General features: G+C 42.6%; 6 protein-coding genes across 13 annotated transcripts in view; 5 read left to right on the forward strand and 1 right to left on the reverse strand.

The window, feature by feature from the left end:
- Positions 1–14,487: 14,487 nt before the first annotated feature.
- On the reverse strand, positions 14,488–16,858 carry fam72a (family with sequence similarity 72 member A). The gene is made up of 4 exons (XM_039798913.1): positions 16,278–16,858; positions 15,965–16,042; positions 15,107–15,231; positions 14,488–15,006 (listed from the first exon to the last, which is right to left on the reverse strand). The coding sequence occupies exons 1-4, from the start codon at positions 16,427–16,429 to the stop codon at positions 14,912–14,914; spliced, it is 450 nt and encodes a 149-aa protein (XP_039654847.1). The 5' UTR covers positions 16,430–16,858; the 3' UTR covers positions 14,488–14,911.
- Positions 16,859–17,783: 925 nt separating this feature from the next.
- Positions 17,784–79,038, forward strand: srgap2 (SLIT-ROBO Rho GTPase activating protein 2). 4 transcript variants are annotated; one of them, XM_039797298.1, is made up of 23 exons: positions 17,786–18,321; positions 53,467–53,659; positions 58,972–59,134; positions 62,007–62,069; positions 63,589–63,807; positions 64,420–64,548; positions 64,906–65,127; positions 65,296–65,397; positions 65,513–65,710; positions 65,832–65,916; positions 66,470–66,497; positions 66,735–66,765; positions 67,485–67,545; positions 67,764–67,841; positions 67,958–68,092; positions 68,186–68,291; positions 70,511–70,735; positions 72,913–72,992; positions 73,395–73,593; positions 74,855–74,992; positions 75,292–75,514; positions 75,613–75,723; positions 75,821–79,038. In XM_039797298.1, the coding sequence occupies exons 1-23, from the start codon at positions 18,255–18,257 to the stop codon at positions 76,367–76,369; spliced, it is 3,405 nt and encodes a 1,134-aa protein (XP_039653232.1). In that variant the 5' UTR covers positions 17,786–18,254; the 3' UTR covers positions 76,370–79,038. The 4 variants fall into 4 exon arrangements, with proteins under 4 accessions (XP_039653235.1, XP_039653232.1, XP_039653233.1 ...); XM_039797299.1 differs by having other exon boundaries at positions 73,413–73,593; XM_039797300.1 differs by lacking the exon at positions 17,786–18,321 and adding an exon at positions 52,348–52,535.
- A 1,497-nt stretch (positions 79,039–80,535) lies between these two features.
- On the forward strand, positions 80,536–101,322 carry ikbke (inhibitor of nuclear factor kappa B kinase subunit epsilon). 3 transcript variants are annotated; one of them, XM_039797302.1, is made up of 22 exons: positions 80,536–80,705; positions 80,813–80,931; positions 81,900–81,999; positions 82,268–82,405; positions 82,752–82,881; positions 82,958–83,139; positions 89,622–89,782; positions 90,324–90,434; positions 90,562–90,741; positions 92,905–93,101; positions 93,374–93,432; positions 93,529–93,620; positions 93,780–93,881; positions 95,835–95,889; positions 98,250–98,362; positions 98,448–98,524; positions 98,645–98,684; positions 98,784–98,885; positions 100,067–100,163; positions 100,398–100,489; positions 100,589–100,660; positions 100,769–101,322. In XM_039797302.1, exons 3-22 carry the CDS (start codon positions 81,901–81,903, stop codon positions 100,830–100,832), a joined length of 2,163 nt encoding a protein of 720 aa, XP_039653236.1. In that variant the 5' UTR covers positions 80,536–80,705; positions 80,813–80,931; position 81,900; the 3' UTR covers positions 100,833–101,322. The 3 variants fall into 3 exon arrangements, with proteins under 3 accessions (XP_039653236.1, XP_039653239.1, XP_039653238.1); XM_039797305.1 differs by lacking the exon at positions 80,813–80,931; XM_039797304.1 differs by lacking the exon at positions 80,536–80,705 and having other exon boundaries at positions 80,718–80,931.
- A 2,458-nt stretch (positions 101,323–103,780) lies between these two features.
- On the forward strand, positions 103,781–115,919 carry LOC120557194. The gene is made up of 2 exons (XM_039797306.1): positions 103,781–104,924; positions 114,992–115,919. Exons 1-2 carry the CDS (start codon positions 104,081–104,083, stop codon positions 115,048–115,050), a joined length of 903 nt encoding a protein of 300 aa, XP_039653240.1. The 5' UTR covers positions 103,781–104,080; the 3' UTR covers positions 115,051–115,919.
- An 8,402-nt stretch (positions 115,920–124,321) lies between these two features.
- LOC120557195 (ras association domain-containing protein 5-like) lies at positions 124,322–136,389 on the forward strand. The gene is made up of 5 exons (XM_039797307.1): positions 124,322–125,504; positions 131,209–131,322; positions 133,034–133,367; positions 133,470–133,585; positions 133,879–136,389. Exons 1-5 carry the CDS (start codon positions 125,358–125,360, stop codon positions 134,020–134,022), a joined length of 855 nt encoding a protein of 284 aa, XP_039653241.1. The 5' UTR covers positions 124,322–125,357; the 3' UTR covers positions 134,023–136,389.
- A 2,369-nt stretch (positions 136,390–138,758) lies between these two features.
- dyrk3 (dual specificity tyrosine phosphorylation regulated kinase 3) overlaps positions 138,759–144,179 on the forward strand; it is a 9,777-nt gene continuing 4,356 nt past the window's right edge. The window contains exons 1-2 of one of the 3 annotated variants that reach the window (XM_039797308.1): positions 138,759–139,699; positions 142,214–142,323. In XM_039797308.1, the coding sequence (XP_039653242.1) occupies positions 139,657–139,699; positions 142,214–142,323 (153 nt within the window). In that variant the 5' untranslated portion in view covers positions 138,759–139,656. Of the gene's footprint in view, positions 139,700–139,745; positions 140,101–141,183; positions 142,008–142,213; positions 142,324–144,179 lie in introns of those variants that run through there. The other 2 variants (XM_039797309.1, XM_039797310.1) reach the window with 2 other exon arrangements.

Consider the following 144,179-nt stretch of genomic DNA (forward strand, 5'->3'; position numbering starts at 1 on the left):
TGCAGTCATATTTATCATTGCAAGTATTTATTTTTGCCTGAGGGGCTTCTATGGTTTTCTGTTTACGTGTATGTATTCTTAAAATTGGCAATGCATAGATGTCTTCGTTTTTGTTTTGTTTTTTGGGGGTGGGGGGCATTTTTTTCCCTTAATTTGGTAGTGACAGTGGATAGACAGGAAAGGTGGGAGAGAGATGGGGGATGACACGCAGCAAAGGGACTCAAACCCGGGCCGCTGCAAAGGACTCAGCCAACATGGGGCGCACACTCTCTTACTGGGTGAGCTAGAGGTCGCCCCATATGTCTTCGTTTTTAATCATAGAAAGTCCTTCCTCCACACTTTTGGTGTTGACAGAATCAAAATGGACAAAGTTCTATTCATTTTACTGTTTTTCATTTTTCATTGTGCAAATTAACAAAAAAATCCATCATGGCGGACCTTTATGGTCCAAGAGGACCTTTTTTTGTAGAGCACATTGAGCTGCATATGTGTGAGAAATCTCAAGTCAATTGGCCTTGAGTGGCGTGGCTCTCAAAATGTCCAATCATTAGGCCAAGTTTTGTGTTTCTAGCTCATTCCAGCTCACAACAAATAGTAATAATAATAATAATAATAATAATAATAAACCAGAGCAAAAACAATAGGGTTCTACCGCTTCAGGTTTTGAACCCTAATAAAGTGTGGATGTAATGTGAAGGGGGACCAGTCTTTTCTTAATATCTGCCTACACGTATTTGTAAAAATAATAAATAGATGAAATGTAAGAGAAATGTACATAAATAGTGTCATTGCACATCATATCCAACAGAGTGTGCCAGAGTATTTTCTTTGAGATTTTCCACCAAAGCATCATGGGGGAATACTGTAGGTCTGAGGTTGTAATTTGCTCCAGTTACTGTAGTTACTGTACTTTTTTTTTTGGCACATTCTCAGGACTGTTCGCACATGTCTATCGTATGCTTTATTGACATCTTCCTCACTCTCCTGTTAGTTTTGTTTCACCTACAGAACACAAAGTTTTCTTTAATGGAAGCTTTTCTGACACAAAACATTTAGTGTGGAAAGAAAGAGTTGCAGATAGCACTAGAATGAATTACTAACAATAGACTATTCCTAACATGTCAAAGACTAAAAGCATTGTATTTGGTACAAATCATTGCCCAATGATATGGTCAAGTGCTGCAAAGAAAGATCTAGGTAAACTGCAGCTGGTTCAGAACAGAGCAGCGCGTCTTGCCCTTCAATGTCCACTTAGGTCTAATGTAAACAACATGCATGTCAAACTCTCCTGGTTGAAAGTTGCGGAGAGACTTTCAGCATCACTCCTGGCTTTTGTTAGAAACATGAACGAAGAAAAAATTCCAAACTGTGTGTATAGTCAACTTACATTTAGCTCTAACTCTCATGAATACTCCACTAGACATGCCACTAGTGGTCTTTTTAAAGTTAGAGCCCGAACACAATCAATGCAACGTACAGTATTATATCGAGGGATGGTTGCCTGGAACTCAGATTGCCAAAGTGCATAATAAATCAAGTTTTAAAAAACAAGTAAAGGATCATCTAAGGGCCCTAAGACTGTAACCATATTTTTGTACTTAGTTTATGTATAGGAATATTGATATGTAAACAAAGATGTAAGATAGAATTTTTACTATATTCTGTGCTTATGTATTTATTGTGATATCATATATTACTATTAGAATACATGGAAAGGAATATGTATATCTATATACACAAGGAAAAGAATACTATCTATACTGCTCTTATTTTTATATGAGTGTTTTGTCTGAAAATGTCTTATGTTCTATAGTTTTGTTTGTTTTGTCTGAAAATGTAGTTTTATGTTTTGTGTGGACCCCAGGAAGAGTAGCTGACGTTCTGCATCAGCTAATGGGGATCCTAATCAAATCAAATCAAATCAAATCAAATCAAATACTCCAGTCTGCGCCTGACTTCTGATCCTCCTTCTTGACAGCTCAATGTGTTTACAACAATACATCATATTTTATAAAATGATCATGTTCTGTATGAAAATTCTTAATCTTGGAGTAACTAATAACTAAAGCTGTAGCTGAGTAAAAAAAGGACAATATGTCACTTTGAAATGCAATGTAATGGAGGAATAAAGTGTCATAAAATGAAAATACTAAGGTACAACAACTCAAAATTGTACTTTAGTATTTAAGCATATTCAGTCTACCACTGGTGAAAAGGAAAATGAAGGAGAAGAAGAAAACGAGGCTGGAGAAGAAGATAAAGAGGTAATTAGTCCTGACATCATCCATAAAGACATCCAGGTTCTGTATCCATCCACCAAGTTTGGCCCTGACTGATCTATAGAGACAGACCAGTGTTGTAGTCAAAGAAATGTGACAAAAATTCAGTTTCTGAGGTAAAAGTTAACTGTAACTTTTTTGAAATATCTATACCAACAACTGGGAATTGTATTCTGTGCTAAAACCATTTTTTGGGACACTATCATAAATAAGGTCCCTTTGGGAGCTCAGTAGTGAATATGGGACAAAAGAAAGAAAAAGAAAATCAACATTAAACAAATATTAAAGTGATAATCCAAAGACGTGTTGTTATGCATTTTGCGTCACCTTGTGGTCACATCATTATTTGGTTCATGCTCAGTGTTTTTACAGATAAATATGATTCTTCTTCTTCTGTTTTTACTCAGTTGCATCAAGTTGACTCATATAAATAACAGTAACGATGAAGCTGAATCACCTCAGAATTAAAGATTAAAGTATAAGCAGCATTGTAATGTTGTAGCTAGATGGAACAAATGCTAATGAGTTATTTTTAGTAGTTTAATCATTATTAATGGATCATATTTCATAAAAATATAATATCATTTGTATGTGAAACCTTAAAGGCCACACTGGTGTTTTCATTATAAGTGACATCTCCCTCATCGTTCTGTTGGAAACTTAGCCAGTTATTATTTTTAGTGCGTAAAGTCTGGTGATGTGAGAATAGCTTCTAAAATATGATGCATTACAGAATATAACAATTAGTCAATTAATCAATGCAACTGATTCACAGAAAATGAATTGGCAACTATTTTGATAGTTGTTTAAATAATTTTTTAGGCATAAATGCCATGTCAACATGTCATGGTTCTAGCTTTCCAGCTTTTAATTAGACTATTTTAATAATCTTCATTTATTTGGAATGATTTTGAGGTTTAAACTGGCGGTTTGACAAAATAAGCATTGCATAGTGTCAGTGTGGGCTCTGGGTAATTGTGATTTCCAAACTATACATCTTAAACACACATGTTCAAAAATGATAAATGAACAATAAGTCATTACGTTTCAAGTAGTGACAAACCAAAGCAAGTTTATTCTGACCGAAAAAGTTACGCGTTAGCTTATTACAGCTTTGACTGTTTTCATTCATTATTTAGTAAAGTTGAGAATGAAAGAAGTAAACAGAAAATAGGCTATTTGTATGTCATAAACTAAATACCCCAAAAAGTCTGGATATACTCATGCAAAGTCTTTGAAAAGTCTCCAAAAAGTCACTGTCTTCCAGGCCAGATTACTAAACTTCTAGAAGTGCGAACGTTACAAAGATGCATTCTGTATTGCTTTCATCTATTTATTCTCCTGTAGATCGACTTTTCTAATTATATCTGAGTCAGCAAACATGTAGCCTAGCATCATTTACTCTTTCCTTTTGCATCTTTTGTTGAGGAAGTAACCTCCTTAAATTTGCATATGACAATTATTCACGTCAATGATACATTAATTCATTTTAATGAATTAATAAACCCCTGGACTGTAATATGATTTGTTAGAGCAAGATTTCTGCTCATGTTCAAAACTTTGTGCACATTCAAAATATCTCTTTTATCTGAGTTTTGGAGGAGTCGTGATACTTTGAGAAAAATAAAGTTATAATAGTCAATATATTTCAGAAAATAATCTACCTGCACCATAGTCTGCTGTGCATTACTTGATTGCTCTGCTGTTACGGTAGATCTCAGACCTTCTGACAGACACAGAGCCCCGTTTGGGTCTCTGGTCTCTGAATGAGCGAATGTTTAGGGAAGTGTCTGTATGCTTTGCTTTTTTTTCATTGGTTGCTACATTAAATCTTACCCAGATAAAATAGTGCTATTTTCTGATTGGCTATTGTGTAGCCCCTTTCTTTTTGTTTGGCTGATAAGTGGCAGGCTCGATTTAGACATTAAAAATGTAAGCTACAAGCCGTGGCTTGGTCACGGTCTATGGGCTTGGTAGCGTTGCATTTCCCCTGACTCGTTTCCTGGTTCTATTTCTCCATAAACAACATGAAATCAAGGAGAGGGTTCACTTTTCCTGCTACAGATTTCCCACCGTGGTCAGAAAGAACAGGAGGAGACACTTTGTTTCTCTCACTAGGACTCTAGAGTCGGTACTTGCTCCAAAGATAATCGCCGTCACAATCTCACTTCTCCCTCTACCACACACTCCCCCCACACACACATGTGGCTCGACGCACACACCAGCGCACAAGCATAAACATCAGGCCACTTATGTAGACTACTGCAAGAGCTCTGCGTGGAGCCTCCGCACAACTGTAAAACGGCCAGACGCGTTTGATTCCTGCCGGTTCCATAGTGAGACTGGCGCAGCCGGAGAAATTTTGGGCCCTGCGGCATATTTAATTTATTATAAATAATTTTTACGCGTGAGAAATACAATGTGTGGCGGGAGTGCGTGACAAAAGACCGAATTGAGTGACTGTCACGCTCAATGCGTGACACTTGAGAGCCCTGTGGAGCGTATCATGTCGTAGCACCGCCACCTAGTGGTCTGCAGATGCTTTAAGATGTTAAACTGTCGGCACATTTTTGCTTTTTATGGGTTTTTTGTATGTTTTCCGTACATTTGTGTGACGTTGGTGCATAGAAATAAAATGGCATGAAGTTTATTTGACTCATTTAGCGGCTGGCTCTCTGCCTCGTAACGTTCCTACTCCACGTTTTTTTGAAGTTTATACGTTAACATGGCAGCAGTACACCTTTCTGCTACGTTGATTTGAATGGAAATGGCCTTTCTATCCATTTTTATTTCTATGGGTTGGTGTGGTTTGAAAATAGGGCCTGTGTGTTGCAAATGGTAGCCTACTAGTTGCAGCTATAGTATGTCAATGGATATATGTACTGTTTATGTGTCTGACATACATTAATACTTGATTGATTTATTTTAAAGTACATTATACTGTAGTCTGAAGTCTATATAATAAGTATTATTATTATTTTTATTATTATTCTAAGTCATATTTGGGGCTGACCTTTTGCATTTTTTTTATCAAGCACAGTGCAATAATGATGTGTGACCAGAGAAATATTTCTCAGTTTATTTAAGTTCAGTTAGAAGGTTTAGTTAAGTGAAATAACTTGCTTAGTGTGCTGCTTGAAACAATAATGTGATTATCAGTGAAGTAATTGCTGTGTGTGTTTGTGTGTTTGTACTTGCAGTTTCACAACGCCAGTATACAAAAGAGATAATTGAGAAGATGTTTAGATCCATTTTTGGACTAAAATTCTTTGCAAGACCTCGGTCTTCAGGAGATATGGACTCTTCTTCGAAGAAGTCCAAATGAAGGAGTGAGAGACCTTCGTCTCCTGAAGACCTCAACCCTCCCACCATCTTGAGGGAGCACGGACGAAGGGGTGAGAGACCTTTGTCTAGTGGAGACACCAACCCTTCTACCATCATGAAGGAGCACAGAGAAAGGGGTGAGGGCCCTTTGTCTTGTGCAGAAAACCAGCCCTCTATCACCAGGCAGCAAGAACGAAGGGATGTCAGCTCTTTTTTCATCGTGGGCACCAAACCTTCTACCAACATGAAGGAGAGCAGGCAAAGGGGAGAAAGCTCTTTGTCTTCCTCTTCTGAAGAGGATGAGCCTTCTACCACCAGGCAGCGAGTGCGAAGGTTTGAGAGCCCTTCCTCTTCATCCTCTGAAGACAAGCAGCCTACTACTCCAAGGCGGCAGCAAGCATGGAGGGGTGAGAGCCCTTCGTCGTCATCTTCTGAAGATGACCAGCCTTCTACCACCAGGCAGCTAGTACGAAGGTTTGAGAGCCCTTCCTCTTCATCCTCTGAAGACAAGCAGCCTACTACTCGGAGGCGGCAGCAAGCATGTAGGGGTGAGAGCCCTTCGTCGTCATCTTCTGAAGATGACCAGCGTTGTAACGCCAGGCTGCTAGTACGAAGGGATGTGAGCTCTTTGTTCATCATGGGCACCAACCCTTCTACCATCATGAAGGAGAGCAGGCAAAGGAGAGAGAGCTCTTTGTCTTTCTCTTCTGAAAATGATGAGCCTTCTACCACCAGGCAGCGAGTACAAAGGTTTGAGAGACCTTCCTCTTCATCCTCTGAAGACAAGCAGCCTATTACTCGGAGGCGGCAGCAAGCACGAAGGGCTGAGAGCACTTTGTCGTCATCTTCTGAAGACGACGAGCCTTCTACCACAAGGAGGCAGCAACAAGGAAGTCCTTTGTCCTTTGTAGACATCAACCTTTCTACCACCTTTAGGCAGAATGGAGGAATTGGTGAGAACCATTTGCCCTGCATTGACATTGACCAGCCTACCATCTGGTGGGAGCACGTACGAAGGGGTGAGAGACCTTTGTCTCGTGGAGATTTCAACCCTTCAAACACCTTGAGGCAGGACAGACAAAGTGGTGACAGCCCTTCCTCTACATCTTCGTCTTCTGAAGACGACGAGCCTTTTACCACAAGGAGGCAGCAAGAAAGAAGGCCTAATTGCCATTTATCTAGTCTGAGTGCAAGAAAGGAGAGGGAGATCATTGAAAGAGAAAAACAGCGTTTGGAGGAGGAGGGTTTAAAAAGAGAACGAGAGAGGTGTGAAGAGATGAAGAGAAAGAACCAGGAGAAGGAGAGGAAAACGTTTGGTCTGCGTTCAAGAATATACATTTGGTGGCTCAATCGCAAGATAAAAGGCATCGCCAGGGACATCCAATCAACCTTTGTGGATGAATGCTACCTCCTGCGTCATGGTAAGAAAGTAAACTTACATTTTGTCACATAAAATGTCATACAGGTGTATGTATAGCCTCCTTTTAGATCACAGTAGATCAGTGGTGGAACAAGTATTCAATTTCTTCACTAGTAAAAGTTCCAACACCACTATGTAAAATGTCCTTCATTTAAAGTCCTAAAAAGTGAAATTATTATTCAGTAAATTCATTGAAAGTAAGTAAAAGTAGTCGGTTGGCATCTTCTTTATGCCAAGCTAAGCTAATTGCTGTCTGAGTCCAGCTGCATACTTAACACACTTCAGTCTTTAATATATAGTACTATTATGAGTTTAAAATTTGGTCTATTTATGGATCATTTGTTCAGCTAATCAACGTTGTGTAGATTGTTTGCCTAATAAAATGCAGCAGTGAGAATACTTTCTATTTCTGAATATTTCTGAATAAACTCCCAAAGTTGCCTCGTGTTATCCTGTTCTGCAGGGAAGGAATAAACGTATATCTGTTTACATCTGTTTACACTGTCAGAAATGTATTTTTATCTCACAGTGGGCACATAATTTATTTATCTTATTTAATTATCATGGAGAACAAAGGAAACATACTCAGTTAAGCTAAGATAGCTCTTATCTCACTTATGACGCCAGGCCAACATATATTTTTAACAACTTGCAACAAAACAAATCTGTTGACTATTTCCTTTTGGGAGGGGTGCGAGTGTACAACTGGACTCCAGACTTAACCTTTCATATTCTGTTGGTTACAGATCCCCTCAGAAATCCAGAGAAAATGGCAGAAAAAGAACGGCTGCTTGACCGAAGGAGGGAGCTGGTCATGTACAAACGCAGACAAAAATTTAAGGTGGAGAGGGAAGTGATGAAGCAAAGACTGAAGGTAGAGAGGAAGGAAATAAATGCGAAGAAGATGGAGAATATCTCTGAGTTATGCCACAACTCAGAAAGTATGTTAAATCTTCGCAACGGGCCAATGCCAGTGAGGTCACGCAAACTCGTACCTGTTAACATATATCAATTAAGATAAAAGTAGAGCAATCAGAAAAATGGCACCAAATAGAGAGAGGTAATTGAGGGAGACAGCAAACATTTCAGATTTGACAAAACAGAAGTAAAGAAAAGTAAAATATTCTTTTAAAACATTAGCAACCACCATCAAATATCCTTGTAACCACATGATAACACCCTAGATGTTGGCTTTAATTTAGTTATACAGTCAAAGAGCTTTGTGCAAATAACAGTGTCCTAAAATAACGCCACCTGACCCAATCTAATTCATCCTAACCTAGGCTAATTTAACCAAGGTTAGCCCAACACCTATCCTAATTTAGCTTTGGTTAGGCTCTGGCAGAGACCTTAGGGTTAGACCCTAAAGACAGTAGAAAGAAGAAAGTAAGGCAAGAATAGGTTGAAAATAGTTTATAAAAACATCTAAAAAAAAACACAGTAGAAAGAAGGAAGGCAACACTAGCGTGACAAAATTGAAAAATTCAAATAGCCTAAACGACAAACTTCGAAAACAGTGACAAAAACTTAGAAGAAGGGCGCCCAGATAGCTCAGTTGGTAGAGCAGGTGCCCATATATAGAGGTTTACTCCTCGACGCAGCGGGCCTGGGTTCGACTACGACCTGCGGCCCTTTGCTGCATGTCATTCCCCCTCTCTCTCCCCTTTCATGTCTTCAGCTGTCCAGTAGAAACAAAGGCTGAAAATGCCCAAAAAAATTATCTTTAAAACAATAACGTTGAAGATAAAAAGACTGTGACAAACTTCAGAAACAGCGACAAAAACTTTGAAAAAAGCAACAAACTTGGAGAAAAAAAAGACAGTAGAAGTAACTACAGTCTTGTAACTGAAAATCATTTTGCAAAAAATGTCACGCCCCCCCCTCCAGTTCTCCAAAGTACCCCTAGGGGTACACGTACATTTCCATAGATGCACTGGTGGGTAAGGATTATATTCAATCGTGGCGGAACCAGTTTTTCAGGCTCTGCTAAGGTGAGTGCCCTCCAGGAGGCGCTACAGGAGCCTCTGTTTTCATGCCATGGGACCTTTAACAATTTGATCAGGTCACTCAACATGCACTGCACTTACACAAATGACGGATGATTGGTTAAAGGAAATTGATCAGAGGAATATTGTGGGAGCAGTACTGTTGCCTTTGATGTCATTGATCACAAATTATTATTGGAAAAACTTGTATGTTATGATTTTGCTGCATTTGCTTTATCATGGTTAGACAATTATGTATCCTACAAGGGCAGGTCAAATGACCCCTTTAGCTGGAGTCTTGTGAACCAATATAATTCCAGCAAAGCTCCATCCAACTTCAATCTTTAGTGAAACATTTAAAAGAAGAAAATCCTTTAAAGGCCTGTCTTTACTAGTGACTTTCATATGGTTTAAACAGGTCCATTTCACATAAATTTGGTCATGTTGTTGTAACTCAGCATCCCAGAAGTGAAGGATTTATAATTTGCAAGGATCAGACGGCTCAGACACAACTGGTTATTTTTTAATGTTTAAATATTTGGAATTTTGTTTAGTTAATTGCATACCTGAGTGTTTTTCTTTTGTTTTACTTATTCCCGAGGCACTGATCATTTGAACGGTAGAGGGTTTTTTTCATAACAGTAATGTCGTAGCAGGAAAGGTGTCCAGGTCTAATGAATAACATTACTTGAATTCTACACAGGCTCACTGGCATGGCTAACAAGAACATTTAAATGGAACAGTGTCGTCATTAGTGTTATTAGTTGCAGCTGTGCTTCCTGACGAGTCACAGCGCTGCCAGTCAAACAGTCACTTAAAAATATCAATGCGGAGTAGAGCCCTGCATTATTTGTGTCTGTTCCCAACCAGAGGACATCTTATCCTTAATCTGTGTCTACTCACCTGGCAGCTGTTTATGTGAAACAGTTGCACACCTGCCCCCCTTGTAGTTGCTATATGTTACACACACCTGTCCACACAGTGCACTCAAACAGCTGCCATATTAGGTCCATACCTGTCTGCCTGGTTTCCTGCTCTGCTCAAAGCCGATCTGTGTTTACACTGCTACCACAGTTGGCTTAAGTCATTGCTTTTCCAACGGAAAACGCAATCAGACTAAATTTAGCCTTAGAAACAGAACAAATAATAAAAAATAAAAAAATCAAATCACTGTGATTCATACTGCGATTCATACCAGGGATTCCAATATTTCTGGCCAATGACCCCTAAAGGGCCTTGTTGCCACAGGTTGCAAAATAAATTGCAAGCAGATCAACCAAAGGCTAAAGTTTCCCTCTCAGGATAAAAAAACAATCATTGTCAATGGCCAATAACAAACTCGGCCTATTGCAAATGTCTCATAAACACCACACAAAAAAAAGTTATTTGTGTATTATAAGCTGAGTCTCTGCCTGATTATGTGATTATGATTATGTGCAGCTTGGCTGTCACTGGGGCAGAGTTGCAGCATTTTAGATTTAGATTCAAATTGTCCTTTATTTGTCTAGAGAAGTGCTGTGCATACGTTTTTTTATTCAATAACACCCTGCTTAAAATTCATTCAATGTGTTGCAAACATTGCATTTTCTTTAGAGTGTCTCTCCTCTGGGTTCCAGGAGTTTAGTTCCCTTTTATAGGAGTAACTCATGTTAAAGCAGATTGACTTAAAGTGAAAGAACATTCAAACCACGATTTTATCCTGACCCTGACCTTTGGATCCCTGTGGGGAAGTCTGTAAGAAGGTTATTAAATTGCACAGAAAACAACAGGCTGAAACAGCTCATGAGGTGGCGTACGGTAAAACCCAAACATGGAGCTGCTGTTGTATGGACGTGATTTGTAGTTTGGGTGGATGCTACAATTACATGTGAAAACCGGGCAAGCCACAACTATTTGTTTTATGATTTTTCTTGCCATCACTACCTAAATTGCCCTGTACATGTCCCAACAGCAGCAGAGAATTCTTGAGAAGAAGGTATGCAAAAACAAATTACCTAAGTTCCAGATCCTTCCAAAAAAGGACTAGTTTTCTTGGTGCACGTGTGGAGGTTCACAACCTCACACTCAGTTCTGAAAGGAACACGATACACAGAACAACAGGGCAGGAAAAAATAAATGAATCACAGATTGCAGATGAAAGAAACATTGTCCCCCTCCATGTTTGACTCTCGACATGTATTTTAGGTTGAGGAAATTTTCTTTTTGTAGTTGAAATTTCTGTCTGTCTATTCTGATTCACCACTCCTCAAGTCCAAATCCTAGTCTACCTGGTGGAAAAGTTGCTGATGAATATTATAAATCCGCACAGTGCATGAATGAAAAGACCAGATTCCAATGCACTGACAGAATTTATAAACAAGTCCACACCAACTCTGTAGGTCAGGGATAACTGTTAGTATTTCCTCTTTTGCCAACTCAACAGTTTGGCAGTTTGAGTAGTATACAAAACAAAACACACACCCATATACAACACAGACACGTGGATACTTTCTGAGGGCTGGATAGTGCAGGTTGTGAGATCCAGACAACTGCCTCATTTTTCTTGGTAACAGTTAACATAAAGTGATATGGGCTAAAAACATCATTTGCAGGAGGATTATGTAGTTTCTTGACTGTACATGTTTACTCCTCACTTGCTGTGCTGACACTAGCAAATACTATACATTTTTTGAGCATCATAATGAGACTGGTGGAATCAAAATGCCCACCGAAGAGATGATGAATAATCTGTACTTTATATAATACTTGATTATGTCATAACTAGGTTTGGTAAATTTCAGGAAATTTTCTAAGAGAATTTCCCAAAAATCTTGAGTGTGGGTGTATTTTTCCACATGGTCCATCACAAATTCATGGAGTATGTCTGCTTATGATATGGTTAAAGGTTAGAATCTATCAGCATATGACATGGTTAATAACTCCTATATATTTCCATGTTATTACTGTTACTTCCCATGGAAAGTTTACACCTTGAATATTCCTGGGATTTTGCAACCCTTCTCATGGCCCTTCACATGTCTGGCCATCTTGAAAGAAGGATTTCCAGTTTTTGTTGCTCTTACTTAAGTTTCTCCACTTTCTTTCCCCTGCAATTGGATTCTGTTTGTACTTATCCGACTCAACAGCGTTATGATAGAGGGTGAGTGATCTTGTTGTAGAAGCCCTTTGAGACAAACTTGTTACGTGGCTGTAAATAAAAGACTTGACTATTTGATAGATCCATCATCAGACAGTCATCTATACACTGTAAATTAGAGAGAACTCTCATTCATATAACAGGATATTGTGTGTACCACTGTGTAATAAGGAGAAACTAAAACAAGATAAAACTATACAAATATGATTTGAGAACTTTTGCCAAAACATTCCTCAGTGCAACGTGTGTGTGTGTGTGTGTGACGTAATGCCAAATGTGTCCATTATAACTTTTCTGAGAAGCTAATGTGGATCTAAATGATGAAAAACAAGAAGACAAAAAAAAAGATTACACGACAATTAAGATATTTTGAAAAAAAAAAAGTGTATTAATTTAACAAGCATACAAAACAACAAATACTTTTTTTCCAAACTACCAATGCCGTTTCAGTGCAATTCCAAAATATACATTTTTCAGCAGGGCATGTTAATCACGTCAGAAACAGCCATTTAAATAGGTTTTTTGGATTATCATGACACAATTGTCCTAGCCAGAGGAAGCTCGCAAGTGATACCTTCTTGAGGTAAAACTGTACACATCCAATCTTAAATGTACAAAACAAAGCACTACAATCACAAATGAAATATTAAATACCTGAACAAAAACATAAGTACTGTAGCACAATACAAACCAATGCATTTGTAAACGAAGCTTGTAAACAAAAACGAAGTATGTGGTTATAGATATTTGGTTTGTGAATTTAATAAATACCTAGCTGATGAACTGTATCCTATCAGTTTACCACATTAACAGTATTTGTTGTGCAAGTGCAGCAGACTGTCAGTTATAACTTTAAGGTGAAGGACGTGAAAATCCAGACAATGTTTTCCTCCTCTTTGTGCATTTTTCCACACCAAATGCTACAGCATAGATAGAGGCCAATTTTATATAAAAAAAAAAAAAAAAAAAAAAAGTACTTCCTTTATCCTTTATCCTTTTCCTTTAGTTAAGAAGTGTCATTCTATGTTTGCCAACAATGTAGGTAAGGACTGTTACTTTAAGACAGCATCATAGTATCAGCAGGGCACAGCAGTGAAACCTTAACAAGAGCAGAAGAATGGCACTGCCAAAAAAGGACTGACTTGAGTGAAGTCTTTGTGACTGGAGGATGTCAAAGCTTGCGTCTGGCACAACTGACTGAGGAGAAGGCCAGCTGGTGATGACCAACTAACATACAGCATCAACCTCGAGTCAACAGAGTAACAAAGGTTCATCGTCAGCAATCACAGTATCAGTAAGGCCAATAGAATATTGAGGGTTGAGGGTTTTATGGTCAGCTCCACCGACTAAAGCTAAACAACAAATTACTTAATTTAAAATGATATTCAATAAACCGGCCCACAATGACATAACTTATCTTTTTGAGATGGGTAGCCAGTCCATAAATTCAATTTTGATATGTTCCATTCATTTTTTGGATTGACTTTTTCTTTTCTTCAAGTGCTACAATTATGCTGATACAGGAAACTGAACAGTAATGTAACAAAAACAGAGCATGGACACATAAATCCATTTAGAACTCATGTTTTCATGATTTTGCTTAATGATCCACATCGAAAGTTATGGAGTGTTGCAAAAGTGCACCTTTGTTAGCTCCTATTCTAGCTTTCTTATATCGTCAATCTGGCAACATATTTGACTTGACCTTTTTAAAATTCAGCTGCTCCAGACTTTTGTGGAAAGACACCCTATGCATAAGTTAGTACGTTAGTGTCAGATACTGCTACAGTCAGATTCCTCTGGGTGTTAGGCACATACCGCTGCTGTCAAGTGTGTAACAAACACTGTCTTAGCATATCAAAATGTATCACTGATAGAACGTCAGATCGTAATGTAACCTAAACCAAATGCCCTTAAAAAGCACAATCTCTCTCTCATATATATCGTCTTTTTTTTCCTCCAATACACAGAATTCAAGAAGCACTCCAACTTAAGACATAACTCTTATGGGAGCTTTTGCTTAATACAGCATAGTCAATGTACAGATTATAACTGCCATTAAAAAGAAGGTAGGCGAATTGTGGTCATCTTATCAGAAAAGTGGACTGAACGTAAACAGCGTGAAAAAGCACAGCACCCGCTGATAAGTTCCACTGACTTATCATACTACATCCCCAACTTCTCAGGAGGCCGATCAAAACCATGAGCTCAGTGGACACGGCGATGAAAAGTAGAATGCACTAGATTAAGGAGTCTAGTTGTTTGTTATTTTCAGTCGACTTCAGCCACGTGTTTTACAGTAGCCCATGCAAATATACAACAAAAGAGAGTAAAGAATGTGTGTGACATTGTGCGCCTGTGCTTTTATCAGTGATGGGGAAAGACATGGTCACAGGTTAAAGTGTAATTCAACACTAAATTACATAGGGCCAAAAACTTGTGCTGCACTGTTCTCTGTGGGTTCTAACTCTGGAGCATGTTTGGTTTCTGGCCACGCCCAATCAGTTGTGTCACAGCAGGTGCTTTCTTCATCAGCTGCAAAGGCAAAACACCTGCTGTGACGTCCCTGATTGGGCTGCGGCCAGATGTGCACCATGGTTTCAGTTGTCAACTAATGCAGCAGCACGTTTCTGCCCTGCTTGATTCAGTATTAAATTACCCTTTAAAACATCTCTTTTCTCTCTTATCTCAAGCATGGTTTGTACACTCTTCTAGCTCAGCCTCAAATGTTGGCATTCCAGGTCTCTCACATTGTCCGTTTCCCTCTCTACCTAATACACTCCTCCTCCGATGGGCTTTCTAAATCTTCGTTCTCACTGTCATCCAGTTCGGGAAGATCTCCCCACAGGAGCAGATTCAGACCTGCAGACACATTTGAGGGTGACAAAGGCTTATGAAACACATTCAACAGAGCAAAACGGCAAAGAATTGAAATTTTAATCGAGAGGGGGCTTATAATAACCTGTCGCATCCAGCCTGTTGAGAGTAGATACAGCGTCGCTGTTGAACATCCAGAAATGGCCGTTGTTACAGGAGAGCAAGCAGGGTTTACAGGGGGCCACAACATGATAGCCCACAACATTACCACTGGGAGAGGGAGGGAGAGAGAATAAAGAAGAGACGTGTGTCAGCACTTTACTGGGGGCACTTCTGAAAAGTGCCAACTCCACTAGTGAGTGTCTATTATCTAACAGATGTTTGTTTTTGCCCTGTGTACAACAACAAAGGCCTGGGAATACAAAAGAGGGAGGATCCATAAAGCCTCACTGTAGCACCAAATTCATTTAGGCCAATATCAGAAATAAATGCCAAATGGCAGAATTTAATTTTAATGTGTATAGGGCTGAAACAATAAGGTGACAGGCATTCTGTCATTATCTCCAGAAAAATGATCGGGCAACTATTTTGATAAATTAATACATTTGTTTGAGACATTATTTAAGCCTCTCTAGATCCAGCATCTCAAATATGAGTTTTGCTGCCTGCCTCAGTTTTATATCATTGTAAATTGAATATCTTTGGATTTTAGACTGTTGGCCACAGACCGGACAAGACATATGAAGATCTCACCTTGAGCTCTTGGAAATTGCAATAGGCATTTTGACCGTCTGATGTCTAATATACCAACTGATTAATCAGGAAGACAATCAACAATGAAACAATTGGTACCTGCAGCTCTACAGGTGTAGCTATACTATGAACAGCTACATGGGTAGGAGCAACTTGTTTTATGTACTAACTCTGCTTTTCATCAACATCTCACATTAACAAATGGCCTTCCTAAAGCAAACCCTGTAGGCTATAGAAGAGCTTTACATACCACTTGAGACATGCGATGTCTCTCAGTTTGCATTTGCAGCTTTCAGTAGAGTAGCAGCTGGCCACAAAGTCAACAGTTCTTGGGGGAGGGTGCGTGTAATGAGAAACAAACACAGCCATGAAAGGTTAAAACCCACCGTAATTTCACATTTTCATGCAACAAACATTGTTAACCATAGCTTGGGTGCCAACATTGTGTCCCTATTGCCATCAAATGATCAGTTACATGTCAGTTAGCTGCGGTTTGTTTGTGCAAGTACAATCTTGCGCTGGCAACAACAGCAGACATAAACAAAGGCTAGATTAGCACTTACCTATTGGGAGGAATATCAGTCGAAAAAAGCTCAACCTCAGTGTCTGCAAGAAGCACTGCTTTCATGCCTCTTGTGCAGAGAAGACTGTCACAAAATGTGCAGTTCACCTGGGTCACACACTTGTTTTTGAAATTAGCGTTCGATGTAGACATTGTTGTCCTGCTGAAATGGACGAACTCTCTCGCTCTTTCTGCTCCCAGACAGCCAATGCAGCAGAAAAACCAAGAATCGGGTACTAATGTCGCTCGCTAGTTCAATTCGGGATAATAATTAATAAATTGGACGTTAACTTCGCAAGCGTTAAAGCTAGCACTAACGTCCTTGTGCAAACGTTAGCCTTTTCCTAACGAGAAAACGGAAGGCAGCTAACGTCAGCTTGTTGAACAAACGCACGGAAAAATATATATTTCCGCGAAACGATGTCTATTTACAAGAAACTGTTTAGCTATATTATTGATAAATACACGATATCGGCGAACAACGAGCCTGTTTTACACGACTGGCTCTGCATCCATTCGGATGTAGTTAACAGCTAACTAAATAGCTGTCAGCTTTGTTTACAACTTCCTGGTATTTAACGGCACTTCCTGAAACTATCTTTAAAAGACCCTACATCTGATTCTGATTGGATACACTCCATAGTAACAGACGCAATTGGTCACCTTCATTCCAACGTCTGAATTTAATTGGTTATAAATGATCGTTGAAACGCCCACATTCAAAAGTCCTGCAGGCCGATTGGTGTGCTTGCATGTCATTCAAATTCCGTTTTGCCAATCGTGTTGTGGGAAATAAGCTCTTGTCCTATAAAATTAGGCGGGGCTGAATTCAAGTAAGTGTAAAAAAAAGAAAAAAGAAAGAAAGTTGACGTATTCACACAGATTCACACTCAGGAGGAGGGTTGCATTTTAAATAGACAGCTTATGACACTATGTTAGACATTGTTGTCGTTTAAATGCAAGACAATGTTAATGCATTTCCATTATGTCAAAAATATCATCAGTGGGCATAGCCAGTGTTACGGAATTGCTTGCTAGCAACATAAAGCTAATGTTAGACCTTTTGGTCAATTTTGGGGCCAACGTAGAGGTAACGTTACATCCCCAGCTACATTTTTCCCGCTTTGTTGTTTGTATCTCAGTTATGCAGTCATTTAAATTCAGCATAAAGACGTGTAAGACCCATTGTCTCCTATATCAGCGGTCATAACTTTACTGAAATGAGATGAAGTGGCTCCTAAACCCACTTTTGCTCACTTGGCCCACCCTGCAATACTTGACATCCTCACATTGCAACTGGCCGATCATCCTAAATATTGTGTTTTATCTATCAATCTATCTAATGACCAAACAAGATACACACTTAATGGGCACATGCAGTTTAGGAAATGTCTGCAAAAAAAAAAGAATAATATCCATGCGTGTATCCATGCCTGTCCTGCGCACTGGGGCTGACCAGCCAGCCCCTTCCATCCATTGACATATCGGTTCCTCCTCCTCCTCCTCCTCTCTCACTTCAGGAGGGGGAAGAGGAGAGCAGTTTTAGTTTAGACAGGCGGACGGGCAGCTGCTCAGGGCAAATATATATATTTAAAAAAAAAAAACTTTTGGAAGTGCTGACTGACAAGCTAGCAAGAAGGGAATGAATCTCCTTTCACCTGTGGTTGTTTGCACTATAACCGGTTTTGAGGAGGCGGCGGAGGCGCGGCGGCAAATGGGAACATAGAGCAGCAGCAGCAGCAGCAGCAGCGCCAAACTCACAATGCGCCCGGAGTGAACAGAGGCAGGGAGACAATACAGATCCGCGGGCACACTGAGGAGCTGCAATCTCTCATCTGGGCTCTCTGTTTTTTTCTTTTCTTTTTCAAAAACCTTTCCCGGAGTGGCATTTCTCTCCGTCTACGGCTGATTTTGTGATTGATTGAGACAAAATTGACTTCGCTACGAGGGCAAGTGGTCTGATCTCCGAAACTCAGCCATGACGTCTCCGGCGAAATTCCGAAAGGACAAGGAGATAGTGGCCGAATATGAAACTCAAGTTAAAGGTAAAGGAAAAACTTTTTTTGAAGATGTTAAATTATAGCACAAGCTAAAGCAATGTGCCGTTAAACCTGTGCTTTCTGACTAATAGTGTGTGTTTTCCTTGACTTGGCTGATTGCATGGTGGGTTTTTGTAGCCTACCCTTAACGTTACCTCTCCTCTCAGCCGTAAAGGGTACGCTTGCCATAGTATTTCACCATCCACTTATGAAGGTTAATTGCCATTATGCGGACGTGGCAGATCAATAGTATATTGCGACCTTAACTAGAACATCATCATCATCATCATCATCATCATCATCATCATGTCTTCAAGCGTGTGATCACTTGCCTCAGCACACAGACGGCCAACAAAGACAGAAAAAAACCCCGCTCAGAAATCAGTGTTGTTGTCCAGATGTGGTCTCTATATTGTCTCTAAAGAAAAGCGTATGTGAACGTGGTGTGTGTAGACTACCCAGAGGGCTGGGGTTTCGACATTGAACAAGGCAGGGCGTTTTCTCTCCCTCTCTGTCTCCTGCGTGTCTGTGCTGCTGGTGTGCATTGCGCCGCCCCGGTCATACTACAAGTGTGTGTGTGTGTGTATGTGTGTGTGTGTGTGTGTGTGTGTGTTTTAACCCAGATTGCAATGAAATGAATAATTTGTTCTAAGACTTGATCATTTATCATGATCACAGTATACGTTGGTGTCGCCCCTGCCCACGATCAACGACATGAGCGAGCAGCAGGGGGAGAGCGCAGATTGTAGTGGTTAGAAAGGGGCGTTCAGATGTTGACTGTTTACTAGCTTGTGTGTGTGTGTGTGTGTGTGTGTGTGTGTGTGTGTGTGTGTGTGTGTGTGTCGTCAAGCAGGGGAACTGTATTCAGCTGGGCAGTGTCAGTCAGAGCTACAGTGATTGCTTATCAGATCTGTGGGTTCACGTTAGTGGTGTGTAGCCTACAGGCTGGGGAGGAGAGGGAAACCACAGAGGTGGCAGAAAAGGGGAGATGGATGTGGAAGAGACAGAGGACAGGATATTGCTCTCCTCGTGAACCGCATGTTTCCACCGCTGCTTCAGTGATCACTTCAGTGAAGATCACCAGATGAAATGGGCTACCCCGATTCCTCAACACACAGTTCTCATGTCATTTTAAGAACACACATCCCTCTTCCCAGCCTTGCCTCAAAAAAAAAAAAAAAATGGTCACCTCGCAGCCCTTCTGTTCTTCTGTAGAGCTGCTGCCACCTGCAGCTTTGTAGGATAGAGCAGCAAGTCAGTGACAAACAAAGCGGTTGTGGAGCGTGTAGGCTAATCACAAACCTCTGTTGAAAACTGGATTGTCTGGTGCTGATATACAGTTGGGTGACAAATACAGGAAAACTCAACATCGAGTCTTTGTAAAGGGTGGACACCATTCTACCCAAATGCACTCACGGGTGTTAAAAATAACCTGAGATCAAATTACTGCGAAAGCCCCAACAAATTGAGGTCACTTGCATACCTATCAAACATTTAAATCCCACTGTGCCTTGTGTGGAAGCATCTGTATGACTTTTGTTTTATCTCTTATACTCCTTTTTTAATCTAGTACTCTAACTTAATATGTTTTACATGTGGTTCCTATGTTAAATTAGTTTCACCACTCCATCCAAGTTTATCCTATTTAATTTGTCACTCGTCTACACAAAATCCGGTTTGATTTGGTCATATTCTCACCGGTTAATCCTGTCAGTTAAACTACTAAACCGATGAGTCCAGGGTAACTCGACTCAGCTCACTGTTTACCACCTCTTACTAGCCACTTTCTCTGCCACCTGCCTACCTGCAGACTCCTTTAGCTGCCACCACAGTGACATTAGCGTTGTTGTCTCAATGTCCCGTAGTAGACCAGTAGACCGCTGCTTATGCTTGGCAGCCTGTGTAAAGGCTTTCTGTCCGTGCTGCATTGTGAGGGCTGTCTCCTGTGTTTGTCAGCTTGTGGACATAATGTTTGTCCATCGACCCTCTGGATCGATTCTTTCTGTCAGTTACTTCACTGCTCCCTAGCGAACAGCTACGTTGAGCTCTCTCCGTCCACACATTTTTCCACACACCGTCATCTGAAATGAACAGATGAAAGGATAAACCTGTGCATCCTCATTTGTGTGTGTGTGTGTGTGTGTGTGTGTGTGTTCCATCTGTAGAGGCGTCTCCAGGTGCCGTGTGTCTGCTGTGACATTCTTAGCAGTCTGCCTTCTCTGGGAGACACGCAGACAGTCTGTCATTACCCTGCACACTGCTGCTAGATATCCTCTAATGGAGGGTATCAACCAGCAATACATAAGCACCTACACATCACATCTCATGTCTCCTTGTATTTGCTAACCACGCTATTGTGGTCCAGCTAGCTGAGGAATCAAACCTGTATGGCTCCAATCGGGGAAACATGGATAGTCTTTTCACGCTGCAGCCATAAACCGCAGCATCGTGGGAGAAATAAATGTAACTCCTCCCATGGCTTACATTCATATATCTCTGCAGCAGGTGAGGAAGAGGCGTGATGCACACATTCACACAAGGTTTGACAAAGTAAGTCAAGCACTTGATGAATGCATTGTCCTGATTTATTTTCCGACCCATATTAACTGGCATTTTGTTTCGCCGATGCACCTCCAGTTTGGCCATTGATTGAGCACTGGTGCAGTGGCGCTATCATACTCTACTGCAGCACCATCGTACTACTCAAAACACTGCAATATATGTACTCCCATACACAACATGACATTCATGCTACACACACTCAGGGGTTCCGGTGAGATTCCTGAGATAATTTTGCCCTCTTATAATGGAACTCTGCTGCCGGCCCATATTGCTTTATGTTTTTGATTGATTGATGTGTATTTAACCTAATTTGACCTGTCGTTTTTCATGATGCGTCTGTGTTATTTTGTCTGTCTTCTGTACCTTTTTGTGAAGAAGGAAAAAAAAAAGCAGAGTTGTTGTTAAGTGATTACCTAAAGTAGGTATAGGGACGTCATGGATTTGTCACCTCACATGTTGACATGTAAGCTGAAGAAAATTGCTTTTATAAGAGCATGCACTCACGCACACACACGCACACATGCTTGAATACCACCATCCTTTTCTCAGCCTGTGTTATTTCACACAGGATTCTGGCTGATGCAAGGAATGTTCCTACTGCTCGGGAAGAGGGTGTGTATGAGAGGGTGTGTGTGTGTGTGACAAAAAAACAGCAGAAACAAAAAGTAGAAAGATAGCAGCAGAAAGTGAGTTGAGACCCATTTAAAGAGGGATAGGAATGTTCGAACACAGATGTAAATGGTTATACCCAGCGCTGAAATGGAGTTAGGGAGCTTATCGCCTAACACTCGTAGTTCACAGAGCATTTATTTGGAATTGAATCCAGAAAGCTACTCTGCTTTTAGAAAGACTCCAAATTACTCTAAAGCTTGTCACTACTACCGGCTCCATCGCATTTATCGTCGTGAGTTAACATCTACCAGCTATCCCCATCCCTCGTTTACCAGTCATCAAGCTTGCCAGGATATTTAAATGGAAAGCTTTAATTCAGGCAACGGGAAGCATTTTAGAGGAAAATTAGGGAGTGCTGAGTCTTTGAAAACATTTGACAGATGTTTCATTTTTCAAGTACATTTGGCTTAGCGCTTCAGCATATGTCAGAGTTTTACACATCTGGGAATGTTAATAAGTGCCTGCGTTTGCAAATAACTACCACTGCTGCTGCCACTGATAAATCGTGTTGATTATGGTGGTTTGGAGAAATACAAAGAGGTATATGTATGGCTAGCTAATCTGATGATGTGCTATATAATTTTGTATTGGTCTTTAGACTAAATAGTCACACAGAAAAAAAGGTATGCACACAGTCAAACAGATGTAGGCTATTATTATTATTTTCCAGACTACAGGCTAATAAATTAATTCAAGCTCTGCAGATATGCTGTTGATACGTCTCCCCTCAAGAGGGACGAGTGTCTGCGAGCATAAACTGAAATGGTGTGTTTGTCTACGTGTGTCTGTCTACGTGTACGCTACTAAGCTGCCTGTTTACAAGGCAGCCAGAGAGACATGGTTTAGGATAAATGGCTGCTTTCACTAGCAAACAATAGGAAAGGTGGTGAAACAGCAAGAGGATTGTGTGTGTGTGTGTGTGTGTGTGTGTGTGTGTGTGTGTGTTGTGTGTGTTGTGTGTGTGTGTGTGTGTGTGTGTGTGTGTGTGTGTGTGTGTGTGTGTGTGTGTGTGTGTGTGTGTGTGTGTGTGTGTGTTGTGTTTTGGCTCCATGCCTGGGCTGAATATTTCTGTTTGTGTGTGTGTGTTTTGGTTGATTTGATGTATAATCGATCAGGAGGGAGCAGGAATACTGCAGAGGTGGTCCTCTGACATAAATTGAGGCGAGGCTCTGTTTCTCATTTATCAACTATGTAACAGTAAGAGGCAGAGGGAATAGAGAAATGACAAAACAGATGGAGGCACGATTGTTATTGTAACATTGACCCCTCTGCTGCGGTTGCCTTCACCTCAGCAAACATCCCATGCGGGTGCAAGGATGCAAGAAGGCATCTTTAAGCTAATCAATTAGTGGTCGTTTTAGGGTTTTGTGTGTGTGTTCTTCTTAACAACCCTTTGTCAGTTAGGGTTGAACTGTATTGAGTGAGTCCAGTTGTGCACTTACCAACCACAAGTCCAGAGGGAGGGGTGGGGGTGTGTGTCCTGGATCTGTGTGTTTGTATTGTGAGCTGAATTAAAAATGCTAACGGAGCTTAAAATAATCAGCCAGGAAGGATGTTTGTGTGAAACGGAGGTTCAGAAGTCAGGCTCGAACACACACAGATTGTACAGGGAGTGTGTGTGAAGCTTCCTGTTTGGGCTCACGGCTTTGTGTCCGGGCAAAGGAATCAAATGCCTTTCACATAACACGCATACACTCATTGCTGCTGTGCTCGGTGTGCTCGATGTTTAGCTCTGCAGTCAGTACACTTGCATCTCAGAATAGAAAGGAACTGAGAATTTTTAAAAGAGTGAAAATCCTCTATTCCCTTTGACGTGTGTGTGTGTGTGTGTGTGTGTGTGTGTGTGTGTGTGTGTGTGTGTGTGTGTGTGTGTGTGTGTGTGTGTGTGTGTGTGTGTGTGTGTGTGTGTGTGTGTGTGTGTGTGTGTGTGTGTGTGTGTGTGTGTGTGTGTGTGTGTCCTTGTGCTGTGTCAGCACCAGACACTACGTGGTTGAAATCACTCATTGATTTTCTGTTCCCTTCTAGCCATCTCCTTCCTCATTCTTTAGTATTCAATATGACAGTTTACTACAGGTCTGCTGCGGCACCTGCGAGAAAACATACCCCCTTAAATTTACCAACACTGAGTTGACACTGAGTTGGCCTCCTTCAGTGCACACCTACACATAAACAGAGCGCTGCTTACAAGTCAGTGAGTGCGTTATTGCAGTTTGGATTGAGATGTCTGTCTCACCCCTGTGTAGTGCCTACCGTAGTCTCCTGGATACAGGCGATAGCTGAGAGATAAAAGAGGAATGTCTGCTTTCACAATGGAATGCAGATCAACCTGTACAGGTGTACAACATCACCCAGTGTATCAGATCTAAGACAAACAGCTTATCGATGTCAGTGACAGAGAGATGATGGAGTAGATTGAGAGGGCTGGAACATGAATGACAAATAGGCAGCTGGTGAAGCCAAGTGGCTAAGGTCAGAGTTCAGCTGCTGTTCATTGGTGCCAGATGTTCCAGATGCTCTGATTGGGCAGCAGATGCTCCGTCTGTCCTGGTTGGCTAATCCTACTCTATCTCTAGCTGCCACCCATTTGCTAGGCCTTCAGCACTAAGGTATGTTGGGATTGGTTGAAATCTCCTCTCCTTCTTTTCAGGTGTTCCTGCTGTGTGTAGACGTGTGTGTAGGTGCACCCATGTGAAACTGATTTGTATGCCTGTCAATGGGTTACCTTGTGCACTGGCATTTTGAAACACAATTAAGCTGATGTCATATTTATTACAAAACACACACACACACACACACACACACACACACACACACACACACACACACACACACACACACACACACACACACACACACACACCCCTCCTTTCTGGCAGACTGTACCAAGCTGGGGATTTTGCATAATTTAACTGTAGCATTCCACTCAGACAGTTGGTTTCATGATGAAGTTGAGCAGGTGTGTGGGTGTGGTTAAAATGGTAAAATCTTTTATTATGTGTGTAATTTTTTTTTGTGATATTCTAGTACATACATTTCAATTAAGAAGCCTTTCTATAGATAGAATAACCAGATCGGATGTGACCTGAACTACCGGTAGCTCTCTCTCTCGTAGCCCTTTTCACGGAGCTCCCGCAGCTCTTCATTCAATAAACTGTCTGTACACTTACAAAGTTCTCAATGCTTCGGTTAACATTTAGGGACCCTCATTATGATACCGTTGAAGTTTGGTGATATTTTGAGCCTTTTTAGTGGTATAAATAGTGATTTGTTTTTCCTTTCCCTGTGCCCCGAATACTAGCGTTGTAAGCTAATCAGCGGTCCGCGCTAGCTTCTTTCAAGCTCCAAACGCATTCGATTAGCATGAAAACATGTCCCAGAGAACGACAGAGTGGGTACACATCTGTTAATAACCCCTAGGTTTGTTTTGAATTGTCCTTTTTAAAAGAAAATATGTTCAATTTACCAGTATAGAAGAAAACCAGTTTTATTAGCAGGAACCAGTTAATTTTTGACATTTTTCCTTAAAAGATTAACAAATCATGTAACAAAAGTATTGCCAATTATATTTCTAATAGTTTCAGCTCTAAAGCATACATGGTCACATTGCCTGAGCCTATGTGTGAATGTGTGTGTGACCTGAACTCCTAGTTGATATAGGGGCGCCTGCACTTCAATTTAGTGCCTAACACATTCACAGCTTAATATTTAACAACAGCAAAAAACCGTTAAAAGTTAAAACAAAAATGTAAAAAAAAAGTAGAGTAAAAGCTACGCTCCCACACACACACACACACATACATACACTCACCACTATTCTTTTTTTCTTTCTGTCAGCCGACATCCAATGAACAATCAGACCATTGTGAAAAGAACTGCTGGTCTTCAACTCAAAACTCTGTTATTCTCACTCCTTCTTTCTCCCCCTCTCTTTCCTGTCTCACTCTTTTCCTCTCTTTCATGATGTTTGTCAGAAATGTGACACACACACACACACACACACACACACACACACACACACACACACACACACACACACACACACTATGACACGCCTCCCATGGCAGCTTAAACCAATAATCATCACTTTATGGTTTCAGCATATGTGAGACACATAATGTGAGTGCATGCATGAGCCTCTTTACCGGACACTGACTCACACAACCAGCTGAGAGAGAGCGATGATGTTTGTGTGTGTGTGTGTATGTGTTGGAGGAGGGGGGCCATGTTAAAGAAGAGAGGGATCTACAAAAAAGCCAAGCAGGGCAGAGACGAAGCCCAGTCATATCCTCCGTAAAACAATCAATAGGAGAACAGACATTCAGCTGTAAATAAATAGGAAGGCGGCAGAAAGAAGAGAAGGAGAGAAAACACAACAGTAGAAGGGTTGGATAATGCTCCCGGGGGACGCCAGAGGAAACAGGTTGTGTTTGAACAGCCCTCATACGTGGCCGGAGATCAGGAGAAGAAAAAGCAAGGAGTCTAACCAAGAAGGAAAACAGGAGGAAAGGGGGAGAAAGAGGAAAGGAGGAGGAGGGATCTTGGAAATAAGAGAAGGCCTGAATAGAAGAGAATTTATAAGTATAAAGGAGGGAACTTCTACTAGACTGTACGATCTTGTGTGATGATTGAAGGAATAATTGGCTTTTTTTTTCTTTTCTTTTTTTTCTACGCCAATATTAAAGCGATTTTTAATTAACTGCTGGGCAGCTAACGTTAACGATAGAGTTTCCCATGGTACAGAGCCAGTTAGCTATACAGTACAATTATGAATGTCGCAGGCGGAGCAATAGCTTTTTAACATTTGACATGCTGATCAGCAGAGAGCCGGAGTGAGACAGAGAAGCCATCGCTAACTACTTAGCTGAAGTAGCTAACAGAACTGAAGAGCGTGTGAACAACTGTGGGATTTGCGAGAAAGTCCTTGAAAGGAGATCGATCTCAGTGCTTGAGTGAACTAGTGTAGCTTTAGGTAAGTAAGTAAAGTGGATAATTAGCCGCTGTAATGAAGAATATGACAAATTAACTGCGTCGAGCTACCGAAGCAAGATGCTATCGCTATCCGTAGTAAAACAGAAGCATCGTCAACGGGAAATGACCAAGGGGGTAAGCTTCGCTTCAGAACTCGAACCTCCTATGGCGCCATTTTGACGCTACAAAGAGATCTCCTCCCGTTAGCATTTCACAGCGAATAACTTTACATCTGAAGCGTTTAAAGACTCTATTTGTCCATTGTTTATTTCTAAAGAAACACGACAATGTATAAAAGGCTCCATTACCTTGTACCTCACGTTATGGCTCCGTAGCAGACGCTTTTATAAAAACAGGCTAACGATTGTGTCATAACCAAGTGACTTACTGTCGCACAGTAGAGGAATTACCGTATAGTACAGGAGAAGCTCGCAGGCAGATTCGACTTACATTAGCTGTTTAGGTTTAATGACTAATGTTAACTAGCATGTTAGTTAGCAATAATTAGCCTGTGCTTATGTTATCTCCTTACATATACCTACGCTCTCCATCTCTGTAAGATTGGGAATGATTGAGATTTCTCTTGGCACAGCTACCAGAAGACTTACAACTTTCAGACACGTTGCTCACGTCACATTTACGTTGTCTCTGTCAGTTGGAGGCTGCGCAGTAAAGCAAGAGATCACCGGAAAAGTGCTTCTAATAGCCTTCACTGGTCTCCGTCCAGAGCTATTGGTCCATTTTATATATGTGTCAATGGAAATGACACAATAGCCAAGCAGGAAGCAGGACGGGCAGAACAGCCAATCCAGTGTAGCCTGTTTCATTGCTGCTCAGCATATATATGCATAATATGTAGTGTCCAATTACGTGTTCAATGTAGCCAGCCTGTCAGACTGGCGATCAGATTGCAAATCTCGAGTAACCACGATTGGGCAATGGGAAAAATATAAGCAATTGCCTAAACCTAGTACGATCCAAGTGTGTGTGTGTGTGTGTGTGTGTGTGCACTTGTGTTAGCATTCTCACTCCCCATCTCCATCTCTCTCTTCCTCTCTCCTTCCCCCGTGCATCGACAGCTTCTCTCTGCACGTAGACCGAGTTGGTTGCTAGGGTTACTGAATTGCCCCCATTTTTTTGGGTTTGTGAGGAGCAGAGGGAAAATGAGAAAGAATAATGTAGATTCATCTTCCCTGTAGGGTCTGGCTAATCAGGTTACACACACACACACACACACACACACACACACACACACACACACACACACACACACACACACACACTTCGATTGCATTTTGAGCCATGGTCTTTTCAGGTTTTTCTTCCTCTTTTTTGCTTTCTTTCTTTTGCATTCCTGTTCTCCTTATTTGCTCTCCTCCACCTCCTGTATCCTTCATTTCATTGCTTTCTTTTTTCCATGGTGTCACTGCTGTTTCCTCATCTCCCTCAGAGGTGTGTGTGTGTGTGTGTGTGTGTGTGTGTGTGTGTGTGTGTGTGTGTGTGTGTGTGTGTGTGTGTGTGTGTGTGTGTGTGTGTGTGTGTGTGTGTGTGTGTGTGTGTGTGTGTGTGTGTGTGTGTGTGTGCGCGCGCGCGCGCTGAAGGGAAGCACAGTTTGATTAAAGGAAATTCTGAATTGTTGTTTCTTGAAAATAATTTGGCTTGTCAGTGATGTTTTAAGCTTGCTATTTATGAAAGCCTGAGGTCGCATTTTAAACTCGCATCGACATCAAACACAGTAACCACTAAGTGCCAAGAGAGGAGGGTGGGTCGGTTGTGCTGGTTATATCATAGAGAGAATTTCAGTGTTGTGACAAGTTTATGTGTGTGTGTTGGAACTGGGCAATCACTGCACGCTGGCACCCACCCATTCGGGTTCACACCTCTGCTAATGACGTTTTAATGAAGCCATTCATCACCTTTTCTCAGCTGAATCTGCATCACTTACACACACTCACACTCAGCCTCGCTCTCTCTACTCTTTTCTTCTATATGAATGTGAGTGGGGACACAATGTTCTCCCCTTCTGGTTGCTATGTGGATGCACCAGTTCTATTTTAGTTGTTCCCAGCCTCAAAGCTGTTCTGGTGGAGTTTTCTCCCGTTTTCTCCCGGTGTTTGTAGGCCATGCGCAGGCTTATAGAGAGGCTTGTTTAAAGTGCTGGGTCCTAGCTTTACTTTAAACCTTCTTTTGAATGTGGGAATACTGCAGTTTTTTTTCTTTCCCACAGTCGTCATCACAACACACACACACACACACACACACACACACACACACACACACACACACACACACACACACACACACACGTTGATGTTGTATGGTTAGGAAGCTCATTTCACACTCAAACCAGATGCACTACCTCCACACACAACCGCACACATCACTTAAACAGCGTGTCAGTTGTGCAGACGGTGTTTGAGGTGTGTGTGTGTGTGTGTGTGTGTGTGTGTGTGTGTGTGTGTGTGTGTGTGTGTGTGTGTGTGTGTGTGTGTGTGTGTGTGTGTACTGCTAACATGTTGACCTTAGCTGGATGTTACATTGAGGTCACTGTTGGCCAGTTATGTACAGTAGCAGCAGGAAGTAGAGCTCAGACTTCCTCCTGTCATCTTCCTTTTCTACTCATCCATGTGGGACAACTTGTGATAGGAGCCCCCCCCGCCATGTACAAACAAGGAAATGGTGCTGCATGTGTGCAGTCTCACGCAGTTCAAAAGCAAGAAAGGTTAACTGTCACACATGCTACCTGACACAGTGACATGAGTTAAACCTGCCCCAGTGGTCGACCTGAACAGGTTTTAGACCGTCTCTCATAACAATCCACCCACACCCAGCATGAGTTGGAACTTGAGTCGGCTACTGTCTGGGTTTGGTAAACAGGTGAATCTGTCAGTGATGCTAATTTAATCTAATGTTTTTTTATTTATTTTTTTAAAGATGTATTTTTTAGGGGGGGGCATTTCAGCCTTTAATTGAAAGGACAGCCAGGTTGGACTCAAACCCTGGATCTTCTGCGTCGAGGCACACACCTCTATATATGTGCGCCCGCTCTACCAACTGAGCTAACCCGGCCACAATTTAATCTAATGCTTTTGACATTTAAACCATGTGTTCTCTAAACCGAGCGGGAGGGAGAAATAGAAAAACTGAGGCCATTTGTGGACAGAACTGAAACTGAAGCATATCTTTATTGGGTACTATTTAAATGTATGTAATTGGTGTTGTGAAAGGAACCACATTTGCAGATATTGGTTGCTGTGAGCAGTAACAACTGGAAGTCAACTAGTGACCGCAGTTTCACAAGAATGCGGTCAAACATGAGTTAAATGCACATTCAGAGGATGTGCATCATGTATATGGTGTTCGGTGTTTTAAGCCCCCAACGTCTCCTTCCAGGCAGCGCTACCTGGAAGGCACTAGGATTAGGCAATGGTTAGGGTTAAGGTTAGGTGCCTTGAAGTCGACGGTCGCAGGGCTGCCTTGAAGTTGGGGACTTAAAACACCATCGAGCCATGTATACTGTACACTCCTCTCCAGGCTCATATCAGTACCTGTTGGAGGGTGTGAGTCTGATTGCATGCCTTCCTGAAAGCATTAATGTAATTGTAGGTTTATTGTTTTGTTTTTTTAAGGATCCCCATTAGTCATCACCGTTGTGAAGACTATTCTTCCTGGGGTCCAACACAAGACAAACACAAACAAATATTATTAAGCAAAATACATGTTATATTAGAACAATAAAAACCTCCTGGAGTTTGTAAAACAAAAGGCACAGTAGCATGTTTTTCATGTTATGAAAACAACAAAAGAAAACCGTAACATGAAATAAAATATATAGTGAAGAAAGAAAGAAAAAAAGACAATAGAAATGAATAACTGAGTTAAACAGGTTTTAACCTAAACTCCTTGCTGATAACAGCTTATCTTAGTTTCTTTTCCCATTAGGATTAAATGTGGGGTGGGAGGCTGTTCCAATATGTTACAGCTCTACATATTACCATTTTTTGTTAAGAGCATTGGTTCTGGGCATTGGCAGAGTAAAGCCATAACCTACAGCCAGTCTGGTTTCATAACCATGTCTATCATTGGTAGGTAATAGCTACGAGAACAGGTTGGTGGGTTTACGTAATGTACAAAATATTCTTTAAGGTGTGTCGGGGCTGACATGTCAGTGCTGGGGCCATGCCTGGTGTAGATGAACCACCCCGAATATGTGGTTTACCTGCAGCAGACATTGTGCTTGAGCTGTTTAGATGCAGCAGCACATACCTCAAGCCTGATATTTATCTCTCTGGTTTTCAGGCGCCTGTTAGCAGACTCTTTCACTTGTTCTGCCTCTTACTGAGCATGGCCAGGGGGCAACTGTTTGTGTGAGAAACATGCTGATATGTGCTCTTCACTCATGCATGTTTAAGCGTGTCCCGAAGCTATGGAATATTTAGTCTCTGAACCTGTACATGTACAAACACAACAGATAACAAGTGTTTGTATTTTTGTTGTGCTGCATGCGTGCTGCAATTTACCCAACCACCCATCCATTGAGCATGGTTGGCACTTGGCAGCACTTTTATTTGAAAAGTTGTTGTCCTTTGATAGAAACACTGACATGTTGGTAAAAAGATTATCTTTTTGCCTTTTTTATAAACTGTTGAAACTACAGTAAATACAGCATTGGGTTTATAAATGTGGTTCTAGGAAGAAATTCCAGCACATGTGATATAGGCTACTAAGTATTTTTAATGTATGAACATGCATAATTTGTTTTAAAAAATGAGATAGATATTCATTAAAACATTTTTTCCCAAGGTTCATTGCACTTTCTTTTAATACAATCCAGATGATCATGTGTCATATTACATCTATATGGGAATACCGTAGTAAAGTTGAAGTCGATGCAGTACCGCTTTGTTTCTGGTGGTGTTTGAAGCAGGTAGGTTTGAATGAGCCTGCATCATAGAACCTAATATTGACATCCATTCAGACAATGAGCCCTGTGCAGTCAGCACATACACAGATATCTGCAATCAATTTTGAGAGGCACGCTTACAAGCTGCTGTAATGACAGTGTAAATGATTAGCTATGTGAGCCGATACCAGAGTCAGATTGTGCTGGCGAGAATCCCACAAAACAGAAATGAGTGCTAAAATCGTCATAGTCAAAGTATTTTAATTGAGCAAGACTTTGCAGAACATTAATGATAAGCGATCCAGCAGCATTCCGTCATCGCCGTTGACAACACATTGCAGTAATGTGTGCTGAGACATTTCTTGAATAATTAATAATTAACTGGACCACAAACGACAGTCATGTTTTCACATATGCGCAATGCTGCAGCATATAGAGTTTAGGTGTAAAACTGGGTACAGTGTCACGTGAATTGTTAAGGTTGCATGTAGTAACTGCAATTATACATTTTTTTATTTTTTCAACAGCTGAAGCAATGCCACTGTCATACAATGTTATTGTCATTAAAGGAGCATCAGTAGGTACATTTGGATATGTGGACGGCTACCAGGCCCTATAGTGTTCCTCTATTCAGGCCTGTGTTTGAAAGGGAAATCTTTTCTGTTAGTGTCCCTCTCCCTGTGCGCTGGGCCCACAGTAGAGTGCACAGACCATGTGCTGGCCTGCGCTGTGGGATGCCCCGCTCAGATTACTGCCCTAGCCTCTCCCCTCACCCTCCCCCTTCACATTCCGACTCAGTCCATGTGCTTCAAACAGAGTGGAAATGGGAACATCCCTCTCCATACGTGCACACACACATACTCATTCCTGTTGTGCACTGGCCCTTGTAGGACAGGGCTTGGTGTGGAGCTGATGGGTGCATAGACCATGTGCTGAGCTGAAAGTTGGGTAAGACCAAGTGTTTTTTCTTGGAAATGCACAGAGAGGAGTTTTGGGGTGATGGTGAGGTTGACAAAGAAGAGAAGAATAAAGGGTAACAAGGGGGGGGGGGATACCCTTTACACAAAGAACCTTCCCATCAATCACTTCATAACATTCGTGGCATAGCTGCCTGACACAAGCATGTTCTGGTGCCCCCATCACTTTTTTTTTTTTTTTTTTTATAAATCTTGCTGCTTGCACTGCCTTTCTCTCTGGGATTTCTTTCTGTCTGAGGGCAGTGTTGCGTGTAAAAGGTTGCTGTCCATGACACATATGCACATACACACAGGCATTCTTTGTGTGTAAAGGTTGCAGTGGGAGGCAGCGGGCTAAGTGGCAGAGTGTGAGTGTGGCTCTTGTCATGTGCTGATGGTATTCCCTCAGAGGAATGTGGAGGAGAGAGTTTCCCAGTCTGGAATTGTGTATTCCAACTGCTGGATCTGAGCGTTAATGTAAGCCTTAAGGAATCATTGTCGTCACATTTGTTTTGCACCATCAGTTGTATATAAGTTATAGAAATGTCAGTGTAACCAAAAAAAAAAAACTACACCCAGGTCAAAATCAAAATTTTCACTACCAATGCAGTGGTTGGCAAAAACTGTTTTGAAATCTCTTGATGTATGCCTTACTTCAAAACTTGAGCGTCAGCTCTTGAGGGGGTTATAATCCTTACAATTTCAGCCTTGATTGATTTGGCAACACCTGTGGTTACTGGTGGTAACAGCAAAGCGTTTTAATTATACAGGTCTCAGAATTCTATTCAAGATGACGCCTGCACCGATCACCGGGGACAGCAAACGCACCTTGAGCGGCTACTCTAAGCAGCCAAACTGCCATTGGTCGCAGAGGCTTCTATGTTTCATAATGTTTTAAGAAATTAGGCTAATGATGTTTTGACACTGTAAACTCATGATCATACTTTGTTTTACCTTGTGTGTTGGTATGAGTTTGAATCTTGTGCCGGCAGATTACTTATTAGTATTACTAGATTACAGATTACTTACTTATTCGAACGGCCCACGTTCGAATCCGACCCGTGGCCCTCTGCTGCATGTCCCCCTCTCTCTCTCTCTCTCTCTCTCTCTCTCTCTCTCTCTCCCCTTTCCTGTCTTCAAGCTATACTGTCAAATTGACAGTGTCAATTAAAGGCCATAAAACAGTCCCCCCCCAGAAAAATGTGAATATGCGATCGCATAATTAAACGCATAATCAGCCAAAGTCTGCATATTTATGCGGGGCCGCATTTTTTTTTTTTTTTAAATACGCTGCACTTTCGCCGCATAAATTGCCGATTTCAGCGCAAAATATGCGGGGCTTGCATGATTTCATAATCCCTGCATTTATGTTGCAAAAAAGTCACATATATCTTAGCAGAAAGTTGAAAAATGTTGCGTTTACTTCACACAAGAGCAGCCATTTTCCCCTGTTGCTATGGGAACGTTATGAAGTGACGTTATGAAGTGACGTTATGAAGTGACGTTATGAAGTGACGTTATGAAGTGACGTTATGAAGTGACGTTATGAAGTGACGTTATGAAGTGACGTAATTACGCCACGTGAACATCACCGAAAAGCAGGGTGTTGGGGGAATCACTTTTTTTTTCTCTTTTTCATCAAACGGCAGTTTTTGCACGTTCCCGCAATTTCATTGCATAAATATCCCGCATATTCCATCGCATATTCCCGCATTTTTCTGGAAGGACTGATGAAAGACCCCCAAAAAAAAGAAAGCGTTCGAGCAGAATAACTATAACTTTAATACAAGAGAAGACCAAAAAATATTTTTAGGATTTCAGTTTTCAACATGCTTTTTAGCAGCTGACAACTCCTGGATGTCACAGTATCTTTGAGCTGATTGTATTATTGGAAAGATTTTTTAAAGAAATGTTGGTTACACTTTACTTGAAGGTATCTACATAAGAGTGACATGACACTGTCATGAAAGTGTCAAACATTATAAACAAGTCATAAACGTTTATGACATAACGCTTCTGTCATCATGTGTCATTTGGTTTTTGTCATGACAAGTTAGAGTTAGGGTTCTTGTGCCATGACAGTGTCATGTGTTCATGACCGTGTCATGTCACTCTTATGTAGATACCTTCAAGTAAAGTGTTACCGAAATGTTAAATACAATATGTAGTTAATGGGCCTGCTAAAATCGCACTAAATTTAAGTAAAACAAAACAAACTGCGATGTTTTGGCATGACCATCCTCTATTAAAGCCACTATTGTATCTCCACACAACACGCTGACACTTAATGCCCATTGTTTTCAGCGTATTTGTTACCGATAACAGCCAGGAAGGCTTACAGTATGTGTGAGTCAGGTCCCTGGCTGTATCCCTCTCCATTGTGTCCCGCTCTAACTGGGGATGACAATGACGACCACTGTCCTCTGAGTGAAATACATTGCTGTCATAGCTTACATTCTACATGCTCCATATGCACACAGCACAGCTGGCCTCAGCACAGCATCGAGGCCATTTTGAATTCATGAATTATTTTGTTGTCTTTGGTACAACAAGGAGAATGTGTCTGATTTCTAGCCAGGAGGGAGGGAGAGTCTGTGATTTTCCTTCTTTCTGAAGAAGTGCATAGAAAGAAAAAGCGGTAGCTCTCTCCTTTAGCGAGAGAGAGAAAAAAAGAGAGAGAGAGAGAGGTGTATGCCTTATGTCTGGGAGCGGGAGAGTCGGAACAGCAGGACTCAAGATCAAACAGGCTTCCTCTGCGGATAAGAAAAAGAGCCAGCCAGGGAGAGAGAAAAACACAGGCAGGGAAGGGATAAAGCAAAGCGAGAAGAGAGCTCTTTGTAGTCTTTCAAAACTAGAGAGAATTGTTAAAAAAATGAATGGCACTAATGACTCTCTCGCTTTACCTTGTGTCTGGCTCGTGATGATCTGTCCCTGGGAGTCTACTGGGGCAAGTTTAAAACAGGTGTGGACCACATGTCTCCCTCTGGTCTGCTGCGACCCTTGACCTCTTCTCTCCCCCTGCCAGCCACAGACACTCAATTCTGCCGTCAAGAGGGAAGATCGTTGTACACAGCTCGACAGACAACTCTGCATATGTGAAAGTGCATGTTTATGATGCAGAGATTACACCGTGTGTGAAAGTGCTCCCTCTTCTCACCCTTCGACACTGAGGCAGCATCAATAATTCAGCGACACATTGCAGAACACAATGCTACAGACAGCTTTGCTTTTTCTCTGCTTCCCTCCCTCTAGATTTATCTGTCTCCTGTAAGACTGTTTTTATGCCCCCATTTTGTTTCTCTTACCGCCTCCCCCCAGTCTGCTCAGTTCTGCCCACTTTGTCTCCCTCCGTTCTCTGTCATGTTTCCACTACTAGAGCTGAGAATCTGTCAAACCTCTCACTTTTTCATGCATTCATTAGTGTCGGGTTCTTTCCTTTTTCCCCCTGTTGTTTTCCGTACTCTCTTACTCCTGATTTGCTTTTGGTTTTACATATCAGGGATTTCATTCCTGTGTGTCCACTCCCTCTTTCCTTTTGTCCCGTTCTTTTGAAATCTCGTCAAGGCAGTTGTGAGGGGCCGGAGTGGAGGCAGTGGAGAGGAGCTAGGAGGAAAGGGTGTGTCCGCCCACAATGCAGCACTCTATTGTGTTGCGCTCAGTCCAACACGTCCCCTGATGCACACCTCACATCACTCTCAAAATGGGACACATGTATAGTCATCAACCCTGTGTTCACTCTCCTCTCGTCGGAGGGGTGTATTCTCTTGGTATCAGGGCTGTCCATTCCTGAGCACAGATAGCTTTGTTTTCCATCGTGTGTCTGAAGTCTCACAAGACACCAGGCTCCCATGGTGTCAAAGGGCAGGAAGACTGACAGAGAAAGACTTAAACAGTAGGACTCGACCACTGGGGCCTATCAGAGGGATGTCAGGAGGAGGATGCTGGGCTTTTAGGCTAAGATACTTCCAGAAGTTTGCCTCATCATTGACCCTCCTCAGGGAGGTCAAAGCTCAGGGTGAGCTAGAGAGCAGCCACTCTCTATTCAGGACCTTGCTCATGCACTAACCAAGGGACGCTTGCTTGCTGACATTGAGGAGTGAAACATGCTTTCTGAGTTGACCTATACTTAATCGGTTAGACTGTTCAAACTGACAACAGCACTGCTTCAAATAAATGCAAGAGGCTGCGTGGGTGTGAGCGTGTTGTTGCAGGCACCGAAGATGAAATATAAACCAGGAAGTCTAGTTTCAATAATGCATCCATGAGATTGAAGGCTTATCAGATGCCAAAAATAAAACCTGTTCTCAGGAGGTTGTACTTCTTTTTGAGGCTGGCATTTTACAGCCAGAAATCAATCATAGCAGCTACAATTTTCTCCTGTCTCTGTGCGTAGGAGGTATGAATGGCAGAATTGGCACAATACCACAAGGTATTATAATTGGAGTGCAGAGTGTGTTGCCCGGGCTTCAAAAAAACTTGAGCCAGGAGTCGTCGACAGTGGATGACCTTCGCATTTGTTGGATGGGAGTCCTGTGCGTCGGCGTTCCCCATTGCGCCAACGTGGTGGTCTCAAATCGGTACAAAAACATGACCAGTTCTCAGGTTAGCAGTGGCATGTCAGGCTGCAGCTAGCGTAACTGACAGTCCCATCTTGGCTAACTGCTAAATGCTTGCTACGACCAATGAGATGGTCATATTTGAGCTGTAGGAACAATCATGTGGGTGGTATACAATGCTTGCTTAGTATGCAGTTATGTGTGAAAAGCAATAGCGTGCATGTGTGTGTTAGAGCAGCACAAAGGCTGTGTTCATTGTGTCGTAGTGTCCTCAGGCTGACCTCAGGTGAGCATTCCTCACCCTGCTGTGGTTCACAAACACATCCTCCAAGGCATGGATCTTCCACTGGGGGTCCGGGACACTTAGGGGGTCCTCAGTGTCACTGTAAGGGGGGCCTCCAAATTATGGTACATTTTTGAAAGTTTTGTTTTTTCAAAAATTTAAACAGTCTTAACATGAATCAAACATATTAGCTGATGATAGGCTTACTGGCCTATAGGTAAGGTAGTCGCTAAGATAGCCATCCACGGATACAGTGAATCCTAAGGATGCCACATTTATGTTTTAACATTAAAGTCAAAGTCAAGTCAAAGTATCTTTATTAGTCTCCCTAAGGAGAAATTTGTTTTGGACACAGAGAGTAAGAACAGAGCCACACAACAAACACAAGGTTAAAACGGTTAGAAAACAAATGTACATTGAACATCTAGGCTACTCAAAGAGCTGTGCAAATTACAAATTACCATTTTCTATAGGTTACTTGTGCAAAAAACAAAAGAAAAACCCTTCCTTCCTACATTCTTCTGTTCTACCATACATGCCTTACAATCGTTCCAATCTTCCATAAGCATCCATGCATTCAGTCCTAAAAATAAAAAACATTAATTTATCCACTTATAAATATCCTTATAATCCATTGTAAATATGCATTAATTCCTTCATTCATATCCACATACATTCAGTCACAGATATACATTAAAAACATGATTTATAAAATCATGCCAACAATTATTAGGCTATTTTAATAGCTTAATATTCTATGCAAAAAAAGGTATGTATAAAGGCTTTAGGCCACCCTACATGTAATCATAGACCCAGTTTAATATGCAACTTCATTTTCTACAAAATATGTTGTAGGGGGTCTCTGCTCCATCTCTCTTTCAGTTAGGCGGTCCTTGGCTTAAAAAAAACGTTTAAGACCCCTGCTCGAAGGATCCTCTCAGTCAGACTTCAGCTGTGAGAATTCTACAAGAACATGGTTATTTTGACCACTTTGGCTTCCTGCCTGTCCTGTTGTTTGAGTTTTTAACTCCCATGTACGTGGGAGATTTGCTTAAGGCATACTTGAGTGTTCTGCACTGCGAAATCATGCAGCCTGTAGTGCTGAGGTATACAAAAAGAGTTTTAATTGGGCGGAGAACTCAAATTGACCCCCATTTGCCCTGCGGCATGGAGATTAATTTAGTCTGATACACCCCAACCACTTAAATGAGTGTACACAAAATTACACACCTGCCTTACAGAAGGCTCCGCTGCTCCGTATGCAATCATCTGCATCAGTTGCTTACTTACAAATTCATACATTTGTACGACACAAAAGATCATCTCAAATCAGCTTTAACTCAGAAGAGCAAAAAACCAAAGCGAGTCTGTCTGGTTTTGTACTTTTCACTGGCTCCAGGCTGTTACAGAACACCAAGGTTTAAAGAAGTGTGAAAGTGTAACAGTGCCCCGTGTCCCTCTCTACACAGCCGGGCAGGGTGTTATGCAAGTTCCCGGTTTTGATCTTTCTCTTTTGAATTATGTCATGCTTCTCAGTGGAGGGCTAATCTCTGTAGGGTACAATCTAGTAAAGTTTAATAGAGTGTCTCTATGCTACAGCTCATCCTGTTTGAGGAATTAGAGAACACTGTAGTGCTCTAATTCTAAACCCTCTGCCAGCTGCTGCATTAGCATCATTGTGCGTCTTTTAATGCTGGAAACAAAGTCTGTCTAATTTGAAACAACTGTTTTACGGTCACATTATTTACTAAGGTGTATGTTTTACGCAGGAATGCATTGTTTAATTTCCGAACAAAGCATGGGAGTTTGCAATGAGTTTGTCCAACTAGCATGCAGACAGTGATTAGCATAAATGTTTATATTGCTCATGTTAAGCCTGCTGAAATGAAAGACCTGTCTTATGCATTCTCTATAAGCGCATTTCCTACTTTGTCTAAAAGCCCAAAGTATTCATTAAAGGGCTAATCTCCGATGGAAAACGTCTGAATAGAAAGTGGGCTTTAACCTAGTAGTAGTGTGGTGAACTGAACCGTAACCTTTTTACACCAAGCATGCATGTTTATCTCACGTGGGCCCGATGACCCATGATTACCCTGTGTCACAACAAGTGTGTGTGTGTGTGTGTGTGTGTGTGTGTGTGTGTGTGTGTGTGTGTGTGTGTGTGTGTGTGTGTGTGTGTGTGTGTGTGTGTGTGTGTGTGTGTGTGTGTGTGTGTGTGTCGTGTGACTTCCTGTATATCAGTGACTGTTATATACAGCTACGCCATCAGTCTATGACCCTTCCTCAAGTAATGACTTTGATCTGAGGATTACTGTGATCCCATTCTGGGTGACTAAATGTGATCTTCACAGTTTAAGACCCCTCTCACTATTAAGATAAAGGACCCAGTCTTGGTATTACAAAATGAAAGACAGAAAGGGACTGAAACCATAGCCTACGGTATTAAAGTACCCATAAACTCAGTAGAACAAGTGTGGTTTATTTGGTGCCTGTTAAAGGTGCAGTAGGTAAGACTTATAAAACTAACTTTCTGTCATATTTGCTTAAACTGACTCTATGTTCAAGTAGAACTACGTGAAGCAGTTCATTTAAAAAAAAATAAAATCGGGCTCTTCTGGCACCACCTACAGCCTGTAGTGTGATTTGCAAAACTCCACCGCTCCCTGTTCAGATGCACCAATCAGGGCCAAGGGGGGTTGTCTAATTGTGAGGGGCTTAAGAGACCGTTTTGGCCTTTAGCAAAAAGGGGGGAGGGACTGAGAAGTTGTCGATGTTCAAATTTTTTTACTAAGTCCTGGATCTTTACAATCTTACCTACAGCACCTTTTAAGTCTTTTTTTATAAGCCTTTATGGGTGATTGGATAATGCAACCCACTTGACCTCTTTATCTCCAGTTAATAACTTTTCTCACCAAGAAACTGACCCTGATATCATGACTGGGGGACAACCCTTTTACACTGATGCTTGATGTAAAAGGCACTACACAAAAGAAAAGAGGAATAGCGAGAAAACCTTAGTTTGTCTTTACTTGCTGCTCTTCTTGGTCTACCTCAAGAGAGCAAGGTTGTGATAATGAAAGGAACTAAATATAAAACCGCTAAATACCACACGATTGCTGCAGAGAAACAGAATGAGGGGAACTTTTTTTTTTTAATTTTTTTTTTTCGGGCATTTTAGGCCTTTATTTCCGTAGGACAGATGAAGACATGAAAGGGGAGAGAGAGAGGGGGAATGACATGCAGCAAAGGGCTGCAGGTCAGAGTCGAACCCGCGGCCGCCGCGTCGAGGAGTAAACCTCTATATATGTGCGCCTGCTCAACCAACTGAGCTAACCCGGCCACAGAACGAGGGGAGCTTTTTCTCAGCCAGAGTCCCCTGGTGCTGCTCTTGTGCCGTTCAATAGGATACTGTTGCGGTGGTGTGTTGTGCTGAGGAGCTTCTTCATGCACATTGGCCCGCTTTCTATCTCTCTCTTTCTCTCTCTCTCTCTCTCTACCTCCCCATGTCTCTGCAGCAGAATGCAAGTGATGAAGAATTGAACTTGCCGGCTGAATGTGATCTTGACTGTGGTATATCAAATCAATGAGTAAACTGCATAGTAGACAGATAGACTTTTATTGATTTCAAATTGGGAAATTGCAGTGCTAAAGCAGCTAAATATCAGAGACACAGCACACATACAGAATATACAAGAAATAATAAATACAAAATAGGATAGAATTCAAGAATAAATATTCAAAAGATAAGAAAAAAAATACAAAGGAAAAATGGACAAACGTATATACAAGTTAGGTATACAAAACTACTAGTAGCACTGAAGTCCTACTCATGGCCCCTATTAGCAGCCCGTTTGTCAGTGAAAGTATATACCGCAATGCTACATTCTCCACGGGGTGAAGTGTAGGTAGGGTGGGGCTCTGATCTTCTCACATGCACACCGTAGCTGTTCCTCACGTACCGGGGCTGGGTATCTGCAAGGGTTCTTGTGATAGACTGCCGCCTGGTTGAAATGGAGGCCATATTTCATTGGCCAGCCTGTCACTGCCGGCAACCCCGACTCTCTGAGCTGTTGCCTCTGCAGGAGTCATTACACAGCAAGGCCACTTCTCTATAGTGTGCAAACACACACATACATGCACGCGTACACACGTTAGCAGCAGGCGTGAGAATGAGTTATACCGCTGGAGCAGCGGGTTGGAGAAAAGGGTGAAATGGATGCAGACGAGGGGAGAGAGGAGGGTGTGATTGTAGTTGCTGCATAGGCTGATCCTGATTCAGCTTTTTCTGCCTTCAGTGATGAGAGCCAAACACTGTACCTCTCTGACGCACACGATATTCCCTGATATTGATATACAGCTTTTACCTCCATATAACCTTAGCACTTATACTTTGTTAGAACACACAGATGTTGATAAATGAGAAATATAAAGCTATAAAGGGAAGATAACCAAGGACAAAATTAATCAGGATAAAAAAAGCAAAAGATATATATACACGCTTGCGTGCACAAACACACACACACACACACACAGACTGTATATGAAAGTGGGCCACATCTGCCACGTGCCTGGCACTCCTTCCACCACATCACTATGTCTTTTGCCACGTAAAGGCCCCCGTCTGGGGAAGAAGGTTGTTACTGAAGCTGGAGACAGCGACGATGTGACCTCGAGGTGGATGTGGCGATAGTATCTCATGTTATCGACTGCTGTTCTTGGTCTCATCCTTTGTCTGATGGAACATATCCCCCCCCTTGCTGCCTTCCACTGGCACTCGGATAAGGATCGGCAGCCATCAGCAGATACAGCCTTTAACTCGCGGTGCCGCTGCCCGCCCTCTCCTCTAAACTCTCATCACCATCTCTAACTTTTTTTTTTTTCAATAGCCATTTTCGGCATGCCACTGATGTGTCTTGGAATGCAGTGATAAGGTTTTGCTTTATACATACCAGTCACATACACATGTTTAGTATCCTGCATCTTTTTCCCACTGGGGTTTATGTGTGTGTGTTGGTACAGTTTGCTGTGTGATAGAGGCTGTCACGCACAACTATTAGACGACAGAGGGAGGCTATTACACACTATGTTAGGCTTCAAAGCGCTGATGCTTCCCTTAGGGGGGGGGGCCTTTACATGCGTGCACACTTGCCCACAAAGCCGTCAAGGTCCCCATGAGTCATTGGTGCTGACCGGATGAATTCTGACAGACGAGTGAAAGGAAAAAATTAAGAAGGGTTTACAGAACGATTGATGACTATTTAATCTAAAAGTAGGGAGTCATTACACGTCACTCATTCACTGGAATTATGACAAGTGTTAACCTTCTAATAATAAAGATGAGAAGGAACCTTTACCTACTCGATGATGTGTCTGCAAATGGAAGAAGTCCCACAACCACCCATCACTGTTTGAAAGTAGTCCCGTGTCTGGGATGATTCTTGCAATGCTGGATGCTAAGAGAGAGTCCAAGATTGTCGAGGTTGATTTAACTTACTACACACACACACACTGTCAGACAGACCACTCGCGCAGACAGACACACACTCAGCGGGCTCCCTCCCATGCTTGTGTTGTGGATTAGTCAAATCCCCTGACTGGCTGCTAAGCTGATTAGTTCTACACTGGTCATTTGGAAACACTGGAAAGACACCTATCCATACCTCCTCAGACAGATGGCGTAGGTCGCTATACTGTCATGGTTTAATCTCTATGGCGAAGTGTGTGCGTGTGTGTGTTTGTGTGTGTGTGAGAGAAAGAGGCTGTTGGAACAGACTGAGGCCCAGATGGCTGTGTCCAGCAGAGACAGGAAATAGGTGACACCAGGTGGATAGTACCCCTGAGGATCAACTACACACACACACACACATTAGCCTAGAGGTCTGTCTCCTATCATGTAAATTGATGAATTGTAAGATAGGACCTCATTAAATCCTGAAACTATTAGTCAACAATTTTTAATAATCGATTTAATTGTTAAGTAATTTGTCAAGCAAAATGCTTAACATTCACAGGTTCCAACTTCTTAAATGTAAGAATTTGCTGCTTCGCACCATTATAATCATTGCAATTTGACTGTCTCTCAGACACAACAAAACTGAACAAGGGCTGCATTATAAAAGAAAAGAAAAAAAGAACTAGGGCTGCAAAGAAGGATTGTTTTTATTATCTTGATAAATTGCTAATACATTTTTGTCCATAAAGTGGCCATGTCCTAAAGCCCAAAGTGTGCCTTCCTTCAAATTGCTTGCTTTGTCTGACCAATGGTTCAAAACCCAAAGATTTTAAGTTTACTATCGCATAATACAAAGAAAACAGCAACTGCTTACAATGAAGAAGCTGGAAACGGGGAAGGTTTAGCATTTTTTTTTTTAAATTACAAAAAAATTACTTAAATGACTAATCGTTTACCATAAAAGTAGCTGATTGTTTCAGCTCGAGACTGAACGACGAAACGGTTAATCGAAACATAGTCGACCGATAAATTAAGAAAATAATGTTTGGTTGCAGCCCTAATCTCATCTGAATCTCGTCTATCCTCAGATTGGGTAAAAAGTACCCCCTCCCCCAACACACACACACACACACACACACACACACACACACACACACACTGTTGTCTGCTACTTTTCCAGACTGGGTTAGTAGAGCAGGCAGGGGCTGTAAATGGGTGAGGAGCTAGTTAACTTTTGATAAGTCGCCTTTTTCATTAGGCATAGAGACCCCAGCCCCCAATCTCCAACCCTACAGTCCCACTGTCACCACAGGAGAGGAATCCGAGCATGAGAGGGCTGGAAAGGGCTGCTGGTGTCAGGAGGGGTAAGTGTTGCGATAGAGATGTAGTAATATTTTCCTGGAAAGATTGATCCTATTTATGCCATTAGATTCAGGCACTGGGATTAGTTAAAACTACTTTAACATTAGTCCGAGGTGAAATTGATAGTTCCATTGTCGTAGGTGTTTTCCACCAGTTGGTTGACGTGGGAGACTGAATCCCTCCAGTAGCTTTGCGACCCCCGACCCCTGACCCCTGACCTGTGCTCCCAGCTCACGGAGTGCAAGGAACCCTGACGTGAGCCCACATGGCTCAGACTGTGTGGGCCACAGATACATTAACACACAAACGCACACACACACACACACACACACACACACACACACACACACACACACACACAAAAAAAAAAAAAAAAAAACACACACACAAGTCTGTATTACTATCTTTGTGGGGACATATCATTGACATAATGCATTCCCTAGCCCCTTACCCTAACCTTAACCATCCCAACTGAATGCCTAACCTTAACCCTTACCCTCACCCTAACCATAACCTAATTCTAACCCTAATCCTAAAACCAAGTCTTAACCCTCAAACAGCCCTTTAAACTCGTGGGGTCCAGCATTTTGGTCCCCACGAGGCTGTGCAGACCCCACAAGTATACTGTAGTCCCCGGTTGTTGGACCCAACGAATATAGTAAAACAGGTACACACACACACACACACACACACACACACACACACACACACACACACACACACACACACACACACACACACACACACACACACACACACACACCTCTCATCTTCCATGAAGAGTCCTCTTTCTATCCTGTCGCTGTGTTCCTCCAGCTGGAGATAAAGCCTATCGCTAGCTAGTGAAGGGTTAATGACTTCCTGATCTGAGTAGTAGTGCAGAGGAATTTACCCCCGCTGAGTACCACCCCCCACAATAACTTACCCAATCCCCCCGTCACCCCCTTTTCTCTCTCCTCTCACCGAGCCTCCTCCTCTCGCTCAACTAGACTACCATGAAGCGTGCAACACAGACAAGTAATGGTGATTTCTACACACCAATAGATCAATGCACTCTCATATCTATCATATCGGAGACTCCAGGAAATCACTGCGCCTGTAAAGCCACAAATTTAGGTTTTTTTATACTTTTTGTACGGATGTAACAAACGAGATATAAAATTGTTTATTAGTCATATTTAGGCAGTTCTGGGAGAAGAATTTTGTGACCTGGTTTCGTCATAGCCAGGCACTTCCTCTTTGCCAGTTTCATCTAACTTTAAGTGCATTTCCTAAAAAAAAAATCCTCCTTAGTCTTCAAACTTTGCTCATTCATTATTAACAAATGCTCATACTGTGGTCTTTTATGTCAGTGAGCCCAACTTCTAGTGTGTGTGTGTGTGTGTGTGTGTGTGTGTGTGTGTGTGTGTGTGTGTGTGTGTGTGTGTGTGTGTGTGTGTGTGTGTGTGTTGTGTGTGTGTGTGTGTGTGTGTGTTTATGTGAAGAGAGAGAAAACTAAAAGCTCAGAGGTCAGAGGCTTGCTTCCTTGCCTGGCTGAAAGCATCCTTCACTACTTTGTTCTTCATTATAAAGTTGGGCCAAAAGTAAAATTTACCAAAGGGACATCAATAACTTCTACTCTCTGAAATCTCCCGTTCCTTACTTATTTATGCTCAAGCACAGCACAAAGTAGCTCTTATATCTCTCATATCCTCTGCTCTCTGCCTGTCTCTCTCCTCTCCTCTGCCACACAGAGCAGGTCTGCAGTGGTTTGGCTTCAGTAGGGGTTTCCAAATCTAAAAGTTGCTAAACTCGTTAACTTGCCTCCTTAAGACGACACTGCTTTTCCTAAAGGCTTCAAGCTCTGGGTGAGAGAGGAAATGCCTATATAAGTTTTAGTGTGTGTCTGTGTGTGTCCGTGTGTTTGTTTTTACAGGAAAATCCAGACCCAAGGAAAAGACATTGGCTGGAATCTTTCCATTCCTGCAATAGTTTTCCCTCAAACACTTACTGTACTGTAATTTTATCTTTTTTCCTTTCCCTCTCTCGTGTGTGTGTGTGTGTGTGTGTGTGTGTGTGTGTGTGTGTGTGTGTGTGTTGTGTGTGTCTACGTGTAGTGTGTTGTGTATGTCTGGAATGTGTGATTCCACCCTGCTAAAGAAACTTATTAGGAAAGCATATCTGCAACCTGAGAGCTTCAGACCCACTGCTGCAAAAGAATCTTATTAGGAAACACTACCTGCAACCTGAGGCTTCAGACTACCTTCTCATTCAACTTCTCAATTCACACACACACACACACACACACACACACACACACACACACACACACACACACACACACACACACACACACACACTCGTTCAACCTGCAAACCCCTGGCCCAGTTTCTCTGCTTCTGTCTCTCTCCCCTGGTTTCAGGTTCGGAGCTAGGTTTAAGGTTTATATTGGTGAACTCCACAACTGCCTGTTTTTCTTTAGGCTTTTTCATTGGAAGAAACAGACACCCACACCTCAGTCCCACCCCCCCATCCTGCTACACTCTCTCACACACACATGCTTCCTGTAGTTGTTTTAGTATGACCCTCCCCTCCTGTGTGCTCCCTACTGCCAATGAACTGGTCTAACTGACTTCCTGTCTCTCTGTCCTCTCTTCCTGTGTACAGGGATGAATGGACATATTATTCACAGTGACGCAGTGCCCCCCCCACCCCACACTTACTCACCCTTTACACTGCTTTCTGTTCTTTCTCCTTTTCTTTCTGCTTCTTTCATTCTTACTGAGGACAATAGTATGAGCTCACAGTGGTACAACTCAAAACCATTACCGCCCCCCTTCTGCTCCCCTCCTCTTCTCCAGCGCTCTGTACTGCAGTATCAGCCCCCGGAGCAACAAAGACCAGGCCTTACTCCATAAACATAGCGTGTAAGCACACACACACAAAAACAGAAACAGAATGGCGACCTCGACGATAGCTAGATTTCCTGGTTGGTTGTCTTGGATTTCCTTGAACTAGTTTTGTGTGTGTGTGTGTGTGTGTGTGTGTGTGTGTGTGTGTGTGTGTGTGTGTGTGTGTGTGTGTGTGTGTGTGTGTGTGTGTGTGTGTGTGTGTGTGTGTGTGTGTGTGTGTGTGTGTGTGTGTGTGTGTGTGTGTGTGTGTGTGTGTGTGTGTGTGTTCACTGATTACCTGCCACAGGTTGTGGGCACTTCAATGCTGGCAGAGAGACGTGTGTTTAAAGGATTATCTCGGACGACTTGAGTTTCATGTTCCAGGTTTTGACCTTTTCTGTTGATTATGACGAAAATCACTGGACTCTACCTAAGTTGCTGGGATCAGGAAATCATTTTTTTTAATACCACAGCACTGGTGTCGAGAAAAAGTTGGATCAGTGCATCCCTAATCTCTGCAGTTAACTTGGTAAGTGCAGTGTTGTATTTAGCGAGAGGTATCTCGGTAGAAACTGTAAAAATAAGACTAAAGGGTCATAATTAACAAAAACAGAGACGCAGACCTGTCATCTGTGTCTCTCTGTTGTTCTTCTACTGTTGTTTGTACTCTCCCTCGCCCCCCCCCCAGCCAGTTCAAACCTTGTCTCGAACACTCATCGCATCTACTTGTTAAACAGTTGCCAGTTGTGTGTGTGTGTGTGTGTGTGTGTGTGTGTGTGTGTGTGTGTGTGTGTGTGTGTGTGTGTGTGTGTGTGTGTGTGTGTGTGTGTGTGTGTGTGTGTGTGTGTGTGTGTGTGTGTGTGTGTGTGTGTGTGTGTGTAGTTCCATATAAAGTGGTGGGTCCGTGTGCAGCTGGGCCTGTGTCCACATCAATGTGTGTGTGTGTGTGTGTGCCTTGCCGGTGTGTTCCAGCTCTGTCCGTTCTGTGTGTCTGCTCTGTTTCCTGGTCTTCTCCTTCTTTGTTCTTCTCATTCTGTGTATTCTCCTCCTCTCTATTTCCTCTTGGTTTTTCTTTTATTTTATTTGCTTGTGTGTATATGTATATATATGTATATGTATATGTATGTATATATGTGTGCTGTATGTGTGTATGTATGTGTGTGTCTGTGTGTGTGTGTGTGTGTGTGTGTGTGTGTTTTGTTTCTTTTTCTTGTGTATGTGTGTGTGTGTGTATTTTTTTTTTTCTCTTTTCTCTCTGTTGTTTGTCTTTGTGTGTGTGTTGTGTGTGCTGTATGTGTGTGTGTATATGTGTGTGTATGTATATATATGTGTGTATGTATGTATATATGTGTGTGTATGTTGTGTATGTATATATTTGTGTATGTATGTATATGTATGTATATGTATATATATATATGTATGTATATATATATGTATGTGTATATATATATGTGTGTATGTTATGTGTATTATATGTGTATATATATATGTATGTATATATATATATGTATGTGTGTGTATATATGTATGTATATATGTGTATATATATATGTATGTATGTATATATGTATGTATATATATATATATATATATATATGTATTATATGTGTATATGTGTATATATATATATATATATGTATATATATGTATGTATATATATATATATATATATATATATATATGTAATATGTGTATATATATATATATATATATGTGTGTGTGTATATGTTGTGTGTGTATACAGTGCCTTGCGAAAGTATTCGCCCCCTTGAACTTTTCGACCCTTTTGCCACACAATACATTTCAGACCTCAAACATAAAGATATAAACTGTAATTTTTTGTGAGGAATCAACAACAAGTTGGGACACAATCATGAAGTGGACAGAAATTTATTGGATATTTCAAACCTTTTACAAACAAATAAAAAACTGAAATATTGAGTGCAAAATTATTCAGCCCCTTAAGTTAATACTTTGTGCGCCACCTTTTGCTGCGATTACAGCTGTAAGTTCGGCTTGGGGTATGTCTCTATCAGTTTTGCACATCGAGAGACTGACATTTTTGCCCATTCCTCCCTTGCAAAACAGCTCGAGCTCAGTGAGGTTGGATGGAGAGCGTTTGTGAACAGCAGTTTTCAGTTCTTTCCACAGATTCTCGATTGGATTCAGGTCTGGACTTTGACTTGGCCATTCTAACACCTGGATATGTTTATTTGTGAACCATTCCATTGTAGATTTTGCTTTATGTTTTGGATCATTGTCTTGTTGGAAGACAAATCTCCGTCCCAGTCTCAGGTCTTTTGCAGACTCCATCAGGTTTTCTTCCAGAATGGTCCTGTATTTGGCTCCATCCATCTTCCCATCAATTTTAACCATCTTCCCTGTCCCTGCTGAAAAAAAGCGAACCGGCCCAAACCATGATGCTGCCACCACCATGTTTGACAGTGGGGATGGTGTGTTCAGGGTGATGAGCTGTGTGGCTTTACGCCAAACATAACGTTTTGCATTGTTGCCAAAAGTTTGATTTTGGTTTCATCTGACCACAGCACCTTCTTCCACATGTTTGGTGTGTCTCCCAGGTGGCTTTTGGCAAACTTTAAACAACACTTTTTATGGATATCTTTAAGAAATGGCTTTCTTCTTGCCACTCTTCCATGAAGGCCAGATTTGTGCAGTATACGACTGATTGTTGTCATTGGACAGTGTTTCCCACCTCAGCTGTAGATCTCTGCAGTTCATCCAGAGTGATCATGGGCCTCTTGGCTGCATCTCTGATCAGTCTTCTCATTGTATGAGCTGAAAGTTTAGAGGGACGGGCGGGTCTTCGTAGATTTGTAGTGGTCTGATACTCCTTCCATTTCAATATTTATCGCTTGCACAGTGCTCCTTGGGATGTTTAAAGCTTGGGAAATCTTTTTGTATCCAAATCCGGCTTTAAACTTCTCCACAACAGTATCTCGGACCTGCCTGGTGTGTTCCTTGTTCTTCATGATGCTCTCTGCGCTTTACACGGACCTCTGAGACTATCACAGAGCAGGTGCATTTATACGGAGACTTGATTACACACAGCTGGATTCTATTTATCATCATTAGTCATTTAGGTCAACATTGGATCATTCAGAGATCCTCACTGAACTTCTGGAGAGTTTGCTGCACTGAAAGTAAAGGGGCTGAATAATTTTGCACGCCCACTTTTTCAGTTTTTTATTTGTTAAAAATGTTTGAAATAGCCAATGAATTTCGTTCCACTTCATAATTGGGACCCACTTGTTGTTGATTCTTCACAAAAAATTACAGTTTTATATCTTTATGTTTGAGGCCTGAAATGTGGCAAAAGGTCGAAACGTTCAAGGGGGCCGAATACTTTCGCAAGGCACTGTATATATATATGCATGCATGCAAAGATTCAACAATGGATGCACAGATGCCTGGTCTTATTTTAAAACAGAATTTCTCAGCTTGATCAGTTTCTTCAGAAGTGAATAATGGCAGAGGTTGACTGGTATAGTTTGCCACTGAGGGAGTGACCATGGGGCGTTTGACGTACTGTGACATCACTAAATACCTTAGGTCGACAAGTCCAGTATGTAGACAGGTCTGTTATACAAGAAAATGAAAATCCCAGAGGAAAAGCTGCTTCAAAGGATTTGCAACCATCTCCTTTTGCAGATTAGTTTTGAGTTTGGTCGTGGTGTTGGTGAACAAAGGGAAAAGTGTATGGACAAGGCTTGTGCAGACAGAGCCAGACAGCCCTCAGCCCTACAGACAGAGGAGGAGGAGGAGGAGGAAGGAAGGAAAAAAGAGAATAGAGAGCATCAGTAATGTAGAATCCCAGAGCCCGATTACAAGACCTGCTCTCATCTGCCTGGAAAATGTGACTGGGCTGTCTGGAGGGGGGGTAGAGGCGTCACATTCCAGTTCACATCCTACTTCTTACTTGGCTCAGGGGATGATGACCATTACAGAGGGATAAGGCCGAAAGAAAGACCCACATCGATCTTCTTCTTTTTTGGGGGGGAGAATTTTAGGCCTTTTGTTTGAGAGAGAGAGAGAGAGAGAGAGAGAGAGAGAGAGAGAGAGAATGCAGCAAAGGGCAGCAGGTTGGAATCGAACCTGCGAGGACTCTGTACATGAGGCGCCCCACATCGATCTTTTGTGATGGCATCTGTCCTTTACCAAGCTCCCCGTCTCTCAGCTAACACTCCTCTCTTGTTTGACGATAACGGTGTCTAGATGGAAACTGACACAGGGTTAGCTTTGGTTGAGCCACACAGCCATATAGCGTGCGGCCAGAATCACTCTGAGAGGGGTTTCAGGGCACAGTGCATGGCCTCCTTATTATAATAATACATTTTACCCCTATTAAACCTGCGTTCTAAACATTGGGGTCGCATAGGACTGATGTCACGTTTTTACCTTATGCTTTCATTTACCTTCTTAAAGGCAGGTTTGGTAATGTTGAAAAGCTAGTAAGATCGGGACTCCGTCTACCCCCTCCCCCTGCCCTTGGGGCTCCGACCCTCACACTGCTTCAGAGCAGAGCACGGAAAGGACCCCAGTTTCACTCATCAAAACTACTTCATGTCTCATTCACCAGTAAGAAAACGCCTCATATTATCATACCGAATGTTTAAAACAGACATGACTAGTCCATTCTCCAGTAGACTTGCAGTAACTCTGGCAGCGGCGGCGCCTATTGAGCTTAAGCGGGACGATGAGACATTTCATTGGTTCTTTCCAAGCGGATTGGTGATTGGTGGGCGTTTTTACCGTATTACCGCAGGTACAGATGATGGATCTTTTTCAGAGCCCATAAGTTATTTATTGCTGTCAAGTGTAAAGACCATTTAAAACAATATATATAAAAAAGTGTATATTGGAAATGCTTACCAAACCTGCCTTTGAGCTCCTTATGGATGGGAGCGCTTGTTTTTGTTTATGTTTGTGCATGTGATGCATCTTGTTGTGTTGGGTCGGTTAATTACAAGGCCGCCTTCTCAAGGTTTTGTATTGAAGCCTTGAGAGGCAGGACGCAGACTCATTCCCTATTATTGACAGCGCTGCGCAATGAGGAAATTACACATAAACACACACACACAGACCACAGAAATACACAGACCACGGGACAATAACACGTGTTGTCAAAGCAAATATTCCCACCAGGTCATTAGCATTGACACTGTGTGTGTGTGTGTGTGTGTGCGTGCGTGCGTGTGTGTGTGTGCGCATGTGTGCATGCATTTTTTTTTTTTTTCGTATTTGCGTGTTTGTGCCGTAGTGTCATAATACTCCTCTGTTCTTGCCTTTTTAATCTGTAAAAATGACTGTGAGCGGACAGCTGCTGGCTAGTGGCACAATGAGAGAGAGAGAGAGAGAGAGAGAGAGAGAGAGAGAGAGAGAGACTGGTCACAGACACATTTAGATATCCCACTTCTCTTTGTGGTAATGAGAAACTGCACTCTCAGCTGTTAAACACAATTAACAGCATTAACAGTCCTGCCGGACGGACGGCTGACTGTCTGCCTGTTGTTCTGTGTGTTTGAATAAGTGTGTGTATGAGGAGGGGAGCCTATACCGCACTGAAGCCAGGATGGAAGCCAAAACCATCCGCTTTCTCTACAGCCACCGTTGTAAAGGTAGGACAGCTGTGGTAAACTAGCCATAATACAACTGCACAGGCTGGCAATTGGAGGTGTGTGTGTGTTTGTGTGTGTGTGTGTGTTTTGTTTCTTTACTCTTTAAAAGGATGCATGTGCAGCCGACTTGGCAATGGCAGGCAGCTATGAGAGCATAGCATTAATCTGTCAGCTGTCAGCACTGATCCAGCTTATCACCATCATAGTGTGTGTGTGTCCATGGGTGTGCATGCGTGTGCACGTGTTGCTGCCGACGCTTTGTGTGTCCCAGTCTATAACTGCCATGGGCAGTTTTTGTGATTGAATATGGTTACTGAGTGTGTCTGCACTGAGTGCACTCTATTAATTTGAGGCCAGACCTGAGAGCAGCATAGAGGAGGGAGAGGGGAAGGAGGCAGGAGGAAAATGAAAATGAAAAGTGATAAGCTGGGGTAAATGACTGCCTCTGGAGAGCTGTGTATGGAAGAGGAAAGCTGATCGCACACACACAAATGCACACATGCATACGAATATGATGACCTATTAACATGCACAGCAGTCTGTGTTTTGCAGACTGGTGGGAGGGGGCTGGATTTCAGCCATGTCTCCAGGCTGATGTGCCAGGGCCCTGCCAGGTGTTTCACTGGAGCTGGGCTTGATCCACATCAAGCTGTAAAGCGGAAACTGCTTTAGACTTCAGCGTCTTACACATTGTCGTGGCACGTATTTTAATGATAGCACTGCACTGTCGACGTAAATGTATGCAGATTACGCCCCAGCTGTATGGATAATTGTAGGAGTAAAAGAGGCCTTTTTGATTTTTAGAACAAACATTCTGTGTATGCTGTCCGTCGTGGCCTCAATGTGTTGTTGATGACACCTGGATTGTGTTTGGCATGATACCTTTTACAAAGAGGTTAAACTCATCTCTGTCTCTCTATCACCCCGGCAGAGGTCCGAGCCCAGCTGGTGGAGCAGCTCAAGTGTCTGGATCAGCAGTGTGAGCTGAGGGTGCAGCTGCTGCAGGACCTGCAGGACTTCTTCAGAAAGAAGGCCGAGATCGAGGTGGACTACAGCCGCAACCTTGAAAAGCTGGCCGAGAGGTTCCTCACCAAGACCCGCAGCACCAAGGACCATCTTCTCAAGTATGGGACACACACACACACACACACACACACACACACACACACACACACACACACAGCACTACCACACTGGGCAGCAGGCTGGTTGTTATGTTTTACTTGTTTTGTTCAAGTGCCTTAGACAGCTATTATTACTTTTGAAGATTCCCTTTTAAGATGAAATAATTTTTTTATTTAGCCCTTCAAACAGCGTAGAGCGCTTTCAAGATTAGTGTCTTCCTTCCTGAGAAAAGAGAAGTAGAGACGGGCAACAAAAATGAAACACAAGGGTGACTAAGAGGGATGGTGAGGGAGGCTATATTGGTTTTTGCCAGTCTGAAAAGTTCGGACTTGCATCACTCACTGCTTCCCAGTTTCATCTAATTAAACAACTGATTATAGCTTGTACATTTAAGTAGGATGCTCACTTCTGTTATAAGCAAGATTGTGTGTGTGTGTGTGTGTGTGTGTGTGTGTGTGTGTGTGTGGGGTGGTGTGTGTGTGTGTGTGTGTGTGTGTGTGTGTGTGTGTGTGTGTGTGTGTGTGTGTGTGTGTGTGTGTGTGTGTGTGTGTGTGTGTGTGTGTGCGTTTTGCCAGAAATTGGCCAGGTGGTGATTTTGTGCTCTGACTATTTTTGCAGTGTCTTGCTGTGTGTGTAACCTTGCCCAAACAGGGATTCTCTCCCCACCAAAGAAGGTTGATCTCTCTCTCCCTCACTCCTGTCTCTCTCTCTCTCTCTCTCTCTCTATCTCTCTCTCCCCCTCTCCCCCTCTCTCCGGCTACCTCATTTATACATAAGATCCATACAAATACACACCGGAGCTCATCAGCTTTAGCAGCTTGAAGTGTTCTTGTATAATTTTATCTGCCAGTTTTTGGTGGCAGGGAGCGGCCTGTTTCCCTGTGGGGAAGGATTCACGGAATTGCTAGCTAATCATAAATCACAAGCACACAAATTCAGTGGAGCTATATCACAGAGAAATTGAGGCAGAGGGTGCTTTACATTTAGCTATGCCTTCTCGCATCCTCGCTCCTCTGTCTTTTAGCCTGTGACTTGAAAATGAACCAAGATCCGCCATCACGGAGGATGTTTCATTACCTTAGATACAGAAGGAGCAGTGAACAAGAAAACGGAGGTGTAACCTCTGCAGAAGTGTCATCAACACCCCTTCGATGAGAATCTCTTTAATGATTGATCACTGCTGCTGATCTGAAGTGGCTGTAGGGCTCTGTAATCATTACTGCAGTATCATTAATACATTGTTACTGCAACACTGTTTTTATTCCAAACGACCCATGGGGACACAAGTAGCTGTACCAAGTGTGTCGTGATTTGTAGGAAAGCTGTGCAGTAATTGCTTACACTTTACACGACTGAACAAAGATGACCCCTTCAGTAGATACCATTCCTCATCCTTCCATGCATCTCAGTAATATGAGATGTGGCTCTCTTAACCATTTTGATAAAGGCTGCAAAGACGTAGCATCTGTTTTACTGCTATTTATGAAATTAGTTGTAAAGAGAATTGATTAAGCAAACAATTAGGAGACACGCTTTTTTTGTTCCTTTTTGTTTGCCTGCTTTGATATTTATCATTTATAATATCCATTTGCGGTAGAGGAAGAACTAGCTTTAGACTTTATTTTTTTTTCTGCTTGTCTTATTTCTTTCTCTGGCTTCCTGTAAACCATGACCTCCTCTACAGCCATCTTCCTCTTTTTCCCTGCACTGTTCTTGTTCTCTTTTCTCATCTGTTGTGCACTTTTCCAGAAACATTCATTTCTCTGCTGGGGGCAAACCCACATCCATGCTCTCTCACGTCAGGCACAGACTAACGGGAATCGATAGGGCCTTTAAACGAAACCCAATTCCAGCAAAGAGGACACACACACACACACACACACACACACACACACACACACACACACACACACACACACACACACACACACACCCTCCAGCTCGGATCAATACTGAGGCAGTTGCAGAGTGTGTTTCCCTATGTTGCATATTGGGGGAGGAAAGGAGAGCAGAGGAGAAGGGAGGGCAAAGGACCGAGAATAAAATATGTAGTTGAGCGGGACTGCCGCTGCCTCAGCAGGTCTGTTCACGTCATAATCTGACAAGATGTCAAAAGGCAATAAAAAATACAATTCAGTCTTAAACATTTATTTCTCTTTCTGCTCTTTTCCTACTCTCGTTTTGCTTGTCTCTTCATCCAGCATCTGTGTATTTAACTTCTCCCTGCATCTGCTGCTGTTCAGTCCAGATGCCATGCTGGAATTCCAGCTATTTTGTGTGTGTGTGTGTGTGTGTGTGTGTGTGTGTGTGTGTGTGTGTGTGTGTGTGTGTGTGTGTGTGTGTGTGTGTGTGTGTGTGTGTGTGTGTGTGTGTGTGTGTGTGTGTGTGTGTGTGTGTGTGTGTGTGTGTGTGTGTGTGTGTGTGTGTGTGTGTGTGTGTGTGTGTGTGTGTGTGTGTGTGTGTGTGTGTGTGTGTGTGTGTGTGTGTGTGTGTGTGTGTGTGTGTGTGTGGGTATGTGGGGCGTGTGATGTCGCTGTGTGTGTTGATCCCATGGAAACTCCTGGTATTCCTGCTATTTGGCAGACTGCATACAGGAGTGTTAGGAGGTTACATGGTTTAACTGTATTGTGTGTGTGTGTGTGTGTGTGTGTGTGTGTGTGTGTGTGTGCCCTGAGGCTGACAGACTAATTGGTCACATAGAGAAGCCCTCACAAGTTGCAAACTGATTCAAAGCCAATCCTTATGCTAAATATTAGGCCAGCTTTACTGTTAATAAGCTGTAGCCCCTTACACAACCCATGGCAACAGCGAGATATTATTTCACTGTGGGTTTTCACATGGTCGTATGACCACACGTGGACCGGAATGAGCTGTTTTGCATCTGTTGTGTAAATCTGTTCAGTACTAATAGCACAGCATTTCCTTCAGTATAGTGCAGGAATACAACATTTTTGAATTCCCCAGTCATAGTTACTGTATATTACCCTAGAATTAGATAATGCTAGTTTTACCAACTTAAGTAAGCACAAGTGTTGAAGAGTAAATTACTCCTTTGATTCACAAACTACTTTTCATGGCACTCTAAATCTAATGAAATGTTCCTACAACATACTCTGGTGTCTTTATTAATAAAATACTTACCGTGTACTGTGCCAGGAATCTAAACCAAGATTCAATAAGAACCATAATCTATAAAGAAAATCAGCATTTGAATTGGGCTTTATAAAATCTTATTGATACCCAATCAGTACTATAAAGACCTTAATATTACAGCAATTTGTATGACTTTTTATACAAATTTGAAGCAAACTAGAAATAGAAACCAAGTAATTCAACAATATAATCTCATAATAATTATAATGTCATCAATATTAGCTTTATTTTTTTTCTGGATTTCAAGTCTTTTTTTTTTTTTTTTTTTTTTGGTTTCTACATCCTATCTTTACTAGGGAAACAGTTGTACATTTTTATTCCCCAACTTGTACATTAACTTTATCTATATCTGTTGAATCAGTTTTTCACATTTTATTTCCAAATTGTATATATTTTAAATATTGCTCATGTAGTATTCAATTATTATTTAATGTAATTTTTTTTAATGTAATTTAATGTATACTCTGTATGTGTGCTGTGTGTCTGATATTTTTGCTGCTGCAACACCATTTTTTCCCATTTTTTTGGGATCAATAAAACAAATCTAGTCTAATCTGACACACACACACACACACACACACACACACACACACACACACACACACACACACACACACACACACACACACACACACACACACACAGTCACACAGTCCCCACAAAATTAAATTTTTGTTCTTATTGTTCCTACATGTGCCTGTATTTTGTGCAGCCAGACCTGTTTCTTCATGCGTCTTTGTGTCAGTAAAATTCTACAAGTGTATCTGCACCCGGTCACCTCAACAGAGCAGTTGGACCTAATCTTTAGTTGAGTGAACATATATCTGTTCAATTTGCGTCAGTTGTACAAAACTGCCGGCAGTGATGCCCTGTTTAATGCTATGCGTTTTGATCCTGAATGTAAATGACCATTAAGCATTTTCCTTCCAAAGTGGGTCAATGGCAGCACCTGGCCTGCGGACTGACTATGTTCCCAGCGTGCACTATGAGACCTTCGGAGGGCCAGTGACATTTCAGTGTTTACCTTGTGATAGCTAAGGGTCACGGAGGGTAAGGTGATATTTCAACCAGTGCTGCAGTGCCATTACCATGGCGATCACTGGTGGGCTGAGAGCGACATGTCACACAGAGGCGGAGAGGCTGGTTGCTTGAGCAAATAGAGGAACTGCAGCCCTTTTTTTTTGGTGGAGAATAATGTTGTGCAACTGGTGAAGACAGACAGGAAAATACACAGACAGCAGAGAGAAGTTGGAGCAGAAAGTGATTCAAATACACGTGTGTCCACATGACTGTTGGTCAAGTTTAGCATACAACATGGAGAGTTTCAGCATTTGGGCGTCATATGCAGGTGGATTCCCCCGCCCCCCCCTCTTTTCCCTGAAATTGTTATTACACTCAGTATGTCATCTGACCAGTGACAGCCAGTAGCATATCACATCACTGTCTATGACTCATCTCATCAGGCCCTACTTTCTCACACACGCACGCACACACACACACACACACACACAAACGCACACTGACACACACACACACGGACACCACCCCCACTCTATACCCCTAGGTCAAAGACTTTCTCTGTCCGTCTAAAAGAGGATGTGTGCACATTGCCAGTGTTGCATTTGTGTAATGGCTTCATGGACACTTGAAGCAAAGACAATGAAACCGTATTGAGCTATTCGACTGTTAGTGAAATCATTACAGTCTTTAACTCTCTCTCTTTCCATCTTTTGTTCATGTCTTTCTGTTTTTACTCTTATTCCTTTCTGTGACAGCTGTGCTTGTGGGGGAGTCTTGCCTCTTCCTGCTGAGTTTTGTACCTTGGCTGAATCCCGTGTGTGTGTGTGTGTCTGTGTTTGTGTGTGTGTGTGTGTGTGTGTGTGTGTGTGTGTGTGTGTGTGTGTGTGTGTGTGTGGTGTGTGGGGGTGTGTGTGTGTGTCTGTGTTTGTGTGTGTGTGTGTGTGCGCTTGTCTCACATTTACTGTAGATGGAGTAGGCTTGTGTGTGTGTGTGTGTGTGTGTGTGCACATCTATCAGCAGGATGAAAGTAGGGGAAATTAGAAGATGAAAGAGACTTAATGCTAGTCGTTTATCTAAAAAAGAAAAAATGCTTGGAGGTCCTTAAATACATTTTAAGAATCTGTTTCTCTGTGCGTAGGAAGGAGCACAGCATTTTATCCCCAGTGAACTGCTGGAACCTGTTGCTGCTTCAGGTGAAGAGGGAGAGCCGTGACCACGCCACACTGTCTGACCTCTACCTCAACAACATCATCCCCCGCTTCGCGCAGATCAGCGAGGATTCGGGACGCCTCTTTAAGAAGGTAAAGCCCACTCAAACACACACACAGACACAGCAAGACTCCATTTGCCTGATTTGCTGAATCCATGTCATGTGTATGCCCTCCCCATCCGTCTCGCTAGCATCTGTTTTCTGTCTGATTTATTGACTGACGGCAAGTCAGCTGCACCTCAGGCCAGGAGAGTTTATGTTGTCCGTGTTACATACAGTAGCCTCATTCCTGTCTCCTCTGATCTCTGCCTTGCTAGCCTGAGAGAAAAGACACGGTGACGGAGAGGAATATAAGATGTGGAGGAAGTGCAGAAAAAGAGAACAGAGAGAGAGAGAGAGAGAGAGAGAGAGAGAGAGAGAGAGAGAGAGAGAGAGAGAGAGAGAGAGAGAGAGAGAGAGAGAGAGAGAGAGAGACAACATGAAAGGACAAGAGAGAACAGATAGAGGGGATGAAGAGATTTCTCTAGAGATCAGAGCTTACGGTGACCTCGTAGAGCAAATACCAGGCTGGACATATTAGACCCAAATACACAAGCTGAGAGGGTCAGTGTATCACGCTGAGATACAAGCAGGAATTCTGTGTGCAGTGTATGTTCTTTAAAACTCTAAGCTACTGTAGTGCTAACAGCAGGGTTTTTAGAGCGAGTCATGAATTCATATATTTGATTACACTTACTCTTCATGGTTGGATTTACATGCATCCTTGTTTGTTCCGCACGACTTTCAGAGCGATGAGATTTCTAAAGGTGAGGTAATTTTGGCTAATTGTTACCTCCTTCAAAGGATGAGTGCATATAGCCTCGAACTGGGTTTAGGTTGAAATATGAAGGGTTAAGGTAAGGATCAAAGTGAGAAGGGCTAAGGATAGGGTGTAAGAAAAGAATGTATTCAGTGAAAAGCCTTCACAAGTATAGTAAGATAAGTGCGTGTGTGGAAGGCAAAGTGAAGCAGCCTGTGCCTGGAATGTCACGGCAGAGGCTGCTGATTTCCAAGCCGATAGGTTGTCTTTGAACTACATTTACAGTCTGATCGCAGGTGATGGGAACACAATCGCACACAAACCTCCACCCTCTTCTGATAAACCAGTACAAAAAAAATATACACTTTCTCCCCCGTTTTTCTCAATCTTGGTCGAGTCATGGGCATTGATTTCTATTTTTTATTTTGCTTTTTCTTTGGCACGAGGGTTGCTTCCATCATGTCTGGGTCACACACAGGCTGCACACATCCACACAGAGAATCCTCTGATGGCTAATTAAGGAGATAATTAGTTCATTTATAACATTTCCAGTCAGTGGCATGAGTACCAGTAGTGCCATGGGCCATGGCACGCACATCACACACACGCACGAACTCCACGACCCATATTAGAGTAGTCATCACATTTATCTCAGCCAGTGTGGAAAGCAGTGCAGAATGATGCTGTTAGCACAGCGAGAGTGTTTGAGAGCTCGTCAACGAAAGAGTGGAAGCACTAATGAGTCAAACCGTATTAATGATTACACACAGAGGGGGGGGGGTAACGAAGGGGGTAACGAAGTGTGCTAGTTCCTGTTGTGGTTCTTGCCGAACCTAACAAGACGACCAGAGACGAGATGAGAAGTCAAAAGGTCAAGATCCACAGTTGATAGACCGGAGGGCTCGGCCATGGATGGTTGCTTTTTGATTGGCTGTAGTCTGGCTAGTTGTCACCTAATATGAGAGCCTCCTACAGCACATTAAAGAGCGTGGGCGGGACAACCTCAGTTATCCTGTTACCTCCTTCGTCTGCTGCGCTACTTTAAATCTCCTCCATGTCTCTTTCTTCCTCGGTTCCTGGCCTTTTTTGCTCTCTGGAATTCTCCCAAATAGTTTAATGATTATGATTTCTGTTTCCTGTTCACCTCTCTCTGTCAGCATGTAAACATCTTCTTCCCCTTCCCTTTTCCTTAACATTACACCACCTTTATTTCATGAGACAACTTTCACCCTACCACGCTTCACTTTGTTTACTGACTTTTTTTTTTTACCCATCCCCCTTCTGTGCCCTCTTCCAGGAGAAAACAGATGCTCAACATGCGCTGGGGAAATCTGTTCATGCTTTCATTCTGCATTCCTCAACCATTTCTTTTTCTGTCTCCTCATTTATTTCCCCCCCCACACTTGTCCCCTGCTTTTTTTTACATGTCTGCTTTCAGTGTGTGTGTGGGTGTGTGTGTGTGTGTGTGTGTGTGTGTGTGTGTGTGTGTGTGTGTGTGTGTGTGTGTGTGTGTGTGTGTGTGTGTGTGTGTGTGTGTGTGTGTACACATACAGTATGGTTCCTTTGGAGCTATGTTATGCCTCTCTTTGCATCATTATTTAAACCCAGTCTGAATGGTGTCCTTTTAAAAGTATAGGAGGCGCTGTAAATGCTTTGTGTGTTTGTATATGTGCACTCGTGTATTTGTGTGGAGTCTTGTGATCTGTGGGTTTTGGGATGTGAAATCATCAGACACCAGTGGCTCCCGGCAGTTATGTCTGGAGAATGGTAGTGCCTGTATTACTCCCTGTTCTCCCTTTTTTGTCTCGTTTTTAGCTTAAGCAAATTCGTCATGTTGCCCTCTGTCTTTGGCTCTGTTGTCCTCTTGCACTCTCTGCTTGCTCTTTTTTCCTCCCTGCCAACTTGTTAAGATCAGTATCTGCAGATTTCTCCTTAAAGTCTGCATCCATCAAGTCCTTTACTGCCTTGCTCATTAATCTGGACTAGCAACTCCTCCACTCCCATTTGGCCAGATAATTCAGTCTTGATTGATGATGGGGCAGTAGGTTGACCACATGACTGAGCGGCATGGATGTCATTAGTTGGGGGAGAGATGACCAGGTAGATGGACAGAAGTAATGGCGCTGAGCTGCATTAATCTGTCTTCTTCTCTCCGTCCCTTCAGAGCAAAGAGGTCGGTGTCCAGCTGCAAGAGGACCTGATGAAAGTTCTTAATGAGCTTTATACGGTAAGAGAAACACTGACTGACATTGCAATCACAATATGTGGATCCATAATTATGTGCTGTGATCCCTTGCATCTCGTACCGCTCAGTGGGGAGAGCGTTGCACGTGTACGTAGTGTCAGGCTTAGCAGTCTTTATTATTTTTTTGCAGTTTTCCTCACAGGTGTTATGGCAAACTACTTCATTTAACAGCTTATTTCAAAACTAAAGGTATAAAGTATGTAACTTCAAGGAGTGGTTGTAGTAAAAATAGGGCTGGGCGATATGGAGAAAATCAAATATCACAATATTTTTGACCAAATACCTCGATATCGATACCGCAACGATATTGTAGTGTTGACTATTGGTGCTTTCACAAAATATTTACACCATGAGATTTTTGATCAATAATTATCAGTAATGTGGATATAATGACTAAGTGGGTAAAGGCAAATAATAGAACAGTTACAATTGTTACAGTTACGAAAAACTAACTTTACTGTAATGCAGCCTTTAAAACCAGGAAAAGACAACACTTATGCCATATTACGATATTACGATCTCCAAAATCTAAGACGACATCTAGTCTCATAACACGATATCGATATAAAATCGATATATTGCCCAGCTCTAAGTAAAAAGACAGTAAAATTGTGTATACAAATATATAGTTATAACATAAACTGACAACACAAAGCTTATTGACAACACAAAACATAACGTTGAGATTATGTGGGCAACTTTGCTACAATCGGATGAGGATTAAGGATTTTTAGCCACACTAGCCGCTTGGCTGTTGGGAAAGCTGTTGATCGGTCTGTCCACCACTTTAGTCCAGACTGAAATATCTCAGCCTGACAGAGCTGACAGAGCTGCTCGCATGGCTTGGTGATAGAAGTTTTATAAAGAATGTCGCTACATACTTTACAATCATGCTTGTGTGTGTGCGTGTGTGTGTGCGCGTGCACGTGTGCATAAGGTTTCCTCCCACAGCACAGTGGCAAGCAATTGTATAGCTGCAGCTCAGCTAGGCTCATAAACTGAGGTTTTATGCTGTAATTATAGTATATAGTAAGAGATAGAAATAGATCTGGTTTGAGTGACGCGCACACGCTCACATGCATACTCATAGAGAGACTAGTGTGTCTGTCCGCAGTGTTGTGGAAGGGTGAGAGCAGTATAATGAAGGCTCTGGTGGTGGTCACTGAATAAAGGCTGACACTGCACACACACACGCACTCATTTCATGTGTTTAACTCTTGATGTCAAACTCATACCACCATGTCCAAGCGCAGTAGTATTGTACAGAGTAGAGGAGGCTGGTTGTGTGACTCACGCGCTGCAATATTTTGGAATGCTAGCCCCAAAGAAATCTACTGTGTGTGTTGTTCTGTTTTGTGTATTGTGCCTCAGTGCTCCACTCTCCTCATTATGCTGACTGATGTAATCCCGCTATTGATCCAAAGCCAAAAACTGAAGTAAGAGACACACTGGGGAAAGCACACACTGATGTTTGCCGGCAAATCTCAACTCTTGTTGCCAGGTGATGAAGACGTACCACATGTACAACACTGACAGCATCAATGCCGAGTCCAAGCTGAAGGATGCGGAGAAGCAGGAGGAGAAGCAGATGGGACGCTCCGGTCGACAACAAGACGACCGACAGACGCCACGTTCCCCTGACACCTTGACCAGCATCAAGACCGACGAGAAGCCCGTCCGACGCTCCAGTGTCAAGAAAATCGAGAAGATGAAGGAGAAGGTGAGCAGGGCCGGGGGGAGGGGAAGTGGAGTAGAGGCAGGAAAACTGTTTCCAAGTGCTGCCCCTGTTGTCACACTGACTTACGATGTGTGTCTCATGAGTGATTTAAGAGTACACGACTGGCTTATTGCTAACCTTGTCTACTACAGCTGGGACTTGTCACAGCAACATGGTTCTCCTCTTCTTATTAACCATAATCAATACTGAGGCGTTTCACTCTAACGCCTATTATCCCTCTCCCTCTCCCTTCCCTCTCTCTCTCTACCTGTCATTACCCTTATTTGTTTCTTTCCTTTCTTGCCTGATTTCTTTCATTCTCTCCTTTACAATATCTATCTCTCTCTCTCTCTCTCTCTCTCTCTCTCTCTCTCTCTCTCTCTCTCTCTCTCTCAATTCAATTCAATTCAATTCAATTTGCTTTATTGGCATGAATATAACAAGAACAATACTGCCAAAGCATCACACAAAATTAATACAAATTCAACAATATAAATAATCATATCAAAAACGTTAACACTAATAACAACATACCAATGGTAATAATCAAATGAATATGAAACAAAGCTATTCAAGTAAATGTGTCTCTTTCTGTCTCTCTGTCTCTCTTATCAGAGACAAGCTAAGTACACAGAGAACAAGCTGAAGGCCATCAAGGCCAGGAATGAGTACCTGCTAGCTCTTGAGGCCACCAACAGCTGCGTCTTCAAATATTACATCCATGACCTCTCCGACATCATTGACGTGAGTATGAACACACCGTGTTACTCTGTGGGAGCGGCTCACATTTGTAGACATAGTGTGTGTGTGTGTGTGTGCACGCACATGTGTGTGTATCCCAGTGTCCCTGTGCTCTAGCCTGTGGTGGCCCCTTGGCCACTCTCCTCACATTAGCTTCAGTGCTCCTAATGAAGACAGTAGACTGGTCCCCCGCTCTGCATGTTTTCTCCTCTTTGTCTCCTTGCTTCCCAACACTCCTCACATCCAAATGATTTCTCTCTACTTGATTTTCTTTTTACCAACAGTGTTTGCATTCCACGTCATGCTTATGTATTTGTGTGTGTGTGTGTGTGTGTGTGTCTGTGTGTGTGTGTGTGTCAGTGCTGTGACCTAGGCTACCATGCCAGCCTGCAACGCGCCCTGAGGACCTACCTATCTGCGGAACAGAACGTAGAGACGTCCAAACACTCCGGCCTGGAGACACTAGAGGGGGCCGCAGAGAGTCTGGAAGCCAACGGGGACAAACAGAAGCTGATGGAGACCTACAACAACGTCTTCTGCCCCCCAGCTCGTTTTGACTTCCAGTCCCACATGGGAGACACGGTACAGTTCGAGTGCTCGAGTCATTATCATCAGGCTTGTCCTCTGTGATGAATACCTCTTATTGAAGCCTATGTTTGCGCACTGGGAAGGTTGTTTTTGTGATGCTGTAATCTGTAATTGTTAACTGTCTCACTTTCCACTTGGTTCTGTGTGTGTGTGTGGGTGTAGATGGGAGTGGTGTGTGCACAGCAGCCGCTGGAAGTCGAGCTGCTCCAGAGGTGTCAGCAACTGCAGTCTCGCCTCTCCACCCTCAAGATTGAAAATGAAGAGGTCAGACGTCCTTCTGTTTTCTCTTATATTATGAATTCATCTTTCACCCCTTGCAGCTGTCTGTAATCACAGCTTTTGCTTAATATGTGTTTGTCTCTTCCTCACTGCCCATCAGGTGAAGAAAACGATGGAGGCCACTCTGTCCACCATCCAAGACATGGTGACGGTGGAGGACTACGACGTCTCCGAGTGCTTCCACCACAGCAACAGCATGGAGTCGGTCAAGTCCACTTTCAGCGAATCCTATCTCAGTAAACCCAGCCTGGCCAAACGACGGGCCAATCAGCAGGAGACGGAGCAGTTTTACTTCACGGTCAGTGCTAGCTATGGTCATGGATGATTTGTCAGGAGCATGAGTGCAGTTATATTTGAGCATAATCTGCACACATTGTGACGCGAGTGTGTATGTGCACGTGTGTCTTTGTGTGTTGTAGAAGCTGAAGGAGTTTCTGGAAGGCAGGAACCTGATCACCAGGCTGGAGGCCAAGCATGACCTCATCGACAAGACCCTGGAAGAAAGTGAGTGGGACTGTCATAGTGTGCTTCTGACGTTTTAGGTGTGTGTGTGTGTGTGTGTGTGTGTGTGTGTGTGTGTGTGTGTGTGTGTGTGTGTGTGTGTGTGTGTGTGTGTGTGTGTGTGTGTGTGTGTGTGTGTGTGTGTGTGTGTGTGTGTGTGTGTGTGTGTGTGTGTGTGTGTGTGTGTGTGTGTGTGTGTGATGGATTTGGGAAAAGGCCTGGTGCCAAGAGACGGTATAGGGAGCAGATCAGAGAGATGAGTGGTTTAGTGGGACACATCAGGCCACATGCAAGGGAGCAGAGTGGGTTTAATATAGCTAATAATCACCATCAGTGTGAGTAAGTGGAGGGCTAGGTGACAGTGACCATATGTGGATGCAGCTGTGTGTGTGTGGGGGGGCCGAACGTGTCTACATTTCCACAGCCTTACCGGTAAACCTCTCTCCCTGCAGCTTCGGTGGGAAGTTTGTTTCCCCGTTTCCTCATGTGTCCTACTTCTACTATAACTGTCTATCTCTCTCTCCCCTCCCCCTCTTCCTGTTTCTTGCTCCTTTAGGTCAGAAGACTGACTGTTGCCTTTCCAGGTAGGTGTGGTGAAGGAAGGAAATATGCTCACACACTCGCATACACCATAGCAGTGTTTAAGCTTGATTTCTTGGCAGACTGGGGTATTATTTTCCCCTTCACTTTATAGATATTTTCAACGCATGTGCATATGTGTCTGTGTATACAAATCGAGCGTTACCAGAGTTGTGAGTATAAATAGACTTTCTCTGGAGACATAATGACAGAGTGCCGTTTCTTTCTCTCCCTCTGCGTAGTGGACGGAGAAACTCGGCGGTACGGAAGCAGGTAATTATCTGTCATAAGTGCGTGTGTCTTTGTTTCTAAGTGGCTGTGAGGTTCTCAGTTAGAGCCGCTGTAGCTTTGTTTTTTAACTCAAGCCACATTCTCACAGTATCCTCCGCCCACAGGGTGTACTGGCACCTAGAGGTTGTCAGCACGTTGGTTGTTATCACATAACTCAGATGAATATAAGCCAATGCACAAATATATACATGTATGTCTACAGTTGAATCTGTACAGTCTGAAATGACACACAAGTGATCAAAAGCAACCGCTCCATTGGGGAATCTCATGTTTGTGGCTCCCCCTTGTGGGTAACTTGTGTTTTGGACACCAGCGCTCACTTTACATAGAAACAAATCGATCTCAAATGATAATCAGTCAGTTTTTTGTTTGTTTGTTTTTTTACATATTAAGACCACAGTGGGATTCACATAACAATGGGCACATATATAATCCAAAATACCTTCCAACGCCTTACCACCCAGAGATTTCTGGCAACCCCAAACAAACAAAGGGGAAAGGACAAAAGTGCTGTCTCCTAGCAACAGCTGGGTACTCCTCCCACCCTCTCCCCCACACATAAATGTGTGCATGGATGCATGTGCGTGTGCAGACATGTGTACGGATATCCTCCTGACAAGATGCGCGCGGTGTTTGATTTCCACACCGGTCTCCTCTCTTGTGTTCCTCTATCGGGAGTAATTCCTCTCCCCTTATTTTAGGAGTCTGGCGAGGCCATTCCTCTAATGGTCAAGAGCTGCATCCGCTTCATCAGTCGCCATGGTGAGTGAAATTCTCCAGTGAAGTGATTCGTTTAGCATCAGCTTCTCCTGTGCGCTGATTGGTGGGATTGTTAAGTCAATTGTGATTGGTTCTAGATTTAAACTGGGAATTTTACCAGAACGTCTTAGCTACAAAAATGCAAAATCTCCAAAAGTATGAAATCCTGACGATGAAAAAGAGTCTCAATTTAAACACCCAGTTTGTTTATGTGTGTGTAGGTCTGCAGCATGAGGGCATCTTTAGAGTGTCAGGCTCTCAGGTGGAAGTCAATGACATCAAGAATGCCTTTGAGAGAGGTAAGCCTATCATCCAGCAGGAAACCTGAGCATTTTGAACAAACTGATTTTGTCCAGTGCTTCATTATCTTTCCTCTCCCACTCCCTTTTCTCTCTGTGTTCTTGTCCGGGTATAGGTGAGGACCCGCTGGCAGGGGACCAGAACGACCACGACATGGACTCCATTGCTGGCGTCCTGAAGCTCTACTTTAGAGGATTGGACCACGCCCTCTTCCCTAAGGAAGTCTTCCATGACCTCATATCCTGTGTCTGTAAGTCTCTCATCCTTTTGTCTGTTTGTGTAAGTGTGTATTTACGTGCTTGATTGTGTGTGTAACCCCCTGGGTGTCGTGATTATTTTCCAGCGATGGAGAGCCTCCATGAGCGGGCAGTCCACATTAAGAAAGTTCTGCAATCTCTGCCGAGCAAAACCCTCATCATTATGAGATACCTGTTCGCGTTTCTCAACCAGTGAGTAGCATAACACACACACACACACACACACACACACACACACACACACACACACACACACACATACACACACACACACACACACACACACACACACACACACACACACACACACACACACACACACACACACACACACACACACACTCCTTTCATTTGGCTTGTAAACATCTTTCACTCCAAGACCAATGTTTCAACCCCTAAGTTTCTGGTGAAATCCAACAAGTACATTTGTTAAGTCACCTAAACATATCCTAGTGCAATTCTTTCATTTAAGTTATTGTAACAATCACTTAGTCCAAGACCAACAAACTATTTCCATAATTCCTATCAGGAGTGTGATCAATGAAGACATCTTCCCCAATCAGTGATGCAAGAAACAAACTTTTATTGTAACATTACTGTAAGTTATTGTCTAATTCTAAATACTGTATAAAGGCCGTTTTACAGTCGCCGTAGCCAAGCTGGCACACGCCAATGTGGCGTCAAAATGACGTAGATCTCGCTGGTGCGCCAGGCAGCAAAAAAAAAATAACACTGCTGGCTAAACTATTTAAAAACGGCGACTTTGTTCACTACATCCCCGTCTGTCGCTAGCAATGATGACGCAGTGATTAGTGACGATTCTCTCCGACCAATCAGTAGTCTGCAGGTTTTCACGTCACCTTTTGGTATCGCCTCGGCTCGCTTGGAACCTCGACGGAGGTGATACTAAAAAAAAGTAGCTGTTGGCAGGTACCAGGGACTTTTTTTCATAATGGAAAACCAAAAAAGGTCGAGGAGAGTCGAGCAGGTACCATGTAATGGAAAAACGCCATAGGTGTACATGCAGTGGATACTGTTTACCATGGAGCTCTGAGGTTCATCACTGGTTTTAAAGCCCTCACTCACCGTTGTGAACTGTATGAACGTGTTGGATGGCCTTCTCTATCAACACGGAGACTTCAACACTGGCATATCTTCATATACAAGGCTATTTCAGGTCTACTTCCATCCTTGTGTCACAAGATGCCAACCTGAAAGTCAGTCACTTTCAAATACCCATCAATGTACAAAAACATCTTTCAGTAGACAAAAGTAATAAACCGTTTTCAATCACCATAAAGCTACAAACAAAACAACTATCTCTTGTATTGGTCATATAAAAGAGTCTTTCAACAGCTGGAGGAGCAATATCTTCCGATCTGGAACATTTCCCAATACTCTCTCAGTAGTTTCATAAACACCACAATGAGGTTAGAAGGCCTTCATTTGGCCTTCTAACACCCAATCTAAACATCCTTTAACCTTTTTGTGGGAAGTCAAGTACAGTCCCTAATGAAAGTCCAAAAGGGAAAGAATATTTCTGCCTCTTCATTATTTAAGGAACTTCCCTCCTTGAGGAATGACTCAATTATCCATTTCATGTTTATTTGTATAGCCCAAGATCACATACAGAATCTCAATGGGTTGACAACATCCACAAACCCAAGCTCTTTAAAAAGATGAGGACAAACTCCACCAAAAAGCACCGGATGGTAAGGGAGAATTTGAAGAAGCTTTAGTAGAGGCCATTAAAATGAAGTCAGTTGTGTGGTTCAGTATTAGTTGAATATATGCTATTACCCAATACGCATTAGAGTTCAATTTCAGACACACACACACACGTAGAGAGACACATTCCCTAATAACAATGACAGAGTGAGGTAGCAAAGGGGAGTGAAAGACAAAAAGAAAAGGGATGTGGGAGACCTGAAATGTGAGACTCCTGGGTAAATCAAGTGGAGACAGAAGGGGAGCTTCTTCTTTTCCTTAAGTGATTTGTGGTCACTCCGATGCTTCTGCTTCTTCTCACAAACTCAAACGCACTCCCATCATCAGAGCCTCCATCACCACAGTGTACAAATGAAGTAATGTTTTAACGCAGGTTTGGGCAGTGTTTACTGTTGGACCTCGTGCAATCCGCCATACACAAACATTCAAAGCTTATTCACAAGTACGGGGTGATGTAGGCTGTAAATGACATGTCATGGTAATTTGTGTGCATAGTTAGTTTTGTACATATTGTAGTGTATTTCAAAGTGAAACTGGTCTTTCTAGATATTTTTTTGTACAGAGTCAATGTCAGATGTACTTAAAGAGGTACTTTTTGATCTGTTGGTTTATTTGTACTTGTATGTTTAAGAAATAAGGATGAGGTAATGCGCTCTAATGCCTCTGCTTTCCCTTCCGCCCAGCCTGTCCCAGTACAGCGAGGAGAACATGATGGACCCCTACAACCTGGCCATCTGTTTCGGCCCCACCCTGATGTCTGTCCCCGAGGGCAACGACCAGGTCTCTTGCCAGGCCCACGTCAACGAGCTCATTAAAACGATCATCATCCACCATAACACCATCTTCCCCGGGCTGCAGGATCTACAGGGCCCCATCTACACCATTCCTGGAGCTGGAGATGACTTCTGGTGAGGGCTGGGGACCGGAGTGTGTATGTGAGGGGAGTTTGATAAGTCATAGTCTATATCCACAACCTTTCACTTCCGGGATTGCTCTGTTGGCGCCGGATATTTCGCCGTATGTCCTTATTTTCGGCCGGATGTCCGGTACCCTTCCGCTTTCTTTGTGTTGGAATTTTAAACTCCGGTGGATTTATGAGGACTATGGTTAACTGCTCCTCAGATCTCTGCAGGGTAAATCCAGACCGATAGCTAGACTATCTGTTGAATCTGAGTTTTCTGTTGCACGACTAAAACAACTTTTGTACGTTCACATGTTCCACCAAAACAAGTCCCTTTCCCTAGGCAATTTTACAGCGGCACCAATGCTCAGTGAACGATTGTGATTGGTTTAAAGACATGCCAATTTACCAGCGCATGTTTGTCTCCCATCCCGGAATGCTGTGTGGACTAGCCAGAACCTCCTCCGCAGCGCTGTGGAGGAAGGTCTGGCAATGTGAGACTAGATAAGTCATATAGCACAGGAACTTGAATTGCTAAGGCTAGTAGGACAGCAGGGAATGTCTTGTCCAATTGCTATCTACCTCGAGGGGGCTTGGAGATGATGAGGAGACCAGAGAGAGGAGGAGGGGGGGGGGGGTGCAGATGGTCGATTTAGAGGCACCCGTGGAGTGATGGGGGGGCTCAGCTTTTCCGCTCCGCTCAGGGCCTGGGGGCCACGAGGATCAGCTTACCCTCTAGCACACGAGAGATTAAAGTACCGCCTGACCACATCAGCCTGGGAGAGCACAGCATGCACTTACTCACACACACCACAATGCACACAAGGGCCAATTTTACTGTAATGACAAGCCTCGACACCAGTTGTTATGATTACTGCCAGTCAGTGCAGTTGTTTAGACTGTAAGTCATTCCGGAGGAGCAGCTCTCAGTTTTAACTGTAGGAAGTGTAGACAAAAAATAAGATCACTCTGGCATATAGTAGGTATTTATACAGTTGTTTGCAGACAGAATTTGACTACTTTTAAGGCCAACAAAATAAGTTAATAAATTGTTAAAGCCACCAGAATTTTACTATAAAATGTAGGAAAACCACATTTCATTATGTATATGGATAACTCTGCATTGCTGGCAGTGTAAAGAATACTTGGAAGTAAAATTTACAGAAAATATAATTAAACAGTTAATATCAAAAAAAGAAAATGAAGAAGATGGAGAAGACCGTTTTCAGTAACATATACATACACACTCTACATATATCCTGTCGTATTGCCATAAGTACAGTACTCTACCTGACCTACTGTAGGTATATTATAGCCCAGAATGTTGATAATAACCATATGAACATTTCCCCCAAACTGCACAATTTTAGGACAAAGCCAAAATACATGGGAATGGTCTAAATCCATTGACCCACATCATTGTCTCCAACATGGTTGTGCTATAAGTATTTACTCATAATCTTGGCTGTAATAAAGAGTCTAATTAAATGTTGTAACATGGTTCACACCTAGTACACACGGATGTATAGGCTGTTCTTAAAATATGCAATATGCAATATTCTGCAATATTCCTAGTTCTTTTTCCTATTTCAATTTTATATATAATGTTTTGTTTCCTCTTCTCTCCATTTTGTGACAATTAATGTAGATATTCCATATTTCTTTGAATTGTAAACTCCAATTATTGTTCTGAGTTATTCTATTTTTATCTAAATTAAAACTGGGCTAAAGTGCAAATATCTTAAGTAGTCCTTGTTTAATGTATAGTTTTGTTTCCGCTCCTGCAAACATTCCCATATTGTATTACTGTGCATAATGCTGTTAAACCAGTTGGAATCCATTGTTTGAACTTTTGGTCAAGAGTGCCCAGGATAAAATGTCTGTCGTAGGCTACCCATAGAAATAGTCTGAGCTATTTCTCTTATCTATATTTTCTTACTAGACTAAACCACAATTCTAGCGTACATCGAGTGAAAGTATCAACCTGTTCATGTAAACCCTTTGCTACATCGGTCTCCAATGAGGCTTTAAATTTCCCTTACTTGTATTTATTGCTCTAGATTTTTTTTTTTTTTTTTTTTTTCTTCGTAGTCCTTAGCACACCAATACATTACTGGTCTGATTTGTGTCAGTTGGGCTTTTGTCGTGTCATCTAACCTCATCTGCTCTCTGTCTCCTCCTCAGTGACAGTCCACACTGTGAGCCCCCCCTTGTGGAAGAGCCTGCGCCTGACACCGTCTCTGTCAGGCACAACAGCGAAGATGGTGCATAACACACACACACACACACACACACACGCACACGCACACAAATACATGGAATAGATATACTTTATATACTGTACTTAATGAAGCCTCTTGCCACCAGTTTATGAAATCTCATCCTGCTTTTCTCACCAGTTACTGTGGCTCTAACCGTTTAAACCAGCTCGCACCTTCTCCCATTAACATGTTTATTATGCTGCTTTGTTACTGCTCAGCAATTTTAACATTTGTGCAGTCACCAAACACAGCAGCACTAACCTGCTATGCACTAATCTGGCCTTACCCTCTCTTCCACCTCTCTCTCTCTCTCTCTCTCTCTCTCTCTCTCTCTCTCTCTCATTTGTTGCTGCCCCCTGCTTCTCTGTCACATCCCGTGTCTGTCCACCATCCTCTGAACCTCAGGCTCCTTGGCTGTTTCAGAGTCTGAACCTTTCGAAGCCATTGCTCGGTTCGACTACTCCGGCCGGACTTGTCGGGAGCTATCGTTCAAGAAGGGCGCATCTCTGCTTCTGTTCCAGCGAGTCTCTGACGACTGGTGGGAGGGACGACATAACGGAGTGGATGGACTGGTGCCACACCAGTACATTGTGGTCCAAGACACGTAAGATGTGTTCCAGTCGCCAGCCTTCATCAAAATATCTGCTTAAGGGACAGAATAACAAATGAATTAAGACGTTACAGTTTTTCTCAATTTTTTTGTCTGAATATTGATCATAATATTTTACTCATGGCCTCTTTGTAGAGTTTTGGGAAATGCAAACTCATCATCAGGGCAAACATCAAAGAGCCTTCTTCAAAACACAGTCCACTGGAAATCCCCGTAGCTAAGGAAGTTGCTCTGCTTTGATGCGTAGCAGACTGCAAATCACAACAGATCCACTTCCTTGTCAACTTTCTGTTGTCACTACCCGATGTGAGTCGAGTGCAGATGTGAGTTGCGCATGTGTCACTTTGCGACTTCACACAGATCTGTTTTGCGGTTAGCCACAGAATAATGAGATTGGTACATTACATAGCAGTAATATATTATTTAGCGTAAGGCATCACATTTTCACGCCACGATCCCTGATGTCAGTTCTAGATTAGAGGCTGCAGTATCCTACAAGAACCTGCTAACGAGAGACTTCTGTAATGTCAATACAATAAAAATTGACCTACGTAACGAAGTTCGTTCACTGCTGGCTACAAGTTAGCAATCAAACACAACAAAGGCTGTCACTTGAATGGCTTTTTGAGCTAACGTTAGCAATCAAACAATCATAGATGGCCAAAATGTTTGCCGGATCCGGATCCCTTGGCGTTATGCCGTAAACCGTTTCAATCTGAGCATGCGCAACTCACATCTGCACTCGACTCACATCGGGTAGTGACACTGTGTTGAGTGGTTTTTTGACATAAGTATGAGGATTTGTTTTTACACTTCTGTGACTATGGCTACAGGATTTTACTTTCTGTGACTCTGCATGAATGAAGCTCATGCTTATTGTATTGTTGTCAAAAGTCCAGGTTTCCCAAAACTCAGAGGTGGTGAGTAAAAAATTATCTAGCTCAGTAGTCCTACTAGACAAGAATTTGAGGAGTTCCCTTTAAGTTGCGGCCACTTTTTTTGGGAGTGAAACACTTTGTAGTTTTGAAAAGGTTTAAAAAGATGAGTGATTATTTTTCATTTAGTACAACTTTATCATGTCATGTTTATCAGTCAACTTTTCATCACTACTTGTTCTTAATTAGAAGCAAAGTGGCAAAGTGGAAAGCCTTGTGTTTCAGAAGTAATGTATCTGTGAGAGAGTTTTTCCTCTGCTGGCTTGGTACAAGATGGAGGCGGAGCGACGATTTATAAACTACAGCTTTGATTGTTTCAGGTCTGACGGGGACAGGGGAAGTCCAAAGCCTGATGTGGACAGCAGGGACCTGCTGGAGGAGAAAGTGTCTACTAGAGGCAATGCTGCCTCTCCTACTGGAGCTCATGTGGCGGACATCTACCTGGCCAACCTGAACAAGTGTGTATCAGACTATTTACAGTATATTGTCATTTGCAACTTTAGCTTTTAGTTGATATGAAATGGATCGTATGGAAATCAACTTGGGGCCAAAAGGTTTCGAGGCAAAAAAAAAAGTGAAAGTGAGGAACCCACACCATAAAATGGAAGATTTCTTCTTGGTTTCTTCCTTATGATTTTAATTTGTTGTTGTTGTTGTTGTTTTCAGACTTTTTTTTTGCCCTGACTCCTTGAACCGAATCACAACCACAGCGAAAAAAGAAAAGGAAAAATAGAAATGAAATATTTGTCTCATTCAGGCTGAGGAAGCGTCCAGAGTCTGGGAGCATCCGAAGAGCGTTCCGGAGCTCAGAAAGCGACGGTACGAGTCCAGGAGCCAGTGGAGGGGGGGGAGGAGGAGGGGTGAGAACCGCGTCTCTTCCTGTTGGTGGGGCTCTGGTGAAAGAAACTGGAGACAAACGACCCGTCAGCGCTCACAGCATCCTCAACTCAGTCACTCGCCACTCCTCTCTCAAGACCAAGGTACTGTGACATCTTACCTTCAACAAATTGCTGCTGTAAATGACCTGTTTTTGTTTAATTTGGCAAGCATTTAAACAAGGGCATTATGAACATTTTAGGTGGAGAGTCCACAGTTGCGCAAGACGACTACAGCAGGGCGCTCTAAGAGCTTCAGCAACCACAGACCGCTGGACCCTGAGGTCATAGGCCAGGTGGAGCACAGCTCACAGGTACAACTTCAGATCAGTCACTAACATCCCCATCTGCTACTTTGGGGTATTTAGCACAAGGTTATATTTACTTTTATGTCCGCCTCTCATGTTGCAGGACATAGAGGCTGAGATGAGCTCTGTGAGTGAGCTCAGTAAGTTGGAGAGACAGAGCACCTCGAAACATACCCACACACCTGACGTGGTCCTGGACACACTTGAGCAGCTGAAAGGTGTGGGTGGTGGCGGTGGAGGAGGAGGAGGAGGAGCCTCGGAGCCCTCCAGTCCACTCCACTCCCGTCTGTTACGGGACTGTGAGGGGGGCTCCTCACATGCCCACCCACTTCAGCGCAGCGCCTCCTCCGCCAGCGACACGCCCTCCTCCTTTCGCCCGGCCAAGAGCCAGCCACGGAGCCCCCTGCCCTCCGCCACATCCCCCTCTCTCTCCTCATCTGTACCTTCCTTTAGGGAGCTGCGCCCCCCAGCAACTAGGCCCAAGCCGGTGGTGTTCCCAAAGAGCGGAGGTGGCAGTCCAGCCATGGGTTCCCCGACCTCTACTGTGCCCCCTACACCTCCTCCTCCACTTACAGGCCACACACACTCTCTCCCTCACACCCCTCCTCCTCCACCTCCACCCCAGTCTAACGACAAATCCTGCCCGGCTTAGGACTTCTCGGTCCGACCCATGATACTGATTCTTACATACTCTTTGATTCTTACAGCTCTTCTAGCAGGTGTTTCACACAAGACCTAACCCACTACTCATGTAGCATTCAGTTCTTGGTGTCCGGGGGAGTTCTTAAGGCATCATGTTCTCTTTAGAGTGTCAAGAGTTTTTTTCGCCCCTTTACTGGCAGCAATGCTTACTGCAGGTCAGCTATCAGAGGGTGTAGATTAGTGAACTCCCATAAAAAAAGACACTTCTTTTTCTTTTGCCAACGCAGAGATCCAAGGCATCACTGGATTTTGAATTTCTTTTTACAAGGGAACAGGACTCAGGATGGATACTTACAGACCTACAGCTTACATACACTAGTTTGTGATGTTTGGAATTGTGTTTGAGTGGGTGTGCAGGAGTGTTACTTGCTTTTACACGCAGATCTAAGTGTGGAACAAAAAACACTGTTTGATTTTTGTATAGTAGACATGACAGTTTTCCTTTTCTTTTTAATGACCCATGACTAGCGGACTGGAAGGGAGTGTTTGATTCCTGAGAATAGACTGTGAAATGCTAAGCTCTCGCTCTGTGTAGAAATGAAACACACTGACTTGCTGCTTCAGAAGTGGAAGACTGGAGATAAAGGTGGACTTTTGAGATGATGAAAGGAAAGAAAACTGGGCCAAATATCAGTGTATGTCATGTGATCGAGAGCTTTATTTGATCTCTTCCTCCAGTGTTTGATATGTTGGTGATTTTTTTTTTGGAATTATTATTATTATTATTATTACTGTTCAGTACTAGGACAACAACAAGAGCATAGCAGGAGCAGTGCTCTCCAAAACCGTACATGGCCAACAGTAGTTCTAATTACACATATAGCAATACAGATCATGAAAGCTGGTAGTTTGAGGCATTATGCTGCTTCTCTCCTGCAGCTCTATTATGTATGTAGGGGACCACTGAAACCCAGCATTTTTATAGGTAATGTTGGACTGTACACATGCGCACACATTCTCTCCAAATGTGTGTGTGTTCGTGTTTTGTGGCAGCTAAACGCCTTTCAGGTTTTCCTTGCATGCTGGGGCCATAGACAGCAGCCATTATGGTGAGCTGGCTGATTGCATCAGTTTATATATCTGCAGTACCAGCCACAGGACAACATCAAACCCAAGTTACAGCTTGCTTCTTTAACTAATAAACTTCAGACTTAACAGTAAAAAGGGTTATATTATTCTAATGGTGTGTATGTATGTTTAATAATCATGATGATAACTGGAAGCATGGAGCTGAGGATCCTCTTGAGTGTGTTTAGATAGAAGCACAACCAACCACCTCATCAAATGCGTTCTTAAGCAAAGTTTGCTTTTGTTTTACTTTTTTGTTCCCAGTTGTTAATTAATGCTCAGAATCTGTAATGGTAAAATGTTGAACTGTGTAGCTGTCTGGGTGTGTGTGTGTGTGTGTGTGTGTGTGTGTGTGTGTGTGTGTGTGTGTGTGTGCGCCTGTGTGAACATGCATGGATGTATAGTATGTATGCACCTCACCCCCCACCCAGTGCCCACCCATCATAAAGGGATGCCACCCGACAGCAGCTGTCTAGAGACAGACACTTCTCCCATGTTCTGGAGTACCAGCAGCCTTAGTGCTGAATAAATATGCACTGTGTACATGTGACCAGCTAAAAAGCCTGCAGGTATAGACATACAGTATGTTGTCTCATCTTCAGTTACTGCTGTAGCAAAACCAGTAGCGGACCAGCTTCTAAGTAGAAAGAGGACACGAAAACCCAAATACAAGGACTTTTTTTTTTATAATATTATTTGCTAAAATGTACCTTATGTACCCAAAACTAGATCTGAGGATGAATTGAGGAATATGTGAATCATTTTGCAAACACTGACTTCATAAGTGGACAGGAACGTTCTGGGTAAACTGAATACCTTATCGTTGTAGTTCACCTTTTTGAAACTGTATTGAAGTCATTTCACTGAGGCGTCCTCAAATTCCCCTCTCTCATGCCTTTCCCCTTCTCCCAGAAATACAGCCTGTACTGCATTCCTGTATGCTCTCTACCAGGTAATGAATTATACTTGTTAAGGTTTATTTTTTATCTCTGTATACTGTTTGTGTATTACCTGGTGTATTTGTGTTGCTCTTACCTCATCATGACAACTGGAGGGACTGTGACTGTGTGTGTTTGTGGTGAGAAAGGAACTCATCTAATGAACACACACTCTCACACATACAGACGTGCATGTGGTTGGTTGGTGTGTTTTGTCCCGGCTGTGCTGTTAAGGGGAGCTGGGACCCTCTTCGATCTCAAATCAATCAGTGGCACTTGAACAAATTGGCTTGCGTGTGGACTAACTGTGTGGGGATGATTTGTCAGAATTGAATATTGTTGAATATGCATTTTAGTGTCCATTTGAAAACAGCAGAACTAAAAAAAAAGACTGTAATGTCAAATCTATTTATAGTTGTCTCTGTATTACTGGAGAATCCTGTGTTCCGATGTACTTTGTATATACAATGTTGTACATTACAGAGGTACACTCTTTTTTGGTACAATATTGTACAGTAATAGCAATAGTAGTTTAATCGAATAGGCCTTATATAATTCTATGTGTAGTTCTTGTAGTAGATCTGTTTTTTTAATAAACATTGCTTGCTATAAAGATTCTTGAATTATTTGACGTTTGTAACAATAAAATGTTTCACAATTTGTTGTTACACATTTAATTTAAGAAACTCATCCATGAAAATATTAATAAAATAATGATAGAATACATTGAAATATGTATCTGTTCCAAGTACAGTAAGACATGTACATGTAAGAGACCAAAAATATACAGAAAGAAGAAGAAAAAAGTAAGTCAAGTAAATCACCAGCTGAGGGGTTTCGATAGCCTATTGGTAACAAAGCTTGCATAAAAGCTACGTAGACAAGAAAAGCCTCAAATCAAACCAAGGTTAAAGGGGTACTCCAGTGGTTTAGTATTACACTTCCATAAAGTTTGGACACTCGCAAAAAAAAATTTTTTAAATGGCCAAAAGTGAAGCAGCAGAGGCCACGATATTCTGACTTTTAGCCCCTAGTAACAGTCAAGCTCCAAAAGCACTTAATCCTACATTTCCTATGATGCAACTCAATAGCATCTTTCAGTGGACCTTCCTTACCCTGTAAATGCTCACTTCTTCCAAAGTTCACACTTACAGTTTGTAATGCAGGCTTTGTGCTTAAAAATGTTAAGCCAGTCTGAAAACCCTAATTACATCATTGGGTTATTTTTTTTTCAAACTTTAGAAAGCTCTCACCACAGCCACAGAAGATATTACTACTCGTCATGTAAAGTAGCTTGTAGAACATGCAAAGCCTGTCAGGCAACTAAATAGTGACATGCAGACAAACCGGTCGACTAGACACATACTGCACAGTTTCTGCAGTATTAGACCAAAAAGTGAACATGGAAAGAAAGGTCACATACTAAACCATATACGAAGAATAAATAGTATGAACCTACATTATCATTTTACTCATTGTAATTAAGAAAACAAACTTCGTGAATTGCCTGACTGACTCTTAAACATGGTTGCTCGATGCAATATTACAATGAGTTCCAATCTGTATCAGTGTATTGAAAAGGATTCAGACACATTGAGGTGAGGAATAAAATTGAGTGATATTAATTATATTTTACAGATCGAGTATGTGAATTTGTCTCTCTCAGGAGAGCAACAGACTGCACTGATCCAGAGACAAATCCTGGAGACATTAATGGAACAACAGAGAGGACAGCACTCATAGTGACTCTACAGGGACAATGGGAACACAATCACTTGCACATTCATAAAGGTGAAAACACATCTGGGTTAAATATCTGTACTTCAACAAGCCAGTTCAGGGCCAGATGCCCTTAAATGCATCTTAGGAGAACAACGGTTAGTGTTTGTAGATATGCATGCTGCTCATAGTCTCTTCTTTTCAGGACAAAACTTATCTCAAGTAAAAACTAGGAACAAAAAGGATTCCAGCAGATTCATCAGGATGCCTATAGTCAGGATGTGACTTATGTGTAATAACTGTATCTCGGTTAGCGCAACTCAGACGGATGCTTAGGCAGAACATGAAACGTTTATTTCCGCCTTCATTTTTGACTAGAGTCTAGAGACCATCCCATCCTAAACCAGTCACCGTATTGCAGTGATGCAAGCAGCTGCCTTCGATGAAACTCTATGAAACTCGTTAACTCTAAGAAACGGTCAGCAGCAGCAGGTTCTCCCGAACCGAAACGTTAACGTTAGCTACCTGTTCAGAAAGCAGGCATCAGAAGAAGTTTCACACGTAAGCGTATTTTGTTTTCAGGAAGTGTGATTTACCGTAAAGCTACGGGCCAGTTTGCGCTGTAACTGACAAGAGTGACGTTTATATTTTGCCGTCATATTTCACAGGAAAAAAAAACAGTTGTGCTGAGACAGCCAGCAGAACCGGCCGTGGTTCCGGTAACGATAGAGGCTATCAGGAATAACTGTCAGGAAGTTTATTTATGCTAACTGCATCAGCAGTCCAGGTAAGCGAACATTACAGCTAACATTTTAGTTAGTTAACGCTAATTAGTTAGTTAGTTAGCTAGCTAGTTGTTAACTAGCATAACGTTAGTTGCTAATATAATCATATAGCTAAGATAATTGTTGTGTTATTAAAGTGCACAGTCAATAAACTGCTGTTTGTCAGGTAAATTAGATACCATTTAACGCTAAATAAAAGTCACCAAAGTATAATGTAAAGTTAACGCTAAGTTAGCTAGCTAGCTAACTATGTTGGTTAACTGTTACCATCTCTATTAACGTGAGGAAATTAGTGTTTCTATAAGAACATAGCTAGAATTTGTGAAATAGTGTGTAGGCTACATGTAACGTTAACGTTCTAGCTAGCTAGCTACTAACTATACAGCTAGCTAGCTAACTATAGCGGCTACTTTTACTGTATTCAATAATTCATTCGCAAGGTTTGTATCTCCCTATGAGCACAAAGACAAAGAGGGCTTGTCTCTCTAACGTTACCCAGTTAATACTTTTCTAATTTTGTCTTTTTATTCTTTCTTTTGTATACTTTATTTAAAGAACACAACACACAATATATTTTACCCAGTATTGCAAGGATTTAAAATGTCCATTGCAGAGGTAGTTACATATACAAAGAAACGTGATACAAAATTAGTCTTAATTGCTTTCTCATTTTTAAGGTATCTTTTAGTGTTGCCATATTGATACAGTTCTTGATAAAAATGTCCAAAGTTTGGTTTGGAGTCTGCCCATTTCTTCTTGTGAATGTGAAATTTTCATAATAATAAAATTAACTGTACAAAACAATAACCTCTTTTTCCATCTCAATACCTTCAAAACGTATGAGAATGTATTTTCCCTGAAGTTGAATTGTTGGCTTAGTTTTCCTTCTTATAAAATATTAAACATCAACCCAAAATATTCTGGTATATATAAAGTCTAATTATCCTCTCTGTCTGTCTCTTCCCTCCAGCATGTCAGGGATGACGGCCAGTACAGCAAACTACCTGTGGTCTGTACAAGATGTCCTCGGGCAAGGGGCTACTGCCAGTGTCTACAAGGCACGCAACAAGGTAGCCACACTGTGGATGATTGTTTTAATCATAACACATTGTCAAGTTGTTTTTCCACGGAGCAGCTCATTTACATAACTGCTGCCATTATCTCAGATCTTCAAGCCTACTTTTTCTCTCAAAAACGACAGGATGTGTGATAAGAAAATGTTGTGTTTGCAGTGCTGATTGGCCTTGTTTTGATGTTCTTACATGGCACTGTGATGTGTTATGCTGATGTAAACGTGTGTGTGTGTGTGTGTGTGTGTGCGCGTGTGTGTCTTTGCAGAGGTTGGGTGAGCTGGTAGCCGTCAAGGTGTTTAACGTGTTGAGCTACAACCGCCCCCATGAGGTCCAGATGAGAGAGTTTGAGATGCTGAGGAAGCTCAACCACAACAATATTGTCAGGCTATACGCTGTGGAAGAGGTAAGACTATCATGAGAAGAGTAAAGACAAACAAGGACATGGAAAAACACTGCCATGTGTTGTGATGAGATAATTATCATTGTATAAAACAGGGCTGCAGTTCCAAATTAATTTGTAACATGGAATAGGAGAGCATTTGTACACCTGGTCACTTTCCTCTTTAAGTTATATTATCAATTTTCTTGTATCTATCGTGGAATTCTTGGCAGTAAGTTTTCCCTAATATATTTCCATAATGTTTACAGTGTTGAAGCAATTGCTCACCTCCTAATGTCTCTCTCTCTCTCTCTCTCTCTCTCTCTCTCTCTCTCTCTCTCTCTCTCTCTCTCTCTCTCTCTCTCTCTAGCTGCCCTCTAAACAGAAGGTGCTGGTGATGGAGTATTGTTCAGGAGGATCTCTTCTCAGCCTGCTCGAAGAGGCAGAAAACGCCTTTGGCCTGCCTGAAACAGAGTTCCTCACAGTTTTGCAGTGTGTAGGTGGGTATATATCTTGATATTTCTCAATAACTGCATACATTCTAAACTAAAGTATTCCTACCTTTCTTCTCTTTAGTGCAGGGGATGAACCATCTGCGAGAAAATGTTGTGGTACACCGGGACATTAAGCCAGGCAACATCATGCGGCAGGTTGGGGAGGATGGCAAGTCTGTTTATAAGCTGACTGACTTTGGAGCAGCAAGAGAGCTGGAAGATGATGAGAAGTTTGTGTCTATCTACGGAACTGAAGAGTATCTGGTAAGTTAACAGTCCCACCCAACTTATCCTACATCCACACTACTATGTTTTCATTCTCAAACGGTGTTTTAAAACTAAATCAAGTCGTCACAAGTGTGTCAGGACTTATCTCTGTCCATACTAATACACCCGAAAACGCATATCACAGACCATTCACGTACACTGGGCATGTGCGTGTCGATGTAAGCACATGTAAGGCCGGGTCCAGTCTTTCCATTTCTAAAAAAAAATTTTTAGATCAGTTTTTTATTATTTTTTATATTTTTGAACATACAAACAATGGCTTCTCCAGCCGAACATAATGGCGGCTTGTTTGAAATACGATTTCGTATTTTACGAAAATAGTTCACTGAAATGTGTTTCTGAAAACATTTTAAGTGAGAAATAGTCCATGCAGAATCTGTCTTCATTTCAGATCGACAAAGGTCAGTTTAAAAGATTTTTTCGCTCGTCATTTCCAGGTTAGCACTCCACCAATCAGATTGGTCATTGAGTCCGACTGCTCGCCCTCCGACCCAGCAAGTCAGGTCGGCCAAAATGAAGATGAAAACAAAATTACTTATTTTTAGAGGTCGACCGATAGTGGATTTTACCGATACCGATAGCTAGGTTGGGCCGTATTTGCCTATAACCGATTCATCGACCGATAGTATTTAGAATTGATACTGGACAAAATACATACATTTAAAAAAAAAAAAAAGTCCAGACACTTTTGCCAATAATCAAAATAATAATGTCATATTTATTGATATTACACCCACAGCAATGCTACACAAGCATGTGTGTTGTCTAAAACAGTTCTCCTACATATTTGGAGTCATCCAGTGCAAAAATAAACATAATGAGCATTATAATTCATATAAAGGACAAACTATTTACATTTCTTCAAAAAAGGCCCAAATGTATGCCAAATCTCAAAACAGTGACGCCATTCTTCTCTGTAGAACGGTTTAGTAGTAGCCTGATGTGGTCCTACTCAGATTCTAGTCAGAATGTGAGTCTGAAACCTTCTACAGAGAAGAATGGCGTCACGGTTTTGAGATTTGGCATACATTTGGGCCTTTTTTGAAGAAATGTAAATCGTTTGTCCTTTTATATGAATTATAATGCTCATTCATTGGATAGACCTACAACCAATCAGAGCAACGGAACTCAACGCAACTGTCAACAGAACTCAACACTGTGTATCGTCTCCCTCTTTGCACAATGCATTCGTTCTAACTTCTGACTTTTAGACTTTTTTGAAGCTGGATATATCATTTGTTGCGTGTAAATATAAATGTGGATAACGTTAGTGATAGTGACATGCTCGCTACAGTCGCATTTCTAGAGATGAATCGGCGAAAACACGTTTTATTTCAATGAGTCACGGCTTTGTTCTAATGGCGCTGGGCGCTCCCTCTCTTCACTCACTCTCCATCTCGCTCCACCATATAACGCTACCGTGCTTTCGGGCAGTTGTTGATGCTCCTCCGCTGAGGATTTGAAAATGAATGCGCTGTCGATTCTACACATCTCAATTCTCCAGCGGCAGCCACTAGACGGATCGTGGACGATTTGGGTCGGACTTGCGTTTATTTTTGTCAGTGTTTAACCGCTTGAGGTAAGTTAGCCTACTACTAATGTTTAGCGTCATCTCAGCCTCGAAAGCAAACAAACATACTTTTGTGCTGTTCTTTCTCTACTAATGCAGCATCTATTCAACAAATTAATAACTTTATAATGATATGACAAATTGTACTGTATACATACCTTTTTGCTGTCGATGCTTTAAACGCGCATCTGATGTCAGCCTTCTCCGCACAGCATGTGCTCTCCGTGCAGCGCGCAGTAACACGTGTCGAAAATAAACAACACGAGGCATCAGTGATAGTTTTTATTTCGCCTCTAGAGGCCACTATTGTAATGCATGATGCCCGCAGACCCTTCTCAGCTCTCGTGTACTGTGTAATGAATGACAGCCTTTTTCAGTCGCGGAAAATACTTTTCAATACTCATCTGGATTGAAGCAGCAAACATTCAATGTAAAAAATGACATAACATTATTCATAATAAGTTTATTTGATTCAGAGCTGCTACATATAATGTTTTGACCTCGACAACCTTACTGCATTTTACCGCAAACTTGCGCAATCGCGACATTGTATTCAGAATATAAAATATTTTTTATAGGACTTTTTAATGTGTGATTGTGTAAAGGTGTTCACGAGATCCCTTCGTGAACTTGTGAATTTCGCCAGCTGTCTTCTCTCGTTTTGATGGAGACAGACGCTGTGCGCACGGAGGGGAGGGGCTGTGTGTGTGTGTGTGTGTGTGTGTGTGTGTGTGTGTGTGTGTGTGTGTGTGTGTGTGTGTGTGTGTGTGTGTGTGTGTGTGTGTGTGTGTGTGTGTGTGTGTGTGTGTGTGTGTGTGTGTGTGAGTGAGAGTATTGTTCATATTTTGGCACAATGTTTCTGACCATAGTCATAGTGACTGAAAGTGAGATGCTAAAAAGAAACTACACGCTTTTTTCAGTAACGTTACTTTTTGACGTTCAACATTCAACTCAAACAAATAGGCCATTTAATAGACACTCCCACCACCGCACACCCCTATATGGCGCTTCAGGCTGATAACGCCGCTGGTCACGGATATTGTCGCAAATCATGCGAATAATAGCTTGCGTCTTGCGCATGTAGGCAGTAGGAGCATTATAAAATGTAGAATCTAACTGCATAACAGCTGCTAGCATCGACAACAAGGTCAGAAACGGCTGTAATTTGTTATCCATGTTGAAATAACCACCGGTAGTCAAGGCTGAGAGAGGTTTGTTTTCTTCCAGAAAAAGGGTCACGTGATAGGGGCGTGATGAATCATGGAAGGACACGATGTGTCTGGTAACGTAATTGTCTGCGTCATCGTTTCAAAAGGTCTCTGTTTCTGCCCGTCCAGACTGGATCAAATGGGGTCAGCAGCTTTTCTAAATGTCTCGGTTTTAGGGGTTCTAAAATGCTGGATCAGTGTGGACGCCAGGTGTAAACATAGCAAAAGTTATGGGTTTTAAAATGATACTGTATTAGTGTGGATGAAGCCTTAGTGAGCCTGTGTTTTGTGCTATCTTTGAAAATGCAGTCATCAATTACTTTTTTGAATAAAGTGACTTTGAGACAGAAGAGCGCATGCTTCTGCCTAGGCTGCACAATCCTTTTAACAATTTTTTTTTCGGAGTCATCCAAATATAATATATAGTAAAGATTGATTACAATTTATTAAATTAGTAGTGGAAATTCAAACAGCAAAATTCTAAATGCGTGAAAATCTTTGTAGGAAGAAAGTGGTGGGCCTGAAGGCTCTTATATACTAGACGCAGCTCAGCTGGCGTGTGCAAATGTGACGTCATGGGATCGCCGTGACTATTTGTACCCGTGCTGGTGCTCGCGACATTAGTTGCAGTCTTCTCCTGAATAGAGGTGGCACTAAGGCCCGGGACACATTAACCCTGAGGTCAGTGACTCAAATCTGTTCGGTGTGTTCCGTGCCGTCGTCCGTCTGGGGGGCTGTCGGCGTTCATTTTGGCCGACCTGACATGTTCAGTCGGCGGCAGGGAAATCGGGACTCACCCGGAAATGACGAGCGCGATGAGGTGACAAGAGTCTCTCAAAATCTGATCTTTTAAACTGACCTTTGTTGAGCTGAAATGAAGACAGATTCAGCAACTGCACGGCCTATTTCTCGCTTAAAATGTTTTCAGAAACACGTTTCAGTGAACTATTTTAGTACAATATGAGATCGTATTCTGAACGGCCGCCATGACAGTCTGGCTCTCAATATCTGGAGAAAACAAACCTATGTGACGCGTTCGTCCAATCAGCTGCCGGTTTTCATTTCTTGGGCAACATTACAGATTAGCGCCGCCTGCTGTTATAGAGATGTATTACGTCTCGTCTCCTCTCGTCTTTTTGGTCTGTTCTGTGGCAGTTTTTTGGACCTCGGGGACGCGACTGATCATATCGACGGGGTTTTCTGTCAACGGTCGCCCGTCGGCTATATGTGTCCCGGCCTTAATGGGCAAAGGCTACCAACTTTGCTCTTTCTACGCACTAGAAGAAGAAGAAACAGGTAAACAACGGCAGAACTGGCAGCAGCATTGCCGTCAATGCTTCGATTTGATTCGATAACCTACTTGGTTGGATCAAGCCTTCCATTCACCATAAAAGAACTCATCTTAACCCAGTAAGTTTACAAGAGAGACTTACAGTCACTCTGAGAGTCCTGGCATCCGGTTGTTGGCGAACTCGTTCAGGCCTCCTGTTTTTTTCGCGCCACTGAAAAAAAAGAGCCGTGCGCAACCTCTGCTTACGCGCTAGAAATCCGGGCGCAGCGGCAGGATATGATGTCATTTTGACGGCACTATGGCGCGCGCCACCTTGGATGCGGCTAGTATACCGTATGTTTGAATTAGGGCTGTCAAACAATAATTATTTTTTTAATCGCGATTAATCGCTGAATTTCTATAGTTAATCGCGATTAATCGCATGTTTTATCACATGATTAAAATTCTATTATTTTGCATTTCAGAACTGTTTTTAAGTATATATTAACAATGGAAAGCAATTATTACCAGGGTATCTTGATTGGGAATCAAATGAATGCAAAGAAAGTTACTTTATGAACTTGACTTTAAGATTTCTATTAGTTTATTATTTATTTACTGTAAACAAAAGAAGAAAAAAGGAAAAAAAGAAGGGTACTAAACAACAGTCAGGAACTTGTTTATTGTTAGGGCCATGGTCAAAATTAAAGATTTAATAATAATGTAATAACTATAACAATAACTTATTTCACCAGTAAATTGCTGTTGAACGACAAAAACAACCACCAGATGGGAAAAGGGAATTTTACAATTACTGTGAACGCACCACGAGGCTACCTGTTTTAAGTGAACGCACCATCTGTGTTGTTTAATTCCGACAACAGCAGCTGCTGCGCTGCAGAGCAGACTGTTAGGTCCCGGTGTTGGGATCCTCTACAGTGAAATACAGTCACACTTTACACTGTTTAACGTTACCTGTCAGCATTATAACCATGTTTAATCCAGCTGCTAGCTAAAGGTAGGCTAACGTTACCTGCTGTCAGGTGTAGTGTAAAGTCAGGCACCGGAATTTTCGTTCTTATTCGGTCTCGTTACTACCGTTTAGGTCGGCACGTTTCGGTACCCAACTCTACTTACCAGAGTCAATATAGTGTGCAGTAACTTCTAAATAATTGTGATTACTCACTGACGTCCAGTGAGCACCGGTTGATGAGACAGCATTTTCACTTTGCACTTTGGTTTCAATAACAGGTCGGCGAGTAGCACTCTCCAAAACAGTGCTTTGCCTGAGCCCACTAGCATCAACCTGAGTCACGTTAACTGTACTATGCTTAGCTCGTAGGTGGTAGCTCAAGCTTGACGTGCTTCGGTGAGATTTTAATTCGGCTTTACACAATATGCTTATGGCTTTCAACTTGTCTACGAGCCGTCCGGGAGTTTTGGAAAATAAAAAGAGCCATTCAGAATTGTGTTGCTGCTGCATTTCTCCATCATGCCTGCAGCCAGCAGCAGCAGGAGTTGTTACGAGGAAGTATGTCAGCTTGATGATAAGTAACGGTGCGGCAAAGGGTCAAAATAGTAGCCTGTTAGGCACGACGTGAAGCCGAGTGAAGTGAAAATAAATTAATAAATGGCGGCATGCGATTAATGTGCTCGGCCCTTAATCGCGTCGCGATTAACACGTTAATGCTGACAGCCCTAGTTTGAATTTGTCAGATCAAGAAATCCAGAAATATAGAGAATTTTCCTTAACTTTTCACCAAATTTAATTTAAATTTGTTAAGAGGTTGAGGTTAAGAGGTAAATTCTGCTAATTAAACAAGACAAAGGTCTGAGAACATAACCCACTTGGTGAGGGTAATAAATAATAAAAGAAATGTAAATGTAAAGTAAATTAAATTTGTAATAAACCACTTTGATATCTATATTTCTATACTGCTATAAATGCACCATTTCCACATAAGTATAGCTTACCCTCTCACCTCTGATCTGAATTTCTATGTGTTGCATGTGAGTGGTGGTGTGTTACAAACCCCACCATTGCATGGGAGTCCACTCCATGCCTGTGTTACCAGTGTTATGTAGTGACTGTTTTGGAATGACTTTGTGAGACAGGCCCTGTGCAGCCTAGATCGTAATACCTCGAAGCAACTTGTATTATGAAGCCTGGGTGGCCCTCTAGTGGACAAATGGGGTGTAAGGCTACACATTTCAGTGTACTACTAAATTTAACACTGTGTTCCCTGATAAAAAGAATATATGATATAGAAATAATACATGTTTAGATGATAATCTTAACTGCTATCAACATATGAAGGTTTGATGACTGTTTATCCACCTCTGCAGATTTGCTTGTGTCCTTTCTTCTTACTGTGTGTGTGTGTGTGTGTGTGTTTTGTGTGTTGTGTAGCACCCAGACATGTATGAACGTGCCGTGCTGCGTAAGCCTCAACAGAAATCCTATGGAGTGAGTGTAGACCTGTGGAGTATTGGTGTGACGTTTTACCATGCTGCCACTGGTAGTCTTCCCTTCACACCGTATGGAGGACCCCGCAGGAACAAGCCCACCATGTAAGTTAATACATTAGCTGTGAGAAATGAAATCACAACAAGCGCACGTTAACACAGGTGCGCACCTACATAATAAGCTTTTTTAAATTTAAAATGTTCAATGCCTTAACGCGCTGATGTGACCGAGCCCGACCCGAACCCGAACATCATTTCTAAATATCTGTCCGAACCCGGCCCGGCCCGTCGGGTACCGTCGGGCTCGGTTCGGTATGCACCTTTATATATATATATATATACATACACACATATTTATATGAAATTATGACATTGAGTTGGGTGTCAAAGTACTTGTCTTAAGCTCCATCTCCACCAGCCAAGATTTACTGTATATTGGAAAGCATACCACCATGAAACCAGTAGATGACATTTTCTCAGTGTTAATGAAAATACCACTTAACCATTTTAATTGTGCCAAATGCTTAGCTCTCCCCTTAGAGAAAGGTGTTTTTCTGCATGCTTCTTCAGGATTTCTGAGGTATCTGGTTAAACATGAACATCCATCAATGATCCGTCAGCCTGACTTGTGTGTTATGATGTGTAGGTTCAAAATGACTACAGAGAAGCCTATGGGGGCAATAAGCGGAATACAGCGGGTGGAGAACGGGCCTATAGAGTGGGGCTACCACCTACCTCACAGCTGCCAACTATCACAGTATGTCACCTGTTAAAGAGCATTTGAACATGCATCTCAGTGACTAATTAATGAGAACACGGGATGCTAACTTTGTCTTGATTGTCTCCATCTATTTCTCTCCCATTCTGTCCCTCTCTGTCTGTAGGGGTCTGGCGGTGCAGCTGGTTCCAGTACTAGCGGGTATACTGGAGGCTGACCAGGAGAGGTGTTGGGGTTTTGACCAATTCTTCACAGCCACCACAGACATACTGCAGCGGCAGCCAGTTCACATCTTCTCTCTGCAACAGGCCATGGCGCATTGCATCTACGTAAACCACTATAACACGTAAGTCTGCATAGGCGTATCGTCACACACATTATTCTGATCAAACACTAATAAAGCAGCCTTACAGATATAATATAAGCAATGAAACGTTAGCCTTGATCTTTTCTGGCTAACAATAATTCATGTCATTTTTATAGGTAGATAGGTTGGTTGCTGACAAAAATATGTACCAGTAACCAACATATCTGTCCTTTTTAAATCTATTTAATGTTACCACAGAAATAAGGAGGAAGCAAACCTGGCTGACGTTGGGGACCTGTCATTAGGCTGACTCCTCTTGATGTAGCTATACGTTAACTAGCTAGTTAGCTAGTGTTTTGCTAACATTGACTTACTTAAAGGTCCAGTGTGTAACGTGTTTAGTTGTTCATTATCAAAATCTGTGATGCCCGTTCACAAACTTGTCCTTTTTCATGAATATTTACCTCCACCATCAATTCCAAGTATTCCTTTTGGCTTTAAATTTTACGTTTGCATTCGCATGAACTGGGGTAGACGCTCCATATTCATGCGCCATCTTGAAATACGTTAGCCGGTAAGGGACATACAGGACAAACTGCTCCGCCTTTCGCGTTTTCGCTGTCCCATGATAAACTCCCAGCTGCTGCTAATGCTGCTGATGGGTATCGTAGCTTCCCGGCCCCGGCAAGTTTGAAGAAGGAAACGTGGAGGACCACACATATTCAAAATCAAAATTTCTTCTTCGCCCAGAAAAAGAAAAAGGATAATGAATAGAGCAAGAGACCGGCTTTTTGAAGCGTGAAGGCTACCTTAGCTGTAATACGTACTTTGAACTGCGTGGTGCGAGAGAGTTGATTGCGATATATGATCTCAACGCTAGATGGGAGAAATTCTTACACATTGGACCTTTAAGATGTGACTATATACAATGTAACGGATCCGTGAAGATTGTGACACGAATGTAATGTGACTTTACATAGTAATGTTACCTTTGAGGTGTCCTTGGTGATGGCATTGATGGTCAGCTGAGGATAAGGTCTACCCCACAGCCTAATCCATTCTTTACATCGGACAGAATTTGTTTTCGGAACATAACACCTTCAAAGCGGTCAGGGAGTGTCGCTTTTACAGGTCCACTACAGGTCACTTCTTTTAACCATCTTCAAAATTTGGTTTCTTCATTCTTTTCAACATAGACGAGCCTAGCACAAAGCATATCTAAGTATAACTGCAAAGGAGAAAGCTGACCGATGTTCTGCCGCATACAAAGCTTGCTCAACTGTTATTGGAGCACAGAGCGAAAAGGGGCGGGGCTTAGGCAGGGTCAATTGGTGCCACAACATGAGAGGAGAAAAAATGGTTTGCTTTCATGGCAGCACAAAGATTGTTGTATATTGTGCTATGCAAGTTGTATTTTCCTGACCCTTAAATGTGCTTTGCCTGTTCCTGTTATTTGGTGTTTTTGTTTACTTTATGGCTTGGCACAAGAGTAGCTGGGGTTTGAGAACAAAGTGATTCCATTTTAATGAGGTAGCGTAAGGTGGTATGTTGCTATTTTGGTCAAAAGTTACGTTATTTACAATATGACTCATTGGTCGATGATTCCACCAACAAGCCAAAAATGTGAAGCAATTGTAGCATTATGTTATACTTTAAAAAAAAATTAGAGCCACATAATGTGATGTGAGCTGATTCATGGCTGTAAATAATTTTGTTAATGTTTACAGTATAGTGGTGAATAAGGAATTAGTTTTGTAGGAAAAAAATACAATTTCTACAAGTCAGTTTGGATTGTAAACTGGATTGTGTCTAATTGTTTATGCAGCCATGTGAAGGCTTAAACAGATTTGTCTGATAAAATGTAGAGGAAGTCGTATATGTATAATTATTTAAATGCAACCATATTGATTATTCATAGTCAAACAAACTATCGGCTACCATTAGATAATGCAGCAAGTTTGTACTTACATGTAACTACGGTTACCAATGGTTATTATGTCGATCACTTTTCTCCATGCATCGTTGGACATTGAAAATGTGACCAGCCTTTCGAAATCTTTACATTTGTGCAGAATTGCAATTATAGCAGTGACCAAGAGCACTGATCCTGATCACAAAATGTAGTCAGGATGCAGAATCAAACCTGAACTTTAAAAAGGTGTCTAGCAGCCAAAAATCTCTCACTCCTCTCAATTCTCTCAGGGTGTCAGTGTTCTTTGAGGAGGTGGCGTCTCAAACCGGTATAGGAGTTCAGCTGCAACATCTGCTGTACCTGGGTCACAACCTCCCTCTGGAGGGCAACATGAAGGTGGTCAACCTTCCACGTACTTCACCTGCCCAGCCCCTCATTCTGCTCAGCTATGGGCCTGAAGCAAATACCAGCATGCCCTTCAGAGAACGTAAGACAATCAAAGACCTGTACACCTTTGATATGTTTATGTGAAGTCTTAAGCTTCCCTCTTCTTTATTCTTTGATATTCCCCTAGGGGAATGCCAACACCAGATATAGGGAAATGATATACAAAAGAGGAGTGCATCATGAATGTTGGTTGAAAAAGAAAGTAATCACATTTGAAACAACGTGTGCATACAACACACACACACACACACACACACACACACTGTTTCCATAAGTCATGTATTTTGTGTGTTTTTTTTCTCTCCTCTGTAGCAGAGACTCCAGTCATTCCATCCAGGTTTGATGTCATGGCAGACTACAACTTCTCCAAGGTACTGCTGTTATATTTATATATATATTTTTTTATCATTTATAAGCATCCAATCCATTTTTTTTATTATCTCCTTTACTTCCCCTCTTTTCTGTAGGTAATAGTGGGAGTGGTCTACCAGTATTTGAGGATAGTACAGTTGCTGCACACACACCGAGAGCTGCTGCTGCAAGGATACTACAGCTACATGTGAGACACACACATGTTAAATTAACAAATAGTTATTTCACTGCACTGCAAAGGAGCGATGTACCTATGAGGTTATGTACTGAGTCTCAGTAATGACCCTTATCAAACTCTTCTCCCATCCCATTTTTCCTCCTCTCGCACACTCTTCTTGTTCCTCAGGATGAGGTTGCGCAGGGAGTGTGAAGAAGCAATGCACAGTATCGAGATGATCACCATTAGACTGCAGTCTTGCCTCAACGTAGAACACAGGACACACACACTGTGAGTGTATCTACACACTTTTTGAGCCAAACTGGGGGTGTTAAAATTCACACATATGTATTTGTATTGCATGCATTATGATACACAGCAGGAAGGCACAGTGTTTCCCACAGATTAGAAAGCAATTTGTGGCGGGGGGGTGTTGCCCCGTGTCACAAATCTATCTCTTTCTCTCCTTGGCTTTAATAGAAAAATGTATTTGACGCATCGTGACGCATCGTGATGCATCGTGATGCATTGAGATGCATTGAGATATCGAATCAAATCGAATCGGAAGATCAGTGAAGATTCACACCTCTACTAATTACACTGGTCGGACTGTTGAGCTCTGTTTCAGACTGACTCCTCATTTCCACAGCATGCATAACGGCTGCGGACCGGCTGCGCTGCGTGTCTGCTGCGTGCTCCGCCGTCCGTCAATACCCACCAGGTCCGGATTTGTTGCGGAACGGCTGCAGCCATGACTGACAGCTGTAGTCACGAGGATCCACAAGTTCTTGCAAATTCACGTAGAATAGAACCACAAAACCAACAACAGTTAGTTTCCATCCAGAGGAGTAGAGGTTGAAACAAGTCTGAGCTGTGTTTTCAAGGTGTAGTGCAGGGAAATATGATCCGCCGTGAGCACGGTATATTTTATTTTGAAAATTAACCGGATATTTATTTTGTTTCTTTGCTCGACTTCCTGTCCCGAACTATCTGCCGTGTGCTGAATTGCTGCGGAGCTCTCCGGCGTCCGTCAAAAATAGAAGCTCTGCGTATCTGCTGGGACGGGGACGGAGTAGGGACGCAGACGTTCCGCAGTCTTTGGAAATACACACATTGACTTTAATGGAAACCTAATGACTCGACGTTCCGGAGACGTTCTGGAGACGTTCCGCAGATGTTCCGCATCCAGTGGAAATTGCCGGTGATACCTCCGGTTCAGGCTGGTCCTCATCCTCAACACGGGCCTTTTTCAGTCGCGGAAAATACTTTTCAATACTCATCTGGATTGAAGCAGCAAACATTCAGTGTAAGAGTAAAAAATGACATACCATTATTTATAATACGTTTATTTGATTCACAGCTGCTATATAGTGTTTTGACATTGACAACCCAACTGCATTTTACCGCAAACTTGCGACTAGTTAACTTTCTAAAGCGGGCACAATCGCTTGTTTGCTAAGAGTCGGGTCGGTGATTGTGAATGTGTGATTGTGTGAAGGTGTTCACGAGATAGATACCAACCTTTCGTGAACTTGTGAATTTCGCCAGCCGTCTTCTCTCCTTTTATGGAGACAGACGCTGTGTGCACAGTGGGCTCGATGGTGTTTTAAGCCTCCAACGTCGCCTTACAGGCAGCTTACCCTCAACTAAAACCTTAAACCTGCCTTAAACATAACCATTGCCTCGCTGCCTGGAAGGCGCTGTTGGGAGCTAAAAACACCAAACACCGCACGGTGTGTGTGTGTGTGTGTGTGTGTGTGTGTGTGTGTGTGTGTGTGTGTGTGTGTGTGTGTGTGTGTGTGTGTGTGTGTGTGTGTGTGTGTGTGTGTGTGTGTGTGTGTGTGTGTGTGTGTGTGTGTGTGTGTGTGTGTGTGTGTGTGTGTGAGACCCAAGTGACAGAGAGACGGAGGAAAGCAGGGAAAGGAAATGCAGGAGAACGTTCTAAACGCAATGTGCGGCAGCCGGTGTTGATAGTGAGTTGCACCGCCACACATTAGTCTGTGTGTGGGAAACACTGAGGCATATGAGCTGTACTCGCTTTTTTAGGTTGAATTTTCTGCCATGAGTGTGATGTAGGTTTGCTCACTATATGATCTTAACTGCTATCAACGTATGTTGTGGATTCTGAGAGAAGTATTCTGTTGACAAATGTAGCCCACCTTTTATATTGTGATAATTCAACCTGCAACCTCCTCTTTTTTTCTCTTTCTGCTCCCATATCTGTTGTATCTTTATTTTTCTTAGAGGCCATTACGCTTCAGAAGACCAAGGTTCAGCTGATAGGCAAAAGCTGCATCTGGTGAGTGGTGTCAGAAAGAAGTATCATAGCTAGACTAATGTGGCTGATGAAAATGGTTTTGGGAATGTGGCTTTTCTGTATTTTTATGCGATTATTCCTTCATTAATGAATATATATGTTATTCTACTTAACCCTGTTTCCCAAACCAAGCCAAACTTGTAGAATATGAAAGGTTGAAACAATCAGGTGTACAAGATTTATTTTTTTTTCATATGAAATAGCCTTTCTGTTTAATGAATATTTAATATTTAATGCCAGGCGTCAAAACGGACACATTTCGGTCATACAAGAAAGTGATAAAGTTTGACATTTAGTCAAATATAGTATAGTCAAAATATTGCATTCTAAGCAACCAGGGTGCCCTAGGAGTTCTCCCTTGGTCAGTATTTTTACAGACATTGCAATAAGCAATCATAAGTGAGTGAAAAGAACAGACAGAGATGCAACATTGTTGAGCTTTGTCAACATTGTCAAAACACTTTTAATTTGAAATACTGTTAAAGGGGTGATAGAATGCAAAACCGATTTTACCTTGTCATAGTTGAATAACGACAGTTCGGTGGGACATACATAGAAGCTCAAAATCCCATTGACACCCCTTTACTATGAAAATCTCATATTTTGAAACTGCTGCTGAAAACGGGCGAATCTCAACAAAGCTAGTTGCTTACGTAAGCATCCCAAGACCTGTAACTTTGTCACGCCCATGGGTGTATTAAGAGAACAGTCACGCCCCAACATTTACATAGGCTACACAACTGACCTGAGATCAGGTAGTCTTCTGAATCTAGGTCGCGCAGATCTCTGCTATTCCATTACAAAATTCACTTCTGAAACTTTTTTATGCGAGAAATCAACTATGTAAAGCTCAAATATGGGACGTTTTACGAAAATTGATGGCTAATTGCAAATTTTGTCCGACTGTGTGTCGAAGTTCAGCGGCCATTGCTGCCATAAAAATACCTTAAATTCAAATTGGACACAACGGTTAGCTTTGTAAGACATTGGGGAATAATGTTATGTAAGTGGCGTGACGAAATTCAAACTGTAAATATATTATAGTTATGCCGGCAGCTGGCCGCGGAGCCCCGTATGCAGTATCCACAAAGGGTGACTTTGCCCTGGGTATGGAGCCCAGCAGGCTGCCGCTTTCTCGTCAGACTGTGTGGAGCTCCTAAAGTCCGACACGTCTTACCAAATTTGCAATTAGCCATCAATTTTCGTAAAACGGCCCATATTTCAGCTTTATATAGTTGATTTCTCACATAAAAAAGTCTCAGAAGTGAATTTGGTAATAAAACATCGCAGTGTCTGGAATATGAGATTCTGTCGCGTCTCTAATGTGTGTGTGTATTGGGGATTCGCTCAACCAATCAGCGTGCGTCTCTAATGTGTGTGTATGGGGATTGGCTCAACCAATCAGCGCGCATCTCTAATAGCCAGGACACACCAGCCAGATGGCCGACCGTCAACAGAAAAGCAAGTCAAGATGATCGGTCTCCCCGTGTTGGTCCAAAAAGTGCCACAGAACACACCAAAGAGACGAGACGTAATACGTCTCCATAACAGCAGGCGGCACTAATCTGTAATGTTGCCCAAAAAAATGAAAACCGGCAGCTGATTGGACAAACGCATCACGTGGGTTTGTTTTCTCCGGAAATTCAAAGCCAGACTGTCATGGCGGCCGTTCAGAATACGATCTCATATTGTACTAAAATAGTTCACTGAAACATGTTTCTAAAAACATTTTAAGCGAGAAATAAGCCATACAGTTGCTGAATCTGTCTTCATTTCAGCTAAACAAAGGTCATTTTAAAAGATTTTCATCAGATTCTGAGAGACTCTAGTCATGCGCATTCCGCTCGCCATTTCCGGGTGAGTCCCGACTGCCCTGCCGCCGACTGAACATGTCAGGTCGGCGAAAATGAACGCTGACTGATGGCACGGGACACACCGAACAGACTCGAGTCACTGACCTCCCCAGACTGTCCAACGGCCGATTTTCGGCCCTGTGTGTCCCGGCCTTTATGTGTGTGTATGTGGATTCGCTCAACCAATCAGCGCGCAGCTCATCTAAATATTCATGAGCATACCATATTTGGAAGAAAAGCTCTTGTTACAAATAGGGCCAAAACACAGGGATTCATAAGGGCCAATAAAATATCAATCAGGCCATTTTCAGCCCAACCAATGTTACATACCTCATTAGGAGACCATAAGGAACAGTGTGAAATACCCTCATCATTCATTCTATCACCCCTTTAATGTAAACTAATCCAGGATTATGGACTGTGAACCATTCATTTTTGTGGCAGGTTTGTTGATTCAGATATCAGAGTCTGTTGCTGCTGTTTCTTCAGGTCCATGAGCACTTGCCTATATACGCTGCCGGAATCCACGAGTTTCAGAACCGACTGGACCATCTGCAGATAGAACAGGCCAAGCTAGCAGAGACGCTGGCCAATGACAAGAGGTACTCCAAACATACATGGATATAAAGCTTCAGAGTGGCCTCATGGGTTTGGGCTGTTTGAACTCTGACCTCTTGCCTCCCACAGCAGTAAGAAGATGGAGGTGCTGCTGCAGAAGATAATGACAATTCATCAGCATTATCGTAAAGACAAATTAACTGGCAGTATGTATGTTTTTTTTTGTTGGCATGGCAAATGCTGTAAAAAAAACTGTATTTTTATTGCTCTTTTTTTGTACATGTTAAAATTGACAATACCTTACTCTTTTCTTATTTTCACCACAGAGTTGGCATATAACGACGAGCAAATCCACAAGTTTGAGAAGTGAGTATGTGTGGACACAGCTCCTGTCTTGCTCATCCAGCCAGTGAAGGATGCTATTCTGAGCTCTCCTGTAATCTGCTTGTCACTCTTCCATCCCAGAATCCACCTGTCGACCCACATTAAGCGAGTGAAATCTCTCCTACGAGAGGACTGTGTGCAGAGATACAAAGAGCTTTTGGCCTCAACAAGGACGTGGAGCAGGTCAGAGCCGGCTCTCAAGTCGCATTTTTAAACTCCAAACACACAGCAGATTCACTTAAACTGTGTTAGTTATCCCAACAACTATGACTGTTTACAATAAAATAACTGTTTGTTTGGTTTGACAGCCATTCACACAGATGATGAAAGCTTATATGAAGATTAACACGTGGCAGTAGGACATTGCTATTCAGCAGTCCCTCTCAAACAGATTAATGTGTTAGTCTGCATTACTAATCTACACTTCACTGTTTGACAAGTGATATTGAGATTATAGATTGTGTAACACTTTACTCTATTTCATTTCAATTTTATTTATAGTATCAAATCATAACAAGAGTTATCTCAAGACATGTTACAGATAGAGTAGGTCTAGACCACAAAGACCCAACAATTCCAGTAATTCCCCCAAGAGCAAGCATTTAGGGTGACAGTGGCGAGGAAAAACTCCCTTTTAGGAAGAAACCTCGGTGGTGAGAAAAACTTCCTTTTAGGAAGAAACCTCGGACAGACCCAGGCTCTTGGTAGGCGGTGTCTGACAGTGCCGGTTGGGGATGTGATGAACAATGGCAATAATAGTCACAATAAAGATAATGGAACATTGACTAGAAATAGTAGGTGTAGTAGTTCATGGCATAGCAGGGCACTGCAGGGCGTTACAGGACGTCGCAGGGCACAGCAGAGCATAGCAGGGCGCAGCAGGATGTAGCAGGGCGTAGCATTCAAATTTGTAACAAACGTCCACTTGGAGAAAGGTTATATAACCTATTAGGAGAAAGGTTAAATAAGATGAAATTATGATGAAAATATATTTTTTTAAATTCAAAACTGTGTATTCGTGAATTCATTATTTATTTTTTAAAAACGCGGTCTCTGTAGACAGCCCAGGCTCCACAAACGGCAACAAAAACAAACTGTGCCAACCTACACAACGAACCATAACAAACAGTGTTCCAGCCACTAACCAACAAGAAGGAGCTGGTTGAGTCATGAATACGCATTGTGGAAGTAGCCTACGTGCTAACGCTGCTGCAGTGATGGCTCAACCAGCTCCTTCTTGTCAGTTATCTCTCAACCTCCTTTCCTGTCTACAGCTGTCCTGTCTATTAAAGGCTAAAATGCCAAAAAAAAACAAAAGACAACATGGTATTTTTGACTGAAGTCTGTCTGTAATGTATTTGCAGTGTTTTACTGGAGATGCAGACCCGACTGCAGGACTTCAGCTCTTTCTCCACAGGCTTGTTGGCAGACCTGGCGATGAGTGAGCAGCGCCAAAATAAGGTCAACATTTCACTTTCTGTCTGTGTTGAAGACCTCTCTCTGAAGCTCAGATCAAATATTGTAACATAACCGTTTGCACAAAGACATGTATCTGCACTGATTTAAAAAAAAAAAAAAGTTATTTGATATTTTTTATTTAATTATTGTTAGATTTGGGAGTTAAGTGGCTATGTTGGTGACGTCACTCATGTAGCATCTCAGTGGTGATGATGATGTTTCATCTGTCCTCCTCAGGCTCTGGACAGAATCCTTTTCACTCTGCAGTCCAAGCAAACAGGACAACAGCCTGGAATCGCACCCAGGGACAAGGACCACATGGTCTCTAGGTGTGTGTGTATGTGTGTCTGTGTGTGTGTGTGTGTGTGTGTGTGTGTGTGTGTGTGTGTGTGTGTGTGCCCTGATAACATATCTTCCTTTTGTTCTAGGATGCACCATCTGAAGGAGGAAATGGAGATGTTGGTGAGGGAACTACATTGTAACAACAGCATTATCGAGAGGTTTGTTGAGTGACCAACTTCTTGTCTCTGTTGAAACGCACACCCCCATATACAGTAGGTGAGAAAGTATGACGTTGATTGGTTGTATTTTTTGTTGTTTTCCTATAGTCTGGGAGCAGTGAACCCTGCAGCAGCTCTGGAGCCGAGCTTGGCCAGACCTTCTACACTGTGACAACAGTGCCGCATCTTAACTCACAAATCCACACACACTGGCTGCAGCCCATGCTGTATGAAGAGAAAGCAGCCAAAGACAATCAATAAAATGCGAATCTACACTTAGAGATAAGATGCACAGAATGTAGAAGAAGGAAACGCCACTGATGGATTTTTAGTCAGTGTGTGTGTGTGTGGCTGGTGACTGAGTACAGCAGTTCAATACAGACTTCATTAATGCTTTTAGTGTTATTGTATTTCTAATAGGTTGCCACAGTAATGGACCGTCGGGATAACGAAAAAGGAATACCAAGGCTGCTAGAGTATTTTTCTAGGGCCATGTTTCTTCTTTGTCCCACAGAAGAAGCTCCGCGGAATCTGGAGAAACTTAAATACTGACACTGTGTCTCTCTGCCTGTGTACATCTGTCTGTCTTATGTGTGTGTGTTTGTTAAAGGAACACGCCGACTTATTGGAAGTTTAGCTTATTCACCGTAACCCCCAGAGTAAGACAAGTCGATACATACCTTTCTTGTGTCCGTGCGTGTTGTAACGCTGTCTGACGGTTCCACCGGTAGCTTAGCCTAGCACAGAACCTGCAGGTAACTGGTTCCATCTAGCCTACTGCTCCGAATAAGTGACAAAATAACGCCAACATGTTCCTATTTACATGTTGTGATTTGTAGAGTCACAGCGTGTACAAAAAACAACGTAACATGAGACACAGCCGTCTTCTAACCGTAAATAAACCGGGAACTATATTCTCAGACAGGCTTGCTGCGAGCATTTCACTCCGCCCAAGTACTATATTCTTCCGCCTGAGAATATAGTTCCCGGTTTGTTTACTTGTTTGTGTATTACTGGAACCATTCACCTGCATGTTCTGTGCTGGCCTGATGCCACTGGAGCCGTCAGACAGCCTTACAGCACGCACGGAGATGAGAAGGGTATGCATCGACTTGTCTAACTCTGGGGGTTACGGTGAATAAGCTAAATTCCCAATAAGTCGCCGTTTTCCTTTAAGGCTTGAGATGCTGTCTTTTTTTTCTAATGGTTGATCTTTCAAATTGTTTCATGTGACTTAATTACTGTTTACTTTAAGTTAGGGTTGCACGATATTGACAGAATGTGATATTGCGATATTGATTATGAATATTGCGATATCAATATTAATTTCGATACTTTTAAAGTTACGGGAAAACGCATCCAAATAGATTCATAACAAATGAAACCAGTTTTCTTACAACACAAGCATTATTTCAACTGATGGTCGTATTGGACTGGTACAACATGAATAAATAAATAAGGACCATTTTTACAGAACAGGACATGTGCTGGTTGCACAGTATTAAAACACAGTATTAGACACAACTTTTCTTTCGCTTCTCTGATTCGTTCCGTTTCGTTGTCTCTATCAGTTTCTTCACTTACACTGACACTGTCAAAATATGCACACACCTGGCACACTACGTAGTGTTTGTCACGTAGTGGACCCGTGCGCTGACGTGCATTAACGTGCAAGTGGCGCGGTAACTGGCCAATGAAACATGATCATTATAGCATTTCAAGCGGGCTCTAAATCGAACACAACTAAGCCACACAGCCAACAGACGGGACGCAGCGCTCCGCAAAATATTGCATACTTATTGCGATGCTTTCGATATATTGCGATAACGATATTGAGTCTATATATCTTGCACCCCTACTTTAAGTATATCATGGTATTTTACCATGAATAAATAGTGATTCATCAGATCATATATTGATTGTTAGCTTCTCCAAGCACACAGCACTGTAGTTTTGAAGTGACATTTGTCTCTCTTCCTGTTAATGTTTAACTTGAATAAGTTATTTCTTTGTATTTTAATCGTAGGTTTCACTGTAAAAGAGAAGAAACAAATCGGGGAAACTCGGCACTCACCACAGTGTCTCCTTTTTTAACAGAAGTACACAGTCTAGTGACAGTACAGCATATTAACCATAACATGACATTAGACAGTGTGTTCACATGGTGGGGAAATCCCAGGGTTAGTAATTTGTTTATGAAGGGATCACAGGTGATGCAAAAGGTTGGAGAAAAATTAAAAATATACTTTTTACCATACTTGCCATATATTTTTTTTTTAATCTCCTGTTCGTTTTAGTCTTGAGTAACGTCATCTATGTTGATTAAGTAATGCAGGCTACAAGTGAAAGTAAAAAAAAACATTTCAAGTTTACAGTGGCATCATACCTCTGTGAGGATGAATCCCCATGTCCTGGAAAGTCAATAAGGTCATGAATGACTGTGTGACAATGGTACACTCTGGACCTGTAGTCCAATTACTTTAACATTAAATCTGTTTTGGGAAAGTGCAACTGAGCTGGAAAGACAAAAGGTCTCGAGCAAAACGTGAGTTGCTGTGACACTGCAAAGTACAGAGAATGAAATTGAAAGTTCTTCGCTCAGTCTGCGTAGGAGTGGTGTTGGTGTTCTCGGGGGCTTTCTCGGTTTAGTTAGGGGGACGAGTGCTACTGCCTCTGTGGTTTTGTGTAGTTCATATGACGTGCTCTTGACAAAGTGGAAATTTTGTATAACTTTCCTGTTCCTAGCCCACACAAACAAGTGTAACGTGTTTTTACCACTAGACTGGTCAGCATCATGATAATATTCAAAACATACTATAGGCCCACTCATAAGTCTTGCTGTGCTGTGTAGGTATGAAACCTACACATCAATTTAATTAGAATGGTTGTGTAGTTTCAACAGTGAGACAGCACTTCTGCCCGAGCCCTCTTTTGTCCCTACAAAAAAGTAAATAATTGATTACATACAATAGCTGACTTTCCATTGTCAAAACCTGGTACTACACGTCAAAAACAATGCTGTTTAATATGTTTGCCATACCACATTTGTTTGAAAATCTGGGCATGGTATAGAAATTATAAATAGGAAACTTCTAAATTCTCATTATTAAGTTCTCTTTGCCATCTTAATCCAGTCTCTCTGGTAGCTTTACACAGATTCTTCATTTGAGTTTCTGGTTTCTGCCAGTTCTGTTTTAAGTGATTTTAATAAATAGCCACTATGGCTAACCAGAGATTTCTGCGCGCTCCTGTCACTTTAAAGGGAGCGCGCTCTCAGCATTTAAAGCTGTCAGATCGCTTGCGTCACTACTACACGCTTGTCGCGGGCGTTAGTTGAGTTTACATTCAGGGCACGGAGTAAAAACGCGCAATACACACGCCAAACAGCCAAACACACACGCGTTACCGGGGAACAGAATAATGGCGTCTGTGAGTGTGGTGGGGCAGCACCCGGTTCCGCACAGGCTGGACTCGGAACCTCTGCTCTTCAAACTACCCGGCAGCAGGAAGAAAATCACCCTGCCGAGGAAATCGTCCTGGGAGAAGATGATGCTCAGGAGAAGCTCGGGGAGCGGCGGGGAATGCGGCTCGTTCGTAACTGAAGGGGAACCGAGAACTCACCCCTTGTCTCCGGGAGCAGCGGGTGAAACGGCGGTGAAAGGAGGGTTGGTGTCCGGTGAAGGATGCAGAGCTCCTGCCGCCCCTGCTGCGCCACGTAGCGCAGACCGGGACAGAGAGGAGGACAGCACGGACTGCGTCAGGCGCACCGCAGCCGGCGGGTCTCAAGAAAGTCCAACCGCGCACATCAACAGTGACTGCAACAGCAGCACCGAGTGTGACTCAAACCGTAACACGGGTGGTCTGAGGGGGACTTCGCTCAAGAGGTCGGGCACCAATGTCATGCCAAGCAAAGCGGTTACGAATGGACACAAAGGAGCCCACCGGCACCGAGACGCGCCATACGGGAGACGGGACACCCGGAGCGGAGACAGCGGACATCAGAGCATCTCCTCCTCCGTGCCAGCACAAGGAGACAGCGGCAGTCTTCCTCTGGAGCGGCTTACACAGGGCAAGACTGGAGTCGTCAGGCTGGCCCGCACCGAGCCTCAGCGCAGGGAGGCCTGGTCCATCTTTCCCCGGGGGGTGGACCCTCGGGTGAAGACAGAGAGGGGCGAAGGGCACCGGTTCGAGTCAAAGCCCTGTACGCAGGACTGGTGTGACGCCTGTAGCCGTCAGATCACTGCACAGGCACTCAAGTGTCAAAGTAAGTATAGCCCTCCAAATGTCTTGAGAGGTTTTTTTGTTGTGCATGCCCAGTGGAAATAAGTGATATTAGTTGACCATTGACACTGTTTCATATTCTGTGAATCCAAAACATGCCTGCCCTACACACTTTTGTCAGTCGATGGTTGTATTTATGTGCCCTTTTCAGATGATACAGAACAGACTTTGTTGGGGTTTGCAGGGGGGTTTGACTTGTATCTTGTTCCTGGTGATACAATTAGTATTTAATGAAGGGCACAAGTAGCCGGGTGCTATAATCTTCCATAATGGTGGCTGTGTGCGTGTGCCTTTGTGACTGAGCCAGAATGACAGGGAAGGACATTTCCAAGCATTTTGCTCCATAGACTCAACCGGAAACCTTCCATGGAAAAGCCCATTATCTTGTCCTTTCAGTTTTGCCTCCCAGAGTTCTCACTCTGGGATTTTGCAGCCTTGGCTCAAAAAGTGAGGGAAAGATAGTGGAATTAACAGCGGTGCATTGGTGAAATACAGAAACAAAATAGAAATGTCTGTAAAGATCATACTTAATTGTGAGTGTGCGTTGTAGATGTATTAGGGTGTGAGAACAAAGGAGGCGTACTACAGATCACAGACACTGGAAGCAGCATGACTGTATATCTGAGTGCATATTAAAGGACATTTTAAACTTTTTAGATTTATTTTGCATGATGTCTCTGGAGTCACAAACCTGACTGTATGTACTGTGGCCCAGGCTCTGATGACACCACTCCCACCTGCACAGTTCTGGGAAGCAGAGAGTTTGGGCCAAGCCAATTTGACCTGGCAGTGTGGATATGTTTTTAATCTGGCTTGAGTAGGCCTATACATGTGTGTGCGTACACACACACACACACACACACACACACACACACACACACACACACACACACACACACACACACACACACACACACACACACACACAGCTTTTTGCTGGGAGCTAACCTAAAGAGTTTTTGTGTGTAGTGGCTTTTCCGTGCACATACTGTACATGCATGCATGTTGTGTACGTGTGTGTAAATGTGTGTGTGTGTTTGTGTGTGTGAGTGCATGCGGCTGCTGACTTGGCATTGTGTCAGCAGCCCTCTGTCACGGGGAGGCTGCGGCTTCAGAACAGTGTGAGATAAAGCCATTGAAGAGAGGAAAGAAGTGAGGGAATAAAGGGACGGATAAAGAACGGACAGGCTGAAAAAGAGGAACCGAGCCGAGGAGAAATGGAACAAGAAAGGGAAATACTGACAAGTAGTTGGACACAGAAATGACCCAAATAGTGGAATTAGTGAAAGAGAAAAGAGGAGAGATGCAGGGTGATAGGAATGAGGAGAGACGGAGAGCCAGAACAAGAGTGATGGGAAGGAAAAGAGCCAATGCAAGTGAGGGATAGGGGAAAAGAGCAAGAGTTTGTCCAGCACTGCAGAGCTGTCTGATTTAGTGTGCTATCAGCAAGAGCTCAGTGGAGCGGAGAGCCAAGATTACTGGAGCACTATTCTCACACACACACACACACACACACACACACACACCCAGGCACAGTCAAGAGTTTCTTTACAACCCAAGAACTTTTTTTGTCTCCACTGGTCTCTTTGCGGATCAAGCTAATGAGCTCCAGTTTTATGCTGCCTGCAGCTGCCCTCTAGATCAAACTGTCTTTTCCGCTCCCTTTTCTCGGAAAACATCAGAGGTGTGTGCGGTATATACAGTCATGGGGGTCACCGGGATATTCATGACAGGCAATACAAATTTAAGCATTTCAGGGTATTTTTGTGGGGAGAGACGCAACCAAAACTGCCAAAATAGAAACAGCACACACATGCACCCGTGCTCTTCTTTCAACTACACCCAGCAAATGACAGGGAGCGAGAGACGGAGGCCTTGCAACCATAAACAACCATCATTCTGTCTCTTTGTCTCGTTGTGTGCCTCGCTCCCTCTGTTCTGTATTTAATGTATCACGCTGCCTGTATCTGTGTTGGCTTTGTTGCATACGAAGCTTATAGAAACAGCTATGCAGCTCTTTCTCCCTTGGGACAGCTGAGTGCTCGCAGGGAGTGTTGTGATGTGGCCTTACCCTACAGTGGGATCTGTCGTCCAGCCAGAGCTCCCAGTCTCCTAGTCTGCCGCTCTGTTGTTGCGTGATTATTCCTACTGCTGGCTTTCGTCCGAGCTTGTGCTTTTTTTTTTTTTCCTCTCATAGGAGTTAGATGGGAGTTTATTTGGTATGTCTGGGCTATACAGCAAAACCCACACTATGCAGTATATGCACAAATACACTACACACATAAAGATAAGAGCCATATGTGTTATCAGGCCCTAATAGAGCATACAGACCAACATGTCTGAAAAGTGACAGCGTAGACATCTTTGAGCTCTATACGTCGACACTAGTCCGGCCTGTTTAGGGAGCTAAATCCACTCTCCTCTCATTGTCTCCCTTTTGTATCCAAAAGTCCAAAAACTTGTGTCATATGCACAGGAAGAATGATTAATACTTTTATAAACAAATACTGTACAAACAGTACAGAAAAGTCCAATGTATAACAGTTATATACATCTGTACAGTATTTGGGTTGTATCCTGTCAGTGGCTGTTGTTTACTAGTGTTCTCGTGATTTGATTTGATTTGTCATCTCTCCATGTTTCGATGGTGGTCAGGGAAGGCAGGGGAGTGAGGGAGGGGAATGGCAGTCTCCTTAATCCCAGCTCTGGGTGTCTCCTGCCTGGGATTATGTCTCAGGATGGAGCGGTTGGGATTACAGACTGGCAGACAGAGTCAGCATCAGATTAGTATTTAATTAAAGCTTTCAGGGAAACACGCTGTCGTGGCACCAGTGCTCTGACACACACACACTGGGTTTAGTCCTCTCCTCAATCTCTGTCAAGCAGTAAAACATGCACCTCTTACTGTATGCTAGGGGTGGGACAAAAATTCGATACGGCAATTTATCGTTGTCCTTCTTATACGCTGGCGCCAAATATCGATATTTGAATTAATAAAATAAGGCGCTCAAAATAGATTTCCCTGCTTCCAGCGTCGCTTCTCCATAGTTGCTTTATCGTCATTATTTACAGACTGAAAAACGTGCTGCAGAATTGTGCTGTTTTCTAACAGTTTGGACTTTGGCATTTTGTATTCATAGTTAGACCGATATCGTGATGCGTCATTATAGGATTGTCTAGCAACATATGGATTATCGCAGAATTGCTGTATTGTGATATTATTATTAGTATTGTGAGCCATGTATTGTGTATTGTATAGCGAGGTACCCTGTAATTTCCCACCCAACTGACCCAAATAGCTGGATCGGGCATCGGTGACAATGGGGCCGATCTATTCAATTCAAAGCTATGTTTACATCGTGTTTTTTCTTCACCCCTGCCTACATGCACGCATCTGAAGAAAAGAAAAAACACGCAGTCGACAAAGCCTAGTTTGCTGGCAGCAAATTTGCATTTCCTAGGACATGCAGCTGCACTTTTCCAGACACCAAGGCCCCTGCCGGAGTCAGAGATGACAGAGAAACAACAGAACTGAAAAACCCTCCTGCTTCCCTCAAGTCACCGGTGTGGCAACCGGTTTCCTACCCCATGAGTTATTTAAACAATCAATGAACGCATTAAGGTGACCCCTCGTAAACTCATGCCGGGTTCAGGTGCACCTGGCCAGATGTCCGTCACCTTCCGCTTGCTTTGTGTTGGCGTTCTAAACTCTTTAGAATTTATAAGGACTATGGTTAACTGCTCCTCAGATCTCTGCAGGGTAAATCCAGACAGCTAGCTAGACTATCTGTCCAATCTGAGCTTTCTTTTGGGACGACTAAAACAACTTTTGAACGTACACACGTTCCACCAAAACAAGTTCCTTCCCGAGGCTATTTTGCAGCGCCACCGTGGCTCCGTCCAGCGCTTAGCGCCGCCCAAGACGAATGTGATTGGTTTAAAGAAATGCCAATAAACCAGAGCACGTTTCTCTCCCATCCCGGGAATGTTGTGTGGACTAGCCAGACCCTCCTCCGCAGCGCTGTGGAGGAAGGTCTGGCAAAGCAAAACTACGCTAATATAAAACCGAAGAAAGCAGCATTTCTTTTGATGAATAATAGATTTGAATAGATAACTGAAATAGTTGTTAATGATTTTTCTGTTTCACTAATAATTAATTAATCAACTAATTATTTAGTGCTAAAGACATTGAATAACTAGGTAGTCCAGAGATTGTTCAACGTGTTTGCGTGGATTTGTACCCTTCTCACCCCAACTGTGTTTATTGATTGTTATTCGTCCTGCACGTTAGCGTGTATTTGTTTATCTCGGCCTCTGTGTCAGAGCACTGTACGAAGAGGTGAATGCTCCGGAGATCAGAGCTCCTCCGCAAAGGCGATTTCACAATTAGAAAAAAGCATTTGGGAACTATTTGTGCTTGCATATTTGCAAGCAGAGTGGAGATCGTTGTTGTTTTTACAGTGCGGGGGGGGTCGTGTCCTGGTCACTGCAGAGACAGGGAGGGATACTCGCTTTGACACACGGCTGCCAGGAAGCCCAACAAGCACAAACACCCAAACACACACACACACACATTTGCCACAGGCCTTCACAGTAACCCTCCCAGTGTATTATTTATGCCCCACGGCATTAATCCCCCTAGAGAGGGTACCTTTTCCTTACACTCCATCTCTTCCTTAATTTACCTCTTCCCCTAGTCTACACAATACAGACCTTGTCTTAGGAACCCTTCCAGCCGTTTCCCATTTGGTCCTCTCAAAGCTCCTTCACAGTTGAAGACAAAACATAGGAGGAAGGTTGTGTTAAATGGCTTATAACCTTCTTCTCCGGGCAGACCACTGCTGCCGCTCTGCCAGACGTGCGATGGATATAGTTTTAACAAGACTTCAGCCAAAACATTCCTTCAGAGCTCATATGTCTTAAGTTGAAAACAAACAGAATCTGAATACAAGGCTGCATTGAATGTTGAAGAAAAGCTATTGAACACATGTTTTATCAAATTACTACATCACACTTATTTTATTGTGCAGTTTTTCTTCAGTATCATTGAAGTGTTTTGATCAGTTTCTTAGAAACAAACCGTATACATGGGAAGAGTCTTCATCCAGTCGCCCACTGCTCAACATTATTTGACCTTGATTAAAAAAAAAAGAAGTGGCAAAATAGGGCATGCAGATACAGGGTTTTGTTTTCGCAGAAAGACCTGCATGGTGTTTTGGGCTCTCCTCACTGCGTTACTGCTCAGCTGTATGTATGGCAGAAGAGTGGGGCTTTTAAAGCAGGCTATATTTAGGTCGCCCTTGGTGAACAGTGATAGGAGGACTGCAGAGGAAGAGGTGGTTAGGGCAGAAAGGACAAAGACTTTCTTGAGCACATTTAAAGTGAGCAATTTTAGGGATTTTGGATTTTTTTTAAAAACACAAAACAAAGTCCTCTTCGGTTCTGCAGTGAAAGAAATGGTGACATCAGAGCATAACCTTATGCCATTGCTCGTGATTATGTCATATTGACTGAGTAAAACTGCAGAGCACATCCTGTCCCTCCAAACTCTTCAATTTTAGAATTAGGGCAGGAGAAGTCCGAGGATCTCTCTCTCTCTCTCTCTCTCTCTCTCTCTCTCTCTCTCTCTCTCTCTCTCAGTGCATATTAATAACCAACAGACTGCGCATCACCTCAACCCACACATTGGAACACCCATTAACACTCACAAGATATGTCACTGTTGTGGGGTTAGACAGGATGGCTGACTCACTTCCCCTCTATCAGCGCTGTGGAGTTGTACACCAAGGAGAAGGAAAAGGGGGAGACAAGAGTACTACCTCTGCAGTGGTCTTTCTGTTCTATTATATGGAGATCCCACCCTGTTCTCTACTACTGAATGAAGTGTGTACAGTCAACCACTGAGGGAACGCAAAAGAAAAAAAGGCTCCTGTTGCAGGAAAGAGAGGAGAGAGAGAGACGAATAGAGATGACAGGATTGTGTGGGGGTCTCTGTCTCTTTAAGCTGGCTGTTTGTTACTGCAGAGTGTGTGGGTGCTGCAGTAGAGACGGAGAGAGAGAGAGGGAGAGAGAAAGAGGGGAGAGAGGAAGAGAGAGCATTGATAATAGGTAGACGTTAGAGAGGAACAAGTAGTACAGCAGAGATTCAGGGCTCATGTCTGCACGCAAAGTTGTGACGAAGACCGGGCAGGTGCAGAACCAGAGGAGGAAAGTGTGAGGCAAGTAGAGAGGTGAGAGCATTAGGGAGCGTGTTAGGAGTACAGGTGGAGGGGTGGCAGAGCGAGTGGAGAGGGGGCTGTTTATTCGGAGCGTGGCACCGGTGGCAGAGTGGCTGCGCTGGGATGGCGGAGGGGGGAACTGGGGGGGCTGGCGCTGGGGCAGTCCTCAGAGGGACAGGGGCAGCCGGGGGCAGGACAGAACAACCAGCGATGGTTACACGCACAGGACAGTGCCTGTCGGATGGTGCAACCATGCTCCATCCATGGCACAGATAGCACCCGTCGTCCCGGGGCTGGAGGACGCAAGAAAGCGAGCAGAGGAGGGGGTCGGGTCAGGGGGAGTTGAAGGCGTCAGGGTGGGCAGAACCTTACTCGGCCAGGTGTCTCTGCATCTGGATGAGGTCAGGGGTGATTCAGAAGGGGAGGTTGGCAGCGCCTGCTTTGGACAGGTGTCCCGCCGGCTGGGGCGGCTGCTGAAGCGGCTGCCCAAGTCTCGCTCCTGGAGTGACAGCCTGCGGATCCTTCGCCGATCATCCTCCAACGGATCTCTGCTCCCCACCTCAGGTATGGAGAGGGGAGTGCGAATTGAGACTTAGAAGTCGTACATTGAATCCAAATCAGTTTGTTGGTGATGGGGGTCAGTAAAGCAAAGGATGATGAGTATGCAGGTTGTGCCGGGCTGGCCGCAAAGACCGGCTGTGGGCCAAAATATTTGGGTATTGTGTGCGTCAGTCTGTCTGTCTGAACTGCAATGCCCTCAAGCCCTGTTACTCTTTGTCTCTGTCTATTGACAGATCTATCCCACTCGCGTGTGCGTGTGTGCGTGTGTGCGTGTGCGTGCGTGTGCGTGTGCGCGTGTGTGTGTGTGTGTGTGTGTGTGTGTGTGTGTGTGTGTGTGTGTGTGTGTGTGTGTGAGAGTGCATTAATAGTGAGGACACAGATCGGTTGTAAACAGCAGAATAGTCCAGTAAACCGGTCAGATGATAGTAGTACGATCTACAGATTATTCTTGCTCCAGACACACACACAAAAACAGAAATCCTACACAATTCCAATCTGTCGAGAAAATCCTACATAAATGGATTACATATTGACTTTCATATTTGTAGCAGGAATTTGAGATAAGGATGAGCCTGCTGGAGGTTGCAAGGTATCGATTTTTCCCATGTTTTCTCCAAATACAGGACTGGCTAATGCAGTTTTTTTGGGGGGGCGGGAGCAGGGGGGTATTGATGAATACAAAAATGTAACATTAGCACAAAGTGTGGCTGGGGTATAAAGTGGCAGGGAGCAAAAGAGAGAGTGTGTGTGTGTGTGTGTGTGTGTGTGTGTGTGTGTGTGTGTGTGTGTGTGTGTGTGTGTTGTGTGTGTGTGTGTGTGTGTGTGTGTGTGTGTGTGTGTGTGTGTGTGTGTGTGTGTGTGTGTGTGTGTGTGTGTGTGTGTGTGTGTGTGTGTGTGTGTGTGTGTGTGTGTGTGTGTGTGTGTGTGTGTGTAAGCCTGATAAGACCCTGACCAAACATGACTCAGGGAGCTGCTCATCAAGAGCTCACCACTCCACCTGAGTGACGTCATGCTGCAGCCTCAAAACGCAGCATGAAGACAGACAGCATCAACAGCCCGAGCCACCGCAGACAGATAATGGATATTTTTAGATGGTGTTCCCTCTAAGGAAACCTAGTTAATCCTTAACTGGCCCAAACCAGATTCCTCACTTCCTCTTCTATTGCTTCTTCTATCTATTATTACAGTAACATCCGTCTAAGTCATAATCTTGGATGATGCTGTTTGGAAAATTCTCAAATTCTCTGAACTGCTAAAAATATTACAGTAACTTGGTGACTGTAGTCTCATAGTTGGAGAGCATAAGGATTGGAAGTGTTCAAGGCCAAGGTTAAACTGTTGTTATTTACACAACTACGGCTTTCTTTCAAAAGATGCTTGTGACAGTTCTTGCCGCTATGGCTGGACAGTATTTCAGTATGAGTGTATATAGAGTGTCTGGGAATTGTATTGTATTGACATGATCATATTGTGTTATTGTTTTACTGAAAACAAATTAAAGGGGCACTCCACCGCTTTCACACTTTAAAAACCCTCATCATAAAGAGCACTCAGCCTGTGAAAACCGTTGTATAATATCGTCTTTGGCTCTGAGAAAATTGCCCTGATGATGCCATCATCTCGGCTTGGGCTTGGAGACTATCAACTTGGAACTTGACTCCTACTAACTTTTAGAACTTGACTCATGGGGACTAAAAGTCAGAATATCTCAGCCTCTGCTTCTTTGACAATCTTTAGTTTGTCCGTTGGGATTCCCCAACTTCATTGAGGTGAAATAAACAAATTGCTGGAATACCCCTTTTTATATAAGCAACTATTTGACCGTAGAAAACATTTTACTGCACTGAACATTAATGTGATTGAGCTTAAAGTTTCATTCTTGACCTTGGAAATAGTACTAATAAGTATAGTAAAAAATACATTCTTAACCCAACACTTGATTTCTGGAGCTTTCAGCCACATCGTGTGGCCTTCGCCAGCTGTTGGAGTTCGCTGAGTTGTTGTAGTGAAGATGCTGTGACCTAAGTATGGAACTAAGTATCTCGGCAACTGAGCAAATTCTGTATACGTGTACAGTATATCAATATCAGAAGTCTGCTATATGTCATGCAGTTACAAAACCCATATTGCTGCTCTTGGGGGAAATGTTTTCAGAATGTTCTCTTAAGCCGAAACAAAGCAAAATGTTTTTATCGTGCCTTCTTTATTATCTTATTGGTCCTAAAAAGTTTTCATAAGCAACGTTCTCTCAGCCATCAGAAGAGCATTTAACTTAAATTATAACATGAAATCTCTAAAACACACCACGGACAATTTCTCAAAAAGCATAAATGCCCTTTTAGCATTCGGCTGCATCCATTTGCAGCTTGTAAACCTTTAGGAAACTCCATTCAATTCAATTTTATTCATAGTATCAAATCATAACAAGAGTTATCTCGAGACACTTTACAGATGGATCAGGTCTAGACTAAACTCTATAATTTACAAAGCCCCAACAATTCTAATAATTCCCTACTAAACTAAAAGAAAGAGAGCCTGGTTCTTCTCTTGTTTGTTTGGTTAAGTCGGGGAGCATCTTTAGCTTGACAGATGGGGAAATTAAGAGAGGCTGGAAGATAGAGAAGCTGCCATGATGGAGAAAAGGAATGTCAGTATCAAATATGAAATGATTGTTTGTGCACAAATACACCCAGATGTCAAGAGGAACTAGGGCAGATTTTATTTAGGTTAGGAGAGATTTGGTTGCTCATGTCTGGTGGGTCAGCATATGGAGTGTGCATCCTGGAAGCTCACTGAGCTCCAGTGCGTTATAGTGAGACTGTGAGAGAACAAAAGCATGATATTTTAATTTATAATGATGAACGGTAGTATTAGTTCAGTAGCGTGGTGTTTGTGCGTGAGCCACACAGTGGGAGATCATGGATAACTGCTCCAAATGAGCTATGATGGGATCAGACTGGCTAAAGCCCCCCCAAAGCTGCTCTTAATTCCTTCGTAAGACCTGCAGAGCTCCCTTTAGGTTCATTAAGGACCGTGTTAATATCCTCGCCCCTGCGTTATAGCTAACTTACCCCTATGTAGCCCCTCCCTCCTCACGCAGACAAAGAGCTAATACAATATGTCCCTCCCAATATCTCTATCTGGTGCCGTACAGACATCCTTTGTGACCTGAGAAACGCTGCTAATCTGTGTCTTCACCCTCCCCTGTCTCTCCCACACCCACTGTGTCCCACAAAAAAACACCCGCCCACATCCCCTATCTTCTTCTTAGGAGTTAGAAGAGATGATGCAGGAACGGGAAAGAATGATGGGAGTGGGCCGGGATTTTAGGAGACGGAAAAGAAAAAAACATGACCATGGAAAATCTTTCACTCGGCGGCCTCCACCAGGACTATCTTAATGTCTTCTTTTTAGAGCAGAATTGTCATTTTACATGTTGCAATCGAAGCTCCCACTTTCCCGTCTCCATTCGCAGTTATCGACCCAACAAGTTAACACAGCCACCACATATAGATCTTGACGTGCTGTACATCTAAGCTCCCTCATCTCTTTCCGCTGCACTGATGGAGTTTCCTACCGCTCTCTATTTTTATTTTTTTTTTTCTCTTCTCCATCTCCATCTATCTGCATCATCGCCCAGCTCTGTCTGGAGGCAGTGTCATTTTAAAAGCAGTCAGACTGGAATGATGGCATGAGAGACAAAGAGGGAGTCTGAACATGCATCTCCTGCGGCGGAGGAGGCCAGTCTACCATGGCGACACATAGCACCACAGCCCCTTCCTTTTGTTGAGACAACACACACACACACACACACACACACACACACACACACACACAAATATAGAAAGTAAAAGGTAGTTTCCAGCCTAATTTGGAGTGATAAAGATGGAAGTAGGATGTGTCCGTGCATGTGCAGAATCCAATGCCGGGACCTATTTTCTAACAAAACCTGTTGTGGCAATCCCGTAAGTGAACTTGAACACAACTTCTACCAAAATCCCGCAGAGTGGAATCGTTGTCGCTGTCTTTTAAATGAAAGCAACTTCCTCATTTGATAGTCTGCGTAACCATGTACTTTCCACAAAATAGCAAAAAGGGAAACCCCTGCAAGTCCTAACATGGAGTCCAGCGGGGAGTTTTGCCTCAGGCATTCAAACGGCTGCCACATTAAAAAAAAAAAAAAAAAAAAAAAAAAAAAAGTCACACAAGAAAAATGCTCCTTTTTGCTGACTCCTCTCTCTCTTGCTTTATCTTCATTCTTCTCCATCACGATTCTCTCTGATTATGTCTGTGTCAGCACGCCTACATAACCTTCAGAGCCCTTCTGGGTCACTGGAATACTGCTGCATACAAAAACAATTTGACTCCCTTGAGTTTTTCATTTAGTCCAGAACCTCGTACCTTTACTGTAACACCTATTCTAAATCAAACCTAAATCCTATAACTTCATTTAACTTTAGTCCAAACTCTGGCGTTTGTTTAGGTCCAAAACAAAGTGTCTTACACATTTCCACGAGGATGTCAGCAAAAATATACACTACCCTCGTTGTCACAAAATCATCACTACCAATTTTTGTTTATTTATGTGTACATATGTCAGTTTAGAATCAGACGGCACATTTCAAAATGCTGATATGCTTATTTCCTTGAGTGTAAAACAGGTGTAGTGTGTGTGTGTGTGTGTGTGTGTGTGTGTGTGTGTGTGTGTGTGTGTGTGTGTGTGTGTGTGTGTGTGTGTGTGTGTGTGTGTGTGTGTGTGTGTGTGTGTGTGTAACTATATTCGTGGGGTCCAAAAACCGGGAGTCCAGTATACTTGTGGGGTCCCAACAGCTTTGTGGGGCCAAAATGCTGGACTCCACAAGTTTAAAGGGCTGTTTGAGGGTTAAGACTTGGTTTTAGGGTTAGAATTAGGTTGTGGTTAGGGTGAGTGTTAAGGTTAGGCATTTAGTTGTGATGGTTAAGGTTAGGGTAAGGGGCTAGGGATGCATTATGTAAATTACAGGTCCCCACAAAGGGTGTGTGTGTGTGTGTGTGTGTGTGTGTGTGTGTGTGTGTGTGTGTGTGTGTGTGTGTGTGTGTGTGTGTGTGTGTGTGTGTGTGTGTGTGTGTGTGTGTGTGTGTGTGTGTGTGTGTGTGTGTGTGTGTGTGTGTGTGTGTGTGTGTGTGTGTGTGTGTGTGTGTGTGTGTGTGTGTGTGTGTGTGTGTGTGTGTGTGTGTGTGTGTGTCAGAGACAGTATGTCTTAGCAGTGTGGGAATAATCTGGATCCTAGGTGAACCATGACTTGCTGACAGTGGTGTATCTTACTGTAGGTGCAGTGGAACAGGGAACGATCTCTAAGCATTCCTTCCATTTTCCTCGCAGTTCGCCCAGGAGCAATTCTAGTCTTCTTCTTTAAATAACCACCACCCAACATAAACACTGATTTCTGTCTGGAGAATGACAACAGAGGACATTTAAAGGTACCAAGTGGAGTTAGCAGTTTTTAAAAGTAGGTGCCATTTTTCTTTCTATCATATGTGCGAATGAGGACACGTGCGTGCGCACAATATAAAAAATACACAATGCGTTTTAGTGTGTAACACTGAACGTAAACAACTTTGTTTACAAAAAACTCAACATTGCATCTTTTAAGGAAAAGTCATATAAATATGCTAATTCGCTTCTTGTTGAGAGTTATAAAATACCACTCAGTGTCTATAAGGCTACGGCAAATAAGAAGCTAAGCTGCTAGCTTAGCTTCGCACTAAGACTGGAAACAGCTAGCTGTCCAAAGGTAACAAAATCAACCTACCAGCACCTCTAAATACTGATTTGTTGTTAGTTGTTTTATGGGCATTTTAGGTGGATATTCTGTTATCTTTGGATAAAGCCAGGCTAGCTCTTTCCCCCTGATTTCAGTTTTTGTGCTAAGCTAAGTTAGCCGGCTGGTGGCAGCTTTATAGGCTATTTAGTGTACAGACATGAGAGGTATCGATATTTATCGATATTTATTTTAAGTATGGTTGAATTTAAGTAGAGGCACAGGTCAGTAATACAGAGTGAGGGTGGATGGAATAAATGAAGGAAAGCAGTACAGGAAAGGAGTTTCTCTCTTCCTTTCCCCTGTGTGTTTCCCTTCTTTCTCACTTGCAATGACCTCTAAACTGTCATGAGCAGAGCATCGCTTATCTGAACTCTACTCTTTCCTCAACACATCCCTCCTGTCAGCGAGGCATTGCAGCCCGTCCCTGTTACTCTCTGTCTCTCTGCCAACCTGTCTCTGTCACAGACACACACACACACACACACACACACACACATACACACATACACATACTTATGTCTATCTCCCTCTCTTAATGCACTTAATGACCTCTAAATTGTCATGAGAGAAGGAACCTCTAACTGAACTTTCCTCTTTGCTAGACATATCCCTGCTGTCAGTAAACTATGTCGTGTCTCCCTTTGCTCTCTCCTCCTTGGTCCCTGCTTCAATAATCAATAATCACGCCTACTATTTCCCATGCCAGTTCAAAATACATGAAGCATTTCATTCCCAAACAAGTTATATTTTCAAATACCTGCAATTCTAGGCATTAACATAGTTGGTAATTAATCTGAGGTTTACAGCGAAAAAGCCTCTACACTCAGCCTTCTGTCGGTGACCTTATGTAAGTAGAGCTCTTCTCTTTCTACAATGGTCAGCAAGAAGCTTGTTGCTATGGTTACGGTAATGATGCTGCGTGTGCGAGGCACAGTGGGATACAGAAGGAGCCACTGATATCAATAGACAGAAAAACAACTAGGCTCAGCTCGCTCATTCAGCACTGACTGCAGCAACAAAGAGCTTTATTAGAAAACATTGTGTTGTTTTAAAGCAAATATTTAAGCATTAGTTTTATTAGTTCTGTATCTGTATCTATCTGCCTGCGTAGTAGGGCTGCTCGATCATGGGAAAAAATATAATCACAATTATTTTGGTCAAGATTGAAATCACGATAATTTAACACGATTACTCGTTGACTTCTGGAAAGATGTTGCAATTATTGAACTTAAAAAACAGCGGAAAAACAGTAAAAAAAACACATACAACTGTGAACTTTGCCTTCATACTTTTCCTATTGAAACTTTATTTTTTCATTCAGAACACGAAAAAATAAGAGTTTTCTTGCAAAACGTAATGAAATAATTGTAATCTCAATAAAATTTTGATTAATTGCACAGCCCTACTGCGTAGCCTACCATACAATGTTTTATTTAAAGCTACATTGTGTAAGAATTTCTCCCATCTAGCGGTGAAATTGTATATGACAACCAACTGAATATTACTTTCTGACCCCTCCCATTCCAATCGTGTTTTAACTGCTACGGTGGCCGAACCCAAAATTAGCTCTTAGTATCTCCATCGTTTACACGCAGCTGTTCTAGCCACTCCAACATTAACTTTGTTCTTGTGGCTTTGCCTGTTGCGTTTTAATTCTTTTTTTCTTCCCTGGCGAGTAATCTCCCCCTGGCATTCGTCACGGTGCGGGATGCCACTGAGTGTAAAAGGGCAAAAGGCAGAGGTATGTCCCTCTTTGGCTAATGTATTTTAAAGATGGAGGCTTTAACTCGCCCATATGTATTCTGAATGATTCTAAATGGCAGATTCTACGCTTACGAGAATACTTTGATTAGATGGTGGAAGTAATTACACATGAATGAGCACATATTTGTGAAAGAACAAAGTTTTTTTTTGCTAAGAATCAACACAAAAAAATGACACAATGTAGGTTTAAGAAGCTTTCTTGCTTGGCGCACCTGGTAGAGCGTGTGCCCATATACAGAGTCCTCGCCGCAGTGACCGTGAGTTTGGTTCCAACCTGCAACCCTTTGCTGCATGTCATTTCCCCTCTCTCTCTCCCCCCTTTCATATCTAAGATGTCCTTTCAAATAAAGGCCTAAAATGCCAAAGAATAATCTTAAAAAAAGAAATGGAACTTTCCTGCTGTAAAACAACAAAAAAGGATCTGACACCCCCCAAACTCCAGTCCTCTCTCTGGTCATGTGGTTTTGAAATCTCTCTTTTCTTTAGCAATGGCATGGATTATCTCCCCAACAGAGGAGCAGTTAGATGTGAGGCTATGCGTCCCAGTGGAAAAGCCTCTGGCCACAATAAAGTCTGCGAGACATAAACAAGCCGAGGCTGTCCTATGTGGGACCAACTAAAAATTAAAGAACAGTGGACTATTTTGGGAATGTTTGGGGGAAGTTCCTAAATCTATTCTGTTCTTGCTGAACAGTAGATTGTTGATCATAGAAGGGCTGCTATACTGGTACAGTTGGTTGGCTTTGAATGTGTAAAAGGAGTCAATACAGTATCTCTATATCGAAGCATGTATTTGTTTCCCTTATGTTCTTTGCTGGACCTTGTGCAGTATGTTCATTATACATTGTGTAATGCATCTGCGCCAGAAGACAGTTGTACATAGCAAACTATTTCCTGCCATCTGATGGGTAAATGGGATGTATGGTAGTGGATCTTTAAGGTGTAATTTGTAGGTTAAGATGTGAGATGTCAATAGGTTATTGCTGGACACATTATTAAGTCTTTTGTTGATAAATACTCTCACTGCAGTCTGATACCTCGTTGTGTCTGTCTGGCATTAGCCACTAGATGGAGCAAATTCTCTGTAAATGGAGCATTTGAATGACTGTAGCTGTTTGATTATTGCTTCATCTGGAACTCACACACTTACAGGTGTGTATGATCAGCATCATACTCTGACGTGACATACCACAGAGGAGTATTAGTTCACAAGGTTAGATCAATGGGTTACACTTTACTTAAAGGTATCTACATAAGAGTGACATGACACTGTCATAAACGTTTATGACATAACGCTTCTGTCATCATGTGTCATTTGGTTTTTGTCATGACAAGTTAGAGTTACGGTTAGGGTTCATGTGTCATGACAGTGTCATGTCACTCTTCTGTAGATACCTTCAAGTAAAGTGTTATCGATCAGTGTTTGATGGTGATTTATTTGTTGCTTCTCAGCGATTGGTTCAGCTGTGTGTGTTCTTGTCTCTGATTAGTGTGTGTGTGTTTTTGTGTTCATCAGACTGTAGCTACACCTGTCACCTGGAGTGTGAGAGCCAGGTCCAGCTGGACTGCAACCGGAAGGACAGAGAGCCCGAAGAAACTCAATCTCCCAGAATACTCTCCTCGTCCGCAGCCCCTCAGCACAAGGTGATCATTTTAAATACAAAAAAAAAAAAAACCTTCATCTAAAATGTAGTATGTTGAAGTGTGTGTGTGTGTGTGTGTGTGTGTGTGTGTGTGTGTGTGTGTGTGTGTGTGTGTGTGTGTGTGTGTGTGTGTGTGTGTGTGTGTGTGTGGTGTACATGAGTCACATTTGGGTGATGACTGGGTTTATTCTGCAGCATCTCTCCAAGCCTACACTCTTACATAACCATCCTCCTCTTTCACAACATGCTTTCCCTCCTCCTCCTCCTCCTCCTCCTCGTTGTCTACTTATGAATTTATATATGTGCTCGTTTGCTTTTTTTGGTGACAGAATGTTCCCAGGACAGAATGTCCTCCATCACATAAGCATCTGATGTGCCTCCCTCCCTCTCTCCTTCACCTGCTCTGTTGCTCTTATGGCCTCCCTCATCCTCCTGTTGGAGTCTCTCTTTTCATCTATCCTATCCTGTAGTAGGTTTGATTTATTCAATCAATCAGTGGTGGACTCTGATGTCCTCACTTCCTCAGCTTCTCTGTGTTTCCTTTAGGATTTTTTTTTAGCAGTGGGGGAAGATCCAAACACCACCCCCTTGCCCCCATGAAACGAAACTGACACTTCGCTGCAACACAAACTAATTTTATATATGAGGCATATTTTCTGTTGTGATTGAACTGTATTTTTTGAGTTACTATATAGGTCAACTTTGATCTTGACATATAGGCTAAGCATTCTGTAGCAAATAACAAGAAACTCACTATTAATTACATTATCTTAATGCAGTGTAGCTACTTCAGCATGTAAATAATGCACCTAAAATACAAATCAACAGCCACGTGCAATTTAGCTAGCAGGTGAAGAATACAAACAACAAAAATCACCAGTTAACTTAATTTAAATTTGCAAGACCAGGATTAAATGAACTGACAACATAAGTTATACAACTTACAGTTCTCAAGGACGTACACACACGATCTCAACTGACTAGTTATTATCCGGACAGCGTCTCTTTTTCCTTTTCTCCTTTTTTTCTGCAGAGTGACGCGCGTGCCCGCTCGCGGTGTGAAGTGCGTGTCCGCGCTATTCTCCGACATGCACTCTAACAATGCAGCCCTATTTCTGATACCGTTGGGGGCAGAAATGTTGCCGTGGGGGGCCGCCACGGTCCAATCAAGTCTCTTATTTGAATGGAAACTAGTTAGGTTAATCATTGTTCTCTGCAGGGACCTCCATTTTGGCATTGCTGTGTTAGCCCAACCTATTCTCAGATGTTATGTATGCTAGTGGAATATATTTAGACATCCACTATTTCAAAACTTAAACTCAAAATCTATTATATTCAACTTTCATACTCTCGTATTGTATGAGCCACAGTATACAATTATGTAACCTGTATCCTCAAAATAGTGCTTCACTCACTCACTCTGTGTGTGTGTGTGTGTGTGTGTGTGTGTGTGTGTGTGTGTGTGTGTGTGTGTGTGTGTGTGTGTGTGTGTGTGTGTGTGTGTGTGTGTGTGTGTGTGTGTGTGTGTGTGTGTGTGTGTGTGTGTGTGTGTGTGTGTGTGTGTGTGAGAACCTGAGAGAGCGGGAGCCTGCATGCGGCTCTTGGCATCCCAGCCTCAGTCACCCACGCAATGTGGTCCAAACACACACACTCCCACACATTAACATGGACGAGAGATATCTGGACAACCCCACAGGCCTGCAGCAGAATGTTTGCAGCTATTATATGCCTAGGGGGCAGATAATGCAAAATTAGCCCCCTTGGTAGTGTGCCAGGGTGAGCATGAACAAATACAATCATTCTACCCTGTAACACGTTGATGGGAATGGAGAGAATTAGAGCGAGCATGAGGGGGATACATTAAGTACATTGTACCAAATGGTCTTTTACCAGCAGAAAATGCTGAAACTACATCCCAAAACACACTTATTTCTTTCAATATTTCACATCTAGTGCAACAAAATTATGACTGTGTAGTTAAAGATAATACGCTAAAAGTCAGAATTAAGTGAGTGTTGATAATGTCTGTCTTGGAGGTATGTGAACTCTGTGACCAAGGCCTGTCCCTCTCCACACTTGTTTGGTTCATAGAGTACACGAGTACTGCAGACAACAGGAGATAATTTCCTGCAGTCTTCTTTCTCCCCTTTTGCTCTTTTTTATAGCTGTGTGTGTGTGTGTGTGTGTGTGTGTGTGTGTGTGTGTGTGTGTGTGTGTGTGTGTGTGTGTGTGTGTGTGTGTGTGTGTGTGTGTGTGTGTGTGTGTGTGTGTGTGTGTGTGTGTGTGTGTGTGTGTGTGTGTGTGTGTGTGTGTGTGTGTGTGTGTGTGTGTGTGTGTTTTATTACCCCTCTGTATTTGCAGTCTCTTATTGTCTGTGCATCAGCAGAAATTGATCCCCTTTTACCCGCTATAAGCACATACACTGCTGCAGTCACACATACATGCAGCACACTTGGAGCCAGCAGATTGGTGTGTGTGTGTGTCTCCCACCCCCTGCACGCTGCCTTCTCCCTTAGTGATTCCATTGATGGACGCAAGGAGCAGAGCCGCAGGTAATCAGTCTTCGGCTGACTCAAACCTGACAGAAAGACACTCGATGAAAGGGTGACACGCTGTCCCTGTATGCTGCAGCCCTCCAGTACCATATAGGTTTACTGAGTCTGAGTAGATTTTAAAATCATACTACACACACGAAAACAGCATGTGCGGACAGTTACATGCAGCATCAATCTCAGCACTGACAGGGGCATTAGTTGCTTTGTGATGGAGGGGGAGGGGGGGTCACTGCTGGAGTCAGAGGGCAGATTACAGGGTCAGTGTTAGGTTAGAGGTCACCGTAATCTCCATCCTGATGATAATCATTCATTATTTTCTTATTTTCACCTTAAGCAGTGTGAGCCCTTCCCTCCACCAACAAACCAGCAGTGGCAGTTAAGCAGCTGTGGAGGTTATGTTTTTATTGCTGGACTGTATTTGTCCCCCTGATTGGTTTGGGCGTCAAAACAGTAGCCCTAATTATGGCACGTTCTAACATAAAAGCCACATGTTTACAATGGTTGTCATGGCTTCTAATAAACCGTTGCATCCTGCTGCAGAATGTCACTAGTAAAGCAGCCATCTTCCCCAGCCTCTCTGTTGCCTCGTCACTGCTGCTCTCACGTATGTAAAACAGGAGCTGTGAGGCTTTCTATCTCTCACTCATCAGCGTTTCTCTTTCTACTTGCCCATGTCTCTCTCTCTCTCTTTTTTTTTTTTTTTTTTTTTTTTTTTTTTTTTTTTTTTTTTTTTTTTTTTTTTTTTTTTTTTTTTTTTTTTTTTTTTTTTTTTTTTTCTTTGTGTGTAAGAGGAAGTGGCCATGCTCTGCAGAGTGCAGTTGCTTGCAGGAAGAGAGAGAGAGAGAGGGTGGAGAGAGAAGGGGGAGGGTGCTTGCAGGCTGATAACACACTCAACCACAGATGGTTGCAAGAGAGTGAGGGAGCAAAGACAGACAGAAAGAGAGAGATTAAGAAGAGGTAGGGAAAGCAGAGACTAAGAAAGCGGGTGAGGCTGAGTGGGAGGCATCCATCTCTCTGGTAGCATTGCCAAAGCAACAGCGAGAAGAGGAGAGAGGAGGTACTACAGAGTCTGTGAGTCAGGTCTTGTTGCTGAAGCCAAGAGATCTTCTGCTGCTGTTTACTCTGGACCCCAGGGATGGATCAATGCTCACACACATAAATGCCAGACTTGAATTGAACCGGGTTTTTTTTTTTGCAGTGGGTCCTTACAGAGGCACAGACACAGGAAAGCAGGATGTGGTATTGAATGCATGCCTTTTATGAGCGTTGGTTTGCGGGTATAACAGGGGCTCTCAGGTGAGCAGGGTTAACTTGAAACCAACCTGTAAAGTGACTCCATGACACCAGCGCGTGCCTATATATATGTGTGTGGGTGTGTATGTGTGTGATGGTTACATACTGTGTATGAGTGTGTGTATATGTTTATGTTGAGCTGCAAATGGCCAGGTGCATATACTGTATGGTGTGTTTGTGACACCGGCGTCAGAACACACACACACACACACACACACACACACACACACACACACACACACACACACACACACACACACACACACGTCAGGAGGAAGTGACACGTCTGTGCTCGATCTCGGATTTCCTGGTCCCCTCTCTGGTGGCACGCAGAGCGTTGAATCTGAGCCGAGTTCACCTGTCTCGCCCTCACAGGCGGGACTTAAACTCTTCTGGATGCATCAACAGAGGACCGCTGACTTTTCTGGATGAGTAAAGGGCAGTTAGTAGCGCGTGTACTCTGATTGTGGCTGAGTCACATCAGCCCTGCGTTTTCGAGATAAACCAGCACTTCCTCAAGCTGTCAACGTGCTGCTCTGGTGCTGCGCCGGTGCCGGAGGCCGTCTCTGGACCTCTTCATGACTGTCAATACAGTGCTGACCCCCTCCATGACAAGCAGTAACAGCATGAGCAGCGGGTACTGCAGCCTGGATGAAGAAAGCGAAGACTTCACTTTCTTCACAGCCAAGACCTCGTTCTTCCGCCAGCCCAAGCATGCAGCTAAGGTACAGAATCAGGGTAACACTCACTCTGGTAGATGAAACTGTAAAAACTGTAATTGAGTACTCAGATGGGTCAGATTGTGGGTGTTTTTAGTAGGACTGGGAACCAAACTGCCATTTATATCAAAAACATGCTAATAGAAAGCAGAAGTATGGAGAGGAAGTGGTGGTGTTTGTGCATTCTCATGTAGGCCTCTAGGTGTGTGAGAGTGTAGGAAGGGTTACTGTCATACGTCTGGTGTGTTGCATTGATCTGATAGGTTGGCCTTGTTCATCAACCTCGATGCCTTTTTGGCAGCTCATTTATCATGTGTGAGTGGCTAGCATAGATTTAGCATCACAGTCTGAAAACAGTGTTTGGAGAGTGAGAACGTGGGTCACAGAGTTAATGATGTTAACCTACAGATTCCATAAAAGCTTCTTCTGTACTTTGCGTCGGAGAGGTTTCCGTAGAAGTGTGTGTGTGTGTGTGTGTGTGTGTGTGTGTGTGTGTGTGTGTGTGTGTGTGTGTGTGTGTGTGTGTGTGTGTGTGTGTGTGTGTGTGTGTGTGTGTGTGTGTGTGTGTGTGTGTGTGTGTGTGTGTGTGTGTGTGTGTGTGTGTGTGTGTGTGTGTGTGTGTGTGTGTGTGTGTGTGTGTGTGGCAACTACTTCACTGTAGCAAACCATTATCCTAGTTACCATAGCAACTCGTGGTTCTTGTTGGCACACACTTGTGACATTTGGTTTTGGTCTACTGTACATTCTATTACTTCATGCATAATTGGCAGATACTATAACTGTGGTATATACAGTATTATTCGCACTGCAGGGTGTTCAAGGTTCTGCTTGTTTGTTGTTGGGGCCTATCCCAAGATGAACAGAAGGTGATTAAATGATTTTTCTATTGGAAAAGAAAGAGAGAGAAAATGTTGATATAGAAAAGTATTTCTGGTTACACAAAAAGCCTGGAGTTAAAAAAAAAAAAAATCTTGAAACTACACAGACATTTGCATTTATGTAAAACATGCTCAGCCCTTTTCTTGCTGTCCTTGTCCTGGCGGTGCGTTTGGTGTCTGACTTGGAGAAGGTATAATCTCTGAATAATTGACCAGCTGTGTTGTCAGCGTGTGGAGTTAGGGTTGCTGCCATGCTGAGACAGAAGGGTATTGGGGTTAGCTTGTCTGGGCTGCCTGCCGGCACAGAAGCTACCTGCTGATGGTGCCGTATTTCTTCTGCACTACGCAGCCAAAGAAAAATGGTTTGACATATAGTGTAGCAGCACGGCTATAGAACTGAGGAGGGAATTGTTCTTGAATTGCATCCTCTTGTAGAGCATTACAAGTAGCCATGCAGTGAAATTGTGTTTTGTTACTGTGTTTTGCATATGAGAATATAGAGAAATGAGGACACATTTTGTCTATAAAGATGTTAAAATGTGTCACTGTGTTAAGTCCTCTTCCATGTATGTGTGCATTTATGTGCACAGACACACAGGGAGATACTTACATTCATCAAAACAGTGGAATGGGAGTTCATGTCCTCTTTTCTTTATGAATTAATTCCAGAGCTGAGCCTTTTGCTTCAGATTAGCCAGCCAGCCTTAATGGGCGTGCATGCGTATATTTACAGTATAAACCCCTGTAGTATCTCATACACTGCACACATCTAGCAACATTGGTAGGAAACTAAGTGTGCAGAGGTGGACTTCATACAGTAGTTATTATAAAACTGTACTGTATTAAGCAGATTTTTAAAGTACTGGTACCTAATGAGTATTTCTATTTATTGTTTTTTTCAACTACACCTATTCTCCGATTGATTGATTGATTGATTGATTGATTGATTGATTGATTGATTGATTGATTTAATTAATATATTTTTTATATTAAGATAATTTTTTACTTTATTAGATAGGGATAGTCTATAGACAGGAAAGGGGGGAAAGAGAAAGAGGCAGCTGCTTAGGACTTAGTCTACATGGGGTGCATGTTCTACTGGGTGAGCTAGAGGTCGCCCCCACTCCACTATATTTTAGATTAGATTCTAGATTAGATTTTTGATGTTACTCTGTTGCATTTTTTTGAGGGAGTAGTTAGTTGTGTCACAGATAAAGACTGTAAGTACAAAACATATACTATACACTTTAAAACCTAATGCATAGCTTTGTATTCCAACACTATAAAAAGTAGTTAGATTAGCAAACATTGAAATACTGCTGCTGAACACAGAACCTTTACTTGTGTGAGAGCAAGTTTGTATGCGTAAGTGTGTGTACTGCTGGCCGCTGGCACACAGCGGTCTCTGAGCTGTGAAATAGAATCAGCGTGTGTGTTCTCTTCGACAACTGTTAACAGCGCGTGTGTGTGTCTGTGCTTGTGCATGTTCGTGAGTTGTCGTTGAATTCTGTCGACATTTTTTTGTATTGTTAGTTTAGTTCTGACAGCGCTTGCCATGTCCTTAATCTTGGTCAGTTGTAATTGATCCTAGAGTCTAGTGTTACCTGAGTTTTACGTCATGATGTCACCACACACACACACACACACACACACACACACACACACACACACACACACACACACACACACACACACACACACTTGCAAAGTCAAGAGTAAGTTGATGCTAACAAAAGGATGGTCAGGTTAGACAGACACATGGTTTAATACTGAAAATGTTGCAGCAACGTTTCAAGCAGTCATATGAACGCTCTTGTATGATCTCAGTAAGAACATCAACACTTAGTCATGTCACCCTGAGGGGTGTGGGTGTGTATCTGCATGGCATGTTGACATATGTGTGTGTGTGACCCTTATGTAACAGTCCTAGATATGTTACACACTTAAGCTGCTTCACATCTATCTGAATCACCGCATTAAACTGGATTAACTGGCTTGGACCTGTCACCTGTAATATTGTTGTTATCAGACAGTGACCAGTCATTCTGAAGGAACACTTATTGCCAGAAGCTAGTGTTGTCTGGGTAAAATTGACCTTTAGTGTGGCCGGGTTGTCTCAGTGGGTAGAGCAGGCGCACCTACTGTATATTGAGAGGTTTATGCCTCGACGCAGAGGTCCAGGGTTTGAGTCCGACCTGTAACAATTTCCTGCACGTCTTCCCCCTTTCTCTCCCCTTTCTCACCTAGCTGTCCTATCAATTAAAGGCGGAAAAGCCCAAAAAATAATCTTAAAAAAAATACTATTTACCTTTTAGTTGTCCTATTCTTACAGAAAAGAGAACATATTTTATCACTTGTGTCATCAAGTACATTGTTTGCCCGGACGCTCCATGCTTGGCACCGTGTATGCTGAGTGAAGATTAAGAATTTAAATACTAACGAGTTAGAATAGTTGGGAATATCAATGATTTTTCATGTCATATTTTTCATCAAGTTGACCGAGGTGCTACAGTAGTCCATCAAAATGTTAGTGTTTTCCTGAAAACACAGTGCAGACTGTGCAAGTCTTTTCAGTGTCACATCTCTCTCTCTGTTTCTGTGTCTTGCTGGTCATTGGCTCCCTCGTGACCTGGTCCAAGCAGGGCAGTGTCCCAGGACTTTTTGGGACTCAGGGGCGGAAACTGCTCCATTGTCCTGCTCTATTGTCCCCTGACCACTCTCACTGGTATGCAGAAAGGGAGGGCAGGGCACCGCCTCTGATACATTTAGAAACTTGCATACAAACGCAGGAATTCCTGAAAGGTTCTTTTTACTTTGTTGCCTTAGACTAGGAGGAATTTTGGAGTCAACTCCTCCATATCCCTCAGATTATTTTCTTAACCCCAGATTTTGCCATACACACTTAATGTTTATGCACCAGAGTTTTATTAAATGTATGGATTTTGATTATAGTATATTCATGAGTCTCAGGAGAGACAACCAAGGCTCTTAAAGGTCCCATGACATGGTGCTCTTTGGATGCTTTTATATAGACCTTAGTGGTCCCCTAATACTGTATCTGAAGTCTCTTTCCCGAAATTCAGCCTTGGTGCAGAATTATAGCCACTAGAGATAGTCCCACAATGAGCTTTCCTTAGGATGTGCCATTTCTGTGTCTGTAGCTATTGAGGAGGAGAGGGGGCAAGGTGGAGGGTGGGGGTGTGGCCTTGACCAACTGCCACTTTGCTCATTTGATGCCATGATGTCACTCTCTCATGGGCGGGCAAAGCAGAGAAAGGGGAGGTAACCTTGCTCCTTATGACCTCATAAGGAGAAGATTCCAGATCGGCCCATCTGAGCTTTCATTTTCTCAAAGGCAGAGTAGGATACCCAGGGCTCGGTTTACACCTATCGCCATTTCTAGCCACTGGGGGACCATAGGCAGGCTGGGGGAACGCATATTAATGTTAAAAAACCTCATAAAGTGAATTTTCATGTCATGGGACCTTTTTAATATTGAAATGTGTTTGTGTCCTAATAAGGAGATTTCAATCGTTTCATTTATGACATGCTTTGAACATAATAGCATCAGCTGCTTTCACTGCTGTTTCACTTCAACATGGACATTTACCATGATAGAAGGACCATCATTGCACAGACTAGAGGAGTTGCTGATGATGAGTGTGCAAGAGATAAAAGCAGCAACAAAAAACGTACAACGTGGTTTGCTAAATCAAAAGTCCCCCTGTTCTCGCTGTTTCAATCTGTCCAATCCACAAATGGACACACACGCAGTTCTGTCCTGGCATCTAGCGCTAAACATCAGCCTTGGCATTTGGAATGTTATAATGTTACCACCTCTTTTTGCTGACCATCAGCCTGGAGGACCTAAGCTGCCCACTGCTCCAGTGTTGAATGAAATTGTGACTTCATCACACAACCCGAGGACCCTACAGAAATGATTTCTGCCCTGCATTCTCTCTCTCTCTCTCTCTCACACACACACAAACACACACTGTCTCTCCCTCTCTCTGCCCCAGAAAATGCACACGAACAAGAGGAGGAAAAAAATGCTATTGTAAGATAGAGAGGATGCATCCCACTGTACTATAAATAACCCAGTCAAACTCTGTGTTGCTAAGGCTGGTTCAGCAGCCACTCTTTCATCAATCCTTACTCTCTTCTTTCACTGCATCCTCTTCGCTCGCCCCCCACCCCCTGCGCCGTCCGTCTTTTCATCGCTTCATCCCTCACTCTCTCTTTTTCTCATTCCTACAGTAGTCACAGAGGGAAATGAGTAAGAGTTAGAGGGAGGCAGCGCTGGCAATATTCTCGTGCTGTAATACTAAATGTGTGATTTGCTCCATTCACAACATTTCCTGTCCCCGCGTAGAGCTGTGGAGTTGTGTAACCACGCTGAGGAGGAAGAGACCGTGTAGTGTCTATACAAATCCCCCATCAGCTTCAGTCAGAGAAGCAGCTTTTCCTCCTGAGGTTGATAAAGATGGAGGATAGGAGAAGGAGGTGTTATCACAGGTAGTGCAGGAACCAGCCTAGATTATGTCTAGTCTTGTTTTCAACCAAATATGACGCCTGATATTGCTGCAAGTCAGTCAGTCCACTTTTCTTTTTCTTTTTTTTTTTTTAAAGGTTTGCAGGGGAGACCGCTGTGTGCCAGGGGGTTTGCAGCAATGGTTTCTTTTGATTCTGGTTTATACAGATATCTTTTCATAAACTTAAGCAAAGCTTAAGTTTTTTTCTACAGGACTTGTGGAGGAAGCAGCGCCATCTTCTGGTTAAAATAAAATAAAAATACTACCAGATGTTTGAATACTTGTCTCTCTGCCTTGCAGCAGAAGGAAGCAAAGGAGGAAGATGGAAGAGGAACAAAGGGCCTGTCAGAAGAAGAGGTGCGGACAAGGATAGAAGAGTATAACGCTCAAGTCTCTGAAACTGGCATGAAACTGGTGAGTTTTGAACACGTGTTGTAGCTGGTGAATGTACTGTACTGTTCTGTATAATGTCAAACTAACAATGAAACTAGATTTTTCTTTTAGAACTTCCTCGCTTGAATAGAAACAGAAAATTGAGCTGATACAGGGTGTTAAAAAAGATGATCTATCTAATAAAACGAGACGTATCTGTATGTATGTATGTATGTATGTATGTATGTATGTATGTATGTGTGTCCGTGTGTCCGTGTGTTTGGGGGGGAAGGTAAACTGCACGTCACACGCAGTCGCCACATGCAGAACGCTTTACAGCTACATGATTGCTGGATATAAGCCAGACACTATATAGTATTAAATTACTGTGAGTAATTCCACCAAGAGCAAGCATTTTGTGCGACAAAAAACTCCCTTTTAGGCAGAAACCTTGAGTGGTGAGGAAAACTTCCTTTTAGGGAGAAACCTCGGACAGACCCAGGCTCTTGGTAGGCGGTGTGTGACTGTGCCGGTTGGGGGTGTGATGAACAATGGCAATAATAATCACAATACAGATAATGGAACTGGCATAGTAGGGCACTGTAAGGTGTCGCAGTGTGTAGCAAGGTGGCCGGGCGTAGCAGGGCACTGCACGGCGTGGCAAGGCATAGCAGGTCTCTCTCTCTTTCTCTTTCTTTCTTTCTTTCTTTCTATCTTTTTGCGCGGACACAGACACACACACACACACACACACACACACACACACGTCTGTTTGTGGTGGTTGATTAACCCAGATAGGTGCTGATTAGCTCTCATAACGGGGCCAGGTGGGTAGCACACTGCCATGAGTCCATGAGGCTACGGTCTGATTACCCCACAATTTCATTGTGATATTTTGTGATTACATTCTGAATCTGCAACATTCTTTGTCCGGTAAATATAGTTGTACAAAGTCTTCCTCTGACGTAGATGTAGCCTACACTTTAAGTCAGTAGTAGGCTGTACAGTGGGGTTGCATATTACGTGGTTTGGGGTCCTTCTGTAAGTACTTTTGGGGTACAAGAATTCTACAAGCAGTAATACCACAGGCCAAGCAATCGATCCGTTCCAAACAGGAACCACATTTTCAACGGGCACTGTACTAGTATAAAAGAAAGAACAAAAGTAGGTTATCAGTAGTTTATGTCATAATGTATTAACTTGGAAATCGGCAAAGGTGACGGGGGTGGTTTCCATGTTGACTTTAAAGGAATAGTTTGAAATTTTAGGAAATATGCTTATACTCTTTCTTGCCGAGTGTTAGATGAGAAGATCGATACCACTCTCATGTCTCATGCAGCTTAGCTTAGCATAAAAAAAAACTGGAACAGGTGGAAACAGCTGGTCGGACTCTGTCTGAATGTAACAAAATCCTCCTATACCAGCGCCTCTAAAGCTCACTAATTAACACATTGAATCTGATTTGTTTAGTTTGTTACCTTTAGACAGAGCTAGGCTAGCTTTCTTTTTTACCCTGTTTTCAGTATTTATGCTAAGCTAAGCTTAGCTAACCGGTTGCCGGCAGTAGCTTTATATTTACCATACGGGCATAAGAGTGGTATCAACCTTCTCATTTAACTCTCAGCAAGAAAGCGAATAACTGTACTTTAAAGAACCACATACAGTACTTCTTCCCAGCTAATAGTGTGCATACCCACACTGAAATGTGCCTTCACTCTCTAACTGTCTCCCTGTTTCTCTCTGTGTGTTCTAGGCTTCAGACGGATCCTACACAGGCTTCATCAAGGTCCATCTGAGGCTCAGTCGACCAGTCACAGTCCCCGCTGTGGAGGCGGCGGACTCAGAGGGAGCGTCCAGGCAGACGGCTGGCCGCACTCAAGCGCTGTCAGAGTGCCAGGAAGGGACGGACTTTGGGCAGAGCCAAAAGAGAACATCCTTCTACCTACCGTGCGACTGTGTCAAGCAGATCCACATTAGCTCTCTGACCACCACCAGAGAGGTCATCCAAGGTTTGCTGAAGAAGTTCATGGTGTTGGACAATCCCCGCAAGTTTGCATTGTACAGACAGACACACCGCGATGGACAGGGTGAGGAAAAGACACCTGGTTACTTGCTAATTTGCAGAAAATGTGTGTAATAGACGGCAATAAATGATGTTTTTCTTTCTTTGGGCCTTTTTTCCCCTCCAGATCTGTTCCAGAAGCTTCCTCTGTGTGAGTGTCCTCTTCTTCTGAGGTTGATAGCAGGGCCTGACCCAGAGCAGCTCAGCTTTGTCCTTAAGGAAAATGAGACTGGAGAGGTGGAGGTAAGAAAACACACACACACACACACACACACACACACACACACACACACACACACACACACACACACACACACACACACACACACACACACACACACACACACACACACACACACACTTTGTGTGGTATCAATTTTTTCTCACAATTTTTACGTGCTTTATTTGGCATGAAAGGGGGAATTATACAGGCTGCTGAGGCAATATTCCTTTTTGATAGATATTCATAGATGGCTAGTAGCAAAAACTAACTTTGTGCAGTGGTATTCTAATCTGTTTCTCTCATTCTCTGACAGTGGCATGCGTTCTCTGTCCCTGAGCTGCACAACTTCCTGGTAATCCTGGGGAAAGAAGAGGCGGAGCGCATACGGGCAGTGGAGCAAAAATACACTGTGTACAGACAGAAACTACAACAAGCCCTACAACAACATGACCCCTGACCCCTTCACCTGTTACCTTACGACCTCAACCCAGGGAGAGACTGACCCTCTAAACGCTGACCCTTCAAGACCCGTGATCTATTCAGAGACTGGAGCCAGAGCTGAACTCATCTCTCCACCCTCCACACATAGACCCAAACATACAGTACATTCACACATAGATGCATACCCTTTCTCAGGACGCATACAAGCCCACCCAACCATCGACACAAACGCTCCCCGAGGAGAGAATCAGGGGTTGAAAGCGACATGAAAGGCTACAGGGGTGTGTCGTCTGATAGCTGGTTGGATAAGCAGAGTTTTCATTGCCAAGGACACACACAGAAAGATCAGAGCAACACAAGATCTGAAACTCCGACTTGAGATCTCATTTGGGACTGATATGAATCATTTGTGTTTTTAAAGATACCCTCTTATTCTTCTTCTTCTGCTGCTGCTGCTGCTGCTGCTGCTACTGCAAGTGTTACTTATGCATGAGTCTCTCTCAGCTCATCCCCCTGCACATAGAGTTAGAAGTCACACAGAAGGCATGATTACTTTTTGACAGGACAATCATATGGAGTGTTCTTTTGATTTGATTTTTCTTGGAATTGATGTATAGGGTTATCACCAGATGTATTATTTTTATGCTGGAATATAAGACGTGTGGATTTGTGAGAGAGTTGTTTTTGGGTCAGGGTCAAGAAGAAAGGAAAGAATAAGAAAATTATCAGAGGATGGATCTTGCCATTCTCTGTTTTTTCTCAGGGACCATGCGTTGGGCAAAGGAGGAAAAGGAACCAAATTCCACCCTACAACACCCCACTTTTTTTTTTGCCCACTTTGTCCAAAATCTCAGCGTTTTTTTAATTTGTTGCTATCATTTTATTTTCCTACTTTAATGCCATGTGAAAAGCTGCTGTCAGGAGCTTCGCTGACAGAAAGATCTTCAAACCAAACCATTTACCCGATCCACAAACCTAAACTCTTCTCAGATAACTGTGATTTCATTTTCCCTCCCTAAATCCTGACCCCAACCTTGCTTGACCTGCTGAGCAAGGCAATCCACATACTTTTACAGAATTTACACTTTATTGTTAAAGTGATTTTACACTGTTAGTATATGGGTTTCATTTGAATGTCAGAGGGTTTTTTTTTTCTTCACCAAAGCTTAGAGGGACAGAAGATTTTAAATGGATGAGAGACATTAGGAAGTTTATCTAATTTAAAGGTGGCGTATGTAAAAAAAATTAAACCATCTTCTGTTTTTGCACATTTGGATGCAGGTCACTGAATAGCCCACAACTCTGGGGCTGGGCATGCATTTCTGCTTCTCTTTTCTTGTCATTTTTTCCTCTTTTTCAACTCCCCATCTTCCACCCAAAAAAAGAAACAAAAATATATTAAATTAATGATAATGGCTATGATGTACCAATGACGTGTTTGCAATGCATATGTATTATGTAGACACTGGAAAAAAAAGTGACAAGGTTAAACTTTGTTATTGCAATGAATATTGATATTATTGTGTGTGTGTGTGTGTGTGTGTGTGTGTGTGTGTGTGTGTGTGTGTGTGTGTGTGTGTGTGTGTGTGTGTGCGCGCAATGTGAATTATTATAAGTGTGTATGTGTCATCGGCGCTCCCTCATTGGGCCTCACTTATCAACTATTAAAACATTAATTGAGTGCACATGTAATATAACGCATTACAACTGCAAATTAGGTTGTTTTGGAAAAGCTATTTGGCATGCATGTATCATAAAATGAATGCATTTAACCAAAGCATTTAGTGTAAACATTTCCCACACACCCTGAGATAAATGAGGCTCGTCGTCCATAAGCACATGCTTCTCAGTAAACCCAAACCTGTTCTTTTTTTTTTTTTTTAACGCCACCACCCAAAGCCCAAGCTGTTCCTGCTGGCAGTGCCTTTTGTTTCATGTGCCCCTGTGGATCTATGTAAGGTGTGTTTCAGCACACAGGTGCCTGAGTGTATGTGTGGGCGCTTTTGCAAGTGTGCAAAAATCTGTGTTTCTTGGGTGGTGTCATTTTTTCGTTCTTTGCCCTACCCTTAACACATTTGTCTTTCCAACAAAACCTGTGTGTGTGTGTGTGTGTGTGTGTGTGTGTGTGTGTGTGTGTGTGTGTGTGTGTGTGTGTGTGTGTGTGTGTGTGTGTGTGTGTGTGTGTGTGTGTGTGTGAGTGAGGTGCGTGTTATTTATTTCACGGTCCACGTCATCCATATGAAATAATGTCAAGGATGTTGAGACTTAATGCTTTTTTTTTTTGCAATTTATTTTTTTTTTATTTGAAAAAGTGTGTATAATTATAGCAGTAGAACTGTACAGAATATCACAATGAAATAAAAAGGTCATCCCTTTATTGAAATGTTCTCATATCCTCTTGACATGGTTTCACTGAAGGTCATTCAGCAGTATAAAACATTACTCTTCTCTGCATTTTAAGTTTGTATGTTCAGTCTCGATTTGATACGGCCCAAAATGGTTCTCTGTGTATGCGTCTTCAACCCTAAAAGCACATTATGTAGACCTTTATCACACCACATAAAATATTAGAAAGTCATGAACCATGGGGTGCCATCACATAGAGACAGACTGAACAGAAATCCTAAAGAGAATCCTCTCACTTACCGTGATTGAAAAGGCATTTTTCTTAGTTACAAAAAAAAGACCGATAATCTACACTAGTTTCACTTCTTCATGTTGGTCCTGTACAGCAAAAGAGTCCTTGAGCTTGACACTGATTCCAACCAACCAATGTACTGAGAATTGTTGCAAAGGAGTCAATCATTTGCTATGACACTGCTATTATGTGCACGTCATTGTCATATTGTAGACAGCAAATTCTGAAATTTAGTGCCTGCGGGTTAGATTTATTTATTTTTTCATATCTCTTAAGAGAGACATTTATTTGTTCAACGATTTGAGCAGAATGCGTTGTCCAGACATTCCCCAAGTAGAAAGTGTTGAGCTTTTCATCTCACCTTTTCTTCAAGCGCCAACTTGTATTGCTTTCAAATCACCAGCAGGTGGCAGTACCTCATCTAAACTGCAAGTACCATTTTAACATTGGCAGTGTGTGTATTTGCACACATGCACGTGTGATTTTATTTTATATGTTCTGATATGCTTGACATGATAAAACATTTAGGTTTTGCAGTGACACTTTACACAATACTTTCCCTGCTCTGTTTTCAAAGGGCATTGAAAATGAGGTGTCGGCCCAATAAACCCTACAGGTGTCGGTGTCTGTCACAGGCTACCAAATACAGCCAGAACTCACAACCCCCACAAGGACATATAGGTAGCTTTGCACCTGGTCACATCTCTTGCTGTGGTTGTAAATTCACTGGCTGTGATTAGAGTGCCTCTTCATCCACACACTTACACCTTGTACCCTGTTGAGAGGAAAGTGCAATAAGATCAATTTATAGCCATTGTCACTCTACTTTCTCTATACACCACCAGCTAAGAATAATCAGCACGGCCAAGCTGGCCTTAAGGGCTGGCTGCTGCCCAGAGGGCCACCTAAAACTGTGTCAGTATGCTTATTTATGGCAGCAAATATAGACAGACCCATCTTCTCACCTCTGAGAAAGAGCTAAGATTAGCATCACCCTCTGCCCAGCATGTATCACTGTCTGAATTTAGCCTGTTCCCCTTCTCATGCTTGCCCGGTCTCACTTCGTCTGTCCTCTGCCCTGCCCCTAATTATATCTAGCCCTCCAAACCCTCTCCAGTTTCAGTCCACGGTTCAGCTTTCCTGACAGGTTATGCAAAGTAAATGACCAACAGCACTGTGTTCGCCCGAGGAAAGGTCTTCTTAGCCCTTGGTCTGCAACTAGTGGTTGTTTGGTCTATAAAAAGTGAAAAAAAAGTAAAAGATGCCCAAGGAAAAGGTTTTGTCTAAGAAAACCACCAACTACTTCCAACAACTCAGAATCAGTGATTTGTTTGGCATTTTCGCTCAAAAAAGGATTTATTTTCCTGTTGATCAGCCAATTAATAAATAGCCTACAGTAATTGTTTCAACTCTACTTTTCCCCCTACGTCTCAAACATGCATCTGTAAAATAATTGGCACGACACTTTGATTTATACAAATGGTATGCTACTATGTAAGCTACCACTCAAATAACCATTTTTGAAATGCTTGCTCAACATACAAATGATAATTTTGACCCTTTAATGCAGAGGTCTTCAACCGTTTTAAAGCCAAGGACCCCTTAACTGAAAGAGAGCTGGAGCAGGGACCCCCTACTACATATATTGTAAAAAAAATTAAGTTGCATATTAAACTGGGCCTACAATAACGTTTAGGCGACCTAAAGCCTTTATATATATCTTTTTTTGCATAGAATACCAAGCTATTAAAATAATAATTGTTGGCATGATTTTATAAATCTAAAATAATTAACAATAATTAGGTGGCCCCCCTGCAGTGACTCTGAGGACCACCTAGGGGTCCCGGACCCCCTGTTGAAAATCTATGCTTTAATCATGACTTGAATGACTCAACAGCCAGAAAACCTGGTATTCACCTTAACCGTTTATACTACTGGCTGTTGATAGCGCACATTAATCATTTTAGTGTATTGCTTGAGCACACTCACATTGGCTCCTATGCAGAGCTCCAGGTGGACGCTGCGGGGCGCCCTTCTGCTCGCTGTCTGGATGCTCGCTAAGCACCGCCCTGCTCCCTCCCTCTGTTTGCCTGCTGACTCCGGGCTCACTGAAGACGCCCTTAGCAACAACACACACACACACACACACACACACACACACACAGCTGCGTCGAATAAGATTCTCCTGCCGCAGAGAAGACGGATTAAACAGTGCCGCTTTTATTGCACAGAGTACAGGTGAAGCTTTTCTGCGAAGGCGATGCTCCGGTTATTTCTGCATTTAACATGGGGCTACCGCTAACGAGCTAGCCTATTTTGGCTAGCCATCCCCAAAGACGAGCGAAGCGACCCCAAGCTGTCCCGAAGGAGGACAATATCGTGGGGGGTTCACCGAGTGGTAGCATTGCAGCTTGCTAACTACAAAGTCAGCTAACCGGGAATAAGCACGGGAATGGTGCTCTGGATCGACTCACTGTACCGACAGAGAAAGGCGAGGGGCACACGGGTCAGACCACCAAGCTGTAACATTTGGACTCAAACTATTTTTAACAGAGGGAGCGGCTGTCGGGCGGGCGAGTGTTTTTGTGGCTGTGCGAGCTAGCTGGCTAGCAAGCAAGGGAAACGACCCCCACCGCCTGCTCAGGTTTTTCAAACTGCAGCCAAGGCTCAAGGCTAATGTTAGCCAGGGCGAGAGCAGCACGCTGAATACACAACTCTGTGGTTTTAATAATAAAAGAAGGATCAATTACAGTTAAAGCCAAGACGATAGCTAGCTAGCTATCCCCAAGCACAAATAACTTGAGTAAACGTTAACTTCGGAAGCACAACTCAAGGGCTCTTGGACTTATTAGCAAACACTAACGTTACAGATCCACGGCAAAGCCATTAACGTTAATGCTGTTCGTTAAGTTTGCTACGTGACTCTAGTTTGAATCTTTGTTTTCCACTTTTTTTTTATTCGGGATTTTTTTTCGTCACTTCGGATGCTGGCATCACACATTAATTGCAATCATGATGATAATAAGCCGAAAACCAGAGGGCCCAATAGCAACAGGTAACCACAACAACGTGTTGCAGTCTTTGTCAGTAACTTACATTTGTTTCATAACTGTTGTCATTTGACGTATTGATTTTGTTTAATGCAGATTAAAGTAAAACCCACTCTAGCTGCCAGCGTGGCGTTAGTTTCTTGTTGGCATTTAACGTTACAGAAATACATGTGCCTAAAATGGCTTTGATGACATTTTTTTTTCCTTGGCTCCCGGAGGTTAAATGTCACGTTGTGGCATTCTGTGGAGAGCGGACATGTAGCTAGCTGTCGTGTGTATTTCACAAGACGCGGGTTGTAAACATGTTTTCTTTTGCTTTGTAACTCTATATCGATCACGAGACCGCTGTCTGTGCATGTTTAGGAAGACAAACCAGGAAGCTCTGCGTTGTTTTTACGTCTTGCTCGTAAGCATTTATTGTCTTTTATTTATATATATATATATATATATATATATATATATATATATATATATATATATATATATATATACACATACATATACATACATGTCTGCTACTTGTTTTAACTGTTTTGTAATTTGTGCCATCGTTGTTGTTTTATAAGTGTGTGTTGTATATATATATATATATATATATATATATATATATATATATATATATATATATATATGTGTGTATATATATATATATATATATATGTATGTGTGTGTGTGTGTGTGTGTGTGTTATATATATATATATATATGTGTGTGTGTTATATATATATATATATATATATATATATATATATATATATATATATATATATATATATATATATATATATATATGTATGTGTGTGTGTGTGTATATGTATGACATTGCCTGAACTATCTCCACAGTGCTGTGGAGATATGTTTGGCTACACCACCTATCTTTTCTGGGATAGGGAAAAACGCTCTGTCTGGTTTGTATTTCTTTAGACCAATGCCAGCCGTCCTTGGCAGCGCTTAGCCCCATTGCGGGGATAGCGAGAGAGGAGGGACATCGCGACCTCAGTCTTTATCCCAGCAATGCACATCCGTTGGGCAAGGCTATTGTTTTATATGTATATGGGCACTGACCTTAACTTTGTTTTCCTTTTTGTGTTTGGGGCAGTAGCCATTCTTGTATTGGTATACTAGAAAATATAAGGATGAGGAGGACAAAAGGCTTTGACTTTACCCCACCGCGTTTTATGACACGTGATCTTATGTATGTTGGGTCGCATGAACCTTGTTCTCTCATCTTTTGGTGTGCAGAGTATTTTTACTAATTGTTTTACAGTGTGCAGAGCTGAATGCCAGCTAGACATAGGCTGGATGTTTAGTTAAAAGTTTGGGCTCTGTTTGATAATTTTTTTTTCCTGAGAAAGTTTGCTTGGGCAACAAAGTCAGATGCTTAGTTTACAGAAAGTGCTGAGCCCCCACTGAGTAATTAGGAGTTTGCAGAGGGCTAATGAGGCCTGTGCTTGCCTAATATTGTGTGGAGTCCTAATGCCTCTGTTTGCTGCCCACTGCGCAGATCTAATGCATCTGTATCCAGGCAGCAGGTCTAATCTGTCCCGGAGCTTGTCTGTTACAGCTAACGCAAGGGACATGGGCTCTGACGCACCTGTACATGGTTACGACACTCAAGGGCTAGTCAGAGAGAACACCAAACCTGCCACCGTTTTGGACTTTTGCTAATGAGCTAACGCAACACAATAGCCCTCTAAATGGCTCATGCTAACAGGCTGCTCAGCATTTATTTCAGGCCAGCAGAGAATAATACTTCTATTGCAGTGGCAACTTGTTGAGATGAACAGCCGGCTGATGGAGGATTGTCATTTGAGTAACTGGCTTCCTCCTACAGTCCCAAATGCGCCCCTCATACATCTACTCTGGCTTGATGCCACAGAGGTGAGCGCCCGCAGCCTTCCATGTGGGCTCTATTTCTGAGCACACCTGGTGTGCGCACTACCGACTCGATCTGAATGGACAGATGGGCAGACTGAAAGATGCTGTCGTCACAGAGGCATCTGTTACCCACATTAGGCCAATAATACCACTTGCAGCGCTAGCGATCTGGGACCCTAAGCCCTATCTAAGCTGGTCAGGTTGAAGCTCTGGCCTTGGATACAATGTATTGGACACAATAGATACAATGGATGTATCTGCTAATAATGGCCTTTTCACAGTAAATGTGGGTTAGGATGTTTTGGCAGACAATGTGCATCCCCAACTGATCTACAGAGACCAGTGTTGTGCGGCTGTCCTGCTGAGGTTAGCTCTCAGGATATCTTGGGCCATACCAAATAATTTGTTTTAGTCTCAAGGTAGTCATTGGAACTGGTAGGTTGATTGATGAAATAATCAATGGGACTTTGCCTGGTTTGAACAAACAAAGGATTGTCTGCCTCTGTGGGGATTAGATTTGCATTCTGGAGACGTTGCCTCTGAACGTCATCCTCAGCCATTATCCCGGAGTGTGTCTGTCTTGCAGATTTGATGATGCCACATTATCACACTGATTTATTTGTTCCACTCTATTTATTCAGCACGCCATGGTGATGGTCTTTATGACTCGTACATGAGGACGGACCACATCCTTAAAGACGAAGCGGATACAAACAGTCCGTCTGGGCTGCCCCCTATGCCCAAACACACAGTAAGTACATACACAAACACACAAACATGCACAAAGCCCTATTTGCTGTTCTGGAGCACACTCTGTCTCCTGACGTCCTGTTCCTAAGAGAGGTTTTCCCCACTCACCCATGTTCCTAACCAATGCATTTACACCCCTCCTTTCCTAAACCTAACCCTTCCTTCAGTCCTGATTTGCAGGTTTATCTCTTTTCTTATCTCTTATCTCCAACCGGTGTAATTGAGTCAAGATCGTATACCCTTCAATGATTATAACATGATCATTTAAGTACTATTGATTGACTGCCTGAGAGGATACAAGTGTGTTGCATGACCAAGTGAGATCAGCTGAAGTGAAGTAGCCATTTTGTGTCTGCTGCCAAGTAAATGCAGAGATCCAACAGCAATTACCAGCCTTGTGAACTTTTGTATTTTGAATGTGCAAAACAGTGCATTTCACAGTTCACAGGATGCAAATTTACCAAAGCACAGTATTTTGACATACTGGATTGTCTCCATTTGCTTGATACATGACTGCATCTGCTTGATTGAGTTGATTGACCACGTTTTGTTTTGCTTCAACTCTGCACGCTGGTGGGCGCATGCAACGTATGATTATCAATATTAGATTGAGCCTTGCGGTCCACCATAGCGAGTTGCACGCTTACTTTATCTAGCTCGCTACCTGGCTCAAACACTAGTGGTACTGGTCAGGTACCACAGAGAAGAATTTTGTGCCAACTGCAAAGAGAGTCTGCAAAAGTATGTGACGGCACATTGTCGGAGTAGATTATCCTAGCATTAAAAGAAAAAATGAAGAGCCCGGTGCAAGTACGGTTAAAAGATTTACCATGAAGTGGCGCGCCACAGATAAGGGGGTGGGGAGAGATTGGCCTTTTTATGACAGCAATACAATGAGCTGGAGTGTTTTTAACACGATTGGATCTTATGCAGTTTTATGGCCGGTTGAAACATATTTTGGCTGAAACATTTTTTTCAGTTTACCAGCCATTGACTGATAGACCAAAAAGTAAATTTTGGACCCTGGTTTGCCTCTCTGAAAAGCTCCTTTGACAGAAAATACACATACACTCAATGATACTCTACACTAGCACAGGGAAAAAAAGGCTGATTTGATATATTGTAAAGATTTATTGGGCTTGAAAATGTGACCCACAAACAAAATCACCAATCAACATTCTCACCCCCTCCTGCCCCTCTTCTATCTCGTGTAATCCGCCTATCAGTGTTGCTTGCACAGAGGTTAGGCCTAGTTTTCTCCTCTAGCCTTGTATTTCATCCTTTGTATACTTTGTATTTGTATCTGTCACGCTCACAGAGGTAATATCCTCTGTTGAATATGACAGTGGCTTGACCCAGTTCAGTGTGTTTTACAGTGCTCAGATTGGCCTTGTGCTCTATTAAAGTTATAAACTGATGTCATCCCTGTTCTTTTTTTTTTTTTTTTTTTTTTTTTTAGAAAATTACAAACTAATAAAAATACATTGTAGTAGCACTTAGCTCTGGGTCATAATACAACATTAATAAGACATCAGTTTTGTTATGTCTGTGACCCAACCCAACTTATGACCATGATTTGCTGATGTGTTGAGTTGTGCAGCTCTGTGAATGTGTGCTTGAGAGAAGGAGAAAAGCATACTTAGGCGTTTCTCTGACAGCAAAGAGATTAGCTCTTCTCCATCTGTTGCACCATGCAGATTTGCTCACAGAGAACTCTCCACCCTCATATTTCATGGTGGTGAAGAAGATTCAAGCTCTCACAGTGGCTTTGATTTCCATCACTGATCAACTTTTTTTTTTAAATGTTTTTTTTTTTTTTTTCTAATCGCCCCCCCCCTGTCCTGTCAATCAATAATC

Source organism: Perca fluviatilis, chromosome 4, assembly GCF_010015445.1.
Source record: "Perca fluviatilis chromosome 4, GENO_Pfluv_1.0, whole genome shotgun sequence".
NCBI lineage: Eukaryota > Metazoa > Chordata > Actinopteri > Perciformes > Percidae > Perca > Perca fluviatilis.

Coding starts and splice junctions, on each gene's coding strand:
- fam72a (XM_039798913.1), bottom strand. CDS start 16,429: ATGTCTACATCGAACGCTAATTTCAAAAACAAGTGTGTGACCCAGGTG. Junction 15,232..15,964: donor GACATCGCATGTCTCAAGTG/GTATGTAAAGCT, acceptor TCCCTCTCCCAG/TGGTAATGTTGTGGGCTATC. Junction 15,007..15,106: donor CAACAGGCTGGATGCGACAG/GTTATTATAAGC, acceptor ATGTGTCTGCAG/GTCTGAATCTGCTCCTGTGG.
- srgap2 (XM_039797298.1), top strand. CDS start 18,255: ATGACGTCTCCGGCGAAATTCCGAAAGGACAAGGAGATAGTGGCCGAA. Junction 53,660..58,971: donor ACCAAGGACCATCTTCTCAA/GTATGGGACACA, acceptor CTCTGTGCGTAG/GAAGGAGCACAGCATTTTAT. Junction 73,594..74,854: donor TACATTGTGGTCCAAGACAC/GTAAGATGTGTT, acceptor TGATTGTTTCAG/GTCTGACGGGGACAGGGGAA.
- ikbke (XM_039797302.1), top strand. CDS start 81,901: ATGTCAGGGATGACGGCCAGTACAGCAAACTACCTGTGGTCTGTACAA. Junction 83,140..89,621: donor ACGGAACTGAAGAGTATCTG/GTAAGTTAACAG, acceptor TGTGTTGTGTAG/CACCCAGACATGTATGAACG. Junction 90,435..90,561: donor CACAGCTGCCAACTATCACA/GTATGTCACCTG, acceptor CTCTGTCTGTAG/GGGTCTGGCGGTGCAGCTGG.
- LOC120557194 (XM_039797306.1), top strand. CDS start 104,081: ATGGCGTCTGTGAGTGTGGTGGGGCAGCACCCGGTTCCGCACAGGCTG. Junction 104,925..114,991: donor ACAGGCACTCAAGTGTCAAA/GTAAGTATAGCC, acceptor TCTTCTTCTTAG/GAGTTAGAAGAGATGATGCA.
- LOC120557195 (XM_039797307.1), top strand. CDS start 125,358: ATGACTGTCAATACAGTGCTGACCCCCTCCATGACAAGCAGTAACAGC. Junction 125,505..131,208: donor AGCCCAAGCATGCAGCTAAG/GTACAGAATCAG, acceptor TCTGCCTTGCAG/CAGAAGGAAGCAAAGGAGGA. Junction 133,368..133,469: donor GACACACCGCGATGGACAGG/GTGAGGAAAAGA, acceptor TTTCCCCTCCAG/ATCTGTTCCAGAAGCTTCCT.